This window comes from Lemur catta, chromosome 11 (assembly GCF_020740605.2).
Source record: "Lemur catta isolate mLemCat1 chromosome 11, mLemCat1.pri, whole genome shotgun sequence".
Classification (NCBI taxonomy): domain Eukaryota; kingdom Metazoa; phylum Chordata; class Mammalia; order Primates; family Lemuridae; genus Lemur; species Lemur catta.
The window spans coordinates 28,122-163,567 of record NC_059138.1 but is presented as its reverse complement, the minus strand read 5'-3'; the positions used below and the strand labels follow the sequence as shown (position 1 = coordinate 163,567).

Here is a 135,446-nt window from a genome sequence, read left to right as displayed (position 1 = left end):
AAAAATCGATATTACCAGTTTAGTCACACGTGCCTGAGGAATGTGCAACCAGAAAGGTCCCGCAGGCCTGGCAGCCTCTGCGCACCTGGCACGGCAGGTGCACCTGGCGTTTTCTCCAGGACACGAAGCCGTGGTCCAGAGTTCAGGGACGTCTTGGCATTTCCTTTGCCAGCCGGCCACGCAGTGGCCTCAGAAACGGGGTCTCGCTAGTTACTTAACAAATATTCATTGAGTTTGTGGCGTCATTTCACAAGAAGAAACATGATTATACTCTAGCGAAGGTCTCTGTTTAGTGGTTTAACTCGGCTTAAGCTAAGTTGGTGACAGTTGGAAATTATTCGGCTGCTAGTGGTGCTCAGAGAGACCACGTGGGTTGTGGTTGGGGAGAGAGATTTTGCCTTTGGTATAAAAGGCAGCTCAGCATGTACACGGCTGACCTGCACAGAGGGTGGAGCGGGGCTGTCTGCGCCCACGTCCAGCCACTGCCGGCGTTTATGGAGCAGCGGATCCTGCTCTCGGCGCAGCTCTGAGCAGAGGTTTTCTCCGGCGACTCCCCCAGGCAGGGGCCAGGCCGTCCACCACCCGGCGCTTGGCTCTGGGTGTTTGTGACAGGTGAGATTTGCCCCCGCAGCCTCCTTCCCTTGTCACCTTCCGTAACTGTCTCCGTGGAGACAGATGCCTGCGCAAGGGGACGTCTCCCCAGGAGGCAGGTGGAGCCGACTGCCCTCTGGGGTCGGACATGGGAGGAGGGTCACGCGGTTAACTGAGCTTCCTGTGTTCTGAGGACGCTGCTTTTCGCACTGAAAATGCCGAACATCCTGTGAGACTGACAAAAGAATTAGCCACAACAGCAAGTTTGCAAAGCTGACTCTTATCCTGAACTCCTGCATCCCCTCCTTCAGCCCCTGCTGCAGCTGACGTGTCTCGGGGAGGGTGTCCTGGTCTCACGTGGAATGATTTTGCCGTTGTGAGCTGCTGGCCCAGAGTTTCTGATGCTCACTTCTGCTGAGTGCAGAGGCTCCTTTCCGACTTAATTGCAGGGGCCCGGCTTTGGGAATCAGGGCCATTCATCCCGCGTCCGGGCCCAGGAGCTGGTGGCGGGCGGCTCTGCACCTGCAGTGGGGCCGAGGCCAGAGCCGGGCAGAAGGAGGAGACGCAGAACCCAGAGACGAGGGTGGGGGCCGCGACGGCAGCCGGGCGGGTCTGGGAAGCCCACCCGCGGGGAGCGAACCTCACCACCGCCTCAGGGCAAGTAGGCGCCCTCTGGAAGCACAGATCCCTGCAAGAAAGTCCTCCCTGCAGTCCTCTCCGTGGAGGGCACAGCCACGTGCAGAGGACGTGACCTTTCCCGAGAGTCACTCTGAGGGATTTGAAGGCGGAACACGGATGTGGGACCCGCGCCGCGTGCAGAGCTCAACGGGGGGGGGGGGGGGGGGGGGGGTGGGCGTCTGCAGACCTTCCCCTTGTGACAGTTGAAGCCGCGATGGGAAACCGGTGGGGCTGCGGGTGCTGCCGTGTCTGAGCCACACAGGCAGGGGCTGTTGTCTCACGGCAAGCTGGGGTGCGTCCGCGCCTCCTGGGGACAGGAGGTTGGATTCTATCGCATACGTCACGCTCTTCTGGAGCAGCAGTCGCTGTTTGCCGGCCTCTTCTCCCGGTTCTTGTCTCTCTGTCTCTGTCTCTCTCTGTCTGTCTGTCTCTGTCTCTCTCTATCTCTCTATCTCTGTCTCTGTTTCTGTGTCTCTCTATCTCTCTGTCTCTATCTCTGTCTCTCTGTCTCTATCTCTGTCTCTCTGTCTCTATCTCTGTCTCTGTCTCTCTCTGTCTCTGTCTTTATCTCTCTGTCTCTGTCTCTCTGTCTCTGTCTATCTCTGTCTCTGTCTCTCTATCTCTGTCTCTCTATTTCTCTGTTTCTGTCTATCTCTGTGTCTGTCTTTGTCTCTCTGTCTCTCTCTATCTCTATCTCTCTCTGTCTCTGTCTTTGTCTGTCTCTGTCTCTGTCTGTCTCTGTCTCTCTATCTCTGTCTCTGTCTCTCTCTGTCTCTGTCTCTCTGTCTCTGTCTCTCTCTCCCCTCCCGGTTCTGTTAATCTGCAGCCTGATGGAGACGTGAGGAGGAAACACAGACGCTCTCTGTCTGGAGCAGGTGGACAGGAAGGACTGATTTGTTTGCGGATTTGTATTTTGGGGTCAGGCTGAGGCTTGACGCCTGTTCCTCGCGCTGCGTCTGCCCAGGCCCCGCGCCGGGCAGTGACCGCCTACCTGGGAGCCGGGAGCCGGGAGCCGGGAGCCCTGAGCGTCTGGCAGAGCCAGTCATCCGACCTTCCAGGGTCGGCCCCTGGCATGATAATTGGCGACTGACCGGCTGGTGACTGAGCGCGAGCACACGGGAGCGGTGAGAATGGCAGCTGCGGAGGTGGGGCCACCTCAGGCTCTGTTGAACGTGCCCTGGGGCCGGAGCAGCCAGGCCCGTGGGAGGGAGCTGCCTCTCTTCCGAGATGGGCCGAGTCTGTTGCACGAAGCAGATTGTTCCAGGGGGCCCCGCCGCATCTGCGTTGAGTGACTGCACGGCCAAGACAGGACAAATCCTACTTCAGCAAATTGTTTTAGAACTAATTACTTCTGTATGATCAAAATGATTTATAATCTTCAGAATAGATACGTTAATCCTAAAGCCAACACCACGAAATTATCAGAAAGTGTTTAAATCATAGTTGAACAGTATAAATTTCTTACTTCTGGGGCCAAGTTTCCTAAGATAAGGAGAAAATTGGTTTGAATGAAGCCACAGGACATCAGGGTGGGCTGGGCGCGTCCCCTCCTGCGTTAGGACGGTGGAGTGACTCCACTCCCCTGTGACTTGGGCTTCGTGTGGTTCCCAGGACGTCCCTCCGTGTGGCATCGAGACGCCCTTGGACAAACGTGTATGTTGGGGAGATACAGACCCGCGGGTGGGAGGAAGCCCACAGGTGGCGTGGACGGCCGGCGTGTAGCACACATGGGTCACCTGCAGGGCTTTGAACACCCTTCTGCTGCGCTGAGCCCGGCCCACCTCCCCAGAGCACGCGGTGGGGAGTGGGGTCGTGACACCTGCCCCAGCACGCGGTCTCCAGGGCCCCCGGCCTTTGTTCCCTCCTCCTTACAAGCCAGCCAGGGCGGTGCAGGTGGAGGGAGGGCCGTGTGGGGCCGGGGAGCCCAGCCTCCTTCTTCACCTGACGTGTGCGGACGCAGCCACTTTCTCACCGACTGGGAGAGGCTGGGGAAGCATTTCTCACTGGAGACTTAATTAATTGGTTCTTTGTTTTTCCATTTAAGCATCTAATGATAATTCATCGTTATCGAAAAATATAAATTCCAGCTTCTCATACGTCTGCCTTCGGAGCACAAGGGCTGACAACTTTATGGAAAAGGCGGGTCGCTCGGCCAGAGGGCGGTTTTCTAGCACTCTCTGAGGTGCCGCAGGGAGACGACAGGTTCATCTCCCGGTGTATGAAGAGCAGGGGGAGGGGGAGGAGAGAAACGCTCAGTCCCAGCCCCAGTGTGCGGTGGCCCCACTGATGTCCCTCGTGTCCTCTGTGGGTCAGACGGCCCTGGTCAGGTCCCGGGCTGCTCTGCTGTGTGGTAAATCAGTCACCGTGACACGGGGTTTGCCAGAGACGAAATTTATTCATGGGGCGCCAGGGGGAGGAGGCGGAGACAGGAGGTTCAGGGCACGGTGGCACCTGAGGTGTGGGAAGGTGAAGTGCGGGACTCTTGCTGCACCAGCGTGGCCAGGCTCGTGGCACCACAGGACACCTGTTTGGAGCACGGCAGCACTAGTGTGGCCCGCGGGGCAGGTTTAGCTGTGCAGGCCCAGGTGAGGGTCGGTGGTCTCAGCTGGTTTGGACAGACAGGACTGGCTCTGATAAAGTAATCGTCACCATAGCCACTACGAATGCTCTCTGCCACGTAGCCAGGGGAGGTCACGTTTGAGCTACCACAGCCTTCAGCTTCATGAAAAAGGGGGAAATAACAAGAAACAGCAACCAGAAGCCAGCAGAGCAGGCAGACCCCTCAAATCAACCCCTCGGTTCCAGGATCCTGCAGATGCTTGGAACACACATCGCTCGCCCCGCCGGCCTGTCTCCAGGGTCACTGGACCCCTGCACACTCCGGTCGCTGCCGGGGCCTCTCCCAGGGCTCTGCTTGTGCTCTTCTCCCCTGGATGTCCTTTCTGGGTAGTTCTGGAGCGTGAACTACGGCCCCAGCCCCGCCGCGTTCTCACACATCCAGTTAGAGGCTGACGTCCATGGCCAGTTTCCCCGGACCTGCCCCCTTCCTGCCTCCACCGATGACAATGTCAACCCCATGGCCGTTGCGTGGCGCTGGAAGGCGTCCTGCTGTCATTCTCAACCCCCCAGTCCACCCAGCCCTGCGTCAGACGGTGGCCCCTTTGCTGGGGGCCCAGGCTCAAGTTGTTGAAACTGCGCCTGCGATGCTGGCCCCAAGTGCAAGTCTTGGAAGACAGCAGGCCTCGTCTCTCCAAAAGTCCTCCCCCTGCTGAGGCTAAAAGAGATCTAAAGTGCATAACCATCAGATATGGGTTATCCAGGACTGAATATTGATTGGTTTGAAAGAATGAGGACATTTTGGGATCAGTTAGTGAAATCTGAATATAGTCTAGGTATGGCATAGGAAATTAATTGAAATGAAAGATGGAGAATTTTAACTGAGAAAGCAGGTTGACAACCAGAATGTATTTCATTGTAGTTGTGTGTGTGTAATGTGTGCATGTGCTGTGGTATGTGCGTATGCGGTATATGCTATGTGTGTATGTGTGGTATGTGGTGTGATATGTGTGTGTGGTATGAAATGTGTGTGGTGTAATATGTGTGTGTGGTGTGTAGTATATGTGGTGTGCAGTGTGATACGTGTATATGTGTGTGTAGTGTGTATGTGTGTGTGGTGTGTGGTATATGTGGTGTGTGATGTGTGGTTATGTTGTATGGTTTCATGTGTGTGTATGTGGTATGAAATGTGTGTGGTGTGATATATGTGTGTGTGGTGTGTGATGTGTATGGTATGATGTGTATGTGGTGTGTATGTGTGTGTGGTGTGTGATGTGTGGCTATGTGTGTATGGTTTGATGTGTGTGTATGTGGTATAAAATGTGTATGTGTGTGTTTACATAGATCAAGATCCAAGAACATATGTAAGTTGTTAATCTTAAATAGTGAAATTTAGGAGGTGGCAACATGATGCTTTAAAAAAAATTGCTTATCTTTATTTTCTTATATTCCGAAATGCACACCTGCTGCTTCTATGGTTGTACTGTTTGTTATTTTCATCTGGCATTTGTAAAGTATTTCTCCTTTCAAAAAATATCTTCATTAGGAATTGTGACCTTTATTCAATATAAAAAATTATTGTGAAATGAAATGTTCTAAGATTTCAGTTCCTCTACTCTATCAAGAAAATCCTTGGCCGGGCGTGGTGGCTCACGCCTGTAATCCTAGCTCTGGGAGGCCGAGGCGGGTGGATCGCTCGAGGTCAGGAGTTCGAGACCAGCCTGAGCAAGAGTGAGACCCCGTCTCTACTAAAAATAGAAAGAAATTATCTGGCCAACTAAAAAAAATATATATACAAAAAAATTAGCCGGGCATGGTGGCTCATGCCTGTAGTCCCAGCTACTAGGGAGGCTGAGGCAGTAGGATCGCTTAAGCCCAGGAGTCTGAGGTTGCTGTGAGCTAGGCTGATGCCACGGCACTCACTCTAGCCCGGGCAACAAAGTGACACTCTGTCTCAAAAAAAAAAAAAAAAAAAAAAAAAAAAAAGAAAATCCTTGAATTACTTTTCTCTGCACTTGCCTGTATGCTTTGCCAATATATCAGTGCTTTCATGTCATTTATTTTAGGTGTGACTTTTACAAATGGCACATAGTTGGATTTTGTTTTTAGACCCCATTTGAGATTTGTTCTTTAACAGAGAAATTAGCCTATTGACCATTTAAAAAGTTATCTAAGAGAATATCAACAATTACTTTAAGTATAAATGGATTAAACTCTCCACTCAAAAGATAGAGGTTGGAAGAATGGATAAGAAAAACCATGATCCAATTATATGCTGTCTACAAGAGCATTAACTCCAAAGACACATTAGGTTAAAAGTGAGAGGATGGAAAAAGATATTTCGTGCGAACAGTAACTAAAAGGAGGAAGGATGGCTATACTAATACCAGACAAAATGGACTTTAAATCAAAAAAGTTTACAAGAGACAAAGGAGGACATTCTATATTAATAAAAGTTTCAATACAGCAAAAAGATACACAGTTATAAACACTTACACACCTGAGAACCGACCATCAAAATAGTTGAAGTGAAAATTGACTGAATTGAAGGAAGACAGAGGAGACTTCGATATACTGCTCCAAATTCATCCTAAAATCCATATGCAATTTCAAGGCCCCCGAATAGCCAAAACAATGTTGAAAAACAAGAACAAACCCAGAGCACTCATTTCCTGATTTCAAATTCACTATGAAGCTAAAACAGTGTGGTACTGACTTAAAGACAGGCATGTAGACCAATGGAACAGAATGCAGAGCCCAGAAATAAACCTTTGAATATATGCTCAGGTGAGTTCAACAAGGGCGCCAAGACCATTCAGGGGGAAAGGACAGTCTCTTCCACAAATGGTGCTGGAAAAACTGGACATCTACGTGCAAAAGAATGAAGTTGGATCCTAAAAAATACTTCGTTTTAACTAAATTACCTCTTTTAAGACACTGTCTCCAAATACAGCCGCATTCTGTGGTCCTGGGGCGAGGACGCCAGCACATGAATTTTGGGAAACACAACTCAGCGTGACAACTTGAAGTAAATAAAACGTTTTCCCTTTCAGCCCACGGACCCTTTTCTACATGCCAGAGGGAAACCGTCACACTCTAAAGACGGGCGCTGGGGGGCAGGAAGGCCCAGAACGCAGGGACACCTACGACCACAGCCTCACGGAGGTGCCTGTTCCGGGGAGGAGACGACAGATCAGTCGCTCTTAGAGTGGAGCCTAAAATGGTCTTAACAAAGCCAAAGCCCGAAACTGAGCTCGTGGTGGGGAGTAACTTAAGATTCAAGTTATTTTGATCCCATTAGAACGAACAGATTTTTATCTCCACCCGAGAGCGTGCGGACAGCTATCACGTACCAAGCACACACTGACTGGGAATCGTGCTGGACGCTTCACGGCCGCCCTCTCTGTCAGATCAACACCTCAGGGCAGGTGGGATGTCTCTTTCCAGAAGAGAGATTCCTTACGGACGTTACTGTGCCTCGAGGGGCAAGAACATCACTTCTCAGCAGTGTGCTTTACATGATAAGGAACTGCCTGTGAGCCAGGCTTCACATCATTTTTTTTCCCATTTTGTTGGTTGTATTTTTTCCTTCTGGTCATAATGTCAGTGTTGGGGACACCATTTTCCTGCCGAAATGTCCTGTTTCTGGTTCCTGGCCCCGTCTGCAGCACATCCTGTCCTGCATGGCCGTGGGAGTCCACGGACACTCGACTGCCCGGAGCGTGAGCCCCTCCCCGCAAGGGTTTGTTCCGTCCACATTGTTCCCAGCTCCCCGGAGTCCTGCCTGGGAGCAGAAGCCACACAGCACATACTGGTTAAAGGAAGGGAGAACGAATTTATGAAAACGAGTGAGTCATTCTTGCCCCCGGGAATGATCACTTCAATATTTTGTGTATTTGTTTTTAGCATTTTAATGCATTTTGTAAGAATAAAAGATTACAGTTTGTTGCTGATTTTTCACTTCACCCTGTATGTGGGATCTTTTTATCAACAACTTATAAACATCTCTTTAACGGTCAAGTGATGTCCAGGAGACAGGCACACTGCGCATCAGCCACCCTCCTCCCGCTGCGCACGTTTCGCTGTGTGTGCATCACTGAACATAAATATTTGCTTAAAACTGGGATGACTTTGCTCATGATAGATTCTTACAAGGCGAAATTATCTAGTCCAAGTACATGAACATTTTAAAAGTTATTGCTGTATTTTATCCAGTTGCTGTCCTGGAATCTCGGGCCAATCTAACTCCTATCAGTCACATTCTACACACAGCCAGAATTCAGTATTCTTTAGTTTTAGTAATTATTTTAAGCATTGGAGAATAAAGATAAAATGCATTACTTTACCTCTTGTGAGGTTAAACCAGTTTTTGCATATTTATTAAGCATTCTTATTTGTATTTTTTGGACTGACTTTTTATGTAATTTGCCCACAAATCTGTTGGGGTCTTGGCATTTTTCTTACCGTTTGAAACTTAGGAACATTAACTCTTTCTTGTATTTCTTACAAATATTTTTCCATATTATGGTTTGCCTTTTGATAAAATTCATTTTTTTGATAGAGGAAACTTAGAATATTTGTGTGGTAATGTGTAGTATTTTCTTTGAGCTTAGGAAAACCTTTCTCAACTAATGATATCTATTCTGGTAATATTCTAATTGTGTATCAGTCTATTTTATTATTTTTGATTTTTAACATATTATTAACTCTTTAATCAATTTGAGATTCATATTTATCTGCCATGTGAAGTATAGTATATGTTTATTTTCTCTCTTCTGTTTTTAAAATGAAATTTTGTATTTTTCTGAAAAACAATCAGAGGAACTTGTTGGTTATCTCAAGCGACTGGATCCTGGGAAAGCTTCTGTGACCTTCTGCCGGCTGGTCAGGGCCTTCGACCTTCCAGGGCTGCAGAGAAGCAACCCCCCCCCACAGTGTGACCGCGCCTCAGCCCCCCACCTTAACCCCCCACGGTGTGACCCCACCTCAGCCCCCCACGGTGTGACCCCACCTCAGCCCCCCACGGTGTGACCCCACCTCAGCCCCCCACGGTGTGACCCCGCCTCAGCCCCCCACGGTGTGACCCCACCTCAGGCCCCCACGGTGTGACCCCCACTTCAGCCCCCCACGGTGTGACCCTGCCTCAGCCCCCCACGGTGTGACCCCCCCTCAGCCCCCCACCTTAACCCCCCACGGTGTGACCCCGCCTCAGCCCCCCATTGTGTGACCCCCGCTTCAGCCCCCCACCTTAACCCCCCACAGTGTGACCCCACCTCAGCCCCCCACGGTGTGACCCTGGCTCAGAACCCCACCTCAGCCCCCCACAGTGTGATCCCACCTCAGCCCCCCACGGTGTGACCCCACCTCAGCCCCCCACGGTGTGATCCCTGCCTCAGCCCCCCACGGTGTGACCCTAGCTCAGAACCCCACCTCAGCCCCCCACGGTGTGACCCCACCTCAGCCCCCCACGGTGTGACGGGTCCCACCCACACTGGCGGTGACCCTGCAGCTGTGCTTCAGGGCCGTGAGCACCTGCAGGGCTCAGTGGCCAGGAAGGGCGGACGGGGTGGGTGGCCAGCACAGAGCTCCAGCGGCGCGGGGCAGCTCCCCGCTGATCTTGGGGTCCCGGCAGCGTTCCTGGCTCAGGGAGACGGTGCCTGTGTGCTCAGCACCCAGTGAGGGCCCGTGGGCAGGTGGCTGGGAAAGGTTTGCTTCCCTCGCACGGGCAGCGAGACAGGTCTGTCTGCCTCTGAGGACAGAGCGCTCCGGGTCCCTCGCTCTCACGGGGACACACCAGGAAGCCCCTCTCTCCCTCCTGGTCCCTGCTGGTGGCTGCAGCGTAAATACCCCGTGAAGGCAGACGGGAGGCGCCGCTGACCTGCTTGAGGAATCGACAGTCACTTTAAATTAGGTTTTTTGTTTTTCTCTCATGGAATTAAATATTTTCAAATGTATTTCCAGGGAAATAAACCCCAGGCCTATACATTCTTGGCCTGATCGAACACGAGAAGCCGCCACCGGCCAGACTGTGAAGCCGATCCCTGGTCCCCCTCCCTGCTCCTGGCGCCTGGAGGCCCAGTCCCCCACCCCCACCCCGGGGACTTTCTGCAATGTACCCTGTCACGGTGGAAAACGTTAATGAAAGTCCTGAACTCGGAAGCCCCGTTTTCCTTTCTTTAGGGCAGTGTCCCCAACCTTTTCAGCACCAGGGGCCAGCTTCGCGGAAGACAATTTTTCCATGGACGGGGTTGGGGGATGGCAGAGCTCTGTGGCCTGGTCCCGAACAGGCCAGGGAACCGGTCTGTGGACTGTGTGGACTGGGGTTGGGGACCGCAGGTTACGGCAGGACCGAGTGACCACTGCTCCTAGGCACTGCCCGGTGGGCACCAGGCTTTCCTGCAGCTGCCTGTCTTCCTGAGGAAGGACACTTTGTGCCAGGCCTCAGGTGATTCGTGGAGGGCCCTGCTGGCCTCCCTGGGGGCAGGTTAGTCCCGCTTCAGGCGCAGCTGCCCGGCCGTGCAGCGCTCATGTGTTCCATCCTGGGCCTGGGCCAGGTGCCTTCAGGTACGGGCCACTCGCCCAGTCACCGCGTGCCAGGACAGCAGTGTCTCTGCGCTCCAGCACGTGGAAGTTTCTACAGAGCAGACTTCAGGCCACCTGGATCTTTATTCCCTGGGAGCTCTAACGGGAAGGCCGTCCCTAAGTTACAGTTTTCTCCCTCTGAGCAGAGATAAAAATGCCATGAAGGCAGTTTCTATGCTACCTCTGCTTGTTGTACTTCACTGACAATAAAAGGGGCATGAGGGTCGGGCACGGTGGCTCACGCCTGTAATCCTAGCACTCTGGGAGGCCGAGGCGGGCGGATCACTCGAGGTCAGGAGTTTGAGACCAGCCTGAGCAAGAGCGAGACCCCATCTCTACTAAAAATAGAAAGAAATGATCTGGACGACTAAAATATATATATAGAAAAAATTAGCCGGGCGTGGTGGCGCATGCCTGTAGTCCCAGCTACTCAGGAGGCTGACGCAGGAGGATTGCTTGAGCCCAGGAGTTTGAGGTTGCTGTGAGCTAGGCTGACGCCACAGCACTCTAGCCCGGGCAACAGAGTGAGACTCTGTCTCAAAAAGTAAATAAATAAAAGGGGCATGAGACCTTCGTCCAGGTCGTGTCTCTGTATCCTGAGATGCCCACGTCATGGCTTCAGGGAGGGGCTACCTTCTAACCTGGCCAGATCCCTACACGTTTCCCCAGGCAGCACGTGCTCACATGCCACCAGCGATGAACACGGAGCAGGCTAGTGTGCAGGTGACTCTGTGGTGACCAGGACATCATTCTTAAGAAACTTAGAGTCTCGTGGAATCTGGGACTCGAAGTTCCATAATTCAAGCTCATTGTCACCCATGAATGAGCCGTGCCGAGCTGGCAGGAGCAGGGAAGGCCCAGCGCGGGGCACCCTCAAACCGGGAGCTAAAGGCTGGCCTCCCGGAGAGCGTTAGGATGAAAGAGGAAACCCAGGTTGCTGGTGTGGATGAGGCCCAGCAGGGCAGGACCAGGCGTGGAGACAGGTGGGATGGCGGTTGGGTTGGAGCAGAGAACTTGCCAGAGTGGCAGGCGCCTGCTCAGCCCGTTCACAGTGGGGAGTTCGCACCAAGCCCGTGCGAGGAGGACCCCAGCTGCTCCCAGGCACAGCAATAGCGGAATCAAACTGTGCCTCGGACAGGCTGGACAGGCTGGACAGGCCCTCGTGACTGGTGTGGGGAAGAACTGGAACAGGACAAGCTAAGAGACCAGCCAAGAGCCCTTGGCCTGGAAGGCAGGATTCACAAATGTACTAACTGGCCCCAAGGGACTGGGTGAGGAAGAAGTTTGAGGCTGTTCCAGGGCTTCTGGCTTAAAAATATAAGAGGAAAAACAGATTGGGGAAGGTGTTGATTTGTTCTTTTTATGATGTGGTACTTACCTCATTGATTTTCTCTAATTTTCTTTTCTAATAGATGTACTTTAAGCTATGAATTTTCCTCCAAGGATTGCTTTAGTTACATCCTACAAATTTGGATGCATTGTGTTTTTATCATTCAGTTCAAAATATTTTGAAATTTCCCTTGTGATTTCTTCTTTGATCTATTTAGACGTGCATTGCTTCATTTTTAAACATTTGGTATTTTATGGCTTTTTGTATTCATTTCTAGTTTAATTCCATTATGGTTGGAGAACCGGCTCTGTATGATTTTATTCCTTTGAAGTTTATCAAGACTTGCTTTATGATCTGGCATATGGTCCGTTTTGGTGAATGTTGCATGTGTACTTGAAAAAAATATACCTTCTGCATTTGTTGGGTGATGTATGCTGATTAGGCCAAGTTGGTTAATATTGCTCAAATGTTCTATGTCCTTATTGATTTTTTTTGTTCACCTTGGTCTATCAACGACACAGAGAGAAGTGTGTTAAAAATCTCCAAATACGTGGATTTATCTATTTCTTTTCAGTTCTGATAATTTTGCCTCATGTATCTTGAACCTCTGTTATTAGGTGCCTGCACATTTAGGGCTGTTATGTTTCCTTGTTGAGCTGAACTTTCATCACTGTAAGAGGGAAGATGTTGCGTGTGGGACGGGACATCCAGGTGGAGGTGTCTGATCTAGGAAGAGATCTCAAGCTGCAAGTCCAGACACGATAGCCATTTGCACTGCAATTAAAGCCCCTTGTGTTAGATGAGCTGGGCTTTTTCCTCTCTCAGTTCATTTGATCAAAAATTGGCTGCCCTAAATTTTGTCACTCAATATCCTTGCTAGGTGAGTAACTGGATCACATAATTTGTGCTCATTATTAATGGTTTGTTTGGCAGAGTTAATTACAACAAGGAATGCACAGTGGTGGGAATTTCAGGTTGCATCTCCAAGAGAGCTACTTTGAGGCTGGGAAATGCCTCCCAGATTACACAGGGTGGTTAACTGTTTCTGCATGTGGTGACCTCTTTCCCAGAGATCTGACATCACCCAGTAACACTCAGCCCACATGTGGCTGACTCTGAAGGGCACAGGGCCCCGGGCACACACACTCCTTGAAGTGGCCTCGGCTTCAGTCTTCTTTCCCCATGGTAAGCTACAGTAAATTTAATCATTTTAAAGATTGAACATTTTGGCTTTCAATTCTTTGATATTGATATTACAAATAACATCACAATAACCATTCTTACACACAAATCACTGTGCATAACTCTAAATATTTAATAGGGAAAATTCCTAGAATTGAAATTACTGGGTTAAATGGAATGAACATTTTAAAGTTTATAATACGTTTAGAGTTTATGGAGTAAATAAATATGGTATGTGATAAGCTATACCATAAGTAAATGTCATATTAGGGTGAAGCTATGATATAAAACTACTGAGGTTTGTGACGTGCTATGTAGCACAGCCCTGACTGCACCCCCCCTGGGTGTGTGGCATTTTCACCAGCGATTATGGTGCCCAGTTTTAATTTTCTTTTACTTACTGGAGGGGAGTAATCTATTCCTTACTCTTTTTCCATGTTTGTGCCTACTTGCCAGTTTTGTAAATGTTGATATAAATATCAACATTTACAAAACTGGCAAGTAGGCAGTTATAGGCACCCTATAGGCACCCTATCGGGGGACCGGAAGTTCTTCCCCGAAGACGGAATCGGCAGCTGGCACGGCAGGTCAGCTGAGTGCCAGGCCCGGCTCTGGTGCCCCGGAGTCCACATGACACCTCCCGCACGGCAGGGACCGAGGACTCCAGAGTGAGCCCTGGCGGGGCCGGGAGGGCCACAGCCGTCACGCCTGCAAACCGCCTGTGTGTGGCGCCTGCTTAAAATCTTAGAGATTTTAAGAATTTGGACCAAAAAAAGCATTTTGGCTGATTCTTCCACCAGGTTAGAGCCTTAAACTCTGTATTTTCTCCCCTTTTGTTGAATCAATTTTTTTAAACCTTCAAGCAAGCAAGATGTGTTTCTCCAGAGAGTCGGTGTGGCCACTGCCCAGGTCTGCACCAGCGGGGGCAGGGGGCTCGTTGGTGGAAACAGACTCGGCCGACATCAGCCGGAGGTGGCTTGGAGGGTCCGGGAGCGCAGGTGCAGCCCTCGCGAGGCGGCTTGGCCAGGCCCCCCCAGGACGCTGCTCAGGCCCAGCTTGGGGCCGGGGATCGCAGTCCACTGCAGGGCGCCAGCGTCCAGCTGGCCCAGCTGAGGCCACAGCCCGAGCGGGAGCAGGGCGAGGTGTCGACAGGGCTGGTCATCGCTGCACCCCTATCCCGCTGAAGGTGAGGAGGGTGGGGGAGCCCCAGTGAAATTTGGGCCCAGGGAGAGCTTTGTTCAGAGGAATTACTGGTCAGGGTCCCACGGTGTCCGCTCCAGGGCCACAGTGGTCAGTGGCGGCTGGACCCATGGACCCATGTTCAGCTCCCTCTCTCTCTCTCTCTCTGTGGTTCACAGGTCAGTGGGAGAAGGTATTTGGAATCAGATCAGTTTGGTGCCTACAAGTCCCTCTGCCTGGTGAGGGGCCTCCCTGGCCCCTCAGCTCTCGGACTCCGGTGCAGGCTGCAACACGGTTACGTTGGGCAGGAAACAGAAAGCATGAGACGCCCTGGGGCCGTCCCCTTTGGCGCAGGAAAACCACGGGACAGGAGAAGGCTGTCAGCTCCTAGTTCTTGAAAAAATTCAGCAAGACAGATTTAGGGATGGAACATTCCTGCAGACTAATATTTTAAAAAGTAAGTATTCTTTTTATGCCGCAAGTGTCAGAACAAAGCCATTTTAAGCATGTTTGGCACTGATCAGTGTCTGGATAACCGACGGGAACGCGCAGTCCTGCCTCAGCCATGGACACCACTGTTCTGAGGCGTCAGCAACCCGAGTCCCAGGGCCCCTTCGCTGTCGGTCTCCCAGGACTGGCCTCTGCGCCCGGCCCTGCAGCTGCCTTCCAGCTCAGGGACACCGGACACCCGCCCGTCTCCTCTTTCCATCGGCCAGCGGGTGTCAGGTTAATCCTCAGAAAGTGCTGCCCGCCCCCCTCCCCAGCTCCAAAGGCTGGAAAGCGTCCATTCCTCCGAAGAAACCGCATCTCCCTCCCCAGCACGCAGGGCCGCCGGCACCCCCTGCCCACACCTCCGTCCTCCCTGCAGGTCTGAGCGTGGCCCTCAGGACGCGGCACCCCCTGTGCGCTGCCTGCATTCAGGTTCGGTTTTAAGCCCCCTTTGCATTAACTCCACCCACCCTCTCGAACCCAGCTGACGGTTTCTCTTCCCTTGCCAGCACAGCTTTGCCACGCTCCTGCCGGTCCCGTGGCTGGACGGCTGGACAGGGAGCCGCAGTGCAGACCAGACGTGGGCAGCCGCAATGTGTGCTCACCGGCCCACGGACCACCGGCTCCGTCCCCAGGTCAGTGTCAGAAGAGCAGGGTCCCTGTGTTGAGAGTAATTTTAGGTGACAAGTCCTTTCCTTGTGTTTTCTGCACAACACCGAGGCGGCCAGTCTGGCAACTCCGGGCACCTTTTCCTCTCGTGCCTGGAGCTGCTTCCTGCTGCCCCGCCCGGCTTAGCAGGACAAGGCCCGTCCTCCCTGTGCCTGGTCCCCTCCCGTGCCTTCCTTCTGATTCTTTATGGTAATTACATAACAGTGAGTCCAAACTGGAATCAGAGTCAGAAGACTATGCCTGACATCTCGGCCTCTAGAGCTCGGAATAAATGCTCGGGTTCTCACCACAAGCCGATGGGGTTGGGGAGCCTGATCGCCGAGCCCGGTCAGGTCTGCGCCAGGTGGAGTCACATCGCAGGGGGCGTGGCTGCGCGGTGGCCCTTCACAGCTGGAAGGCCTGTGTTTATTACCTGAAAGTCACCGCGTTTACGTATTCTGGACACGTAGTGTGCGGTTTACATCACGATGGCTGGTTTCTGAGGTGCGCTGAGTTCATGCTCGACTTTCTTAGACTTGGTCACATGCAGCCTCCGCACGTGAGGCACACAGAGCCCTGAGTCTCAGCCGGAGCTTGGTCCTGCTCGGTCTCATTATTTTGTCATTATTTTCAAATGGTTTGTTTTTCCCTATGCTTCTTCAGTTCCAGGTGTGGAACAGAAGTAGCTTTTTAAAAGATCCCAGCAGTAGCCCTGGGAGTTGCATCTGCGGGCTGGCGGGAGGGGAGGGGCCGACTGTGTCTGAGCGGGACCTCCTGCCAGCACCTCGCTGCTTCCCCCAGAGCTTCAGAGCACAGAGGAGAGGCCCTTTCTCTCTGAGCCCCAGGGAACTCGTTCTGCACAAATGGTGCCCCACATCCTTTGTGGCACCCACGTCCCCGCGGCCCTCTCGGACAAAGCGACACTGACAAGGGCTCGCAGACATCGCCAGCCTCTGCCGAGCAGCCGATTCCGCCCTCGCTCCCGCGGTTCCCAAGAATAGAAGTGTTAATTTGCAGAACGGCCCAGCAAGCCAGCCATGCACCCAGTGACACGGTGGGTCAGGCCGAGGCTTGGCTTTAAGTCTGAATTAAAGGAAAGAACTTTGTGTAAAGAAAAGGCACCTACCACCCCTCGCAGTTGGGGACCTGCAAGTCGACGTGAGTGGCTCTCTGTGCAGCGCGGGCCACACAAGCGTCCGAGCGACCGGGAGCTGCTGACCCGGACAGCGAGCACCTGTCAGAGTCACACCTGCAGAACTCCCCCCTTCCCTCTCCAGAACCCACCGCGTGGGAACACCTGGGCAAACACAGGTCCGTAGGGGACTCGTCAAACAAACCAGGTTACTTCCCCGCTTTGGAGGGCGATGCCGCTGTGAAAATAGCAACACCACGGGAGGGACGGCCACCGTCTGTCTGAATGGCAAGAAGCAGGTTGCAGAACCTTTGAACAATGTGACCCAACTTCCAGGGACAAGCAGAACAAAGGGAGGGACGGACAGGGCTGTGCAGACAACATCAGTCCTGCAGCAATTACCCCGGGACGGCAGGAGGGAGCGGGAGGATTTGAGTTCTGGGTAGTATCTGCCCAGAACACGGGAAGGTTGTAACACTCCCGTGTAATTTCTGTAATCTTAACAAAGCTGCTGTCTTGGGAGAAAGGCGGGTGCCCCGTCGTCATCGGGGAAGGCGGCTCCCGCCCACCTGCAGCCCCGGCCCCTGCCCTCCTGCCACTGGCGCTAAGCCCAGGCCACGAGCGCGTCCCAGCCAACCTGCTTTGCCTCAGGAAACACACCAGACCGTCTGTCTGGCTCATTTCCAAGTTTGGCCTGGTGAGAATGTTATTTTTAGCAGTGTTCTCCTTCCTTTGGACAATGCAGGCTTGAGCCCTCCCGTTGATTAGAAATAGATTTTATCTGTCTGTAGCACACGTTTAAGACTCAGCACACACACAGACACACACACACACATGCACATGTGCACATGCCCCCTCATGCACACACATGCAGACACACGTGCACACGCCCACACGCACGTGTGGTGCACACGCACACACCTGCACTCAGCCCTAACTGTCCTGGGCTCTGGGCAGCTGAGGGAGGCTGTGCTGGGCATGGGGGGCAGAGGCGGCCGGAGTGCAGCGGTCTCACCGCCAGGGCAGTGAGGCTCCTGTGGCCCTGTGCTGCCGGGCGTCTGCGGGGGTCTCGGGAGGGGTGGCCGAGGATGGGGCACCTGTTTCCTCATCCAACGTCCTCCAAGGTGCCCGAGGCCGGCAGGCCCCCGCCCCACCCGCTGCTCTCTGCCCCATCCAGGCTGTTTTCCAGGGGGGAGCTTTCACGCAGCTCACAGGTGTGGGTGCACCCCCTGCACCCCGTCTCAGGACAGTCACAGCGGATCCTCACTCAGGGCACAGACACGAAGTCAGGTTTTATTGAAGTATTTACACAGCTCGTTCCCACTCCACCGTGGGGTCTGTGACGTCCCATACCCACTTGCCACGGTTAAAGACGCCCCCTGACGGCCGGCACCCTGCTCACCAGCCCGTTCTACAAGTGAATATTCAGCCCCGGCTCAGCCGCAGAGAACGGTCCTGTACACATCAGAAGCCACAGCACTGGCTGCCTGGTGACCAATGCGCCCACACGTCCTCAGTGTCTCTGGGGTCCCAGCTCAGGGTCCACAGCTGCCCTTGACACTTTCCGTCAGAGCAAAGTCTTGTTTCCTCCGAGCCTGAGAGTGGGGGACGCCCACCCTACCCTTCCGTTCCGGGCCCGGCCTGGACCACCGGCCCAACCCCAGGGCTGACACGACCTCCGTCCTGCTTGGAGCCTCCGCAGCCCCCGAGAACTCTGGCCGGACGTTTGCTGGATCCTCTGGCCGTACCCACCTCGCCGCCGCTGCAGACAGACCTGGGACTCGCTGGGGCCTAAGTCCAGGGACAACCCCGTTACAGCAGGGCAGCAAGGGGCTGCCGCCAGGGCTTGCGAGGGTCTCTGGGCACTCTGCGGCCCACCAGCCCAACTGCCTGTCTGGTCCCGTCTCATCTCGCTGGGGACTGGGTCTCGCACACCATGTGACACCTACAGGACGGAGCCTTCACCTTCGCTGGGCCCGGCTGTAGCCCAGCCCCGGCGCCCAGGTCTCTGTCCAGCACCACCCAGGTGTGCACCCTTCCTGTGCACAGGAAGACACGGTCCCTTTAAGGGGGACAAGTGCCATCAAATGTGCTCAGAACTCCGTGTGGCCGTGGAGGTGCTGGGCCTGGGTTTGGGCCGAGTCTCCGAGGCGTGTGGGTGAGGCGGGGCGGGCATCTGGCCTGGGGGATGGAGGCTGCGCCCAGACGCCCCCTCTGCCCGCTCCCTGGGCTGCGCCCAGCAGCCCCCAGACCTGCCTCCCCCCGGGCTGTGATAGTCGAGGAGGAACAGCTGCACCCGGCTCTGGGTGGGGCGGTGATGTGGTCAAACAATTCTGTTTAAACGGGAACAACTCTAAGATCATCTTCATTTACAACAGGTTTCCTGTCCCCACCAGAACGTGTCCCTGTGCCCCGTGTGGCCATCACGGGTCAGGCTGCAGCTCCCAGGCCATCTGGGAGGGGACTGCTCCTGGGTGGGGGCCATAAATGCCAACACCCTCCCCTCCAGTTCATGACCTGAGGTCTCAGCCCCCTTCCCTGGAGAGGCAGAAGGGCCCTGTGGGCACAGCAGGCTGGGCTGTGGGGAGTAGAGGAGTTGGGGTGGGCAGGAGGGGGGGTTGCAGGGCGGGGTGGGTGGGCAGGACGGGGTGGGGGCTGCAGGGCAGGGTGGGGTGGGGGTGCCCTCTTGCTGATTTGCCATCCGTGTCCTGCAAAGGAGACTGCGGCCCCTCAGGGGACCCAGGAAGCAGGGGGCGGCCCATGGAACTTGGGGGGGTCCATGGTCACTTGGGGGGGCTGCACCCAGCCTCCCCCTAGGCCTCTGCCCCCCTTCCCTCTGCAGAGGTTGGGCCACGGCTCCTGGGCCACGGCCGGGTTGTGATGTCTCAGGGACCCCCCCCCAACTCCCGTCTCTTTGGAAATGGATGCGTCTGTGTGGCTGAACATTATAAACTAGGGCATCTAAATGCTGGAGTTTAATCATAATTGGCATTTAAACCCAGTCGGTTTCCACACAACCCCAGGTCCACACGTGGGATTCATGAATGGCCGCCCGATTAAACCAAGAAACACACGTCCGGCCACAGGGCACCCTGCGTCTCCGGCTGCGTCCGCGCGGGGCCTAGATGACCGAGGTCTCCGTCTGCAGGAAGGACTGGGCCCGGGAGCCCCGGGGGAGCCGCAGGGCGCCCTCCGAGCCGTGGCGGGAGGCGGACGTGCTGTAGATCCGGTAATCCCGGCCCGCGGGCGGCGCCCGGCAGCGGCCGCGCCACTTCCGCCTCAGCTCGCACCGCACCTGCGCGGGGCGGGCCGTGAGCGCGGCGGGGCCGGGGCGGGGCCTCCGCACACGCAACCCCCGCATGCGCCTCTGCGTCCAGCCCGGACGGGGCGAGCGTCTCAGAGACGCCTGGGTCCCCGCCGCTGACCCTGACGGGGGGGCCGGGGTCACCTCGCAGGGGCGCCCGAGAAGGGGACGAGCAGAGCGCGTCCCCAGCCCGTCCCCACCAGGGACCCGCGCCTCGCGGGACGGAGCCCCTGCGAAGACCCGGTCGGGCACTTTCCGGAGGGGGCTGGGAGAGGGGCCCGGGGAGTGGATGCCGCTTGGGGCGCATGGGGACGGGGGGGGGTTCGGGGGGGTTCGGCGGGGTCACCAGGACGCCGCGGCGCCCGGGCGTGACCCGGACGGGCTGTCGGCGCGGGCGGGCTCACCTCGCCGTTCAGGAAGCAGTAGAGCACGGCCACCACCAGGCCCTGCGGGCGAGAAGGCGCCGTCAGAGGCGGCGCGGCCCGCGCGGGGCCGCCGCTGCGCGCACGTACCTGGAAGGAGCCGAGGCACAGCTCGAACAGGATCTGGAACCGGGTGCCGCTGACCGGGGACACGGCGAACACCACGTAGTGGATGCCGAACAGCGGGATGAGCAGGAGCGTCGACTTGGCCAGCCTCCTGCGCCAAGGGGGACGGACAGCTGAGCGCCGCCGCGGGAAGCGGGAGGCCCCGGCGCGCAGGGCTGCCGCGCGTGGGTCGCAGCGTGGGGCCCGCCAGCCGCGGAGAACGGCCGGTTGGAGGGGCGGCCGCGCGCAGGTCCTAAGGGAAGCGCAGCCTCCCCGTCTGCGCTCCGTGTGTCCTCCGGGCAGCCGCAGCCCCCGGGGCAAGGCTCGCAGCCCCGCCCTCCCGCAACACGCGCTTCCACACCCGCCTCCCGGGGGCCTCTGCTGCCGAGCTTCACGCCGCTCCGGGGTCCCCGAGCCCCCGCTGAGGTGCGGAGATTCCGTCCCGCGTGTTGGGGCCGCGGCCTGGGAACCTGCGTTTCCACCCGGCACCCGGTGCCGCGGCTGCTGCCTGGGAACCCACTTGGAGAACCACTGCTGTACACCGCTGACGGCATCGCTGCCCCTCAGTCACCCGGGGGGCTGCGGAAACCGTCCCGCCGTCCTCCCATCCCAGCGACTCGGTCTCCAGGGGGACGTCGCCCCAGGCCACTCCAAGGCGCACGGGCGCCGCGTAGACCCCCGCAGGCCCCGACGACCCGCCACGTGGAAGGGCCCTCCCCACACTCAGCAAGAGACACCTGCTCAAATCCAGCACTCGCCGCCTGGGAGCGTAAATTCCACACGTGCTCGTTTCTCCCAAATTCCCTCACAACATAACTGCCGTGTCCCGCGGCGTTTACCACCAGCCGGTTCCCCGTGACCCACAACCCGCTCGAGCCCTGAGCCCCGAGGCAGGTGGTGGAGACGCAGGACGGGCCCTGCCCACCGGCACCGGCACCTGCAGCCCGGGGCGGCCCAGGGACCCTGCCGCGCGGGCACCTGACGGCCGGGCTGGGGCCGCACCCTTTTGTGGGTGGTGGAGAGAAACTGCCACGTCCCCGTTATTAACACGTCCCAGGTTTCTAGGAAGGAGGTTTCCAGAGGCTGAGCCTCCAGGCCCCGCGCAGGGGTTTGGTGCTTCTGTGAGCAGATTATACAGAACAGGCCCCGCAGGAGCCGGGCCCAGCACACACGTGCCCTGCCTGTCCATCCTCCTGGAGAAAGAGCAGATTTTATTACATTATTCCCCACTTGATTTTGTTTCCAAAATAAAATCATCACCAAGATCTACATAACTAACACTCTTGATGAACCCGAAGAAAAGGTCAGCACAGAAGCTAAACAAGATTTACAGAAAATCAAAATCCAATTTGAAGGGCAGACGAGTCTCGTGCCCTCCTCCCCCCAGCAGCGGCACCAGGTCCCGGGAACCGCCAGCTTCGCGCCCGAGCGGGGTGCGACCACCATCACCTGCGGCTGACGTGGAGCCCACCCCCAACGGGGGCCAGGCAGAGAGGCTTACCCTTTGGATTTAGAATTACCTGTTTACCAAACTCTGTCACAATACTCTGGTGCCCAGCCCTGAATGTCTTCCACATGTTAATGCCATTAAATCCTCATGACCTTAGTGACAAGGGTTATTATTTGCACTTTACAGATGAGGAAACTGAGGCACAGAGTGGGACACTGCCCTCCCTCAGGCCCCTGGCCGGTCTGAAACCCAGCACTGGGCTCCCAAACACGCTCTCAGGCCCCGTTGCCAAACACGTCCCTGCGTGTGCCAGGGAGGGGCAGGGAAGCTCGAGCCCAGTGTCAGGGGCCGGGCAGCCGGTGGCCACGGTGACGCAATCCTGGCACAGCTGCCACCGCAGCCCTGGCAGGTCTGGGCCGAGGCTCCTTCTGGGCTGGAGCAGCCACTCCAGCCTAAACCCCATTTATTTTAACTTCATTGCAGATTTTGCTTTTTCTTCATAAACTCTTCATAGAAACTTACGGAATCTGCACATTTCCTTACAGATTGCTCAGAGCACTAATTAGCTGGACGCTGTGGTGACTCGCTTGGCCCCTGCTCTTCCTCACCCAGGGAAGGGGATGGCACCACCCTCCTTTAGTCGCTCAGTCAACATGCACACGGACGGCCACCGGGCCGACACGCACACGGGACGGCCACTGGGCACGAGGCCTGGTATTAGTGCCGGCAGCAGACACGGCCCATGGACCGAGTGCTGTGATGGGGACGACAGAATCAACATGAAATGCAAACACCGTGTGGCCAGGGAGAAAGACCATGTGACAGGCACATGGGCAAACCCTTCACCAAGCCGAGAGGCTGCAGAAGTCGCCACTGAGATCATAGAGGCCTGACTCCAACTGTCGTCGCAGACAGTGCTGCCAGACACAAGCAGACGCCTGGCGCTCGGCCGTGACCGCGTGCCCGACACCACGTGGGCCCCCGCCCCCGTGCCCAGCTTTCTGGGCCACCCGAGGGCCTTCCTGGCAAGCAAGCGCCAGGCGCCTCTCTGGTCTGCACACGCCCCGCACACGCTGCCGCACACGCTCCCCTCCCCGCTGGCCGGGTGGACTCGTACTCACTTGTACTGCGACTGGTCGTTGCCACCGACGTCCGGGGACGTTAGCTTCTGCAGTAAAATTCTTATAATACTGATGAAAAGGACAAAGTTCACCTGCAGGAGAAGAGACAACGTTTGTGTGTGACTCCCACGGCAAGGACGGGGCTGGTGTCTGTGGGCTGCTCGGAGCGGACAGCACCCGCCCCCGGGGACTGACCTTGGGCCGCGCAGCACCCTTGAATTAACTTTAGAAGGCAACACAAACGGAGACCCAGTGTGCCCTGAAGTGCAGCCGACGCTGACCCCTCCCCCCCCCGCCCCCTCGCTGGGAGCTGCCTCCAGGCCCCACACGCCGAGAGGCCCCGTCCCTGGGAGACTTAATAAAGGAAAACAGGCCGCTGCCTGCCCGCGGGAGCTGCCCGACAGACGGTGTGTGGTTCAGCACAGAAGCCACTTACGATAATGGAAATTAGAATCGGTATCCGTATAACCCACCAGGGAACCCTGTGCTCGTTCGTATCCCAGCAACTGTCGGAGAGAGAAGTAAACCAGTCAGCGCGACGCACGTCCACCCAAGTCACCTGCGCACTCGCCACGTCCACGCCCCCCCCTGCACACAGGGGCGCCTCCCCAGGGCACACCTGTCCCGCTGTGTCTGCTGCAGATCCACCCGTCCCCCCCGAAGCACAACTACTCTGCACTGAGAGACCATGAAGCCACCTGTCCCCGGGGAGTGACTTTGTCTGGCTCTGTTCTCAATGTGATGGTCTGCGTGGAGGGGAACCGGTCGTCAGAGTAACTGGGGTGCCGGGTGCACGGCCAGGAAGGCTCCCTCCAGCAGTGTTTGCGTCCCTGGCCTTCAGCTACGGGCTGTCGCCAGCAGGCACCGTGATCGGCTGCCGGTAACACGCCTCAGTGACCACTCGGGGACCAGCCCCTGTGCTGGCCTTGCGGCCCCCCACACAGCAGCGTCTCCACCCATGGTCCCGGCTGGAGAGAGGTCGCTCACGTCCACCCGCTGCCCCGGCCCCGAGGGGCAGGGGTTGCAGCTGCTGCTGTCTCAGGCCAGTCAGACCACGTGGGTGAGCCCGGCTGGGCCTCTGTGGGGTCCACCGAGCAGTCAGTGTGCAGAATCACACGCTAAACTGTGATTATTTTAAGCCAGCAAACTCGGGAGCAATTTGTCACTTAGCAGAAGAGAACCGATAGGCCCTGAGATCCTCAGCGAAGCGCAACAGCCATGCTGGCAACGCCGCATGCTTGGCTCTGGGCCACATCTGGCTCCCGGTGACACACCTGTCCCCATAGGGCGTTCCAGCTGGCCGTGGCGGCCGGCCCGCGACACTGCGCGGCAGGGGAGCAGCACCTGCGAGGTTTGTCCCAGTCTCATCCCAAGGCCCACCCAGGGCGCTGGCCCCTCTCTGCCTGGCCAACCCCGATCTTAGCTACACGGCAAGACCGGGCTCCCTTCCCGTCTCTCACACGGACCTTCCTCCAAGTACTCCAACTCCAGCTGACGCCCCCAGGAAGCCCCACATCTACCCATCCCCAACTCGGACGGGCGCAAGCGCCTCCTGTCCTTCCAAGGCAACTTGCTCTCTCGTTTCCGAGGATTTCATGTTGCCTGAGGCTCTTACAGGGGTGGGCACAGCACTCACCCCGTGTCTTCCAGATGGAGCCGGGCCACGGCCCACGCCGCCACGCAGACGGTGGGGATGCCTGCGGAGAGACGCCTGGTCACGCACAGCCCCGCGCAGCTTCACTGGGCAGAATCGCCAAGGACAAGCTTTCCGAGTAAGACACCAAGAGCAAACTCTCGTGAAAGTCTCCACAAACAGGAGTCACACCCGTGCCCTACTGAACAGCGAAGATCATTAACCTGTTTGAAAGCCGAGCATCTGATCAGGAGCCAAAACTGGCCCTTCCGTGTAGACAGTGTCACCGCGGAGACCGCGTGTGGCGGGGGCAGGGCGAGGCGGGCACCTGCTCTCCGACCCGCCATCCTGCGAGCTGAGCCGGGGTGGACGGCGGAGGAACAGACGGTTTTGCTACCTTAGCAGCAGCCCAGTTTGGATTTGGGGTAAAAGGGGCCAGGAAAGGGAACGTAAAGCATTTTAAATGAGGTTCCTGGTTGCCAGAAATACTGAGGTGTTGTCTGTGGGAACCTCCAGTCACCCCAGAGCTCTTCCCACGGTGACTCTGAGACGCAGCGGTTTCCCGTGTGTGTGTCGGCCGCCAGGCCGGGCGGGGGGCCCTGCAGGGCTGTGGGGGGGCGGCACGGAGCACGCGCGGGCGGGCTGCGCTTACCCCATCCGAGGAGGAGGTAGGCCAGGAAGCATCTGCCGGGGGAGAACATGGCCACCAGCAGCGTGTGCAGGTACAGCCCCTCCGCCAGCAGCCAGTAGAAGTTGGCCATGGTGCAGTACTGGAAGAAGACGAGGCTCAGTTTGCAGCCGACCTGGGCACCAGGAGGGAGAAGCCGCCGCATTAGGGCAGAAACAGCCTGGGCCGGTGTTTGCGCAGGGAAGGAAGGACAGGCCAGGTGCCCCTCGGCAGGGACCTGGTTAGCGTGGGGAGGGGGCACTGGCCGGGGAGGGGGTGTTGGAGCGCGGCCCTGTGTGTCCGGGCACCAGGGGACTGAACTCCCAGAGGACACGCACGGCAGAGAGGCCACTGCACAGCCTCCCCAGAAGGGAGGCCGCGAGGCGGTGGGAGCAGGACAGGCCCAGACCTTGGCCCGGAGCCCCCGCCCGCCTGTCCTCCCTCGCTCTTCCCTCAGGCACCCCTGGGACCCTCCCCCGCCAGGCCACAGCAGCAGGGCAGGAGGCGGGTTCTGCCGCCCCGCACACGGCTGGGCTGCCAGCACCTCTCCACACCTGCGGCTGACGCCAGGGCTGCGCCGGGAAGGACGGGCCATGTCCCCGTGGACACCAGCCAGGCTCCCGATGAGCGGCTGGGCGAAATATGCTTCGGGAGAGAAAACAATGGACCAAAACGAGGCTCCTGGACTCTGACATTTTTGACAAAAAGTTCCCGGATTGTAAAAAAGTGGTTTTTAATTTTGGGAAGCTTAATTAAAGATGAAAAAAATAAGAGTTTGGAAAAACAAGAGAAATCTGGCAAATATATCTATTTTCCCTGGGAGTTTGATTTTAAAAGGCTTTTCATGGGGAAAAATTACATATTATATGAATCTATTTTAATCTCTCAGAACTTCTGTCATATAACTAAACGTACCAGACACTTCGAATTCATGAGCAAACATGAAATGGCTACTTTTAATCCTAATCTAAAAAGTATGCTGAAAAAGAACTGACCTTTCATTTCCATTCTTATTTCTGTATCTATGTACAGGCATATCTATAGATGTAGATGTACAGATGGATGTACATGTATGAGTGGATATACTTATATATATGGATGGATGCACTTACACATATGGTGGACATACTTATACATATATGGGTGGATATACTCATACATGGGTGGACATACTTATACATGTACATGGTGGATATACTTGTACATGGTGGATATACTTGTACATGAGTGGACATACTAATGCATACATGGGTGGATATACTTGTATGTGGTGGATATACTTATACATACATGGGTGGACATACTTATACATGTACATGGTGGATATACTTGTACATGGTGGATATACTTGTACATGAGTGGACATACTAATGCATACATGGGTGGATATACTTGTATGTGGTGGATATACTTATACATACATGGGTGGACATACTTATACATGTACATGGTGGATATACTTGTACATGGTGAATATACTGGTACATGAGTGGACATACTAATGCATACATGGGTGGATATACTTATACGTACATGGGTGGACATACTTATACATGTACATGGTGGATACACTTATACATACATGAGTGAACACACTTATACATGTACATGGTGGATATACTTGGACATGGTGGATATACTTGTACATGGGTGGACATACTGATACACACATGGGTGGACATACCTATGGGAAACTCATGGTGGCCTTTCCCGTGGGCCTGTGGTGCAAGGACTTCGCCCGCAGTGCTGACCCTGCAGCCTGCCACTGCCCCCAGGGCTGCCCCTCGGCCAGCTTGCCCTAACTCCCCTTTTCTCCACAGCAGAGCAGAGCACAGTGCGATGCATGAATGTGTGTGCAACTGTGTGCACATGCACCTGCAAGTGTGTTTTTGTATGTTTACATGCATGTGTTTGCATGTGCACATGTGTTCTGCATGTTTTCACATGTGTGTGTTGACAGGCCCTTCCACTCTCCCTTCCTCCCGATCCCTCTGCCGTTCTGACCTGGGCTGTGGGCCGAGCGTCCTAACCATGCGGTCACCACGATGCTGTCCACGTGGACTCCAGCCGGAACCTCTGGCTCTGACCCTCCCCAGCCTGCGGGCAGCAGGCAGTGGCTGGGCCGGAGCTCAGCGCGGGCTGGGGCCTCCCTGCTCAGATGTTTGGGCCTCGCTATGGAGCTCAGGGCCAGCGCCCCACCTTTCCTGCCCCGGGCAGGGGGGACTCAGGCTGAGGAAGCCTCGGGTGGGCATCGGGAGTCCCCGTGGACCCTGCCTGGAGGCTGCGGTGGCCTCTGGGAAGAACCGTCCGCCAGCTGGCCCAGGCCCCGCAATGGAGGGGTGGCTCCACCACCTTCCAGGCGGCCGGGAAGAGACCTTCACGTTCTTGGCTGACCCTGCCATCTAGAGAAGAGGCCCTGCCCTGTGTGGGGGAGCTGCACAGGGGTTCTGCTCAGGAGAATAACGGTGGTTTGGTGACGCCCAGCTGGGAACAAAAACGTCCAAACAATCAGCCAGAAGGAAAGATGTTTCTTGTTCCTCATGCCGGGGTCTGACTATATTTGTGGCTGAGGGATCAACTCAAAACTCTGGGGTTCTTCAGGGGACACCAGGAGGAAGACCCAGCTCCCCTCTGTGGCCGTGTCCCCCTCCCCAACTTCCACCCCTACTTCCCCATCCCCCTGCTCGTCCCTCTTGCCGGGGCAGGAGCCACAGGGACGTCAGGGGCTGGCACAGGGGACGCCCCTGTCTTGGGCATCCTGGCACCTGACACTGGCCGTGCAGACCTGGAATCTGGACCCAGAGACTCGGGCACGTTGCCGGGTGTTCCTCTGCCCCTGTGACCTCATTTGTAAAACAGGGTGATCACTTGCATTTGCCAACAGCATGCCCAGAAACAGCCTGGCACTCGGAAGAGCCCCCCAGCGGTGTGGGGCTGCGGCCTGGCAGGCGGGGGCGCCAGGGCCGGCGTGGACCCCGCGGTGCCCGCCAGGTCCCCGAGCCCGGGCAGGTCAGGCCCCCCGGCTGAAGTGTCCACATAGAGCTGCAGCTGCCGCTCCAGACAGACGTCTGACTCTGGTGAGTCTGTGGGGACGCCCATTTCCTTAAATAAGAGCTAAAGAACGAGGAAGGATGAGGCCGTCCCAGCAAGAGGGAGCCCGACGTTCTCCCGCTTGTCCCGCGGCCCCCAGCGCGACACTGCGGGGGGAGACCCCGTCTCCGGACAAGAGCGCCAGGCCCCGACTCCCACGTGGGGACGTCCAGGGGAAGGATCTTGTCTTGATTCTGTTATCACAACATGCACAGGGTTCCCTGAGCCAGGCGATGCCTGGAGACCTGAGGGGCAGCCGCCGGACGTTCCGTGGAGCTGCACAGGCTTCACTCCCTAAAACCACATTAATTCGGATCTGTTCGGACCCAGCAGGTGGAGCTACCTGCCCGGAGCATGAGAGGGGAGTGCCACATCCCCGGCTCCTGTGGGAGGGAGGACCCCGGATGGGGCCACACACCAGAGTCCCCAGTGCTCGCAAGGGGGCTGCAGCCTTGAGCAGCAGCAGAGAAATGCCCGGTGGGACCACCTGCACGCAGGGGAGCTCATGCTGTTCGCTGTGCTAAACTGGCCTGATGAGGCAGAATTAACCACCAACCAGCACCGTGAATTCAGCCATGGGGGGAGGGGGCACGGAGGTGGGAAACCGCCTACACCGCATTTGCAGAAGCTGGTAATTAAGGTCAGGCGTCCTGGCAGCGAAGGGCTGGGCCCAAGCGCAGGCACGGACGTGTGAGCGGGCGCACCGTCGGCTGCGTGTGGCGCTTATTCACTGCACAGCTCGAGTTCCTCCAGCAGCCCGGCTGGATGCATTTATTGCTCAGAATCCAGCAGACTTAGGCAGAAAGTGACGGAATTGTGTGTGCATCTACGTCAGAGGGTTCCATCCCAGCGGTGACGGGTTCCCTCACCTCGGTCTGTCTGCCCGGCCCGGCCCCCTCGCCCTGCCTGCCTCGGTACCCCCGTCTTGCCGCCTGCTCTGCCCGCTCTGGCTGGGCCACGTCTCTCGGGCCTGGCCCTGTGCCCCGAGATGCCGCCACCTCGAGAGGCAGGAGCAGACGCAGGGGACAGAGAGGGGCGGAGCCCGGTGGCGGGTGCGTCCCAGGGCCCGAGTGGGGAAGGCCTTACCCAGGAGGACGGCTGGTCCCGGCAGTGCAGGGTGCCGGAGCTGGAGAAGAGCACGTCGTCCTTGACCAGCACGGAGACAGCTCTCAGCATGAAGGACAGGAACAGGTTCAGGTGGATGTAGTTCCTGGTGCAGCGCAGCTTCCTGCGGGGAGGCAGACGCTGACCTGTGCACGCCCCAGTGACCGCCTGGTGGCTCTGACCTCCGGCTTCTCACTTACTTAACCCTTCCTTTACCTTTGTGTATTTAGGTTGCTTCCGGTTTTGCGTTATGATAAATATTGTTGTACATAAATCTGTCCTCTTGTTTCGGACCATTTCCCTGGTGGAGACCAGACTCTCAGGACGAAAGCACGAAGCCCCAGCAGGAGCCCGAGTCACGGGAGCCTGGCCCCGAGTGGGGGCTGCTCCTTCTCTGGGTCTCCTTCTCGCTTGGGCAGGGAGAGCGCCAGCCCCTCCTCAGCGGAGGAGTCAACACCCGGCCCGGCCCGCGAAGGCCTGGCCTTTCCTAAAAGTTGATTTCGCCCAGTTACAGGAGCTCGGGAAGGCGGGACCACCCTCTGTCGAGCCTTCCGGACCGTTCCTTGGGAGCCCACTCGCGGCAGGTCGGCGCTGGCCCAGGTCAGACGCACAGGACGGCACCTCCCCTGAGCCGCACCCCTTCTCCCTCTCACACCCGTCCCTGGCCCTGTCGTGACCCGTGACCTGTGCCGTCCAAGCCCAGCCTCAAGCTACACGGAGCGAAGGAGGTTGAAGTGAGGCTGCGGCAGCAGGACCGGAAGCCAGAGCCCATCTAGCAGATTGCGGTTCTAGCCGGTATCAGTGGCTCTTTCTAAGCATGAGCTGAACACCGTAATACACGGATATTTCACGGAGACAGCAGGAGTTACAGTAATTGTGTAAATTATAACTAGTTATTAAGTGGAAATAGTTTTAATTATAATCTTTTTCTAGTTTAAAAAATAGGTGTGAGCAAATTTAAAATGAAGGCAAACTGCTGAGGCAGAATCAAGCGGAGACCAGGAAGTCACTCCATGACCAGGAAAGGGCAGGAGAAGGAGAAGCCGCAGGGCAGGTAGGGCAGGCGGCAAGTTTCACAGCGAACGAGATGAAAAAGCTCTTTGTAGTGTTAAATTTTTTGAGATAATAATGTGGAGGAGATGAAGAGATGTTTTCAGCAAATACATGTTGAATTTGGTAAGTTTCCTATCCACAGTGAAAAAAAAAACTGACATCATCATTGGAAATCAGAACTAAAATCATCCAAAGCAGGGCCCCACCCCTCAGCCCCCAGCAACACCGGGACCAACCTCGCCACACTCTGACGGTCGAGGTTTCCAGCGTCCAGTCAACGCTCCGCCGGGAGGGAGCGGAACACGCCGGGCACACGTCTCACTCCCGCGCCCGCCACCCACACGCTCCTCTCGTGGGCACCTGGGCACGTGTCTGCTGCGGCCTGTGTGGCTTCCCTGAAAGACGCGTGCACCCGGCACGCCACTGCCATGCCTCACTCAGACCCTGCAGGTGACAAGTGGCTTTGCAGACACACCGACAGCCTCACGCACGCGCTGCGGCTGCCCCCAGGCAGCAGCCCCCAGCGGAGCAGCCACAGATCTCGGGAGGCCCGAGAGAAACAGCTGGGGAGCGAGGGGACACCCCGGGGGACCCAGAACGCGGCGCAGGCTCAGGGCAAAGAAGACCGAGACTGTCACGAGTCCCTCCCTCGCCCCCCTCCCCGCAGGGCAGGCAGGAGTACTGTCTTCTTGTGTAAGAAGCACAGAGTGTTTAAATTAAAAGGTGAGTGTCGGCCGGGCGCGGTGGCTCACGCCTGTAATCCTAGCTCTGGGAGGCCGAGGCGAGTGGATCGCTCGAGGTCAGGAGTTCGAGACCAGCCTGAGCAAGAGTGAGACCTCGTCTCTACTAAAAATAGAAAGAAATTATCTGGCCAACTAAAAATATATATACAAAAAAATTAGCCGGGCATGGTGGCTCATGCCTGTAGTCCCAGCTACTTGGGAGGCTGAGGCAGGAGGATCGCTTAAGCCCAGGAGTTTGAGGTTGCTGTGAGCTAGGCTGATGCCACGGCACTCACTCTAGCCCGCGTAACAAAGTGAGACTCTGTCTCAAAAAAAAAAAAAATAAATAAAAGGTGAGTGTCAGCATCGTGCGTCCCTGCTCCCACCTGGGTGGCCCCGACCTGCCCCGAAGGTGCTGAGAGCCCTGAATGGAAGCTCTGCTTGTCCCGCAGGCTTTGCAGAACGGCCCCTCTCGGCTCCTTACCTGAAGACGCAAAGAATTATGCTTCCGGTTGCGAGGGACATCAGAGAGACACTGTAGCCCAGGGTGTAAATGGCCTTCACCAGGACGTAGAACGTGACCTGCAGAGAGAGAACAGACCTGCGAGCTGACGGTGGCAGCGCCAGAGGCGGGAGGACGCTCCCTGCGGACGCCCCGTGGCCCCCACCCCCACCTGGGCTGAGCGGTGGTGTCGACACGGCCACCACCCGCCTTTCCCCAGGACAAGGCGAGCAGACGTGCATCTGAGGACATTAGAAGCCCCGAGGCGCCACAGTGCAAGGCTGAGGCACTCAGGGGTCCCCTGAGCCAGCCCGCGGCCGGCTGCAGCGTCTCCTCATTTTTATTTTTGTGACATTTCCTGGTGCAGCGGGACTCATGGTTTGATGGTCGTGATCTCCACGAGACCACCAGGCCCAGGAGGCATCAGTGACAATCAAGGCAGAGACGGGGAGCCCCACGTCACGGGGAATCCGCCCCCCAGGAGGAGCACGGCACCGGCCGCGACACTCTAGGAGCATGTGCGGAGCCTCCGCTGACGGCTGCCTCTGCTCTGCGAGTTTCCCCGAAACCGGCTCCTACGTACGGGGGAAACCAGTCCGTGATGAATTTTATTTTTGTCAAAAAGCCCTAAAATCTGTGCAAGTACTACCAAACCTCACTGCTATTTTACAATAAAAAATCTGAAGCCAAACACAAAAGGCCATGCTCAGGTTTGTTAGTTTTGACTTAACTACAACGTTACTGTTTAATCATGATTTGGAACATCTCAGCCCATTTCCTTGAAACTGTAGCAAATTCTCTTGGGAACTCGGGCCCTGCTCACTTAGGGCAGCTCACAAAGGGGCAAAGGGCAGAGCTGACGGGTCCCTCCTGCCCCATCCTGCTGTCCCCCTGTCACTCTGCAGATGCCATTAACTACCACGCTCACCTCACCTGACCTCCACCCTCCCTCGGCTCACGTGACCTCCACCCTCGCTCAGCTCACCTCCCTCCCACCCTAAGGTCACCTGGCCACCAGCTGTGCCCCTGCAGGGCGAAGCCCGCAGGAGGGCAGAGGGATCTTTCCTCTTCTTCCCTCTCCACCCCGAGGCTCCGGTACTTGGGGGCTGCTCAAAATGCTACTCCTGCGGGACCTTGGTACCACAGGTCCCTTTCCTGCCCCTCCAGCCAGAGAGAACTGGCGTCCCGTGTGGTGGGGGACCACAGGGGACACAGTTCTCATTCCTGGGGTCTCAGCTGCCCAGACCTCTGCAAAGAGTCCCTGCACTCCGTGCTTTTCGGTTTTACCCTTTGCACCTATTTCCTGTTGAACCCTAAACTGACACACTGTTCTTGCACACACAATAAAATTTCTGGGGAACTAAATCCCCATAAAAAGAACATCAGGTTGACCAGGAACCTTCACTACACTGAGCTTTTGGAACTAGAGACGCCATAAGGGAGAGAGGACCTCAGGGACGGTGGCAGTTCCCTCTGAGTCTTGCCTGCAACGTCTCAGACGCCGTCTCTCCTGCCCGAAGCCCCCTCCAGAAAAGCCCTGGTTTGTCTGCGGGTCCCCCGGCCCCCTGGCCACACTGTCCAGTGCAGGGTGCTGCAGACCCGGCACCCACGCCTCACGTTCACTGAATGAATGAAAAAGGCTCACACAGAGCCGAGCTGAGGTTTGAACTCCTCTGAAACAACCGCACACTTTTGAGAAACACGTCATTCAATCCAACGTGTGTTACAGGTCAACAGACCTTCTGGGAGCAGGTCTTCCGTTAAGGGGCTTGTTTCTGCGCCGTCTCCTGGGTTCCCAGGACCTGCTCCTGCCTCCTACCTGGGACTGCAGGACGCCACGTGGCGCAGTGGCAGCCTCCGCCCCGGACAGCGCAGCCGACCCAGCAGGCGTCTCCGAGTGGCCTCCACCTCGCACCCCACACTTTCCTTCATGATCCAGATGACCAGGACAGGGCTCCAGAGGTGGCACGCCCGGGGAGGTCTGCCCTGTACTCCCCGTGCCCGGGGAAGGCTCAACCGTGGACTAGCACATTTGAGAAACATAATACTGGCAAATAGTTAATGAGAAAATTAAGTATATATCCCCTCAAACAGTTCAGGTAATCAAGGTTAGCATAATTCTGACCTGGCAAATCAGTATGTTAATACAATTTCAGAAGGGATTTTTCCCTACCTTATTAAACCTCAGGAGAGAAACCAAGACCCCCTGGTGAGTTGGATACTGGTGCTCCCCAATACTTCCCTTGCCACATGTGGCTATTTAGACTGAAATTAATTAAACGTGTCTAAAATGTAACTTCCAGTTACTGAGTTGCACCAGCCCCATGTCACGTGCTCAAGGCCGCCTGTGGCCAGTGTCACCGCACTGGACAGAGCAGACGGCTCTCCTAGCACTGAGACCGGCTGATAACCGTCCATCGGCACGATGACCCTCAGTCGTTAGTGAACACTCAGACGCAGCATCCTCACACTTCACTGCCACCTGCAGGGACACACATGCTTCCATCCGTCTGAGAAACGTCACCTCTGCTCTGTATCACAGCTCTGGGGTTTGCTCCCAACACAGAGCCCGAGACCCAGCGTGGGTGGAGTGGCAGCGACTGGAGGCTCACGGCCGTGGCTGGGGCTTTGCGGTTGCCCCCTCGTACACGAAGCCCAAGAGGCTCCAAGCAACACTGACTTCCTGCTGGTGGCCCAGCCCTGGCAGGTGACGAGTGACGCTGTCCGGGCACCTGGGAGCAGCGGTCACCTCGTGATCTCAATGCTTGCGGATTTCCTTCTGTGAAAGCGCTCAGCTCCACGTGGGCACTTCACATCTCAAGAGTGGGCAACAGCTCTGATCACTACAGGGCTCTAAAACACCATGATTTCACACTAGAGAGAGAAAGACAATCCAGCAGGAAATGCACATATTTGGCACAAAAGGGCTTGGTCTGCAGCTGTGACCCAGGAAGTCAATTCCACCACTGACTTCGGAAAGAAACTTTTGCAAGACCTTGAAGTTCTTTCCGTAGGTCCGAGATCCTGGCGGGGCCAAGGAGAAGGTCAAAATTTAACGCTATTACTTGTACCTGCCAAAGAGAAGCAAAGGCTTCGCTGAGGTCACTGAGCCACGGCCGGTGGCTGAGCAGAGCAGCCCGGGTGGGCCCGCCCCTGGCGTGCTGTCTGGACGGCCAGGCTGAGGCTCCACACAGGACCCTCTGTTTATGAACCGGCATGAATCTGACAGCAGAAGCAGACCAAAAACTACAGACCAATTTCACTTACAAATATAAAAGGAAAAATCCCTAATAAAATATCTAGGATACAGTAAAATCAATTTAGAAGTATGTTAAAAACACACACACCCACCTCAAGCAGATTTTTCCCGGCATACAAAGGTGACATATTAATATAATTATGATAATTACAATATCCTGCACCCGCTTGTCAATGACAAAAGGCTTATCTCAATAGACATTGTTTATCCTTGTTTATTCTCTTAATGAAACAGAATTATCATTTCCTAGGACTCGTTAGAGCAACTGGCTCACTGCGGTACCAGAGGACCCGCGAGGAGGAAGCCCAGGACCGAGCTGTAAGCCCTTTGGGTTGCGGAGCTGTTTGACCAGCGACGGAAAAGCAGGGACTTTTCATCAGGAAAAATGCACACGGGCACGCGCCCACACTGGACCCTGCGCACACGGGCACGCGCCCACCCAGGCCTGCGCACACGGGCACCCGCCCACCCAGGCCTGCGCACACGGGCACCCGCCCACGCCAGCGCCTGCGCACACGGGCACGCGCCCACCCAGGCCTGCGCACACGGGCACCCGCCCACGCAGGCGCTTTTGCACACGGGCACGCGCCCACGCAGGCCTGCGCACACGGGCACCCGCCCACCCAGGCCTGCGCACACGGGCACCCGCCCACCCAGGCCTGCGCACACGGGCACCCGCCCACGCAGGCGCCTTTGCACACGGGCACGCGCCCACGCAGGCCTGCGCACACGGGCACCCGCCCACCCAGGCCTGCGCACACGGGCAACCGCCCACGCCGGCGCCTGCGCACACGGGCACGCGTCCACGCCTGCGCACACGGGCACACGACTCGCGGCCAAGCGACCCAGAGGCGAGGGGGAGCGTCTCCGTTAATGAAGTCAGAAAGTCCACTGCTGCTTCTACCGCAAAAGGCCTCCCACAATGTAGACGATAAAGTAAAACACGGAGAGGAAGAAACAAAAGCGCTACCTGAGGATGGGTAAGTGTATAAAAAAATGAAGAAAAGGCAACAGAAATAATCAATAAAACGACCAGGCAAACCTAACCAGGCTCACGCGGGCGCCACACAAACGCTAAACACCCAGTTACACCGCGTTCACCGGGGCGGGCTCGGCCCGACGCTCGGAAGCGGAGCGACAGCGGCGAACCCGAACAGGGGACAGGGACAGGGGACAGGGGACGCCCGGCCCGGCCGGCACACGGGCGGCCCAGCGGGGGCGGCGGAAACTGCAGGCCGCCGTGGAGCGAGCAGCGCGGACGGGGCTGGGCCTGGGGCGGGTGGGACGTGGCGGGGGCAGCGCGAGGGGACCCCGGATCCACGACACCGTGAGGGGCTCCGTGCAGGGGGGCGGCCAGGTCCGCGTGAGTCTGGGAGAACCGGTGAAAAAACTAGTCCTCATTTAGTACAGTCGCTGCAAATAAATTCCAAGTGGATTCGAGAGTTAAAGTACAAACATTCATAAAATAAGGAAGCAAATACAGGCGACTGGGTAGACGTCTGTTGCTGAAGTGCAGAGAGACCAACTAGGTCTTTAAGGAAGCCTTGAAATAAGTGGGAAATAGATTTTTGAAGACTTTATTTGTACTACCAAATATATCTTAAACAAAATTTGAAGACCAGTGGGGGGAAATATTTGTAACAAGATAAAGCCAATGTTGTTGGTAGATAAAGAGCTCTCACCGTGAATAAGGAAGGCATTCCAACAGAAAACTGGCAGAGAAAACAAAATTAAACAAAAATTTATTAATAATAAACCTAGAAAACCTTTTAGCCCATCAGTAATCAACAAAACGTAACTAAAGTACTGTTATCTTTTTATTTATTTTTATTTTTGAACAGAGTCTTGTTCTGTCTCCCGGGCTTCAGTGCAGTGGCATCGTCATAGCTCACAGCAACCTCAGACTCCTGGGCTCAAGCGATCCTCCTGCCTCAGCCTCCCGAGTAGCTGGGACTACAGGCGCACACGCCACCACACCAGGCCTGTATAACTTTTTTATGTCCATAAAATTGGTGATAGTTGAAAATACAGACAACTTTGTGTTGGTGAGTGCTGTGATCTGAATATGCATTATGGTTTGTGTTTGGCCAGATTCCTGTGAGGGAACTTGACCTTGCTGTGGGTGGTGTCAAGAGGTGGGGCCCTTGGGAGGGCTCTGTCCTCATGGTGGGACCAGCGCCCTCCTCACAGAGGCTTGGGGGAGACTGTCTGCCCCCTTCGCCATGTGAGGACCAACAAGGCACCCTCTTTACGGCACAGGCCTTGAGTCTGCGGGCACCCTGGTCTGCGGCAGTTTATCCTGCAGAACTGTGAGCAATAAATTTATGTTATATAAACTACCCAGACAAAGGTATTTTGCTGTAGCAGCACCAGCTAAGACAGTGAGAGTAGTGGCTAAAGCTGTATATATTTCTGGTGGGATACACACTGGCATATCTTTTTTGGAAAAGCATTTGTATATAATCAAGAACATTAAAAATATTCATATCCTTTGACCTTGGAACCTGAGATTTATACAAAAGTTTATTAATTAAAATATTAAGATATTTTTAGAAAACCCTAACTCGTGAGTGATTGAATGATACTAATGTTTAGTTTTGACCCAAGCAGATTAATAGGATAAGATATCTGCTATGGTCGAAAAGTCTGTGTCCCCCGCCAGTTCATATGTTGAAACCTTACCCCCCAGGCGATGGTATTTGGGAGGTGATCAGGTCACGAGGGCGGAGCCTCAGGATGGGTTAGTGCCCCGATAAAAGAGACCCCAGAGAGATACCCCACCCTTTCCCCCATGTGAGGACAGCGAGAAGGTGGCCTTCTAGGAGAAAACAGGCCCCCACCAGATGCAAAGTCTGCCAGCACTTCCAGCCTCCAGAACTGTGGGAAAGAAATTTGTTTACAAGCTGCCCAGTCTGTGGTATTTTGCTATAGCAACCAGAATGGACTCAGATAATATGCTACTAAAAATCATTCTTATGACTAGATATCTATAAGAACTTGTTTTCCTTAAGCTAACAGAAAGAGCAAAGAGCATGTAGGAAAAACTGCAGTTCATAACTCTTATTTATCCTGTTGCACAATCTTTGTTAAAATTCCTTGGGAGGTCACTCTGTTTTGTTCAGAAGTGGGAAAAAGATCTGAATCTCTGTTTTAGGACAGCTGTTGGAAAACAGGAACCCTCATAGTTAGGATGTTTTAGGGAATTTAAGGCAAATGTGGGTTCCACCTGCTCCAAAATCTGCAGACCAGGATCTTGTGGTTTTTTGGAAAAATGGGTGAGTTTCAAAAAGCATAATTTGGAACTGCTGCGACCACTTTGGGGAACATTTAACTTAACGAAGATAGGGCATCTTAGGGGTTACCCTTGAAAAGAGACAACAGAATGCATGCTTTGTTGGCATGCACGAGCTTCTAAAACACAACAGGATTCACTACAAGAGTCCTTACAGTGTGCAAATGAAGACTCTTGGCCATCTGAGCAGGTTACCTGGACTTATTTTATCTGCCAGAAACACAATTTGGATCCAGCTATTCTTTTACAAACCGGCAAGTTCTGTATTATAGTACCTGACACATGAATAAAATTTTACCACTAAAGCTACCGATCTGTTTGCGTATGTCTGTATGTTCGTGATGTTGTGTACATGTGACATTTTTTACCTCCGGATGGCATTGCTGAAATTAATATGTAAAAGATTCTATTCAACTGGCTTAAAGAAAAATAGCACTTATATAAATTAAGTATTCCTAAAACTCTCAGAAAAATAGGACTTAACCCAAATGCTTTTTAAATGTGGGTAATCTTTGGTAAATAAGAATATTCTTGGTTTAGTGAAAAAAAAAAAAGATACACCTTCAGAATTGTCAGTATTAGATAAAATGCAGACATACAGCTTTTATTACTAGTCAAATTATCTCTATGTTACAGAGTTTTTAGATGAAAAACAAATGAATTAAATCAATATAAATTCAAACAAAATAATGAAACATTAATTGCTGAACATCAGTTTATCTGCCTTTGCACAGTAGATATGAAATGAAGATATTTGAGTCTGTCTTGTGCCACACTGAAGAACCATGTTCAGAGATTTGCCAATGGACAGAACACTGGTGTGACAGGCAGGTGACATATAGAGAAATTACAGAGAGAGAGAATGAATCTGTGTATCTTGTGTGGTCCACCTGGCTAAAATTGAATTATAAGAGTTTAAAAGTGAGCATTAATATCAAAATACACTGATGCAAAACTATAATTTGGTCTTCTCTTTGTAAAAAGGACAAACTTTTCTTGAACTGTTGATCTGCTCTGATGAGAGATTGTGAAAGGTTTTTCTCTGCCTTTTGAGTCATTGCCTAGGAAACAAAGTTTCTGTGTTTTATCAAAACAATTTCCGGTGCTTCATGTTGTGTTTATCAAGTCTTTGATTACTTAAGCTTCTCTACTAAAAGAGCTAAGTTTTTTTTAATAACAATGTAACTTTCTCTATTTGCTTTTGAAACATTTGTCACTTCTGTTAAATGAATAATGTCTCCATCTGTTTTCTTTTGCTATACCTAAATCCCTGACACTGGGTAATTCATAAAGAAAAAAATTTATGGCCGGGCATGGTGGCTCACGCCTGTAATCCTAGCACTCTGAGAGGCCGAGGTGGGTGGATTGCTCGAGGTCAGGAGTTCGAGACCAGCCTGAGCAACAGCGAGACCCCGTCTCTACTAAAAATGGAAAGAAATTATATGGCCAACTAAAAATCTATATAAAAAAAATTAGCCGGGCATAGTGGTGCATGCCTGTAGTCCCAGCTACTCGGGAGGCTGAGGCAGGAGGATTGCTTGAGCCCAGGAGTTTGAGGTTGCTGTGAGCTAGGCTGACGCCACGGCACTCATTCTAGCCTGGGCAACAAAGCGAGACTCTGTCTCAAAAAAAAAAAAAAAGAAAAGAAAAAAATTTATTTCTTACCATTCTGGAGGCAGGGAAATCCAAGGTCAAGGGGTCGCATTTGGTGAGAGCCCTCATGCTGTGGCGTGACGTGGCAGAGGGCATCACAGGGCAGAGGGCAGGCTGGCTCAGGTCTCTTTCTCTTACAAAGCCACCAGTCCCAGCAGGAGAGCCTCATCCTAATGGCCTTTATGACCCTAATTACCTCTAAAAGGCCCATCTTCAAATGCCATAAACATATGAATTTGGGGATTACGTTTCCAACATGTGAAATTTGGGGGACACATTCAAACCACAGCAAATAACTACTGTGAGCCTTTTTAAACAATGTTTTGTTAATAAATCCTTTCAAATTATTGACAAAATTGCCAAAATCAAATTCTAATGACGTCTTTTTGACCTCAAACTAATTTGGGGATTTTCTGGAGGGCCCATGTAAAATAGCAAAAGAATTTCTTCTCATTCCTTATAAATAGAGAGAGGTGAAACTACTGAGGCTCGACTCATGGGAGGAACTATCAAATAACAGCGAAACTCCTTAGGCTTATTCGGTACGTTAGATTGCAGGGGGAGCATTGTCACATACAGGTGATGATTAACCTTATGTTATATCTGTCTGGATGGATGTTACTAATATAAATGTTCTAAAAATTGTATGAAATTTCTGGAAATCTGACAATGTCCTGGTATCATGTTGTCAATCTTAATTTTAGTTATTATCTTAAATTGTCATTAATGATGATCTCTCATCAAATCCTTATGGCCCCACGTCTTGTCATCTACAGATAGTTACTATTTTCACTCCTGTGCTTTTCCAAAAGCTTCTGCAAGCAGCTGTGATTCAACATTTGAAAAAGATTAATGAAAAAGGCTCTGACAAGTACAGCTTCCTGATAACGTAAGATTATACCACTGACCTGGGTGAAAAGTTCCAAAATTCTGATGAGACACCGATGGCTTCAAAAAACTGCTAAACCAAGACCGAGCCGAACAAGAATTAATTACATGAGACTGAAAGAAGTGAGGTTGGTTAAGCCAAAGTCTGAGGACATGCCAGGAAAACACAAACCACAGCCGCACCTGGGACTCCTTTCCCAGGGCGGGTTCGGGACCTTCAGTGTCTGGGGGGAGGGGACACACAGAAAGAGAAAGGGAGGGGTGGCCTAGTGAGGTGGGAGGTTACGTTCTCGTGAGGCCCAGGAAATAGACATCATACATAAGACAAAGTGAGCATTTGAAGAGAAAAGGGAGTGAAGTGTCAGTCACGCAGACGTCCCTGGGTGGGTGGAAGAACGATGGACCTTGTCTCACCTCCGTCCTGCACCCGGGAAGACGAACTTGTCATCAGCATCATTAGTGTGGAGTGGAGCAGACTCTGGTTTTAGGAGCTGGACTTCGTCTGCAGACCCCAGGTCACAATTTGCATGTCCTTGTTTACGGGAGGCCAGCTCAGTTTTCCAGGGACGATCTGTGGGACAGTCCCTGCAGGTGCCCAGGGCCTTCGCCTTCCTGTGGGGACAGGGCTGGGGCGCGTTGGCAAGCAGCTGCTCCTGCGGAGGCATCTGCACGACGCTGCACCTTCCCTCCTGGGTGGGGAGTGGGGTCCTGGCCTGTTCCTGCTCCTTTGCAGCAGGGTCGCGACCTCCCGTGTGTTTACCTCACAAGCGTCCAACTCGGCAAATGGTCTCCGTGAGAAACAAACAACAAAACCAGCGTGAAAACCATCATCCAGGGAACCCACTGAGGTTCTGGTCACTGAGGAATGTGACGGCTGCACTGTCAGCTCCGCCGTGAGGACATCCCACAGGGACAGGTGGCGGCCAGGACCGACCTCTGCCGCTGAGCCCGCGACCCTCCTCCGCTCAGCAAACTCACGGGGACCCACTCGCCTGGCCGCGAAGGGCCGAGCCCGACTCCTCCGTCCGCGCGACGCAGCGATGACCCCGGTGGCCTGCTCACCTCCACCAGCGAGAACTCGGCTCCTCGAACTTCCTTTCACCATATATAAACCCTCACGAGATGAGCTTCTCGCCACTTTGGGTTTTAAAGTTTCCCTGTTCACAAACAGTTTGGTTTTTGTTCAGTAAAACAATCACATCAAGTGACTCTCTCTGAATTTCCTTTTGATATCCCTAGAAACTGAAATAAAATCCTAAGCCCTCCGCTGACTGAACTGACCCCCTCTTGGCCAAGGGGGCCCCAGAAAAGCCTTAAAACTGAGTTCCTGCCATGAAGGTGGGAGGTCGGACTCACCACGTTATACGCCCCACCCTGTTTGGAGTTTAGACGCAGAAACTGCCCAGCATTAACGTTAACAGATCATGACAGAGACGCTTTGTGACAATAAGATACTGAGTCACAGGACCTAAGGCCACCCAGGGCAAAGGCTACACCCCCTGCCGGCCAATTTGCATAACAGGTCACCTGAGTCTGTGTTTTGGCTGGTCTCGGACTCAGACTTCCTCATCCTAATTTAACACATTCTGAGCCTTTAGACAAAGCTTCATTTCTTTAACCAATTGCAAATCAAAGAATCTTCGAGCCCACCGGTAACCTAGAAGCCCCCACTGTGAGATGTCCTGCCACCTGCCATGTACGGATTTGCGACTTTGCCTGCAGGTCCTGTCCCGTGAATGGATGAAACCGAACCGTGGCCCGGCCGCCACAGGCATGTTTCTCAGGACTTCCTGCGACTAAGATCCGGGCCATGTTGCACAGATTCCGCTCAGAATGAGCCATTTTAACCTACTTTGCAGAGTCTGCGTTTCCCGTGGCGCCCTGTGCACTGCTTACTGCACACACGAGGGGTCTGGGGTCGGGTGGGGTCTGCTCCTGGACGCACACGGTGCTTTTCTGCCGCGGTAGAAATAAGTTTTCACTGTCATCTAGCAGCAAACCTTCAGCGAGACCCCCTGATTCTGCTGAGCTCAGGTGTAGGTGACGGGGCTCTCGGTGCGACCCACCTCTGTGGGGAGCAGGGAACCTCCCCCCGTGGAGATTTTCTACACAACCATCACATCCAGTGTAAGCGGGAACCGCTGCGTGCTGTTTTCGGGTGCATGTGCCACTTCACGCATGTTTCTGTGACAACGGGCAACCTGAAGCCATCCTCGTTACCTGGCTTGCTCACCCACTTCCTTCGCATTTCTGAGGCAGCACAACAGGTTGTGCTAACAACAGACACATGGACAAACAGGCAGGCAGACCGATGGGCAGAGAGACAGACAGGCAGGCAGACAGACGGGCAGATGGGCAGACGGACAGGCAGACGGGCAGGTAGACAGACAGATGGGCAGAGAGATGGGCAGACAGACATACAAACAGACAGACAGATATACAGATGGGCAGGCAGACGAGCAGGCAGACAGCTATCATGGAGTGTGGCCACAGGCCATTCCCAACGCAGGGACCAGCGGGGTCCTGGAATTCATGCCAGAAGGTGACGAGGTCCTTACTTACATGTAAGTGCGGCCACCATCGTTCTCGTGCAAGTACACATGGTGCTGTTTCATATTTATGTTAACTGTGGTGGCCTCACGTACAGCACAGAAAAGCAACACCTTCAGTGTTGTGACGCTGGCGGGGCCTGGAGGGTGCGTCCCCTGGGCCTGCTGTGACTGAGGCTGGTGTCCCAGGGAGAAGTCTGACCCTGTCACGCCATGTGACAGTGCTCGAGCGCTGAGCCGCGCGGCGTGGCACCCAGCAGGCAGATAATCACTGACTCTGTGACTCGCCACCGTGCACCTTATTTTAAGGAGCTACGCTGAGTGTTCCTTTTTTTGGTGTGTGAGGGTCAGAGGAAGAATTGATCTTCTTTTAAAATCCATATATGACATTTCTGAGACAGAGAAACAGCCACAGATATTCTGGAGCTTTTTATCCTACTAAGACCTATCTTCTGCATGGAGCTCCTGACAGAAAAAGGCAACCAACCTGGGATTGGGCACCTTTGTTTTTACCAGATATCCTTATCTTTGCTTTAAAAATATGTGCCTCGCAGATCACCTGAATCTAAATGTGGGAAGACATCACAGACCCCAACAAAGAGCCTCACGATGAAATAACAGGCACAGAAAGCCTTCAAAGACAGGAATGTTCTGGACTAAAGGAGCCTGAACATCACAAGTAAACACAACACAGGATCCTGCCCTAGAAAAAATGCCTTAAAAACACTGACGCAACTGGACTAGACAATAGCATTGAAAAAATGTTAAATATCCTGGTCAGGCGTGGCGGCTCACACCTGTAATCCCAGCACTCTGGGAGGCCGAGACGGGAGGATAGCTTGAGGTCAGGAGTGTGAGGTTGCCGTGAGCTAGGCTGACGCCACAGCACTCCAGCCTGGGCAACAGAGTGACACTGTCTCAAAAAAAGGTTAAGGATCCTAAATTTGATGACAGTACTGAGGTTATTTAAGAGAACAGCCCTGCTGTGAGGAGACAGTGCGAAGGCGTGTCTTGCCTGCACACGCCCACGCGGCGGGGGACAGAGACAGCGTCACCCACTGCAGCTCAGGACCACAGGGGTCCCTTGTGCTATTCTTGCAACTCATTTACTTCAAAATAGGTTTTAAAAAGATGCCACAGAGAGGGAATGTGACAACTGAGTTTCCACGTTGTCCTGATAAAGTCCAGGGTCAAAAGATAAACCTGGTATAAATTTAAGGATGTAAAATATGATTTTATTTAAATACAAAAGTAATATAGTCTTATTTTTGAAAAAGTAGGAAGTGGAGCAAACAGCTTCAGCAGGGAGGCGGTGAGGCTCACGAGGGCCCCGGCCCAGCCCTCAGCCACCCACTCGCAGACCCGCTGCCCACCCGGCTCCAAACCGACAGGCCCAGCCAGCAGGTGAACCTCTGCAAACTCTTCCTTCTCCTCTTTCTAGTCTTCGACAGACCTCCCCAGTACCCAGTGAAACAAATATCGCATGCCTGCTTTCTTCCAGGATTTCTTAGGACCCTAAACATTAGTCCTGAACGTTTGTGTGTCTGAGGCAGAGGGTTACGCAGCGAAGGCCCTTGCGGCCCCGAGAGGCTCCCGGCAACAGCTGGTGGGGACGGCCTTGCCCAGCACTGTCCCAGCACTGTCCCAGCCCCCCGCTGCCTGCTGGAGCCCCACGTGTCTGTCTGTGTCTGCGTCCCCCACCGAGGAGCAGCGGGGAGACTGGGCCTCCCTGGGCACATCCTGGGCTGCACAGGGACAGATGTCTTGGAGAACCGAGTACAATCCCGGCCCCACGAGGCCTGTGAGGGTCCATGGTGCGTGTGGCCGCAGCCCACCGTGTGTCTGGCAGACCAGCACTGAGAAGGGCCTGCTACCTCCGTCCCCTCCGTGGCATTGGCTTTTCTTCCGTCCCCACGACTCCCGGGCCCGTCTCCCTCGCTGGATCCATCCTGGTGCGTGCACCTTTGCGCCTGCATCTTCCGGAAGGCACCGACCTCTAACTTCTGCACTTTGCCTCCTTCTTTACGAGAATCTTCCCAAGAGGTGGGCACCAGTGTCTCTGCGCTTCCTCCTTAACCCCCTCCCTGGTCCCATCCCTCCTTTGGCCTTGAAAAGACGCATCGTTTACTCGCAAAGTATCATCACGTGCACAGGTTCACTTAAAGCTATTGTCAGACGATAGCCCTCGTGTCTGGTCTGTCGAGGGGACGTCTGAATCATGCTTCTCCGTGTGGCCACGTTTCTGCCTGAACCCGGGGCAGCCGCGGTGGCCCCCTGGGTGGAGCAGCTGCAGCCCCTCTGCCCCGTCTCTGACTGGCCGCCTGGTGGTCCCCAAGCCAAGTCCCGTCATCACTGGGGCCGCCCACCCCCGCGGGCTGGCACCAACCAGCACTCACTGTGCCCTGAAGACCATGATGGGGCTCCCTGTGCCATCGATTCGAAATGACATGAGGGCACTGTCCTCAGGAGGTTAAATAACACCAGACTGAGCAAACGAGGAGCAAACTCCCAGGTCAGCTGCCCACTCAGTCCCATGCCCGTTGCCATCTGCAGGGTCCAACCCCCACTAATGTCCCCGTGGGCAGCGACATAGGGCAGGCTGCTCGGGGGTCTCTGCCTGACTCCTCCTGGCAGCCAGGGGTGTCGATGTGTCCCCGGGGCTGTGGGGGGTCAGTGAGGGGAGCAGTGTCCAGGACAGAAGCACCGGTGACAGGTGGCTATCAAGGACGGGCGCCTCAGGGCAGTGAGGCTGGCACTCAGTGGCGGAGTTACCGCTGTGGTCTGAGCGCTGAGAGGAGAGCGCGGAAATATTTTTAGGAATATGGCATAATATGGAAGAAATGTGTCCTCTTGATGCATGGGAAGGCGGAGATGCCAAGGCGGCTAAATTTAGCAGACATGCTCTTTCTCTGAGAACTATGTTAGCAAACACGGGAGCCACGACGGGGCGGACCACCTCTCCTGCCGGCCGCCGGTGCACCAACGCAACCCCTCGCACCATGCTCGGCCACCTCTGACCGCAGGGCAAGGGCTCGGGCGGGACCCCGAGGTGTTGGGGTCTTAGAGGACGACTTCACCCCTGCCCAACCCTGACTGGACGAGGGCACCCAAGGTGAAGTCCTCAAACCACCACAGAATTCCTGCTCCCTGTGGGCTGTGGGCAGCCCAGGCTTTGACGGGACGCCTTCTTCTCAATGCCCAAGTTTCAAGAAACACGAGCTTGGAGAGGAGCCTCTCGGAAGCTGAGCAGTAATTTAAGCCAGTCTGGATGCACGTGCTGGGCTTCTGGTCTGACCGGCAGGGCACAGGGGCAGGGTGTCTCCAGAGCCCGCGGTGAGTGACAGGGGGACGGCTGGTTCTCACGCCTGGGTCCCCAGGACCACGGCCTCTGGCCTCTCACCTCAGGACTCCAGGCTGCACTGGAATCCGCTGGGCAACTTACTGGAAGTCAGGGTCACACCTCGGACCCCTGAGCCAGAATCTGAGTCTCAAGACCCTGGGGGTCGGTGAGACCCACAGGTCGTGACCCCACAGTCCACGGCTCCAGGCCAGCCGGGACGCTGCAGTCTCCACCCCCTCCCCAAGCCACAGTTGCCTCTGGGGGCTTTTGCTCCGTTTCTAGGCAACACAGAGCCCAGCCCCACTCATCACACGGCCCGGCAGGGCAGGGAGCCCCGGGATCCTCCAGTGTCTGGGGACCCCAAGCACTTGGATGTGACGTTGGTCCAACTCCAGAACTGCCAGTTTGGGGGAAGCGGCGCAAGGAGGGGAGAGAAGAGCAGCAGGTGGGGCCACAAACTGTGCCCTGGGATCAAGCCCTCTGCTCAGCGGTTTAAGGGCACAAAGTCTCAAGTGAAAATGTCCCTACGCCGAGGCAGGATGCCTGACGCCGGTCCTGGCAGGACACAGGCTGGAAAGAGCTTGGATGTGGACGCCAGTGACAGAAGGGGCCCCTAGCTGGGACGTGACCAAGGCTGGCATACCCCAGACAGAGGCCACGGCCCCGGCCTGCAGAGCTCCTGGGGCTGCCCCTGCCCAAACGGCTGCAGCAGTGGCCCCTGCGTGAGGCCCTCGGGGGTCTCTGCACCCGTTCTCCTTCCTGGGGACCCCCCCCCACTGGATTCCCTCACACACGCGGCCAAGCCTGTGGCTCTGGCAGAGGCTGATTTTTTACCTTGAATTTAATTAATTTTGAACCCAGTGAGGACTGCACACACCACCAGGAAACCCAATGAGAAACATAAATCTGGCGGGAAAGTAAGATGCTGGTGAGACGAGGTGTGAGCCCCAGCAGGGGTGCCAGGTGCCCTTTGCTCGCGGCCTGAGGACCTGGGCTTGGGCAGCACACGCCTGCCCAGCGGCCGCCCAGGACCTGTCCCGGCACTTGGGGCGTCCGGAGCGCCACGCGGTACCTGCCAGCGTTTCGTCTTTGACGATCCCTGAAACAGCCAAGTGTTCAGAGCATTCGAAGGGCAGACGCTGCAATCAGGAAGGAAAATTACTCCTTTTGGTTTGGTGCCATCATTTTGTTTGCTTTCTCAAGTAAAAATATTTTGACTTTCTAATGCGTTAGCAGGGAGTACGCGTTTATGATCCTTGTAGAATCTCTGAAATGTTTAATTAAGAAGAAAAACAGTTCTTCAGACAAGAGAGAAAAGCCTCAGGGCATCTGGGAGTCTGCGCTTCGAGCAGGCGGGATTCAGTTCCCAGCCTTCCCCGGGGACCAAACAGCGTCCGTGGGAAAGGGGCTGTGAGGGTGGTGCCGGGCTGCTGCGCTGGCACTGGGCTCTCGCCACCTGCTGACCCAGGTCACTCGCGATGGCCGAGGACAGGCTCACTGGTGGAATGAACGGCTGAGAGAACACTGGCCGTGGGGCTGCACACGTGGCCCTGCACTTGCAGGGGCCCAGGACGCCACGTGCCACGCTGCCTCCTGAGTACGGCCCACTGCAGACACAGGCAGGACTCACAGGAGGGTCCCTTGCGTGGCACCTGTGGTTCTGCTGGGACTTCGGACTCCCCCAGGCCACAGGAGGCCCCGAGACTCCACAGCCCCCCAAACGGTCTGACTGTGGCCAAGCAGCCCAGCTTGGGGGCCCCCAGAGTGACAGGAGGGATGTGACAAGGTCACTTGAACACACTGAAGACACCACGGTCCCCTCCCCACCCCTGTGCAGAGGGAGGCACCGTCCCGCCCTGGTCAGAGTTGAGGCTGCTCAGGGCAGGGCCCGGCTCCTCCTCCCGTGGGCACCCCCTGGCTGGCGACTGGGGTCTTGCTCTGAACGCCGGCAGGATGGTCCCGCCTGCCCAGCAGCCCCGCTCCGCCCCAACCCCAACCCTAAGCCCCCCTAGAACTCGGGTGCTAATCAGACCCGGCTCCCTGAGGGACCTGGGTGGGGTCACCAGGGACTAGGGGCAGTGGGTGGCACCACCCCGTCTTCCCGACGCACTGGAGGGAAGGGGTGGCGCTGCCAAAGCCACCTGTGCTGCCGCCACAGGGGACGCAGGTGACACTCGCGCTGGGACCAGCTGGGCCCCATTTGTGGGACCAATAAAAATACACAAAGGAAAGAGGACAGAACACCCAGGACGGAGCGCCATTCCCACAGACAGGACACCCTCGGAGACCCTCTGGGTAACCGGACAGGGGGACGGACGGAATCCCCAAACGAGCAGGTCAGTGCTGGGGAGGAGGCAGGAAGTCTGTGGACACGCGAGCCTCCGCGGCGCCCACGGCCCTGCCGCGGCTGTCACCACCACGACGTTTCCCCGCAGTCTCACGGCTGCTGTCCCCGTCCTTCCCTGGTCTGGCCGACAGCGTGGCCGACGGTGTGGCCCAGTCTGAAGAAGCGCAGACACACCCCGGGCTGCGCCAGGTGCCGTGAGACCCCCCCCCCCCCCCCCCCCGTGCGCTCCGTCCCCGACGGCACCGCCCCCGTCCCAGCCTGCGCGGCCGCCGTCGCCTCTTCTCCCCGCAGCCGAGCCGGGTCCAGCCCGCGAAGGCCCAGTCGCCGCCACGCTCCTCCCCGGCTCCGGCTGCGGGTGCGGACGTGCCTTGTCACCCGCTGGGTCCCCTGAGCACGGCCGCGGGCGGGTGTCCGGAAGGACCCGCATGCGTCTCTGCGCGGGAAGGGCCGACGCCGTCCCTGCCCCGTGGGTTGCGCCCCGTCCTTGTGCCCTCGGCCCGCGCAGGGAGCGCCGTGTCCGACCCGGGTCTGGGAGGCGCGCGGCGCACAGCGCGGCCCGGGCTGCGGGACGGGCTCCGGCGATGACCCGAACCGCGGGGACGACGTGGGGGGAGTGTTCGGGGAAACCCGCCTGCTGGGCTGCGACAGCCGCACAGACAGACCGGAGCAGGTGACGCCCAGGGCAGCACCCCGCTTGCTCAAAGACCACGGTCCTGCGGGAAGGCTCACCCCAAGCGGGACACCGCCAGATCCGAGAAAACTGCCACCAAGTCAGGAGGGCCCGGGCTCCGCCACCATCTCTGACTGGATAGGTCCCCTAATGTGGGTCGCACAGGGCCGAGGAAACGGCGGGGGCTCCCCGGGGGCCCAGACCGTGGCAAGATCTGAAACGCGACGAGGAGACGCAGCGGCAGAGCCTGTCGCTCAGGACGCACTGGGGACGCTCACTTCACCCTCGGGTGTCTCCGCACCACCCCCAGGACACGCTGACGGCAGGTGAGAAACCTGCCCTTCCCTGCCCGGAACCATGGAACAAACCGTAGCTGGAAAGGTAATTCCAAACGCCGGGCGGAGCCAGAGGCAGCGCCTGCTTAGGGGCGGGGCCTGACGGCCGTGCGGGGCGGGGCCTGATGGCCGGGAGGGGCGGGACGGGGCGGGCGCAGCACACCTGCGCTCAGGAAGACGCACCTTGCTCTCGTCCTCCGGGTCGCTGTAGCCACAGGCGTCCACGAAGTCTGGAAACATGGCTGACCATCCATCACTGGTGCAGTTTTTGCTTATGTTTCCTGCAAAGCGAAGTTCAGACACGTTATCTGCTCGTCTGTGGCCTCAGCAGCCGAGATCTAGCCGCGCTCGGCCTGTGCCACCAAAACGCTCCCTCACGCAGGGCCAGCTACGGCAATCCCTGCTCGCCACCTGCTCCGGGCAACCTGGCCTGTGACCCGCCTCTCGGGCTGGTGGGGCCCAAGAAACGGAGTGAACGTGCTGTCCCCAGGCAACACGAATAGCGTCGTAACCGTAGCTACTGCAGCTGTGCACGTGTTATTTGGAAGCAGGATAAACTTTCAACAGATTCTTCTGTTCTGTCACTAAGAAATGTTTATGGCCAAGCCAGGTCACCTGCAGTGCTGGCCCCACCCTGCCCGGCCCCACCAGCTCTCGCCACCCAGCCAGCACAGGCAGGCGACACCGGGGTCACCGGGGTTGGAAGACTAAGATTTAAGTATCATAAACTCAAGGCAACTGTGATCTTACAAGTCCATCGTTTGCGCCTAAATAACCTAAAATTGTGTGGTCACCTCAGAAATGCACTGTCCTCTCATTTACAAAGGGTGTGGCCTCAGCAGATGACCACAGAAGACAGCAAGTGACAAGTCTCTACAGGCTGGTGTCAGAGCAGTGAGGATGACTCAAGGGCACAAACCACGGGGCCAGGTAGCCAAGCAACGAGATGTACCCAGTGCAGGACCCTCCAGCACAGCCCGCCAGGCCCTCCCCCGCCACCACCTGCACATGGCGCTGCCCAGTGGGCGCCTGGACTCTGCAGCCAGAGCAGGTCCGAGAGAGACGGGGGGAGGGCAGAGAGAGATGGGGGCAAAGAGATGGGGCAGAGAGAGACTTGGGGGGCAGAGAGAGATGGGGGCAGAGAGAGACTGGGGGGCACAGAGAGAGACTGGAGGGACAGAGAGAGATGGGGGAACAGAGATCGGGGACACAGAGAGAGACCAGGGTGCCACAGTGAGAGACCGGGGGGACAGAGAGAGATGGGGGGACAGAGATCGAGGGGACAGAGAGAGACCAGGGTGCCACAGTGAGAGACCGGGGGGACAGAGAGAGATGGGGGGACAGAGATCGAGGGGACAGAGACCAGGGTGCCACAGTGAGAGACTGGGGGGACAGAGAGAGATGGGGGGACAGAGATCAGGGGGACAGAGAGAGACCAGGGTGCCACAGCTCAAGGAGCTGGACGCCTGGACGCCTGCACTGAGCAGCCCCCCATTGGGAACCTCTGGACCTGGCTCTGTGGGTGCCCCGTCCCTGTAGGTGACAATGTGTGTACCCAGCTTGGGTCTGGGCCAGCCCAACCTACTGCAAGCAGTTCACGCTCCCTGTGCTCCGTGTTCCATGCGGGGCCCTCCGCACACTGTGTGTGGTGCTCCTACGATCCCTACGTCACGTGTCTCTAGGGGACTTGCACAGGGTGCTGGGAGGCAGGCCGGTGGGGCAGGGCTGGGCCCACGCTGCTCTCTCCCCGACACTTGGCAATCTCCGGGGTTTCCGTTCCTCAGAGCAGACACTCCAAGGGCCGTTCAGCCTGCACATCCCCCAGCTGGGGCCCCTCAAGTCCCTTCTCAAGACTTTCGCTCTCAGAGCTGCCCCAGGTACATGTGCTCCAAGGTGCTGGGTGACTTCCTCCAGCCTGAACGTGACACTCTGTGCCAAGCCGGCAGGCGGGCACGCAGCAGCAATGACAAGCAGAAGGCATGTCAGTGCTGCCACCCAGGAGTCAAGCAGGAGCACAAACAGGTGCTGCTCGTGGGGTGCCCAGCAGAGGCAGCCGATGTCGCTGCCTGTCCCCTGGGCTCCCGCCCCTCTGCGCTTCACCCCACTCTGAGAAGACAGAGGGGCTGGGGGGTGGGGGGGTGGCAAATGGCAGAGAACCTGATCCCACAGCTTTCCTGCACCCTAGAGGGAGCGCCCAGCCTAGGTGACGAGAGGAGATGTACCTGGGTCCCAGCGCTGCGTGGCAGGCGGCAGGGCCTGGAGAGGAGCTGCCCGCCACGTCTGGACACCCGGGCCCCAGGGTCTGCCCTGGCACGGGGACAGCGGGCCACCAGCATGCTGGCTGCCGTGACGATATGCCACGAGCAGGGGGCAAGCAGAGGCCGCCTTCCTAGCCTGACGGTGGAGAGCCCCCAAACCTCCCACCTACTGGGGAAATGGGAAATCAAAAGAGAAAAGAACTTTTCATTAAAACTCAGACCTCTTTCATGAGCATCTGGGTTCCTGGGCTGAAATCATTCCGAGTGCGTCCATGGCGCGGCTTTCCTGAGAGCACACGGTGAGAAACAGCTACCGCGCACCTGCCTGTGACACACCTAGAGGTTCAAGCCCACCGGCATTTCCCTGCAACCCCTGTTCATCCCGCTGGGTTCCACCTGAGCCCTCGGCACGTGTCAGGCACCATCACACGCCCCACCGCCCGACTGGGCCCCGGCTCCCTGCTTGGCCCACGTTCCTCTAAGTATCTGCAAGAGGCGCTTGTTTAATACCCTAGAAGCCACTCCCTGTGGACGTTCCATGCCAGCCGTCTGTCAACAGTGTGTGTCCGTCCCGTAGCTCAGTGTTTTGTGATCAGTTAACAAAGGAGAAGCATGTTTTGGATGATCTAGCTGTGACCAGCCAGACTCGGGGGAATTCAGCCAATCTCCTCACAATAGCAAGGCAGCGTCATTACCCTGCTTTGGAAAAAAATGTCAAGCATTTAGCCCCAAACAGCATCTCCCAGTGAGGGTGGGTGATGACTCAGAGCATGGCCAGAGGCTGGCTGACCGGGGCACCCAGGTGCCCACCCGGCCTCTGGCTGGCAGGACGGGCGGCCAGGCCTTGGAGCCCTGGCATCACCGGCTGCTGTGAGTACGCTGGAACCTTCAGCTCCCAACCACTGACTAGGAAAAGCCGGGGTCTGCACAGCTCATCTGGGGTCTCCAGGACGTGTTTACAGCCCAAGCCATTCAGCAGAAACACTACTGACTGGACCAGCCAGTCCTTAAAGTCCAGATTCTCTAGAGTAATTTGGTTTCTATGCCAGCTGAGCTCAGCCTTCAGACTGGACAACACAGTGAGAAAGTCACCTGGCAAGTCCTACAGATGCAATGACACCTCTTTTCTGAGTCTCCTTTTCCTCTGTCCCAATCTGTGCTCCAACACTCTGTTTTAAAGCATTTAAACACTGTTAGTTCTCCAAGTTTTTACCCTTTAACATATGTCCAAGAAAAAAGCAAGTTCTCCCTAGTACTCCAAAATATTATGCTTTTGTCTTCTATCCTCCAGTTTTCCAGATAGATTTTTTCACACTATGAAAACTTGAAACAGTCACCGGAACAAAGAAAACCCTCCTCTCGGATGGAGCCGGGAGACGCCGGTCGGCAGCACCTGAGCGGCGAGCGAGGCCGGGACGCAGGGGTCCTGCGCAGGGAGAAACACGCCTGCGTGCTGCGGCCTGTGGAAAACCCGACCCACAGACGCGAGCGCCCAGGAGGGGCCAGAAACCGGCGCACACGGTACCTGCTTTGCTGTAGAAATTGCTGAACACCTTCGGGCAGGGCACGGTCACCGTCTCCCCCACGTCAGCCGGCCGCCAGCACGTGAGGTTGTCCCAGACGCCGCCGCAGGCTGGAAGGACAGAGGCGCGGTGAGTCCGGCGTGGGCCACGCGCCAGTGCGCGAGGCAGCGAGGCCACTGAAGCCTCACAAACCGAAAACCCATTAATTAGATAATTATCTTGTAAAATATTTTTCTGTGAAACAAACTCGCACCAGCAATATAACTGAGAATAGAGTCAGCTGGTGGGTTCATTTCAATTAGCTTTGGAGAAATAACCATATTGTAGTAGAAAGTATTTGAGTAACATAAGGTGCACGGTGTGGCTTTTTGAATTTTAAGGGAATCAATGCTTGTTTCTTGCCAGTCCACACCCTGGTGAGATAAAACAGGTGCATGGATATCAGTGCAAGTCTTGGAGACTCAGGGCCCAGGGGAGGGCCCCGGCTGGGGTGGGGGTGGGGGGGACGCTTGTGGTTCTAGGCAATCTGACTTCAACCACAATTGTAAACTGAAATATTTGACAAGATACAGTTGGTTTTTAGCTGTCAAGGTGCCTTATTAGTAATGAAATCTTAGGTTACCTTCATGGAGGCATTAAACAGCTTAATTTGCGCCATGTATACCTTAAAACATTTCCAGACCTCTTTGGTCTTAATAACCACCTGGTGGGGGAAGTCATACAAACCTTGCATCAGTCGTCTCCCAGATGAAAAGCACTCGGGCTCAGATTGTTTAAAGGCTTCGCAACCTCGCGTGGTGCTAGAATCCATGTTTAAGCCCAGGAGTTTTGCTGGTATAAGCAAAATGGACTTACAGTGTAAGTCCAAGCTACTTATACTATATTCTGTGATGTCTAAAATTTTATCTTTTATTTAAACTTCAATATTGTAGAAACAACGTGCTTGCTAGGTAAAAACTACCAACAATGGCTTGGCTCTCAGACCTGCACAATGACTCACAAATACATTAGTGGAGAATAGACGTTTCTGGTTTGAACACAGGAGTGTTTTACTCTCAAAAATACAGATGCGGGCCGGGCGCGGTGGCTCACGCCTGTAATCCTAGCACTCTGGGAGGCCGAGGCGGGCGGATTGTTTGAACTCAGGAGTTTGAGACCAGCCTGAGCAAGAGCGAGACCCTGTCTCTACTAAAAATAGAAAAGAAATTATACGGACAGCTAAAAATATATATATATATATATATATATACACACACACACACACACACACATATATATATATATATATATATACACACATATATATATATAGAAAAAATTAACCGGGCATGGTGGCACATGCCTGTAGTCCCAGCTCCTTGGGAGGCTGAGGCAGGAGGATTGCTCGAGCCCAGGAGTTTGAGGTTGCTGTGAGCTAAGCTGATGCCACGGCACTCTAGCCCGTGCAACAGAGTGAGACTGTATCTCAAAAAAAAAAAAAAAAATACAGATGCCTCTCTGAAAAGTTTTGCAGATGAAAATACTTTCTAAACATTTTTAATAAAAACGAAAATACATTCATTATAAAGTGGAATTACATACTGATGTTCAAACGAGGACATAAATTCATGCTATATTAATGCTCCTTCATATTGAAAGAAAATGTTGAATTTCTTTAAAAATGTTCAAAACAAGTGGTCAAATATAAATGGATCACTAGAAATTGCAGACCTGTGCTTGGGGCTCACCAGGTGCTCACCACGTGGGCAGCATCGCGTGGATCTCAGACTGCCGAGCGCCAAGCCCCTAACTGGACATCTCTGGCCCCGGCGTGGGACAGAGACGCCAGCCGGGGCTCCCGGGAGAGCGGGCTCGGGGCGGGGACGGAGGGTGTCCGGGCCGGCACCTCCCACACAGCAGGTGCTGACAGCTCCTCCGCTTATGGTGAAGGTTCGACTCTTCACCACGAGATGACAGACTTGCTTTACTGATCATTACTATAGAGTGATATTATCATATTATTTTAAAAGGATATGTTAATGTGTAGTATAAATTATAGTAACCACATATCATACAATAATACTAATAACTGCTCTTCAAGCCTTAACAGAGATACTAAAGTCACACGGCACCGAGCCGCGCTCACATCACAGTAGGGGTGACTGGAGGATCTGGGGCGCAACCCGTCGCCCTGTGCGTCCGCGGGGGTCGCGGGAGCCGTCCCTGCGTCCGTTCCTGTCGCGCGCGCGGGCACAGGCCCCGAGGCCGCGACCATGTGGTGCGCAGACTCGAGGGGTTTCGCGACACGGCTCGGGGGACCCCGGCGCGCACGCGTGCGGCGCGGGAAGGCCGCGAGGAACGAAGAAGTTCCTCCCTCCTGCTCCTCTACCGCCCGAAAACGACAACCAGGGACCTGAAAGGGCAGCCCCGAGAGATGCCCGCAGGGCGCTGCAGACAGGGCAGCCTCGCGCAGGGAGGGCGGGCGCCGCCTCCGCATCGGACCGTCCAGGCCGAGGCCCGCACTGACCCGCAGCCTCCGCCCCTGCGGGGCCTCCGGACTCGGCCGACTGCGGGCGGAGGGGACGGGCAGTGCGGCCCTGGCCGTGGGGACCGTCCTGCGCGGCTCTGCCTGTGGCTCGGTGCCTGGTTACCGGTAGTTGGATAGAAAACTAAGCCACAGAAAGATGAGGAAATTCTTATCCCAGGAAGAGCCTAAAGTTACAAAGAAAGAAAACGTTGATTTTCACAGGCTCAACTGTGACCCAGCAGTGGTGACCTGCCGCTGTCGGCGGGAGGGGACGTGTGCGCAGGTGCTGACAATGGCACGAGAGGGACGTCTTTACCCACAGCAGGATTTAATGGAGGTGAATTGGAAAAAGAAAAGAAATAGCGGATAAGCATGTCGCCTGCAAACAAGCACAGAGAAGCGCCCAGAAGGTGGCTGGGCGGCTGGCGGCAGAGGCCACGGGGTGGGGTGGGCCAGGGGCGGCTGGGGCTGCCACTGTCCCTGAGGCCGGCAGTGCCACCGGCTGGAGTCTGAGAGGTAAGTGTGTCGCAGTGTTGACGATAGATCCCTTTAAAATGTTGAGTTCACATTTTCAGAAAACACTGTGCAGGTCAAAGCAAAATACTGGTCACAATATCCCGCGGGTGCCACGGACGCGGCGCCGTGACTGGCGGGAGTGCGACGTCGGGGACAGGCCCGTCGGGAGGGCGGTGGGCAGCGCGGAGCTGGTGACGGGGAGGGTCCGCGCACGGGCGGCGAGTGGGGGGGACGAGGCGGCCGGGCCCGGCTGGGAGCCCCGGAGAGTCGAGGTCCGAAAGGGGCAAAATGCTCCTGTCAGCACACTCTGAGAGGTTACCTGGTGAAATTCAGTGGCCACTCCTAATTACTATAATAAAAACCTTAGATCAAACAGTAAAATAGTGACACTCCCTTAACAGAGAATAGTTAAAAATAGCACGTGTTATCAGAAGCATTTAAACACTGTGTACAACGGAAACCAGGAGCCGGGCTGGGTTGTTGTTGTTCAATAATGTATCTGAAGTTCTAGCTAAAACAGTAAAATGGGGTAAGAGGGATACGATGGTATAAAGGAGAGAAAAAAACCCAAAACTGCACTTTCCAGCGTGGCAACCACCGGCCTCTGTGGCTGTTTAAATTAAAACTAAAATTGCTCAAATAAACTCTTAAAAAAAAAAAAAAAAAAAAGATGTGCCTCAGTTTACCTTTTTACCAGTTTGGTGTCAGAAGTGGCATCTGTGAGTAAACAGGTGTGGGAACCTGCGGGGCCCACTGTGCTCACTGCTTTCTCGGGGCATCTGATGGCCGCAGGGAAGTCCCGATTCGATTTTGAGCTCCACAGTCTCCACCCCAAGCTCCCCAACTTTGAGAAATTTTTACTCTGGAGGTCAGACGGGGTCTGGACCAGTCCAACATGGGGCTGGGTGCTCAACAGGAACTGGACTGGGCCCAGCTGGAGGCCACAGGTCACTAATATTTTAGGATAGAGTGTCAGGGACTCCTCCGTCGGGGGCTCTGGCTACTTAGCTGTTCAGAAATAACAGACCCAGGACCTGTGGAGAAATGGGTGCACCTCAGGAAGGTAACCTGGAGTTACGGCGGCAGCAATGGGATATTTTATTCTGGATGAACTTATTCCTCTGTGGGCACATTTGGAAAAAGGGACCGAGCACCTAAGAAACAATGACACCCATTTTCGGCTGGTGTGCAGACTGACCATAGACAGAATGACTCAAAGAAAACAGCCTCTCTGAAGGAATCTTCTCTACAGTGTGCTATTAAACACGGTTCTGAATCTGCCACTCTCTTTGGTCCCTGCCTTTTCCACACGAACATTCTCAAGACCAACTTCCTTTAAACACTAATCCTGGAATGAGCCCGGACTGTCCCCAGCAACTAAATTCACATCTTGGCCTTGAACACGCCTTGGAGCTATTATAAAGGCAACTGCCTGAGGCTGAAGAGGAAAAAGAACAAATGGAAATTGACCGTTTGTCCCCTCAGTCACCCAGACAGTGCATCATCTCAGCAGGACTGAGTCCCGGCAACAGGCGGACACGCCCCAACACCCTCCCAGAGCAGACACTGCACCCTTTCCCTCGCCTCAGAGATCTCCAAAGCTTTAAAATGCAGGTTTCAGGGAAATGACTCATCAGAGGGGGAAAAAAGAGGAATGTTTTAGAAATGAACTGGCAAATGAAAAATCTTAACAGTCCTTTCTACAAATACGGATAAAAGGCTTTGGCAATCTGAACAGGCCCCTCTGACTGCCAAGCACACAGCTGGATCCAGCCAGGAGTCTGCGTTACTGTCTTTGGCACACGCTGCAGTCTCAGAACAGAACCACGGCCCTCCGGGTCGCTCCGTGTGGTTCCACACGCCTACACAGGAATGGTGTCTGCATGTCATGTTACTCCACCTCTGGGTGCTGGCATTAGAAATAACACCTAAAGCGCTCCATTCTGTTGGCCTAAATGAAATTAAGTGCTGATATAAATTATTTTCTCAGAAAAGAACTTACTCAAATGGTTTTCAGGTTCACATGAACTGAGTAATCTTTAATAAATATGGATAATGATTTAGTAAAAATGTATATTTTACCTAGCTGTGATTTGTCAAATAAGCTCATGTCATCTGTTACAAAATTTGTCAATAAGAAAAATAACCTGATATGACATATAGTTTTTTTTAATGTTATGTCTACCTGAAAACAGTTTACAAAATCTTTTTGAAAACTTGAAACTTTGAAATTACACCAAGTTACATTAAATGGTAGATATTCTTTAAATATCAAGACCACGCATAAATAAGACAAACTACTAAAGCATTAATTCCTGAACAGAAGTTTAAGCTTGAGTATTTTGGGCTTCTTCTTACAGAGGAACCAGAAATACTTAGATCTGCAGGTGAGCACACCTGTGCTGCAGGGAAGCACATGCTGCTAAAAACTGTGATGCCAGATACCTCCTACTTTTCACTAGATCCTAAGGTTTCCAAGAATTAAGAATGTTCATTAATGCATGTAATTAAAACTACTAGAAATAATAAGGATGAAAGGAAACAACTACATAAAAATGTAGAGAAAATGGGATGTGTTTTAATAAGGAAAAGTATACAAGGTGTCTTTTCATTAAGGAAAAAAAGAGCATAATTTTACCTTAAACCAAGATGACTGATTGTTCCAGGAGAAAAAAGAAAACATGTATGACAAACTCAACAGATATAGAAAGTTGTAAAAGACCTGGGTAAAAGGAATTTCATGTGTGCTCAAACTGCTGAGATTAAAATGATTTTATTTATAAGGTAGTTTAAAAAATAAGCTTAATAATGATGTAAAGTCAGAATTTGGTTTTCTCTCTATTAAGGGGACAAAGTTTTCTTGCAGTATTGGTCTACTCTTAGTTACCAAAGGCTTTTTTAAAAACTTTTAAAGTAGCTGGCCTAGAAAACAATGATTTTTTTCTTTTATCAGGATAATTTTTTATTCTTAATGTTGCCTTTTATTAGGTTTTTGATTATTTAAGTAAAGTGCATCTTTTCAATATAAAAAAACTGAGTTTTTTTACAATTATGTAACTTTCTGTATTTCCCTCTAAAACTTTTGTCACGTTAGTATTGTTTCACAGTGACCTGTGATCTTATTTAATCAAACCTTTTACATTTTGATGGCTTCCCAAAATCAAACTGTAAATTAAGTCTTTTTGACTTCTAGTTAATTCGGAGTTTCCAGAAGTGTCTCTGGGATATCCCAAAAGATTTTATTTTCATTCCCTGTAAAAAGAGAGATGTTCAACTAATTCAGCTTATTGGACATGTTGAACTGCGTAAGCAGCATTGTCAGATACAGATCCTTAGGTTACATTTACACGAACATACATTATTAAATGTTTCAAAAATAATACGAAATTTCAAAAAATCTGACATGAACTAATATAGTATTATCAGTCATAATTCTAATTATTATATTAAAATGTTGGATGTTACCAAAACAACCAAATTTCCTTATCAGCCGCTTGATACAAAATTGCAAGAGATTCATGAGGAAGACAAGTGCAGGGGTCTGATGACTTCAGGGTCCTGCTGTTGGACGGGGTAAGAATTTCTAGAACTCTACTAGAAAACTGACGGTTTCGTAAAACTGCCAACGCAGTATCAAACAAAACAAAAATTAATTACACAGGACTGAGTTAACTGATAAGAATAATTATAATTTTTATGACTTTTTGTTTGAAACATTGCTGGTTCTTCAATGTCTTCTTTTTTCAGATTTAAGGAACTCTTTTCCTCTAAGCCGTCTGCTACACACGGCGATTTGATAGAATGCACTTTTGTGAATAAAAATGGAACATTTGTACTTTTCTTGCCACCCGATCGCTCTGGGATTTGGAAACTTATTATTTCTATTTCCATGGCGATATGGGTATTTGCGTAGGCTCAGTAAGAATCTATTCTCCTTGCGACAGGACACCAGTGGGCCAGGCTTGGACTTGGCTTCTCAGCCTGAGATGTTTTTAAAGGTCTAATCTAAGATTCCTCATTACTAGATAGTTTTTTCTTTTTTTTAAGAAAAACTAAGGTTGACTGATACAAAGTCAATAAATCCCCCTGGCTGTTAACAAATCACCTACTAAAATATCATATATTAAAATATACATAAAATTACTATCCTTGTTAAACTTATATAAATAATCAGGTCAAGTTTAATGAAACTAGACTTATTTTACAAAAAAGAAACTAATCTTACTGTAATTGTTTTGCTAAAAATGGCAGTGACTGGCCGGGCGCGGTGGCTCATGCCTGTAATCCTAGCACTCTGGGAGGCCGAGGCGAGAGGATTGTTTGAGGTCAGGAATTCAAGACCAGCCTGAGCAAGAGCGAGACCCCGTCTCTACTAAAAAAAAAATAGAAAGAAATTAGCTGGACAACTAAAAATATATACAAAAAATTAACTGGGCGTGGTGGCGCATGCCTGTAGTCCCAGCTACTCGGGAGGCTGAGGCAGGAGGATTGCTTCAGCCCAGGAGTCTGAGGTTGCTGTGAGCGAGGCTGATGCCACAGCACTCTAGCCTAGGCAACAGAGTGAGACTGTCTCAAAAAAAAAAAAAAATGGCAGTGATTATTAAAAAGGTTGTATTTTAATAGAAAATTACAGTGTACTCATTGTCAAAGCCAGTCCTGCTCATTCCCCTGGAGGTTTTGCTCTCTGCCTGGTAGCAGGACCTTGAAATGTCCTAGTTTCTCTAAAACTAAAGCTGCCCCTTCCCTGAGCCCTGCAAACGCAACGTGGATGACATGAAACTTGAGAATAATCGCTACGGAGCCCACATATTGACAAACTCCATGCCTGCTGCTCCACAGGGCCCTGGAGTCACCAGAACACGCCGTGACAAACCCAGGACATTCAAACGCCACACCAGGAAACCCATCAGGTGGCCCCTGCGTCCTCCTCCCACCATCCAAGGCCGCTTCCAACACAAATCCAGACATCTTCACACTAGCTGCCCTCTGGACTGGGCGCTGAGATCATAATTTCCTCCAAGTGTTAACCTCTGTTTTTCTTCTGTTTTCATAAAACAATACCTTGAATTCCCTTCCAGCAATATAGTCTGAAATGAACAACTCAGCCTGGATAGTACTTCCAAATGTAAGGTCTTGATATAAGGAGGTGCTTGTGCTCTTAGTCATAAAAAATGTGGTTTCTATGTTAATAAATTAGAAATTGTTTTTTTCCATGTTTTACTTTAAATCAAAATCTAGAAATAAATTAGGGATTGGTGCCCCAAATTTAAAGGCTCTTAAACAAACACAAGTCTCTCATCAGACAGGCGCTGCCTCCTTCGTTTGGTGGACTCTGGGCTCTGGGATTTCTGCTCCAGGGCCTGGTTCGATCCCTGCCCGTGACTCTGCTCTGGTCACTGCACTTACCTCCCCAGCGCGCTGTGTCCTCTCAAGGCCCCAGATGGTTTCTGGCAGCCAGTCCCATGTTGCATGACTGCCATCGGGACTGCACAACTTGGGAACTCAGTAACTCGACTGCCCGAGCCCAGGATGGCGATGGGAGTTGGAATAGTGATGACCTCGTGACCTGATGTCCCAATGCCAGTGCCCACGAGTTGGCGTCTGCATGCCACTTCCCTCCAGTGATGACGCCAGCGTGGTGACAGACAGTGACGCTGTGCTGTTTAGCCACATTCCCAGCCTGCTGCAAGTGTGACCAGACGGGGACTCGTTGAACCCAATCGAAATGGAGCCCAGGCCCGAGATCCCTGGGCAGACACTGCCAGTGGGGCCTCACGCGTGACCTCAGCCCTGCTTGATTTGCAGACATCAACGAACCTGAGTTACTTCTTGAAAATGCCTGTATTAGTGTAAAACAGAACTTAAACTCAGCCGACCGTAAGCCAACACACTTATAATTATATAGCTAGGGACTGTGCAACGGGATAGACCCAATGAGGCAACTGTCTGACTGTCACCGAACTTTGTTTGCTTTACTTCTGTTTCTGTCCTACAAAAGCCTCCCAGTGCGTTCCCTGCGGAGCCCCGGAAACATCCTGGTTTGGAACTGCAGATCCACGAATCATTGTGTGGTCAAATAAACTCCTTAAAAATTTTTTCCTGTGCCTCAGTTTACCTTTTTAAACAGGCTGAACATGCAAAACATTAAAACAAACATGCAAAATGGTTAGACAAAATCTCAGCTAACGGATGTTGTGATGTTCAAAGGAATTTCCCCCAACTCTGAAGCAGACGTTACGGAGCAGGACAGCCCTCTCCTAAAACACACCTCCATCTCTTAATGCACTAAAAGTGGTTTTGGAAAAGGAACAGTCGACCAGGCGTCCAGAGACCTGGGTTCTGCCACCAACTTGGATGAGAATCTTGGAAAATTCTCTCACATTTCGGGCTTCAGCTTCCTCACCTCGATAGAGTGATGGAGGACTAACTCCCAGCATTAGGGCTGGAGACACCCCCAAAAGCTGACTAATCCCAAAAGAGTCTAGAGCTACCACCCCTGTAGCGAGTGCTCCCTCTCACGCATGGCCCTGTCGGCCTGTGCCAGCTCACTCGCTAACACGGCCCGAGGTGCCTCGGCCCAAGGCCTTCCCTCCCCTGATGGCCGGTGGGGCTCGAGAGGTCTGGGCTCCTCCGGTCACCCCACCAGACAGGAAGGGCCCCTCTGTGCGAGCCGTGCCGCTGAGAGGCCAGGGCACCAAACCTGACCTCTGACCTCAGGGACGGACGACCTATGTGGAGAGGGGACAACGTGCATGCTTACAGTACAAGGGTGTGCTCGCCGTACGACAGACACAACACAGTCGAGACATGAAGGGGCACAAAGGCAGCTGGACAGGGAGCTCTTCCCAGCCGCGGAGCTGGCGGCTGGGCCGGGCGGTGGCTGGGAGGACGGGCGGCGGGGGCGGCCTTCTGGGCACGAGACTGAGGACAGGACGGGCAGAGGGAGCCTGCGCGGGGAGAGGCCGCATCCGGGCCGCCAGCACAGATTGAGCCTGGCCTCAGGGAGGAGGAGGAGAAGCAGCTAACGTGACCCGACCAGCAGCGGCTCCGTCGCATGAGCTGACAGAGTCACCGCGAGTGACAGTGCCGTCCTTCCAAACGGGAGCAGCAGTCAGCACCTCCGCCAGGTGTGCCTGCTTCCCCTGCTGGGAACTAACTTCCTAATTCCTTTCACGATTCTAAGTATCAAAATTTTATTCAGGGTGGAATTTATTTCAGTGAGATTTACTTCCTGTAAAAAGTAAATTTAAAGGCATTGACTTTCAGAATATACAAACCAATAAACAGTTATTGATTATTTAAATATGCAAGACTAGGAACTGATTATGGGAGTTTAACACATTAACTGCCATGGAGTTGTATTTAACTCACCCCTGTTTGAGCCCCCAGCCCCAAGAAGCGTGTGTAAATCACACGTCTCTTTACCTCGGGAGCCGCAAGGCGTGCAGGCGACTCACGCTGTAGCACGCGTGTCCCGTGGCGGGCGGCCAAACCCTGCAGCTGGTTCTTGAAAAGCTTACTTGTTGATGATCTTACTGTTATGAATACAATTAATATTGACAATTTAGTTGTATATAACTCACAGAAAACAATAAAAAATAACAAATTTTTCATTAAATTAGAAAGGATCGTTTTGTTTTCAAAGTTTTTATTCTATTTTAGTAATAAAACTGTGTGGCCCCAAGGAAAAATTTTTTTCTAGTGTAGCAGTCAATGTGTTAAATTTTAGAAGAAATCTAGTTGAAAAAAATCTGAAAGGAAAAAAAAAAGACCCAGCTGTTTACCTCATCTGCCCAAATCGTGTTTGGACCAGAGCGCAGGCCTGCTGACGTCAGAGAAAGGAAAGGCCGGCCCGGCCCCACATGAGGCTCGGCCAGTGTACCCCGTCCACACTGGCAGCAGAGGGCCCGACCTGCGCCGTGCGCCCCACCGGGGGCTCCACATGGCCAGGGCAGACCACGGTGGCAAGGCAGGGGGTCTGTTCACGCCAGTCCCACTGGGACCCCTGCAGAGATCGGCACCAGCACTGCCACAGGCCTCGCTCTGTGACACACACGCAGGGAGACAACGGCACAGCACAAGCCTGGGACCAGCACACTGTGGACACATGACACACGCACCAGGGCTTGGGAACACTCCCCGAGGGACGTTTCCCCTCACGACACTGTCACCTTTCCTCCGTGACAAAGAGGTGCAAGAAGGAAAAGGCTCGATGACGATGAGCTGTGATTAACTATATTCCACGTGACACAACCATCACAGAAATGAGAAAGTGGCTTAAAAGGATGTTCCTTGGTCATATGAGAAGGCCATTCCAACCTCGCGATCAGCAGCTTGAAGTCAACCCTCAAACACTACTGAAATATTTCATTTCCCACGAACAAAAGTCACAAGAGCATTGTTCTAGCAGCAAAATAAAAGTGAGATGCAGGCTAGAGCAGACGTGTACGGTAGCTTCCACGTGCACGAAGAAAAGCGGGGAGGATGCACCTGTGTGTGTCCTCGAGTACACGCGTCCACACGGACCCCCAGGGACGGCCCAGGGAGGGCTGGAGCAGAAACATTTCTTACTGTGTGTCTCACTAAACAGAGGTTTTCTGGGTGCACATATCTTAATTTCTAATGCGAGAATTTTCATGACTTTGTTCATCAAAAGTGTTTAAAATATCTTTTTAGATGTCAAGTACCGTGTAAGACTTGAGAGATACAATGGGAAACAAGATGCCATCTGTCTCCTCAAGGACAACACAGCAGGACCAAGAAAATGCACGGCAAGCTGTGACCACGAAGCTGCAGCGAGCCCTGGGACGTCGGGGGAGGGCGTTCCCCTCCCAGCTGTGCAGGGTGACGCTGTCTCCTCTCGGGAAGAGGCAGCTTACGCTCCTGCCTGCCTCTCCCAGGACGGCTGTGTGCAGACAGCCTTGAAGGCAGAGATGTGGCTCCCCTGGGCTGACCCTGGTAACTGAGATACCATCTCTCTCTGAACAAAGGCTGGCAGGTTTTGACATTGGGGGTTTCCTAAGCTTGGACTCCTCAGCTGTGACACAAATGCACCATGTCAGTGTCCCGGGGGACTGGGGAGCAGGGGGCCTGCTGGGCTGTGACCGGCAAGTCTTTCATCTCTGGCCCAACACCTGGTGTCTCCCGAAGTCTGTGGAACTGTGGCGGGCTGCCCTGTCAGCCTGCAAGTGGGAACCACCTTAAACCACTCAGCTCCTGACACACAGATGGAATCAGCCCAGCATCCTTTGTTTAAAACACATCAAAGAAAAGGAAGTGTTTTAGTCTAGCACCCTGCCTGGCCTGACCCTAAGCTGACAGCCCCACTACCCCCATGCCAGCTGAGTGTCCCACGGCAGCCACCTCTGCTCCTCTGCCTACGGTGACAGCCCCTCCAGACCTGGGCTGAAACAACGTAAAGCCTCGAAGGTCCCCATCAACCTGTGCACAGGCAGGGGCCCGGCCACCTGCGGCTGCACAGGACGGGCTGGACTTCAGGCTCGGTGGCCTCAGAGTGCTCAGGTGCATACTGGCAAGATTAGGTTTAGCTTAGCTGTGAATCAGTGTTAAGTCACAACGCTCTCAATACCTCCTGAGCTTACAAAGTGAAGCCTCTGTAAGAGTTTTGAATTGAAATTGGTTTCTGTCTGGATCTGTTATGTGTTTTACTTTATTTTTTTTTAGATTCATCACGTAATAAAGAAGTTGTCCATGTCAGACTTATACAAATTACCTCAACTGAATTAAAAACCAGTTTTTTTTTTTCTCATTTCTGGCGCTCTTTCACACCCATTTCTTGATCCTGTGGAACTTGACAGTGGCCACGACAGACCCTCAGAGTCTCATCTCCCCTCTGGTTTTCTGGCAAACGGGCCGCAATGCCCTTCGGACCCGCTGGTCCCATCCAGTTAGATGCCTCCGCTTGGCCCTGGCAGCGGGCAGACCCTGGCTTACGTCACCTGTGGTATCCTCATTCTGGTAACTCACTACTATTTATATCCCTGGCATTTGAGCCGTGCATATTTCAAAGGGAAGAAAAAACACAGGTTGTCTCTGCACAGAGAGAGTGGCCAGGGCTTGGCCCTCCCAAAGGGCAGCGGGCTCCGTGCCCAGCACTTCCTGCAGGTCAAAACGGTGAAATGGGTCAGATACAGACATTTTTCCTGTACAGGAATTGTTGAAAGTAAGAGCCTTCGATACAAGAAGGTGTCCAAGAAGAGATCAGTGACGTGTTTCCTCGTGGCACCCACCGAGGGGAGGTCTCAAGCCCCTGTCTGAACGCGCCCTGCTCTCTCTGCTCAAGGTGGTGCGAGGCCCGCCTCGCTGATGCAGCTCCCATTCTGTCTGTCGGGCTGGTCTGGAACAGAGCCCACAACCTGAGGCCCTCTGCAGGACCAGACTGTCCTACCACAGCCTTACTTTAACGCTGGTTTCCTTCTTGAAGAGGATAAAATCGAGACAAAGAGCACGGAAAGCTGCAGGACGAGGCTTTTGTGCTGGGCACAGACTGGGAGCCATCCGGCCCCGCGTCTGTGAACGGGCTGTGAACTCGCCTGGGTGGAGCTCCAGCCGCCCCAGCCGGCCTCCTGCCCACCCGCAGAGAACCCCCGGCGTGTCCAGAGCACCCATGACAGGTCTGTCTCCAGCCACACACAAGTCCCACTTTCCCGTTTGCTTCCTGTTAAGTTTCAACTGGCCTTCACTGGACAAAATCATCTGTGATGTAACTAAGAATTTAAAATGCACAAATTCAGATAGCTGCTTATTCCCTGGAAAACGGGAGCTGCTTCTGCAAAGCAAAACAAAGCCATGGAATTATTTGAGTAACTGTTGCTGTTATGCCAAACCGTGGACACTGGTTTGAAGGATTTGTTAAGGATTAAGGTTTTCTTTTAAAAGGTTTATGTGAAGATCCCACCGAGACAACACTACATGAGTTTTGCCAGCAGTTCATTAACAAACAGAGGAAAGTGACCCTTTTAAGGGAGACATGCTGGTGACCCAGAGCACCAGGTACTGGAGTGAGGTGTGAGGCTCCGCCCCAGCCTGTAGTCCCCAAGTGTGGCCATGCGCACCACACCCGCCTTACCTCTGTGCTTTTCCGCTTGAGACCTCAGGAGTTCTGCACATTTTGCTTCCTCCTCTTGTATTTCCAGATGAAATCGGCATTCTGGGTGAATGCTATTCACCTGTTCAAGGTTAAAAGAAATGGAAACAACTAAAAATTCCACAATAAGAGGAAAATAAGGCAAAAGTTCTGAAAAACAACCATCCAAACTGGAATTCATTTAAAAGCAATTACCTTCATTTTTTCTGGCATAGTTATTTAAAAAAAACTGCAGTATTTAGTTTGTAAAGGTATTGTAAAACAAATATGAAACTTGATGGAATATTCTTTCTAAGCAGGAAATAAACTAATAATACACTGTATGTTGTTAGTACAGGCAATAGAGCTCTCTAACCCAATAATCTCTCAATACTCAAGAGTCTTCCCTTTCATAGCCCCTGATTTGACTAAAGTAAATACATGTTTCCCTCAAGACCATTCTCAGCAAGTGCACACTCCACGCAGGCTCCGCCGGAGGTGCCGCTGCAGAGACAACAGAACAACCTTATTTTTACACCTTCAGCACACGTTCGAGGTTTAACTCTATGAACACAGACAAAATCGTACTCATTCTGACTTTATAATTTGCTGTGAAAGAGCTTTCCAGAAAAGCTGAGAGGGTAAGTAGGAGGCAGAGGTGACAGTGACATCCCCGCGGCTCCAGACGGGACCGTCAGAGGAACCCCAGATGCTGCCTGAGTAGTATCAACAATTAATATGGTCTGTCAACGCAGCAAGTGACAGAACGACGTGTTTCAGCCTAGCAGACGAAGGTCCAGCATCCCCTTCCTCGTCTCCGCCCCCCACTACCCACTTTGTGCAGGAGCTGCCGGGGAGGTCTCGGGCTCCCCCGTCCCTTAATCTCTTTCCTTCCGTCTGCCCGGACTCCGACCAGGCGGTGACCGAAGCCTCCCACTCAGGCATCCACGGCCGCCTGCGCGGAGTCATCCTACCGCTGAAATAAGTCAATCAGAATTTCAACCAGGAATAAACGCCCTCGCAGCGTTACGGGAAGCAGCTTCATCCCGGACACTTCTGCCGCAGTCGCCTCCGCTTCGGAAGGACCCGCGTCCGCCCCTTTCCCGCTCCCCACTGGACAGCGCCAAGGCAGACACCTGCTCTGGCACTCTGTGTCACATGTGAACAGTCGGTGGCTGCAACTTCAGAACTAGGGACATTACCTGTTAAGGTACCAAAGGCACTACAGTAGCTAAGACTCCAGCAGTGCAGCGCAATGACTTGCTTCAGGGCATTTCAGAGAGTAAAGGCGCATTAACCCAAACAGCCTCCCGCGGACCCGGAGCTCGGCAACCGCGAGGGGCTCGTGCCCTCCCGAACGCGAAGCCCCGCAGCTGTCCCGGAACCGCCGCTTCGGCTTCGAGCCGGGCCCGGGGTCGGCGAGCCCCGCCGCGGCCACGCGCCGCCAGATGTGCGCGCTCGCCGCGCTCCTCGCGGTCCACGGGAGAGAGAGGGCAGCAGGGGACGAGGCTCGAGTTTATTTTTTTTAAGTTTTCACATAAAGGGAATAATTGTCGAGAACTACATACTGTATCAATGCACTAATTTAACAAACTTCAGCTTATCGTTTCCTCGGTGCTCTTTAAAAACAGAGTATTTCAAAGGGAAACTTCCTTTAGCCACGCCACGGCCCTCCGACAAGCACTAAAACGGATACAAAGCGGGCGAGTCCGCGGCGGCGGGGAAGCGTCTAGTGACAAGGCGAACTCCGACGTCCCCCTCAAGTGGAAGCCCGCGCGGGTCCCCGGTTCGCGCGCCGGGGCCGCTCAGCGCTTGGGCTCGGGCAGCAACTGTGCCCCGGCGGCGCGGCCGGGACGGCAGGAAGGGGGCAGCGAGCGCATCCGCCCGCCCCCGAGTCCGGGGCCCCGCGGGGTCGGGAGATCGCGGCTCCGCGCTCCGAGGTCCGGCGCGCCGAGCCCCCCGCGCGCGGGCTGGGAGGCGGGCGAGGCTCGCCCGGAGCTGCGCGCCCTTCTGGGAAGGGGATGCGGAGCGGGCGGCGGGCGGAGCGGGCGCAGCGGCGGGGGTCGCGCGCACTCACCGGGGCGAGCAGCCAGCAGGTCAGCAGCGCGGGCGGCAGCAGCGCGCGCGCCCTCATGTCGGGCTCGGCGCGCCGGGGGCCCAGCGCCCGCCGCCTCCGTCCCCGGCGCCCGCGGCGACTCCCGGCTCCGCACCCGGGCTCCGGCGGTCCGAGCGCCGCGCGGGGAGCAGCGGCCGCCTCTGCGCCCCGGCGCCCGCGAGCGCGCCCGCCTTCCGGTCCGGCCGCCCCGCCCCGCGCCCCTGTCCCCGCCCCGCGCCGCTGTCCCCTCCTTCCCCGCGCCCCCTCCGCTCCCTGTATCCCCGTCCCCGCCCTGCGCGCCTCTCCTCGGTCCCCGTGACCCCGCCCCTACCTCCCCGAGGTCCCCCGCCTCCCCTGTGTCCCCCGCGCCCCCCACTCCCGCCTCCCCTCGGTCCCCGCAACCCCGCGCCACCTCCCCCTTCTGTGCCCGAGGGGCGGGTGAGGGGTGCGCACGCGGGGCCGAGGGCGCTCGGTCCGCGCCCACTCCGGGGGGGTGGGACCCCGGGCAGGGCGCCCCGCGCCGGCTGCGGTTCCCACGCGCTGCGCCGCGTCTGCGGCGACCTGAGTCGGCCCCGCGAGGCCGCAACTTAAAGGCGCCCGAGAAAGCGGCGAGAAACCCGTGCGGGTGGGCGGGCGTCCTCCGCGGCCGGTGGGGTTGGGTTGGGCAACTGAAGATCAGGAAGAACATTAGAGCGCGTTCTGGTGGGACCCGCACAGCCTCACGAGAGGCAATCGGGGGGACTGGAAACACCGGGCCGGTGCACGCGGGTCGCAGCCCAGCGCGGGTCTTGGGCCGCGTCCGCACGACGGGGAACTTCGTTCTCTCCCCAAACTCGCAGCCCCGGGCGGGCGGGCGCGAGGCGGCGGCGGGGCCCGCCGCACGCACGCGGGAGCAGCGCCGCCTCCGGAGGCTTCGGCTGCGTGGTCACGTCCTGCAGCCCGCGCCCCCGACGTCCCGAGGGGCCGGCCTGGCGCAAGAGCCGGTTGTTACCCAGCAAATGGAAAAGCACTAGGAACGAGAAATAAAACGGGTAATTTTTGGTCGCTGTAAGTTTTCTTTTGGAAGTAATTTCGGACGCACACAAGTTGGAAGAATGAGGACCGTACAAAAAGCCTCCTTACCCTCTCTGTAGATTTGGCCGTCAACGTTTACCTCGTTGGGTTTATCATTTGCGTCCTCACCATCATCTCACCCTGTACCTGTCAATATCTGTCTGTCATCATCTACCCATCTGTCACCTGTCATCTACGCATCGGCCATCTATCCTCTATTATCTGCCATCTACCTATCAGCCATTGCCTGTCATCTACCTACCTGTTACTTATTATCTGTCATCTACCCATCTATCATCTACCTGTCACCTGTTATCTATCCTCTATCTATTGTCATCTACCCGTCATCTGCCCATCTGTCACCATCTGTCCGTGTCAGTGGGAAACAGTGTTAGAGAACAAGATCTGCACTTAGCTATGCAGCCTCAGGTCTGGAAGCTTATTGTTTCTGTTTATGAATTTCATAAACATACCTTTTATGTACTGTCCCACCCTGGGCACACTTGTAAATGGGAATGATGATAGCTGCCTCCCCACCTTAGAGGGTCTCTGAGAATCAAGGTAATTAACACACACATAAATATGTGTTTAAAAATCACTGCACTGGGTGCAGTGGGGGTCAAGTGGCAGGTGAAACACAGGCCCCTTCCCTGGCGGAGTTCAGGGTCCTGGGTGGGTGCTGGACGTGGGGTAACTGCAGTGGGCACGAGGTAAGGCACAGGAGAGGCAGGAGGGTGCGCTCTTCCTGGAGGGCCTTGGAGGTGTGGAGGTCTGAATACGACTGGATACCAGACTTCTGTAAAAATTTACCTTCCCCACCCCCCAGCAGAAAGCCTGTTTGGAGAACTTTGTCAGTTTTAGTTTGTCTTCCCATGCGCCCCTGTCATGGTCCCACAGGCGTGGGGCATGCATGTGTCGCGTGTGCACAGTGTGCACAGTGAAACCCTGAGGGTGTGGGAGACCTGGGGGCCTGGAGAGGGGAGAGGAGGCCCTGGGCCACGGGGGCTGCAGGGCTTGGGGTCGGGGGGCAGGCACAGAAGGTTCTGGACCTTCAGAGAGAAGATGTGCTGCCTTTCCAAATGGCTTGTTTTTTAGGGAGAAGAGAAGAAAATAAACAACTTTAGGAACTATTTTTAACTGCATATTAAGCAGAAATAAGAATCTAATTGAGGAGTAAATTGGTGACTGGGACTAAATTTAACCATTTGCTTGGAAATGAATAGGAGAGAATAATTAATTGCTCAAGTGGCCCTTTAAACACTTAATAATGTTCTCCTGGGAGTAATTAAAGCATCACGTGGACTGAGGGACTTCCCAAGCCTAATTGTCCTCCGGCACCAACTCCCTTTTCACACAGACCAGAGCTTTTAAAATATCAAGAACTTTTGTCCTTGCTTTTCATTAGAATATTGCTGCATTTTCTTTGCTCTTTAGTCTTTTTTCCTATTCTCTAACCTGTTTCATTAGGTCTCTCCCTGACTCCAAGGGCACTTTGGGAAGGGGTAACTGGGCAGAGCAGGGTAAGGGAGGACGGGGTCTCACAGTCACTGCCGCAGCACAGTGAAAGTGTTCCTGCCACCAGCCACCAGGTAACACTTTACCAGGATGTGACGCTAACAGGGGCCAATTCCAGCCCCTTCTCTGGCCAGCACCCTCCTCTCCAGGAGCCTGGACTTCTCCCTCCTTTAACCGTGTGCAGCCGAGGCCCTGGCCTTGTCATCTCACTCTCAGGACACGATCTCGTTTGTAAAATGAACTAGCTGATGGGCTGGCAGATTATTCTGATGACCTTAAACACCCTGAAAGGAAAAATAAACATATTTTAAAATTAGCCTTAGCTGCATTTTCATATTCATTTGGAGTCGTTAAATGAACAAAATAAACGTACATAGTAAGAGGCTTTTTACCTAACGTGCTGTCAACATTGGGACGAAGCCCTTATAGTTTCTCGTCTGTGCATGTTTAGAAGACAAACGTGAGGCACGTTTTTACACCCAGAATCAAAGCAAGCGCCTCTCTCACCCTGTGCGCTCTGACCCACCACACCCCGGAGGTCAGTTCTAATCTGGAAGCAGAAGTATCACAGTGACAACTCACTCATCAAGACGACCTTTCCAGGAAAGTCACTATCTAGAAAATGTCAAGACCAGGAAAACCTGTAAGTGCCTTTGGGCTGCACAGCCAGGTAAGTCTCCTGATTGACTTTAAACACAGCGATATGGAGCTGATTAGATTATCTGGTGGCCCAGGGCAAAGCAGTTTAGAAACTTGGAGTCAAGTTCACTGACAACCACAATGAAAGGGGTAGACATTAAACTTAAAAAAAAAGAGACACAGAAACTAAAAAATAATGCCCTGGGGGTCTCATGGCACAGCAACCTCTGTGTGCAGTTAGAAAGCCACGTGATTATACCCCAGTGCCTCAGGGAGGGACCCCACAGGCTGCAGAAGCTGGGGCTGAATCAGCCACGAAAAGGGGGCAGAAAACGGAGTTCTCAGGGTAAATCTGTCAACATCAGAATTTTGCTGTGACTTTACTTTCAATTCAGCTTGATTTTGTCATAAGCTGATTTTGTACACTAAAATGTGAAGAGTTCTAATCTGGGTCTTTAAATCTTTTTTAGATTATATTTCTCTATATTTGCTAAAGTTTCCAAACTACTACTTCATAAATAAAAGTTACTTTTGAAGTTGTTAATGGAACAATGCATACCTGTGAAATACATTTTCTTTCAGTTTAACTTTTTCCTATAATTTCTGCTTATGTAAAGTGTAATAAATATCCAACATTCGTTCAGCACATACGGTGCCGAGTGCTGAGCCAGGTGCCAGGAGACAGGAATTACTAGAGGCTCCGCTGCCTGCCAGGAGCTGACACCTCGGGGATTAGCAGAGGCTTTTAGGGAAAGACATGCAGGCTCTGTTAGGGCTCCCCAGAGAGATGGAACCAACAGGACACAGATGTAGATACAGATGTGAATATGGATATAGATGTAAATATAGATGTAGATACGGATGTAGATGTAGGTATGGATATAGATGCAGATGTAGATGTGATATGGATATAGATGTAGACACAGATATAGATGTAGACGTAGATGTGGATGTAGATGTAGATGTGGATGTAGAAGTAGATGTGGATGTAGATGTCGATATAGTATACATATAGGTAGACATACGTATACATAGATTAGATATAGATATATGACAGGGGACTTATTAGGGGCTCACACAGTTGTGAAGGCTGAGAGGTCCCACGATATGCTGTCTGCACAATGGGGACCCAGGGGACCTGGCGGTGTAGTTCAGCCGAGTCCGAGGCCTGGGGCCTGGGGGGAGCTGGTGGTGTGACTCTTCTTGCCAGGCTGAAGGCCTGAGAGCCTGGAGGCTGCTGGTGCAAGTCCCCAAGTTCTGGAGCCCAAAAGCTGGAGGACCAGGTATTCTGACATCCAAGGGCAGAGCAGAAGGGTGTCCTGGTCCCGAGGAGACAGAGTATTCTCTCCTCCCCTGCTGTTCTTTCCCCTGCAGGCCCAGCTGGGTGGACAGTGCCTGCCCCTCCTGAGGGGAGATCCAGAACATTTCGGAACACAGGGGCACCGCCGCTCCACCTCCTGATGCAACACTGTCTCATGCTCCAAACCACAGCTGTGTTAGCACACGGGCTGCTAGGGACCCGCACAGGGTGAGGGCACTCACGTGCGGACCCCATGCTTCGTGCCCGTGGGCCCCGGTGTGACTCGCAACGTCCCCCTGCTCCCCAGTCCATCTTCACATGATGACAAGATAGAAAACCTGAATGTCCCACGGGTCACGCAGTTGACTAGCAGGAGTTTACCTGGCACCCGGTGCCTGCAAGGTGCCTCGCTTGGCACTTGAGGAAAAGCGGCCGTGAGGATGAGGATGGAGCTGCTCCTGGCCCTCTCGGGCCTCCCTCTGCTGGGGAAGACAGACGTCCGCACCTGACTGCAGGAGTGACACGTCATCTCAGCACTTTGGTCCAACGCACTCAATTAGCCAAATGCACGGAGTTTAGATGTGTATGTAATGACCGAAATAATACCGAGCTTCAACTCAACTGCTGTTATGAATCAGTGCAGCAGCTAAACACATCAGCCCGGTCACGTCGGAAGGCAGAAAGCGAAGGTGTGTTACACCCACAAGTCAATCCACGATTCTCGGCAAGGTGCTGTTATTGCTCCTGAGAGCTCTCTGGCTGATTGCTCTAAAATGCTCCATTCCTCACAGGGCCGCACCCTGCTTCAATTTTCCTTGTGCAGCTGCTTCCTCCGAGTTGCAAAGATGTTGCAGTAAGGATGTGACAAACAGAACACAGGAAAACAGGATGCTGAACGGCAGAATGCCGACCTGAGGGCTGCACTTACCGTGTTGCCGCCTCCCACTTCGGGCGTGAGGCAGAAGCTCTCAGGAGACGTGACTTGCTCGGTCGCCGGGTGGCCTCGTGTGGGGGTGGCTGCGATTGGGCTGAAGGGTCCACGTCTCCTGTGGCTTTTCCACACATGCGCTGGCTTCTCTCAGTCTTTCCACGTGGGCTCTCCGTGTCGCCGGCTGCCCACGTGTGGCGCAAGCGTGGCCGTGCCTCTCACGTGGGCGGCTTCCCAAAGGCAGGCCAGGTCAGGGCTGTGCCCAGGCGGGCAGCGCCGTGCCTCGTGTGCGCAAAGCGGCCCCAGTCCTGCCAGGTGTGCGGGGTGGAGCGGCAGGTGCTGCCCGTGGTACAGTGGCAGCAGCGCAGTGCGGAGGGGAACGGGACGCCCTTTGGAAAACGCCATCGGTCACGGGGAGCGGGGAGTGGGCGAGAGAGTGTGGCGTCGCCGTTCCCCAAGTCCGGAATTAAAGGCTCCCAGGGTCTTGCCACGGATCCACCACCCATCAGCCCCAGCTGGCCACGAGCGCCATCTCTCCCTACGGTGGGACGATACGTGTTGCCCCGTCTCACAGGTCACTGGGAGCGTGAAATCAAGCGTGACCCAGGCTGGGTGTGGGAAGCAGAGTGCTGTGAACATGGCGTGGGTGCTGTTTTCTGAGCAGGTGCCTGGTAGGATGGGACAGCGGAGGACAGCACTGCTCCGTGGCCCAGCACGCGGTGCCCAGCTGCCCGGGCAAGTCAGCCTGTGGCCGTGATCTGTGAACCGTCAGAACTGGAGAGGCTCATGGGGAAAACTCCAGGCCCAGACACGTCACAGAGCAGGCTGGTGACAAAGCGGGACGAGGGCCCACGCTCGACTCCCAGACCAGCTGAGCCCTTCCCGCGTCGCTCTCGCTCACACCCTTCCCGACTGGAGCCGGCGACCCAGCTGTGATCATTTGGCCGCAGGGCAGCTATGATGTCAGCTTATCACCCCCAAATGTTCAGAGTGACATTATCGAGCAAGGAAATTCATTTTAAAATCTTTTATCCGTTGAAAATGTAGACTGAGACACAATCATATTTTAAGGAGTTTATTTGACCACACAATGATTTGTGAATCTGCAGCTCCAAACCAAGATGTTTCCAGAGCTCCGCAGGGAACGCACTGGGAGGCTTTTGTAGGACGGAAACAGAAGTAAAGCAAAGAAAGTTCGGTGACAGTCAGACAGTTGCCTCGTTGGGTCTATCCCGTTGCACAGTCCCTAGCTATATAATTATAAGTGTGTTGGCTTACGGTTGGCTGAGTTTAAGTTCTGTTTTACACTACTACAGGCATTTTCAAGAAGTAACTCAGGTTCGTTGATGTCTGCAAATCAAGCAGGGCTGAGGTCACGCGTGAGGCCCCACTGGCAGTGTCTGCCCAGGGATCTCGGGCCTGGGCTCCATTTCGATTGGGTTCAACGAGTCCCCGTCTGGTCACACTTGCAGCAGGCTGGGAATGTGGCTAAACAGCACAGCGTCACTGTCTGTCACCACGCTGGCGTCATCACTGGAGGGAAGTGGCATGCAGACGCCGACTCGTGGGCACTGGCATTGGGACATCAGGTCACGAGGTCATCGCTATTCCAACTCCCATCGCCATCCTGGGCTCGGGCAGTCGAGTTACTGAGTTCCCAAGTTGTGCAGTCCCGATGGCAGTCATGCAACATGGGACTGGCTGCCAGAAACCATCTGGGGCCTTGAGAGGACACAGCGCGCTGGGGAGGTAAGTGCAGTGACCAGAGCAGAGTCACGGGCAGGGATCGAACCAGGCCCTGGAGCAGAAATCCCGGAGCCCAGAGTCCACCAAACGAAGGAGGCAGCGCCTGTCTGATGAGAGACTTGTGTTTGTTTAAGAGCCTTTAAATTTGGGGCACTGATTCTTAATTTATTAACATGGAAACATTTTTTATCAATAAGAGCACAAACACCTCTTTATTAAACTGTCAAGGTATCAAGAACTCCTATTTTGGAGTACTATTGAGGCTGAGTCATTCATTTGAGATTGTATTCCTTGAAGGCAATTCAAGGTATTGTGTATGAAAACAAAACAAAAACAAAAAAATAAAAACAAAAGTTAATATTTGGAGGAAATTATGATCTTAGTGTTTGTGTCCAGAGAGCAGCTAAGTCAAGAAAATTTCTAGAAATGAGTTTGGTAGACAAACATCACTAATCATCAGGGAAATGCAAATTAAACCACAATGAGATACCAGCTTATCCCTATCAGAATGGCCATTATTAAAAAATAAAAAAAATAGATGTTGCCTTATACATTGTGAATGGGACTATAAATGAGTACAACCTCTATGGAAAACAGCATGGAGACTCCTCAAAGAGCTAAAAGTAGACCTACCATTCAATCCACCAATCCCACTACTGAGTATCTACCCAAAGGAAAAAAAGTCACTGTGTTAAAAAGACAATAAACCTCAATGTTTATTGTAGCACAGTTTGTAATTGCAAAGATATGGAACCAACCACAAACGTGTATATACATCGTGGAGTACTACTCAGTCATAAAAGTGAACGAAATAATGTCTTTTACAGTAATTTGGATAGACCTGGAGAACATCATTCTAAGTGAAGGATCTCAGGAATGGAAAAACAAACACCACGTGTTCTCACTAGTAAGTGGGAGCTAAATGGTGGGCACACACGGGCAGGAAGTGGTGAAAAGGACATTGGAAACCAAGGAGGGGGAGGGATGAGACTTACCCATCAGGCACCTCGTACACCCCTCTGTGACGGGCACAGCAAAAGCCCTGACTCCAGTGTGGTACAATTCATCCATGTAAGAAAAACCCTTCTACCCCTTCATATTTTGAAACAAAAAGTATATATATTTGAGTTTGAAGTATCTGTATGTAGATGGTGGCATGAGGATGGCAGTGGTGATCCAATGGATTTTCCTGGTGTGTGGTTGGAACGTCTCCAGGTGTGCCATGGAGTGTTCCGGTGAAATCCCCAGGAGACTGGTGTAGCATGAAGGTTGTCATTATATGTCTGTTGTAATTTTTCTAAAGTTTAAAGTCACCCACTTACAGCCTGCAGGGCTTGGGAAAAAAATAAAAATGTTCCATTTTGTTTACAAAAGTATATTTTGTCAAATTGCTGAAAGTTACAGACAGCTTAACAGAAAAAAAAAAAAAGAAACAGTGTACCTTAGATCTGAAAAAATAAGACATTAAAGAGCCAGCAATGTTTCAAACAAAAGTCATAAAATTTGTAATTATTATAATCCCTTAATTCAGTCCAGTATAATTAATTTTTGTTTTATTTGAATTTTAGTTGGTAGTTTTATGAATCCATTTAGTTTTTTATTACATTTCTAGAAATTCTTGTCCAGTTCAATAGAGTGATCTTAGAGTTACCAGAATCCTGTATGTGTTCTTTTTCATGAATCTCTTCTGAGTTTTGTATCAAGCAACTGAGAAGAAAATGTGGTTGTTTTGGTAACATACAACGTTTTAAAATAATTAGAATTATGACTGATAACATTATACTAACATATTAAATTTTTAGTAATTTCATATAACTTCAGGAACATTTATATTAATATATATCCACATAAATGTAACCTAAAAAGGTTAAATAAACATCACGTGTATTTGACAATACTTCCCACGCAGTTTAACATATCAAATAAGCTTAATTAGTTAAACATTTCTTTTTATAGGGAGAGACAATAAATACTTTTTTTTTTTTTTTTGAGACAGAGTCTCACTGTGTCACCCGGGCTAGAGTGCAGCGGCGTCAGCCCAGCTCACAGCAACCTCAAACTCCTGGGCTCAAGGGATCCTCCCGCCTCAGCCTCCCAGAGTGTTAGGATTACAGCTGTGAGCCACCATGCCTGGCCAAGAGAAAATAAATTCTTTTGAGATATCCCAGGACCCTTCTAGAAACTCACAAAGTGAATTCAAGATCAAAGAGATTTAATTTAGAATTTTATTTTGAGACTCTTTCAAAGATGTCAAAAGCTTTAACATACTTGATTAAATAGGATCATAGGTCTTATTTAATACCAAAGTGACAAAATGGCAAAGTGACAAAAGATTAAAAAGGCAAATATAAAAGCTGTTTAAAAAAATCTTAGCTTTCTTAAAATTGAAAAGATTGACTTTTATTAAACAAAGACCTAATAAGAGACAATATGAAGCATAAGAAATTATCCTGATAAAACAAAAAAATCATTGTTTTCTAGGCCAACTACCTTAAAAGTTTTTTTTAAAAAAGCCTTTCATAATTAAGAATACTCCAAGAAAAGTTTGTCCCTTTAATAGAAAACCAAATTCTAACTTTACATCATTATTAAGCTTATTTTTTAAAAAAACCTTATACATAAAATCATTTTAATCTTAGCAGTTTGAGCACACATGAAATTCCTTTTACCCAGGTCTTTTACAACTTTCTATATCTGTTCAGTTTGTCATACATGTTTTCTTTTTTCTTCTGGAACAATCAGTCATCTTGGTTTAAGGTAAAATTATGCTCTTTTTTTCCTTAATGAAAAGACACCTTGTATACTTTTCCTTATTAAAACACATCCCATTTTCTCTACATTTTTATGTAGTTGTTTCCTTTCATCCTTATTATTTCTAGTAGTTTTAATTACATGCATTAATGAACATTCTTAATTCTTGGAAACCTTAGGACCTAGTGAAAAGTAGGAGGTATCTGGCATCCCAGTTTTTAACAGCATGTGCTTCCCTGTAGCACAGGTGTGCTCACCTGCAGATCTAAGTATTTCTGGTTCCTCTGTAAGAAGAAGCCCAAAATACTCAAGCTTAAACTTCTCTTCAGGAATTAATGCTTTAGTAGTTTCTTATTTATGCGTGGTCTTGATATTTAATATCTACCATTTAAGGTATTAAGGTTGATACAAAAGTAGCTGCAGTTTCAGACTATGAATTTTAAATCATTATGATGATTTAACTCGAACACATCTTTATTAATCAAAATAGGCACCAGTACAATCAACACAGTTTTGCCAACGAAAAATAAGTCTGTTTATTCCTGCAGCGTAAAAATCTGTGCTTTGGGATTCCACGAACTTTTGGGAAGCATTTTCTGCATCCTGCTGGCTGTGGAAGCGTTTTCCCTGCAAATGGTTGTCGAGATGCTTGAAGAAGGGGTAGTCGGTTGGCGATATGTCAGGTGAATATAGTGGATGAGGCAAAACTTCGTAGCCCAATTCATTCAACTTCTGAAGCGTTGGTTGTGTGACGTGTGGTCAGATGTTGTCATGAAGAAGAATTGGGCTGTTTCTGTTGACCGATGCCGGCTGCAGGTGTTGCGGTTTTTGATGCATCTCATCGATTTGCTGAGCAGACTTCTCAGATGTGACATTTCTCCGGGATTCAGAAAGCTGTAGTGGATCAGACCGGCAGCAGCCAACCAAACAGTGACCATGACCTTTCTTTGGTGCAAGTTTGGCTTTGGGAAGTGCTTTGGAGCTGCTTCTCGGTCCAACCACTGAGCTAGTTGTCACTGGTTGTCGTATAATATCCACTTTTCATGGCACGTCACAATCTGATCGAGAAATGGTTCATTGTTGTTTCATACAGTAAGAGAAGATGACACTTCAAAATGATGATTTTTTTGATTTTTCAGTCAGCTCCTGAGGCACCCACTTATCACCTTTCTGATTTGCTTCAAATGCAGAATGACTGGTGAGGCTGTGGAGAGAAGGGAACACTAGCACCCTGCTGGTGGGAATGTAAATTAGTGCAGCCATTATGGAAACAGTGTGCAGCTTCCTCAAAAAACTAAAAACAGAACTACCATATGATCCAGCAATCCCTCTTTTGGGTATACATCCAAAGGAATTGAAATCAGTATGTCAAAGAGATGTCTACACTCCCATGTTCGTTACAGCATTATTCACGGTACCCAAGATACGGAACCGACCTAAGTTCCACCAACAGATAAGCAAATAAAGAAAATGGAATAGTATTTAGCCTTAAAAAGGAAGGAAATTCTGTCATTTGTGGCAACACGATGAACCTGTTCTCACTCACATGTGGAATCTAAACACGCCAAAGTCATAGAAGTAAAGAGTAGGATGGTGGTTCCCAGGGGCCGGGGGAGAAGAGAAGGACTGGGACATGTCAGTTGAAGGGCGCCGAGCTTCAGTCAGACAGGAGGAATAGGTTCTAGTGATGTACTTCGCAGAAAGATGGCTGTAACCAATAATAATACAGTTGACCCTTGAATAATGCAGGTTTGACTGCATGGGTCCGCTTCTGTGGGAATTCTCCTCAATAAACACAGTCAGCCCTCTGTCTGGCCTGTTCCCCGACTACAAACAAACGCAGACAGAAAATTCAGTATTTGAGGGATGTGTTCTGTGTATACGGAGGCCCACTTTGGGACTTGGGTTTATGTGGACTGCGGGATCCACCAAGCATCCTGGAACCAGTCCCCTTCGGATACCACGGTATATTTCATATTTTAAAACTGCTAAGAGAGCAATCCTCTTAATTTCAAATGTTCTCATCATACTAAGTATTTGAGGTGACGGATATGTCGATTCCCTTGATTCAGTCATTCCACATTGTATACAGATATCATAGCATCAAATTGTACCTCATAAATGTATACAATTCTGAATTGTAAGTTAAAAATAATAGCAACAGAAAAGAGCCTTTTCTGAAAGTATCATTTACCGGAGGGTAGTTGGCCTTTTCTCTCCCTTGGGGTCTTCCTCCCACTTGGAGCTCCTACGCCCCCCAGCTCAGGGTCATGCATTTCCAGTATAGGGAGACATTTTGAACGTTTGTCCATTTTTTCTGTGAGCTCTTACAGCCCAAACTCAGTTCAGACTCCAAATGCTGCGGGTGGGCCGTGGCCCTCCTCACATGGGTCTGCCGAGGGAGCACAAGAAATCGCTGTGACATTTGTGCCTTTCAGGCTGATGTCCAGAGATATCTGGGTGGCTGGGGAGGTGGGTGCTGGCCCTCGGAAGTTTCTCACTGCCTGTTCCCAAACTGGCCTTGTCACATCCTGGGGATGAACTTTGAGCTCCGTCCCAGCTGCTCAGGGCGCGAAGCCATTCCCATTAGCAGAGACGGGTTCGCGTGACACCGAATGGGCGCCTTCACCTCGCACCTCCCTGTGGCTTTGGCTACAACGTGGGACGTCACTGAGTCATTTTTAAAGGTTTTCCTCGGGGAGACAATAGTTGACAGAGCTGGTGACAGGGACAACGACTGAGTTTGTGTTGGCATTAGCTCTTTTCCGGGCTTCTCTCTCCGCCCGCCCTTGCCCTGCCAGCCCAGCGTAGCGACGGAGAGTCCCTGGGTCCCAGTCCCAACGCCCCTCACCCCTTGGAGCCGCCGCGCACAAGCTGCACGACCGTCGGAGGCGGAGGTCCTCAGGGACAGCCCGAGGCGGAGCGGACCGCAGCAGCTGGCGGCGCCACCCGGGCAGGCGCTCCCGGCCTCCGCCCGCACCCACGATCCTCCGCCCCGGTCCTCGGAGAGACTCCGCCTTCCCCGTCTTCTCGCGAACGGCCTCCGCTGCGCAGCCTCGACCCAACACGGCATCCAGCACTGCCAAGCTGTCAGCTGGCGACCGCGGTGTGACATGGCTGATTGGCGCTTTAGGTCAGCTTCCCAGAGAATGAGACAAAACAAGCTAAGGGAGGGAAGAACTTAGAGGCGGGAGAGGCTCAGCAATCCAGGGTGTTAAGCTTTAAAAATTTACCTTGATCTTATATGTATGAGTATAAACATACATATATTTCTTTCTTTCTTTTTTTTTTTTTTTTTTTGAGACAGAGTCTGGCTCTGTTGCCCAGGCTTGAGTGAGTGCCGTGGCGTCAGCCTAGCTCACAGCAACCTCAAACTCCTGGGCTTAAGGGATCCTCCTGCCTCAGCCTCCCGAGTAGCTGGGACTACAGGCATGCGCCACCATGCCCGGCTAATTTTTTCTATATATATTTTTAGTTGGCCAGATAATTTTTATTTCTATTTTTAGTAGAGATGGGGTCTCGCTCAGGCTGGTCTCGAACTCCTGACCTCGAGCGATCCTCCCGCCTCGGCCTCCCAGAGGGCTAGGATTACAGGCATGAGCCACCGCACCCGGCCAACATACATACATTTCTTCACAATATTTTATTTCTTCTTTTGAATTTTTTTTCAAATTTGTAATTATTGTGGGTACAGAATAGTTGTAGATACTTATAGGGTACAATGTGAGGTTTTGGTACAGACATACAATGTATAATAATCAAATCGGGGTAATCGGGTTATCCCACACCTCAAGCATTTATCATTTCTTTATGTTAGGAACATCCCAATTCCACTCTTTTAGCTATTTTAAAGTATACCTTATTGTTGATTATAATCACTTTGTTGTGCTATCAAAACTTCACCATATTTTAAACTGTGAAGAACTTTGTCATGCAATAAAAAAGGTGTCAAAAGACTCAAAAAAATTTTTACCTTGATCTTGATAATCCCAAGTCTTGGAAAACCTCCTTCACTAATCAGCCTACCTACGTCTGACACAGCATCTGCCGAAAAGCAAGGCCTGGTCGCTGTGGAGCAGCTGTCTGGATGCTGCTCTGTCTCCTCCACCCTCACTGACAGATGAGAGGAGATTGGAGCAGAGTCCAAAACTGGCCCTTCGTTCCTGAGGGGATCGTTACCAAGTCACTGTACCTCCCTGGGCCTTGGTTTTTCCCTCTTCACAAATAACTGGGAGTCCCTGAAAAGCAATGTTTTCCTGGCACCCTCGGCTAAGCCAGAAGCTCCTACACACCAAGCCAAAAGAACATGCTTCTGAATTTCCTGTGGGTGGACTGACCTGTAGGACCAGGATTTATGATTTTATTTTCCAGACCGAAGAAACTCTAGTTTCCTAATGTTTGCAAATTTTTAGTCCAAGAATGCAGAGGAATGTTAATTTATGCCAGAGTCAATCATGGGTACAAGTTTGAAGTAGGTCATTGTGACTTACAGCTCTTCATCCTTTCTGAGCTGTCCAGGGCCCTGGTGTGAACCCTCCCTGTCCCCAGGCCCTCCTCGTGAGCAATGCTGTCTTTGGGAGGAGCCCAGCCTGCACTTTCACTGCCCTTTCTCTGGGTGTCCTGTCAAAACTTACCTGCCCTGTGTCTTATTTCCTTAGAAACTGTGCCTAGTTTGTGAAATCTCTGCAAGAACAATCATTGCTGGGGTACAAACAGCTGATAGTGACTGATACCATGAATCCTGATTAAGCCTCAGTTGGCAAAGGTCATAGTGATTTTTTTTTTTTTTGAGACAGAGTCACACTCTGTTGCCCGGACTAGAGTGAGTGCCATGGCGTCAGCCTAGCTCACAGGAATCTCAAACTCCTGGGCTCAAGTGATCCTCCTGCCTCAGCCTCCCAAGTAGCTGGGACTACAGGCATGCGCCACCATGACCAGCTAATTTTTTCTATATATATTTTTTTAGCTGTCCATATAATTTCTTTCTATTTTTAGTAGAGACGGAGTCTCGTTCTTGCTCAGGCTGGTCTCAAACTCCTGAGCTCAAACAATCCGCCTGCCTCGGCCTCCCAGAGTGCTAGGATTACAGGCGTGAGCCACTGCACTCGGCCTCAGGAGGATTATTTTTTATCAAACTCAGTAAGTTGATTCTAAATTTTTATGGAAAGTAAGAAGAACTGGAATAGCCAAAAACATTTTGAAAACTAAGGATAAAGGTGGAAGACTCACAGTATACAATTTCAAAACTTGCAGTAATCATGAGAGTGATATTAGCAAAACAATAGACACAGAGAGCAATGAATGAGAATAAACAGTTGAGAAATGTATCCACATCTGTATGGGAAAATATTTTTTGAAAGGCGCATAAGTAATTCAATGAGGTAAAGGTAGTTTTTTCAACAAATGGTGCTGGAAAAACTGAACAGTCATATGTTAAAAAAAAAAAAAAAAACAAGAAAAGAAAAAACGAACCTCTAGTCATGCCTTGAATCACACGTAGACATTAACTCAAAATTATTCATAATCCTAAATGTGAAACCTAAAACTATAAAACCACTAGAAGGGGATGTAATAAAACCAAGTCTGACCTGGGTGGGGCCAAGACTGCTAGGAGAGGACACTAGAAACAGGAGCCAAAAAAGAACAAAATGATAAATTGTACTTTACCAAAATTTAAAACTTCTACTCTTCAAGAGACACAGTTAAGTAAATGAAAAGGTATACCACATGCTGGGAGAAATTATCTGTAAAATACCCATCTGGTAGAAATCTTGTATTGATAATATATACATAACTCTTGAAATACAATAATAAAAAACAACCTAATTTTTAAAATGGACAAAAAATTTGAATGTGGCTGGGCACAGTGGCTCATGCCTATAATCCTAGCGCTCTGGGAGGCCGAGGTGGGAGGATCGCTCGAGGTCAGGAGTTTGAGACCAGCCTGAGCAAGAGCGAACCCCGTCTCTACTAAAAATAGAAATAAATTATCTGGACAACTAAAAATATATATAGAAAAAATTAGCCAGGCATGGTGGCGCATGCCTGTAGTCCCAGCTACTTGGGAGGCTGAGGCAGGAGGATCGTTTGAGCCCAGGAGTTTGAGGTTGCTGTGTGCTAGACTGATGCCATGGCACTCACTCTAGCCTGGGCAACAAAGCGAGACTCTGTCTGAAAAAAAAAAAAAATTTGAATGTGCATTTCACCAAAAAAGACATACATTAATCATTAGGGAAACGTAAATTAAAATTATAGTAACCCACTAAAATGTCTAAAATTAAAAACAAAAGCAAAACCTGCCCCTACTGAGTACTGCAGGGATGAATTGCAGCTGGAACTCTCACATGTTGCAAGTCAGAATGCAAAGGGACACGGCCACTTTGGAAAACAGTCTGGTAGTTTCTTACACAGCTAAACACACACCGTATGATACAGCAAGCCCTCTACTGCGTACTTAACCAACCAAAGTTAAACCTGCACACAAATGTTCATACGGTTCTATTAACCATCATCCCAAATGGGAAGCAAGCCACATACCCTTCAGCTGACGGGTGGTAAACTGTGGTCCGTGAGTCCAGTGGAATTCTACCCACAGTAACATTAAAGAAATACTGATATAAACAACGCATGGTTGAGTCTCAGATGCCTAAGTGAAGCCCTAAGTGGAAGAGGCCAGGTTCCAAAGCCTACAAACGCTGTGATTCCGCTGGTGGGGTGTCTACAGGACGCAGACTGCTAGGTACGGAAGACGGACCAGTGTCTGCCGAGGAGCAGCGATGGCCCGGGAGATGAAGGACTTCGCGGGCTGATGAGAATGTCCATGCCTTGGTGTTGATAGTGGTGACATGACAGTGAGCATTTGTCAAAACTCACAGAACTGTACAGAAAAATGATGAGTTTTGCTTATTATAACTCAATTTTTAAAATTTTCTGCAAAAAGTCTTATGCCTATTTTTAAAATTAAAAAGGAAGAAATGTACTGTATAAACACTGATTTAAAAGAAACCTGAATAGATTATATTAATATCAAACAAAGTAGACTTCAGAAAAGAGAATACTATCAAAGGAAGATATTTCATAATGACAAATGGATCAATATATAAAGAAGACATATCCCTCCTGAATGCACCTAATATTGAAGCTTCAGAAGATGTGGGCCAAAATCTAACAGAACTTAAATAACACATACATAGACGAGTAGGCAAGAAAATTCTCAAATCAATGATCTAAATTCCCACCATAAGAAACTAGAAAAATAAGACAAATTAGACACAAACAGAAGGAAGAAAAAATAAAAATGAGAGCAGAAATCAATGAAATACGAAACAAACAATAGAGAAAATTAAAAGCAAAAAGCTGATTCTTTGAAATAATCACTGGAATTGATAAACCTCTAGCCACACTGATAAGACAAAACGCAGAACACACATCAGCAGGGTCCAGAGCAGGACGACACCCCTGCAGGTGCTGCGGATGTAAAAGGTTGATGAGGGATACCAGAACTTTCCTGACACTAATGTATTTGACAAGTTAAATGGATAAATTCCGTGAAAGACATGAATTAAAGCTCACTTAAGAAGAAATGTAAAACTTTGGTATTCCATTATCTATAAGAAAAAATTTAAAAACATTCAAAAACAGAAACCCCCACTCCCTGTCTATCAAACATTCTTTAAAACCCACTTTTCTACAACCAGAAGAGAGAAGAGTAAGGAACATTTCACTATCTGTTTTATCAGATTAGCATTATCTTGATACCAAAACCAGATAGAAACATTACAAGAAGAGAAAACTACGAAAGCTAATATCCCTCACGAACCTAGACAGAAAAGTCCCTAACAGAACGTTAGCAAGGCTGGATACGGCAGCACAGAAAAAGAACCAGGCACCATGCCTGAGGGGGCTTTTCCCAGGAGTGCAGGCTTGTTTTAACATTAAAAAATCAATTCATGTAAATCATCATATTAAAAGATAAATATAAAAGGACAAAATGTACACTTAATCCAAGAGACGCAAAAAACATTTTTGGCAAAATTCAACATCAATGCCCTGTAGCTGACTAGAAACATAAGGAAATTTCCAGAACACCTACAGCTACCATTCTTTGAGGAGTGAAAGGCTGACTGCTGTCCGCTGAGACAGGAACAAGGCAAGGCTGTCTGCTTTAACCACTTCTATTCAACACTGTGCCGGAGTAATATGGAAAGAAAAAGAATTGAAACCCATTGTCCACAAATAGATCAACAAGGCCTGGTACATTCACACAATGGTAGACGGCGCAGCAGTAAGAAGGAGTGAACTGCTACCGACGCACGACAGCGTCAGTCGGTCTCAGAAGCATTATGTGACATGAAGAAGAAAAAGCAGTCACAATGACTGCTTAAGGTATGATTTCATTTTATATTAAATTCTAGAAAAAGTTACAGTGAGAGAGCAGTGGTTGTGGGGGCTGGTTGGTAAGTCAATGGAAGTTCTAGGGGATGATGGAAATGTTCTGTCTCGATTATGCTGGTGTTTACATGACTGTGTATAGTTTTCAGAACTCATTGAATTATGTACTCAAAACAAGTAAATTTTATTGCATGTAAATTATACAACAATATAGATGATTACAAAAGAAAGAATATATAATCAAATAAAAATAAACTGATAGAACAGTTCTAACAATTTGGTGCACAGTGTTTCAGGCTGTTTTCTATGAAAAGATATGAAATACGTCGCTTTATAAACTTTTTCATGTAATGACACACAGTGAACATCTTTCTTCCTATATCATTTTTAAAGGACTCCATAACAGTCCAGCCTGTTTGTAACATTATTTACCAAACCATCTATTGTTGTATATTCAAGTAATTTTCTATTTTTTCATGTTACAATCATGTTATAGTTTCAGATATTCTAACTTTAACACAATAATTTTGGGCAGAATTGGCTTACAGTTCCACAGGCTGATAAAGGCTACAGAAAGGTTTTCAGGGCATGGCAAAAGTCCTTTGTTTCCGAGTGATTCAGATGAGATTACAAAGCAGTATAACTGTCAACGAAGAGATACTTTTGAGGTGGCCAAAATTTTACCTACTTCTGTAGTCAACAAAGTAGAAGTGACCTCGTCAAACGTATGCGTACAAAGGCACACACGACACTTTCATATGCACACATTGTACCGATGATCACTTTTCTGGTTTTGACACTGTAATACAGCACTCAGGGCCTCTCTGCACTGTCTTTGCAACTTCCTGTGAATCTACAGTTATTTCAAAATAGAGAGTTAAAAACATTTTTTAAATGGGCAAAGGACCTGAGAGGAGATTTCTTAAAAGAAGAGATGCAAATGGCCACAGCTCTACAAAAAAGTGGTCAGCATCACTAATCATTAGATTAAAACCACAATGAGATATCGTTTCACACCTCCTAGGACGGCTATCCTAAAAAAGATGAAAGATAACAAGTGTTGGTAAGGATGTGGGAAAAGGGAACACTGTTGGTGGGAATATAAATTAGTATGGCCATTGTGAAAAACTATATGGCATTTCCTCAAAAAACCAGAAATAGAATTACCATATGGTCCAGCAGTCCCACGCGTGGGTGTACATCCAGAGGAAGTGAAATCATCACGTCAAAGACACGTCTGCCGCTGGCATTCACTGCGGCATTGTTCCCAGCAGCCAAAAGGTGGAATCAGCCCAAGTGTCCATCAGTGGACGAGTGGAGGGAAAACTGTGGTCTGTATGCACAGTGGAATGCTATTCAGCCGTTAAAAAGGAGGACATTGTCCTCATGAACATGCAGATGGAACTGGAGAACATTGCGCTAAGTACACCAGTCCCGGTGCTGAAAGGCAAACTCCCCAGGAGCACACTCGGCTGTGCAGCCTGGCACGGTCGGCCCCCAGGGGCAGATGACAGAATGGGGGTTACAGGTCTGGGGCAGGAGCTGGGGAGACGCTGGTCCAAGGGCTCGAGTGTCAGTTAGGAGGAATAAGGGTTTGAGGTCTATTGTGCAGCATAGTGACTATAATTAATACGAATGTATCATGTATTTCCAAATTAGAGAGTAAATTTCAAATGTTTTCACTTCAAGAATGATATGAGGTGATGGCTATATTAATTAGCATGATCTAATCACTTCACATTGTATACAAATATCATAACATCATGTGGCATCCCATAAATATACATAATTATAATTTGTCAATTAAAAATAAAAAATAAATTTTAAAAGTAATCAATAACCATTCAAAAAAATTCAGAAAAGAAGAATAGATAAGAAACAATTCTTTTTTAAAAAAAGTCTAGTCATTCTCTACCCAGTTCACTCAGTTTCACTGAAATTTGTAAATATTAAAGGAGTCCTGTTCAAATGAAAGGACCTATTGATCACCATCTTGTTTCAGGATGGCCAACTTATTCAAAAGGTAATTTCGGGTATATGCATCTGCCCTTTTTTTCAGATTTAGATGCAGTTATCTTGTTGGCATGGTGAAGCATGTATCATCTCATCTAATCCTCCTAAAAACACCCAGAGACAGATCTCATTCTCACCGCCAGATTGCAGATGGGGAAATTATTCATTTAAGAAAAAACTACACCATTCTATTTTCTACACAAATCTGGAATGGTATTCTAGCCATTTTCAATCCAACATTACTCACAGCACATATTCTTTCAGGGAACAACTTTAGACAATTTCGGTTCTGGTGGCTCAGACACACAGGGTTATTTGGCATGTCCTGAATCTCTACAGTGGTGTTTGTTACCTGCTGCGTTTCGCATGCTCAAAACAACACTGCAGTCAGTGGGCTGCTGCTCCTTCTTCCCAAGGGAACTGTCATTTTTGAATGCGCCTCAAAGGAGTGACCATACACAAGCAGGGGCTTAGGCAGCCTTGGATCCTTCTGTTCAGCAAATTCCAGGAAGCAAGAACTTTCTGGCTGCCAGACAGAGATAAATTGGAAAGTTGCACATAATCCTACAATTCAGTTGACTTCTCAGAGAATAGAAATGGAAAACTTTTGGGCAGCCAACCCAAGGATCCTGAGACGCCAGCTGCTGGATCCCAAATCCTTGGCTGTTCTTTGCTGCTGTCACATGAGAAAAAGTAGCTGGCCCCGCAGACGGGCTTCCCATAGAGCACCGGCTTTGTCTGTGGGAACCCGGACAAGACCCCGTGTGCCCCGAGAGATTCACTGTCTGCTCACGCCATGTGTTTTCGCTACACGATAAGTCACAGCTCGTGATCCTACCACGGGACATTTGCATCTCGCATGCTCTTGGGTTAGCAGGTGGCAAGTCTGGAGGAAGCTTGAGTGGGTGTCTCTGTGCACACCTGGCATTTACCTGGACGGAGAAGCAAAGCCGGTAGCTGTTCTCAACACAGAAGAATCATGAAAAAACGGTTAATTCTTCAGTTCACTAATGCCCTTATTGTGGTCTTTTCCTTTGATGAGGAGAATTAGCATGTAAGTGTTAGCTGAGCCTCACTTCTGGTATAAAAACCAGGATTTTGGCAATTAAAACTATATTTCTATTTACCAAAGACAGAATTGTACTTAGATTATTGGGCTTGGCAAAAAATGTAACGTCAAAAATGATAAATTTTCTGGCTTTAGCTCGCCATTGGAGACATTAATTTCAAATGCAAGTTATGATTGGCAAATGTGAGGGAAAAGTATTCCAGGGAAGCTGTAAAATAATTAAGCCTCCATGTGGCCTCTCTCATGAACTTGGCTGCAATTACAGCTTCACACACAGTGAGTCAACGCAACGGTCCCTTCCGTGGGCCTGACGTTCACGGTTCAGAGACACCAAATTCAGCTCAGACTGAAAACGAAACAGGATCTGCTCTGGAATAATAATGGTTCTTCTGGGACAATCATTAACTCTGCAGCAAAAGCCACGTCAGACCAAAGATTCCCCTGCTGGTGATTAGGGGGTTGGGGTGGGGGGTAAACTCACAACTAATGGACACAGACACGGTGAGCATTGTAGAGGGGAAGGGAAAGCCTCTAAACCTCACTTGGGTGAGGCAAAGACATAAAATGTAACCAGAAGATATGTGCACTTCAATGTTTATTGCAGCATTATTCACAATGGCTAAAATGTGGAATCAGCTTAAGTGTTTATCAAGGGATGAATGGATAAAAGAGACGTGGGGCATGTACACAATGGAATATTATTTAGCCATGAAAAAGAAGGAAATTTTGTCATGTGCAGAAACATGGATGCATCTGGAGGACATTACTTTAAGTGAAATGAACCAGGCACAGAAAGACAAAAAAAAAAAAAAAAGAAAGAAAGAAAAAAAAAAAAGAGATTCCGCTGCTGGGAAGCCCATGGCAGGTTAGATGGAACCCGGACAGCCCCACCTGAGGCTGAGAATGCTGTTTTCTCTCTGGAGGGAGGCTTGGAGCATCATTGCCTAATGGCCGTGCAACGTTTAGTCTTCTGAAGCAGACTCCATTAATGCTCAAATAACACGAGCAAAATTCCCTGCGTGCCTCGCGGTGCTCCTGACTGGCTACAAGAAAGTTGGGTGATGCCCGTTTCCTGCCCTTAAAAACCTCACAAGGCTTGGTAGTGGCAGGGCTGCGAACGAAACTTTTCCGGATGAATGTACTAGAACTTCACGGACCACATTTAATTTATTTTCTCTCCGTGTGCTCATGGTTAGAAAATTGCATTTGCTGCTTCATCTGTCCGTGACATCAGCCACGGTGACTGTAATTCTGTGGCAGCCGCACCGCGAGTAACCGCGTGGGGTCGAGGCGTGATGCGTCCCCTGCGCTTGGCCTGCAGTCACGCGGGATGGGCGCGCAAGAGATGATCTGCACACGTGTGTTTAGTCTACACAAACATAAATCTTCATTTCTAACGTATTTTTGTAACTTCTTTATTTTCACAGCTAAGTAGTAAAGATAAAAGTGAACTGAGACGTTCCGAAGTTCAGAGGGAGGATCTGCGTATCATTCTCGCCATCAAGCCTCCCTCGCTCTCACGCGGCCTCGGGACAGGCTCTTGGCGTCGCTCTCGTCCCTCCTGGACGCTCGTGTGATTTGCCTCCATCGCTTTCCTCCTCCAGATCTGCACCTGGGCTTTTGTTGGATCTTCAGCACCTTTCAGAGCCTCCCCCTCGAACAGAATCCACGATGCTCAGCCGCTTGCTCGTGACCCTGGTGGAGCTTCTCTTCCCCAGAAAGCGCGTCCTCCGTTTTACCACCTGGTCTCCTTAGGAAATCAGGTCATTTCTCCCTAAATATTTTAGGCCCCCAGAGGCAACATGAGAGTTGTAAGCAGGGTCAGAGGCCTGTGTGTGATGAGTGTGAGACGACTGCAGGTCTGAGACCCGACATCTCGCTGGTCCCCACCGTCACCGAGCACTGTGAGTCCGGACGGCCTTCAGGACACCCCCAAGGCTTCTGCGTGCGGCTCCGTGGCCCGGCCCCCATCAGCACCGCCACCGGCCTCCCCTTGGCCAGACCCACCCCACGTCCCCGTGTCCTGGCGGCTGCTCAGACTCCCTGCGGGGTCAGCACGGCCGGCTCTCACTTCCCCAGCGTCTCCGCAGTCCTGGTCGGCCCCCGGCTGCTCCTGCTCCCTGTCCTCTGCTGGGTCCTGCTCCTCCGCCAGGACTCGGACGCTGGCAGGCACCGGGGCTGTGCACCGTCACTGCCTCTGCCTTCTCTGTCCACACCGCGTCTCCAGACGCTCCAGCACAGCGTGGGGTAAGTGCCGGTGTTAACCGGATCCACGTCCCACCAGCTGTAGGCCCCCGTGTCCTACAGAGAACACTCACGTCCTCCAGCCTGCGGCTGTCCCCGTCTGCCTGGCAGCTCTGGGCTCCCCCCACCACGCTGCTTAGGCAGAACACGGGCAACACCCTCTCTCCACCCTGCTCCACATCCAATCTGTCGGCACATTCTAGAACCTCCAAACAGACCCTGTCCACCCACTCTTCTCACTCCCAACCCTGCTCACACTTCCTTCCTCGCTCACCTGCTCACTCGAAGTCTCTGAACCCTTCTCCCTTCTCCTGCATTTGCACTCAAAGCCTCCTTTCCAAAGTGGCCTTTGACAGCACACACAGGCATCTCCGCAACTTGCTTTTCTGTTTGTTATGCAATTCAGGCACCACCCCCAGCCAGGTGTCCCTGTCTCTCCATCGGAAACACTATGCGGGAGGCACCACGCCCTCAGGCCTGCCCTCTTGCTCTGCACGGTGATCTTGCCACCTTGCTCCTCGCAGTTTGGGCACCACCCGGCCCTGCCCTTCTGGAACCCTGTAATCCCAACTGACGGGGGAAATCCGGTTCCCTGGGTACATCTCCCTCTGCCAACCCCAGCTCTCAGGGGCGGCCCCCAAGTACGTGGTGATGCCAGAGCCTCCTCAGGAGACCTTGACAGCCGTACGGCAGCTTCTCCTGACAGAGCACATGGGCACCACACGGCAAACCACTCTTGTGTTGCCCCCTGTCCGAGCCTCTGCCCCCCAACACCGGTGGCGGCCGTTCCCGGCCTCACTTCCTGCAGGACGATGCAGAACAGTCCCCGGAGAGGCCGGGCAGGAGGTGCGGCCAGGCGTGAGGTCAGGCTCTGCCACCACCAGGCACATCCCAGGGCCCAGGACACAACCTGCCGCCTCTGTGCGGTGACCCCAGTCATGGGAAAGCCAGCTCACTAAGGGTAGGAAGAACACTGACACTTCCCCTTACAGGGTCACTTGAATTCCCTGGTCCTCCTTCAGTTAATTCTTCTGTATTTTGGGAAAATTTGGCTGTATACATGGCTCCAACCTATTTGCAGAGCAGAATTACTTTGAGAATTTCTGAAGTCACATACACCTGTGCCCCAGAAATTCTGATTCAGCCCCAGAAACCATATTTTATAAACCTCCCCTGGTGTAATTGGTCAGTTCAGAGTCCCGTCTGATCCTGCAGCTTGGTGAGTTATTTAGCCCACTGGAGAAATCATGTGTGAGTTTCAGGAGAAACACAGCATGCCTTGCCTTTACTTACAGACCCTGCCGTGAGCTTGTTTACGTGAGATTTGCAAATAAGACACAATACGTCTATAAGACACAATCCGTCTATAACATAAGACAATATCCAGCCAGATAGTGGGGCTCACACAGCTTTCACGTGGCGTCTTTTCTGCAGTGATCAAACTTCGTATGGTTTTTACTCCGTGTAATAAATACTTATTAAACACATTTTATCTGTTAGCTATGTATCATCTGTCAGCTACTGACCTGGTGCTGTGAGGGGTCAAAAGATGAACAGGCGTCTTCCTCGTCCTGAGGCAGCACAGGACAGATACGTCAAGGAGAAGGGAAACGGCCGTCAGAGGAGGTGCGAAGCCTGCAGGTGTTCAGCGTGGAAGCAACCACCCTTTGCCAAATCATGCCAGACCACTGGTGTACTGAGTAGTTTGCCAATGTCGCCAGCCGTGCTGCCCACCAAGGGCAGGCTGAAAGCAGCATTTGGGAAGAGGATGTGGAGGGAGGGAGGCAGGCAGCACAGGGTCCTGCACTGGGAGCCAGTCAGGATGGGGGTTGGGACGCGGGGGATGAGTGGCGGCGGGTATGTGCAAAACGGGGTGGGTGTGACAGCTCAGCGTGTGTATGCGTGCACGGGCGGCCGTTCCAAATCATGAGAGGGCCTAAAGAATGCCACAGGCTGCAGAAGATGCAGCTCCCGGATGCAGGCGCTGTCCCGTTCCTGGGGACCCCGCAGGTGTGGCTGCAGCAGGGTAGGTGATTGTCCAACCAGCGCCTGAGCTTTAGGGAGAAGAGCCTTCCCTTCCTCAGCCCACCTGTGACACCACTGACATGCGCTGCTGGTTGAGACTGGAGAGGCAAGGACAGTCTCTGATCTTTACAAGGACTGAGGTTTTCCAGTTTTCAGCAGCCCGAGCACCAAGTCCAGCTCACCCATTCGCTTGACTGGACTGAAGTTCGCAGCAAACCCGACTTTGGTGGCTGAGGCTTGGAGCCCTACCGATCCTGGAGCCTGACGCATCCTGAACTCCAGGCCGAACGTGCCTGTTTTGTTTTACACCACAACCGGCACAAATGCATTGTTCTAAAGGTTGGTGCTGTACACAAAAGGTATAAACGGGAATTATGAAAATGCATGTCTTCACTTGATTCAAACAGAAAAAAGCTCCAAATATGAAAATGCACAGAATGAAAAATGAGGTTGGACTGCTTGCTGAAGAAAAGGTGAATATGTTTGTAAATTTAAAAAAAATTAATCCTCTAAAATAATTATTAGGGACGTTCATATTTATCATATCTTCTGCATAATGAAGAGAATTAGACTTAGTCCCTCTAGCACGCAAACCTACATAAGAAGAGGCTCCGTGAGAGAATGAATCACACGGACTTCTCGGGTGCAGGTCACAGCTCACACCCAGGCTATCTTGTCTTCGTAGAAACCTGTCACACTTTCATCACTGGAACCACTCTGTGAGGTGGGCAAAAGCTCAAAATGTGGTGTTTTAAGTTGTAATTCCACCGAAACGCCACTCGGGAGACTTAACAAGGAAGTCTCCAAAGGGCATGGGCATTTACAAATGTGACATCTGAGGACAGACAGAATTGTCACAAATGACAGGACCGATTGCTGTGCGTGCCGATGTGGGGGAGGGGCGAGAGGTCAAGAGAGAAGAGGGGGAAAGGCCGGGTGGGAACGAGAGCCCGACTCACTGGCGCTGCTGTCTGGATGCTGAGAGTCGAAACCGCCTCCGCGTGGTGAGTTTATGGCAGAACCGCCCAGGTAGTTCCGATTCTGACTCGCACCAATTAATTATGGTACATATGTTTTTTATTTTGTCCACAGTTTCAAGTAATAATAATTTTTAAAAATATTTACAAGATGATTAGCTGAGTGTTTCTACTGACCTTTATATAAATTTCTTTGTTCTCCCAACAGTCACACCAGCTCGTGGTGTGGACGAGGAGACGCCAGGTGTGAGAGGCAGGCATTCCCAGCACGCAGAGCTGGGAGGGAGCTGGGGCTTGAACTCTGTTCTCTCTGGAGACCACATGAGCACACGCAACGCCACGCTGGAGTGACATTTCAGCTCAGTTTACAAAATCGTGCTATTTACACCTGTCTGGGTTCTGAGTCTGGTCTGATTCAAGTGTCTGCCGGTTTGAGTTGCAACATTCAGGTATAAATGTTGAACTCACAAACAACAAAAACATAATCTGCCTGAACCCTTGTATTCATGCAAATTATCAATAATCCAATTTTTTGAAATAAAGAAAATCCCACAGAAGGGGAAAAATGATCAATTTTCCAGAGAAATTTTAGTAATATCAGGTTCATTCCATGAGTATAATAAAAATGGAAACACGCCTCCCGGCCCCCCAGAGCTCTCTTCACCCCACCCTGCACACACCCCCCTTCTCCAAAACCTGTGGTTTGGAACAGGTGGGTACAGAATTTGGTGCTGGGCACATCCACTTGGTTTCCACTTCACAGCACCCCCATTGACTTGGCCAGCCTGAGGGACTCAGGAGAGTTTCTGTTCGGTTGGCAGTCAGTGCCTGGACCCTGAGGGTGGCAGGGGTGGCCGGACCCCCGGGAAGCAGCCCCGCCTTGGGACAGTGGAAACCACGAGGCTCACCCGCCGCAAACACAGGCCTCATGTCTGTCTGACGGCCTCATGCTGTCCTGTCACTCCTCCGCTTGAACCATGAATCTTCCTGGAAAAAATAATAGAAGGAGGAGAGAAAAAACATTATGAAAGAAAAAATAAGACCAAAATGAGCAAAATTCTTCCAGTCAAAGGGAGGGGAAGTAAGACCTGTCAGAAATCCCTCAAAAATAATGTAATTATCTTTTACTCCCTTTCTTAGCATTGCTGGTGTAAATACTGTGCACAGGAAAGCAGTTTGTGAAGCTACGGGCACTTACTGGGGCCAGTGAGGATGATCTTGCTGCAGGAGAGAGAGAGAGAGAGAGAGAGAGAGAGAGAGAGGAGAGAGAGAGAGAGAGAGAGAGAGAGAGAGAGAGAGAGAGAGAGAGAGAGAGAGAGAGAGAAGAGAGAGAAGAGAGAGACGATTACACAAACCCTCCAGCTTTTTGCAACTCCAAAAATAGATGCCGAGGAAAGTTCCTGAACGCTACTGACACGCTACCAGGAAGAGAATAAGTGTGAGAATCATATGTGATCACTCAAAATACAGTTTGCTGTGTGGGCAAGAGTGAGGGTTAGTCATGAGAGAATTGCAAATTAAACCCTTAATGAGATACCACTGCACACGCTCCAAACAACTGCGGTTAAAAGGATACCAGGTGCGTATGTGGAGTCATTGGACCGCTCACTCAACCACGTCGGAACACACTTCGGCAGTTTCTTGGAAAGTTAACACACTCCTATTATCCAACCCAGCCTTACTAATCCAAATTTGATTCTCTTTCAAGCTCCAATCTAGCCTAAAATTATTTTCTAATCCTTTCCTTGAGATCTGGCTTTAGATATGTCAACCATAACTTGTTGCTCAAGTACGACTCATTCGGTCTTGCCCTGCCCCCAGGACAGAGTGCTCAGTGCAGGGACAGCGCGGTCCGCCTGGGCCATGGAGCCCTTCCTAGGGTCAGAGCTGAACGCCTGAGGCGCTGACAAGTCTCTGCAGTCTGCCTGGGCCCAGTTCCCAGCCTCCCAGCGTCCCGTGACCTCTGAACCCTCTGCTCAGCGTGAGCTGCTGTCAGCTTTCTCCGAGGGTCACCAGCTCCTTGTGTACCTGCTGCTCGGAGTGAGCCGAGGGTAGGGGGGGGGGAGGTTTATACAAACGCCTGGACCTGCTTCCCTGCAGCTCCGTAGTCTAAAATCACAGCTGCAGTAGCATTCCTGAATTCTGGGCTCTGCTCCCTCGGCAGACAGACCGCTGGTCTCTGCTTGAGCCCCACTTCCCGGTGCCTAGGTTTGGAAGACGCTGTCAGGGACAAAGCTAGGATGAATGTGAGGCTCACGTGTGCACCGGCCTTCTCCCAAACATCGCAGCCCTGCCTTTGTTGTCAGAAGCCTGCAAAGAGTGGCTTTGCACATCTCGCTCAGCTTTTACATTTATTTGTGGCAGGAGGATAAGCCCAATATCATCCAACCTATCACGACCAGAACATGAGGCTTTTTTTTTCTTTATTGTGTTGAGGTTAATACATTTGAAAATTGGTGGTAGAAATAATTCAAGTCTTAGGAGGATATTGTCCTCTCCAGCATGTGTTTTTGTTTGCTCCGCCTGGTGCCGGAAGCTCCAGCAGTCCAGGTGCAGGGACTGAGTTGACCCACAGCTGGGCGGCAGCTGCGATGGTCGGCCTACCGCTCCCCCAGCAGGACACCGGTGCTCCAGCGCCAGGCGCGGGACTTCCCAGGCCACCCCCTGCTGGGTCCTGGACGCTGACACTCTCCCTCTGGCCCAGGAGGCCATCAAATGTTTGCCGAGGAAAGGAGAAGCCGCAAATGCTGGGTCACGTCCCTCAGTTTCCCTTCTCTGAGGGACCTTGACCTGTGGTTCTTCTGTGTCATCAGCACGTGGTGCCTTCAGGCAAGTGTGACATTTGTCCAGCTTCTCTGCTCATCTCCGGTCGTCCACACCAGGCAGGGGTCCCCAAGCATTCTGGGGATGTGGGGTCCACGATCTCCGTCACACGGCTCCCTTCTGCTGCCCCGGCACGAAAGCAGCCGCCAGCACCATGTGAACGAGTGAGCACAGCTGTGCCCCCCTAATTCTGCACCTGCACGCCGGGCACGAGGCCAGCTGGGGGCCGTGGCCTGCCGAGCCCTGGGGTCGATCTGTTTCTGAGGCCACTTTTCCCCTCGTCGTGTTTGTGATAAGGTCTCCTTGCCTGTGGATTCCGGGAGGAATGAGTCAAGCTTCGTATTTCTTGGTGTCTTCCTCCAGCCCAACATTGATCTGGGCACAATTTACTTTTTTTTTTTTTTTTTGAGACAGAGTCTCACTCTGTAGCCCAGGCTAGAGTGCCGTGGCATCAGCCTAGCTCACAGCAACCTCAAACTCCTGGGCTCAAGCGATCCTCCTGCCTCAGCCTCCCGAGTAGCTGGGACTACAGGCATGCGCCACCATGCCCGGCTAATTTTTTCTATATATATTTTTAGTTGGCCAGATAATTTTTATTTCTATTTTTAGTAGGGACGGGGGTCTCGCTCAGGCTGGTCTCGAACTCCTGACCTCGAGCGATCCACCCGCCTCGGCCTCCCAGAGGGCTAGGATTACAGGCGTGAGCCACCGCGCCCGGCCAGGTTTCTTGATAACTCAGAAATTAGAACTTCTTAAGGAATAATCTTATGTTTTTAGGTTTTACCCAATTACCTACGAGAGTTAAGAGTAGGCATTAAAATATACTACAGAGGTTGTCATATTTAAAGTTTTGAAGACATATGTTCAGCTATTTTCCTTTAGTTGTTTGAGTTTATTGTTTCTAGGAGCTATCTTAATTTCTCCCTAAGCATCCAATAATTTTGCCTTAAATCACAGACATCAACTACATTTCTAAAGACTGAAATGCACTGAGACTACTTTATATGTGTGAAGAATAGGTGGGATGTGCCTCTTTCCTTAGATAAATTCAGTAATTAAAAAACCCCAAATGCTGAAAAAGCCATCAGAATAAAAATTGAAAACAAAAATACAGTTAGTGCTTCTTATGAAGTAAAGGAGCACTGATATGCGACATTTCAAAATGGGCCACATACAGTGGGTAAAACTGGTATCTCCTTGAATCAAAAAAGAAAACAACCAAAAAAGTGCATAAGACTTAAAAGTATTGAGCTTAGTTTTGTATTTGAAGTGCCCATTTAAGTAAAATAGCTATAATGCATTAGAATTTCTTGGTATAATATGAATCATTTTATCTTGTCATTGTAATGATGAGAGAACATGAGCTTAAAAACCTAACACCTTTTCAAATGCCTGGGTCTTTGTGCTTTACTTAATTTGTTTTTTCTTGGTTATGCTATTTCTCCTTTGTCATTCAAAACAAGGCTGTTGAAAATGTTAAAAGTAATGTCACTGTTTTTTAAATTGGTTCTTTCTTTTTTCGTGAACATGGCAAGTATTTGGGAATAAAGTAATACCTAGCATCGGTTAGGGTTTGAGTGAACACTAACAGATTGGTATAATCTTTCTGCAGGACAATTTGTTGGGACATAGCAGAAGCCTTGGAAAAATTAAAGACTCTTTGACCAAGAAACACTATTGCTAGGCCCTTATCAAAAGGAGACATTTAAGGCAATATAGTTGAAACAATATATCACGTAATCATATAAATGATGTCCTAGAACTACGTTTATTAGCATGGAAGATAGGATGCCAAATACTGTGGATTGATTCATGCAACATCCACCCAACTCCAGTCTACTTACATTATTAACTATAGAAGTTGGAAAGATACAGGTGTATTTTCCAGATGTCTTTGCAGTTAGGAGTCAACATATGACCTAAGTTCTGCCAGAAGCCACACCCACGCCACACTTGGATGCGGAACGGAGTGATGGGAAATTGTGCAATAAATGTTAACAGTGACCTTCTCTTGGTGTTAGAATTCTGCCAACCTTAAATGATGAGATTCAGAAAATATGATGAAGAATTGCGGCCGGGTGCTGTGGCTCACTCCTGTAATCCTGGCACTCTGGGAGACTGAGGCAGGGATTGGAGGATCGCTTGAGGCCGGGAATTTGAGACTAGCCTGAGCAAGAGTGAGAACCCACCTCTACCAAAAATAGAAAAAATCAGCAGGGCGTGGTGGAGTCCCAGCTATTTGGGAGGCTGAGGCACAAGGATCACATGAGACCAGGAGTTTGAGGTTGCAGTGAACTATGATGACGCCCCCGCACTCTAGCTGGACTGACAGAGCAAAACTCTGTCTCACACACACAAAAAAGAATAGAGTATATTCGAGCACAAAGCTTGAGGACCACCAGGAAACACCAGCTGCAAATGAGTGGAGTCAGTGTTCCAAAGTGAAGAAGTTAAGGTTTCACTAACATAGGAATTTTAGCAGGATTACGGCATCTTCCATGCAAGACCAGTGCATATGGCACAGCCGTTTGGCTACAGATTGCTGCAGTCTAAGGAAGATTATGTTACTACTCTGTGAGGAAGGGCAGTGATTTGAAAGGATCTTATCTCTGGTACTGTTTGGTTTTCATTATTTACAGTAAAAAGGAGAAAACAGGCAGAAGTAGCAGCTACAGCTGCATAACTCAGGCTGCACAACCACACTCCTCTCTAGGCTCAGAATAATTTAAAGTTCCAACAGTTTTAAGTTTGAATTATTTAATTTCATAATTCTCATCGTGTATTATTTTTTATTTTTTACTCATCTGAATTTTCTCATTCTTTTCCAACAAACATGTATGAGGTGTTAATAAAATAAATGTCCACCAGGCACAGAGCACTAGAAGGAGAACTCTAAGTCTTGCGTTAGTCTCAGCTCTGCACCAACGTGGGGCTAAGTCTTGGAAGAGTCTGTCCACGTCGCAGTTCTCTTCATAGCACTTGTTCCTGTTTGCAATTCCGTGTTTATTCACTTCTCTCTGTGTTTGTCTCCTTCACTGGAATAGAACCTCCGTAGGCAGGGACCCCACCTATCTTGTTCTCCACTGGACCTGCTTCGGGCACAGAGCAGGTACTCGGTGAGTGTTTGCACTGCCCTGGCTCCACAGCCTGTCCGTCACTCTGCGCTGCGCTCTTTGCCACGAGGAGCTTGGAGACAAGCTGCAACTCCGAGGGCAGAGGAGAAGCCAGTGGCACAGTGAGACGTGTGCCGGGGCTTCCCTGTTCACGTCTGGCTGTCCTTTCTATCCAGACACAAGGTCAAATAGTTCATAAAAGATAGTTACAAGTTGTTCACCCCTAAAGTTACAAAGCGTAGAATAATTTTCTTTCTCTTTGGCTGGTTTGGCAGCTGACCTAGGCTGTGGGTGTGGTTTGGACAGTAAGTTATACTGGCATTAGTACTTTAACTTAGCTTAATAAAAATATTTGTATTTTATATTTTTCCAACAAATTTTGGATTGGAAACCCAACAAAAAGACATCAACAAATTAGATTTCACATATAGCCTGGGTTCTCTGAACCCGCCACTGTTGGAACACCCTTGAGCTCCAGGGCTCCCCGGGGCTGTGTTTTCAGCAGACAGCATTGTGATCGGACCTGTTTGAAATAAGTCTTCATAATTTAATGTTCATTTTCCACGATCATTAAAACATTGGTATGACTTGTTTTGAGGGGGATGGCAGGCATATCATTTTTATGCAGTAAGAATTTATTCGTTTAACATTGACAGACTGTGACTCTTCTATATAAGGGAATTTCTCAAAAAGCTAAAGCGTATTTCCACTCATTATATAAATGCAAGTCTTCGTGTCAGAGAATGCTGACCACACTTTAGATTGCAGTCAAATGCAATGTCATACTGAGCTAAAGAAAATGACGTCAGCCATCTTGGACTATTGAGAGGGTCAAAGGAGAGAAGGGCATTGCCTGAGGCCGGGACTTCCCTCCCTTTATGTGACTTGTAGTCTGCTTGTTTCTTCTTCCCCGCTGCTTGTCCTTAGATCATAGATCGAAGAATCTAGAATTGAATTCCAAATCTGACACCATCCTCACCTTCAATATGACTTAATACCTCTGGGCCTCAGTTTCCTCATCTGTATGATGGGTGCACAGGTTTGCAGCTTTCCTTTGTCAAATGTAATACAGTCGGTGCTTCCATACACCACACATTGACACACCTCCTGTTTCGTGCACCACCCGGCAACGATTACCTTAGCCTACAACGTGGAGTCTCCCCCTCACAGCCTTGGGCACACGGTGAGGAGAGACTGCCCAGTGCCCTTGCAGTGTGCACAGAAATGGAGCCCTGCAGGCCTCCCTCCCCAGTGCTGGCAGCAGCGTCCTCGCCTGGCCAACCTCCTGTCTTTTGGACTCCCATTCTTGATACCAGCTGCAGGCACCTCGTAGTGGGTCACAGTGTCCTGGGGCGAGGGGGGCAGTGGCACAACCCTGCTCAGCCCAGCAGCTGCCGCAGCATAACCAAAAGGCAAGCTGCATCCATCCATGCTTGAGGAATCTAGGGGAGGAGCCGGGCCTGCTCCTAATTTGACTCTTAATTATCACCAAAATTAGTCAAAAAGTCTCAGTTTATAAAGTCCTCGTATATTTCTGGTGACAGTTATTATTTGAGGTAACAAAAGCTTTGCCCTTGGAAAAGAGTACACATTTAGTGATTCTGAAATTGGATTTACTCTGCAATTATTTTTGCTCCAAGTGTAGTCAAACTGGAATGCTTTGCTTCGTTCCCCATCTTTGTTTGTCAATGGAAATTGGATACAAACTTGTCATCTTTATTTTTTTTTTACCATGTGTTAGGAATTCTGTGGTGTTTTTAAATATGCGATCAAAACAAATTCAAGTAAGTTCTACACTAAAAGCAAGTGCTGGAACCCAGCTGGCCATCCTTTGTTTGGCCTCATTAAGGAAAGTGATGCACACGAAAGACCAAATTGAACGGCAGAGTGAGCGTCTCCAAAGTACACAATGTGATTTGGTTCACAGCCACTGCATGCTTCATACCCCTCCACTGCTGCCCCGGAGATGTATAACCATTTCTACTCTAAGATTTTAAGTTTGGTTTATAGTTCTGATGGGAAACATGGAATGTTTTAATTACAAATTTAAACCGTCCATCTCAAGGGAACTCAATAAATCCTAGACAAACAAAATCAATTTAGACTTGCCTTTTGCATGCACTTCTCAATCTGAGAAAGTAATTTAAGACATTTGCTGCTCAGATTTTAAAGAAAGAAAAACCACATTCCTAACCACAGACACTTGCATGAGGAAAGGTATCAAGCCACATACTTTATATTTTCACTTCTCCAACTTGCCAGGAAGTGTCGACGAATATTTGAATGCACTTTATTACTGACAGAGACTTGGACATTCTCCAGGTAAGTGGCAATGAAACATTTTAAGAAATACAAGGTTTTGCTTGCTAATATTGCCTGCCTCTGTCTCATAGAAAATATACTGTATTATTATATTTTCCAATTTCTCAATATCTTTCCTCTATGTATTTTCTAAATGTGAGGGAACTGAATGATATTCAGTGCGGATGAAAAATGTGTCTGTGATCTTCTAAGTTTTCACTGACCATGTGGGATTGGAGCTACTCTTGGGGTAGTTTTAGGGGATACTTGTATATCAAAACTGATCAGTTAGGCTTAGAAAATCTAACTAAAGAGTAGTTAGGATATTAGAATAGCAAAAAAAAAAAAAAAAAAGAAAGAAAGAAAAAGAAAAAGAAAAAAAGAAAAAGAAACAAACAAAATTCCCCCAAGAAACAAAACAATAGTAATAATCCTAAGAAATAGAAGAAATAGAAGAACCTACATTAGGAAATCTATGTAATCTGAGAGATAGAAGATATGTAAAACTATAGAAAGATATGACTATCATAAAGATGTGACTTTCTCCTAAATTTACAGATTTAATACATTTCTTATGAAATGCACTTTGAGTTTTTTTGGAGGGTAATCTCACAAAATTATTTTAATAGTCACCTGGTGTAGGGCTGGGCCTAGAAGAAAGGATGGATGGGTGGAAAGAACGTGAGCAGGTGAATGGAGGGTCAGGGGAAGACACCTGCCTGAAGCTGCTTGTTTGCTGTGTGCAGAGGCCTGTATGGAACTTGTTAAAGAAATTAGCAAACAGCCCTGACTCTTTGCACGTGTCCTTGGAAATAAACACAGGGAGGAACTTAGCTGAGGAGACCATTTTGTCCTTTAGATTTTGGTCTCTCCTCCTCTCTAAACACTGTTTCGAGTAATTTATTCCTTCCCTACGAGCTCAGGAGCGAAAAAGCAGCTGCAACAATCTGGACGTTGAAAAACCACAGCAACGTTGCCACTAGACTAGGTAATTTTGATAAAAGACAGTGAGTGAGCTTCCACGAGGTATTACCAATGTTACAAAAGTGGGAAGATGGGTCCCTGTGGTGGGACCACCCAGCCTTGCTCAAAAGGGGACCTGGTTGCTTAGTTCTACCTTATTTTCCCATCGCATTCCCTGAGGATTCCCAGGCTGCAGCTTCCATGCTGTCGAGACTTTGTCAATACTCCCTCAAACAGTTGTCTGTAAATGTTGTCACCCTTTTGTGCATCCTCTCTGTTCCACACATTTTAGCTACTAATATGTTTTCTGCTCTCAGACTGTATGTTCTTTGAGAAGAAGCTTTGCACTCTATGGCCTGCCTGATACGCAGCAAGACCTCAGCATATGTTTGTGGAATAAAATAATTGTAACAGCTCCTGAATAGAGAGGTTAAATATGTATAGGGACATCACAGTCCATGTGGGAGATCTGGGTGGTTTCTCTCTCTGTATAGGTCCCTCAAACATCCAGAATAAGACTCTGTGAGAAGTAGGATTATAGATTTCCACTTCTTTATAATCTTCTGCATTTTCTACATTAAACACATAACTTTAATAATAGGATATTTAAAAATTATAAGCAAAAGAATTAAATGTAAAACAAAAGGTAAGTAAAAACTATTATGTGAATGATTATTTTGAACTCAGAATGGGGTAAAAAATCTCTAAGATTGCTGAAATCACAGACTGATCAATTTCTAAAAAATGTAAAACTTTCCATCAAAACAATATAAACCCCAAATCAATTCCATGGACACGGTAACACTGCCTGGCAGAACAGGCTGAGCCACTGGCCGCGCACACGGATACAGGGAACTCAGATGAAGAGGAGCAAGGGTCCACGCCCCCAGGGCCAGTGGGCAGTATCCAGAGTCATTGTCAAAAAAAGGGGGGAGGGGCCAGAGGAAGACACAACTGGGCACTGGAGCTCACGGCTACGCTAAAACGACTGAGGTCATTAAGTGGGTATGTTTCTTTCACCTGCCACCGTAACAGGAGATTTAGTGTCTTCCCTGCAATCGGTCTGCCTGGCCACTTTAAAACCACCTCCCTACCTGCGCTCTCCCCACCCAACCCCGCAGCCCCTCCTGCCACCTGCTCCACGGCTTGCCTGCAAGCAACAGCATCACCATCCTGCACAGATTACCTATCTGGCAACCATGTGACATGTGTGATGTCGGTGCTCAGTACGTCTGGGCCCCCGTCCCCTCGTGGCACAACATCCGATCTCTATTTCCAAATCCCAGTCATCCTCCGTAAGGTTGGCCGTGATCACTGCTTTCAATAGCTTGAAAGGTTGATATATGAAAGAAAGATTTGACTATTTCTGTGTTGTACCGATACCACAGAGAGGGGGCCAACAGTGGAATGAGCATTTGAGCATTTATGTTCAGCACAGGAAAGAAATTCCTAACAATTCTCACTGTTGGACCAGACAAAGGAGAAGAGTCACAGGCCTGGAGTAGGACATGGTTTCCAGCTGTCTTGGTATCAGGGTTGCCTTCCCATGGACACACGTCCAGAGCCACCCCTTCCAGGGTCAGTCGCCATGGCCCAGAACTACAAGTCCTGTTCTTGATGCCATCTGCCCAGATAACGGGAGAGTTTCCAGCCTAATGTGATCCTCAGCCTGAAGCCGTTTGTATGACACAGGCCAGACTTCATTCCCCTGTGAAGCTCTGGCCTGTGAGGGCACGGCCACTGGGCTTGAGCACGTCACAACACCATGCTGCTGCCCTGGCCACCCCCTTCATCCACTAATATTGAATTTAAATGATACAGTGATTTCAAAAATTAGATCCGCTGCAAAAGGACAAGACTTACACTTTAAGAGGCACTCCAAAGCAACTTAGATAGTAGCAAGACTTGCCATAAAGTATATTAAGTCACCCCAAGGTGACTTCGGGTAGACCCATGCTGACTGATCACTAGTCACCATGCCCAGCACTCGGCCCCTGGCAGGCCAACACAAATCTGGGAATGAACACAGGAATGAAGTGCATTTCAGAGGCAGCCTCCTTTGAGGGGACAATTTTGGGGCAGACATAGCCTTACAGCTACCTCGTCCAACTGCCACTTATCCAAGGAGCCCTCGCTCACTCTTCAACAAAGCACATGTTGAGACAAATAACCAAATCAAGCCATCTGCATCCCTTCAGGATTGTTCATTTTGTGCAAGTTTAAATTTGCTATCAGGGATGACGAGGCACAAAATATAATGGAGGGATGCAAAAAATTCAGTAATCAGGTGATATTTTAATGCAATTCCTTAAAAAATCAAAATGCAAAAAATCCATGGTGAACAACATAGCCAAGTTTTAGATAAACACTGTGTGCCCTGTGGAGCCATTTAGAGCCTGAGGCAAAAAAAAAAAAAAAAAAAAAATGGAGTATTTATTTGGATGTTTTGTTCATCTTGGATCTTTCTTCATCACTTTTGACTTTTTAAAACAGCTGTACTACGATATTATTTATCTTGATGGCTGAGGTTTTTGGCAACCCCTTAAATTTTGCCTCCGTGGCAAATAAATGCCTGACTGACGTCACCTAGCCCCTCGGTCCTGCTAACGGCATTTCTGCCGGACGGTCACAGGACAAGCTACGTCCAACGCTACGGTCCACAGGGCGCTGGACACAGCCCCGCAAGGAAGGCGCCGGGCCACTGAGGGTGGCGGGCTGTGCCCCGCACTGGTCCCAAATGGGGGCAGTTTGTCCTCTGCCAGCAGGGGCAGCGCCCCCCAGTATTTTCGCACGCTGGCTTCGCAGAGCCGCGGTCCGGACCAGAGCAGGAAAATCTTCGCAGGTGGCTCTGCCCGCCCAGCCCGCCGGGCAAACTCTCTTCTTCCGCCAAACATGCAAAATCCAAATAGGGGACCTCCTTCCTCGCTTTGGCGCCCGCAGGCCGGGCCAATCACAGTGTCGCCCTGTTCGTGATGACCAATGGGAGCGTGCTTCGTCAGGCGGTGGGCGGGCCACCGGCAGCCGTTACCCGCTGGGCGCCGGGGCTGCATTCCCAGCGCTGTTAGCCCTGAGGCGGCTGTGGAGAGGAGACGCCTCGCGTGTGGCAGCGGCGACGGCAGCAGCAGCAGCGCTGTTTCCAGGGGCGACGGGCGTGGACGCGGGACGGTAAACTGGGCAGCGAGGCGGGGCAGGGCGCGGCCGCTGGGCTTGAGCGGGTCGGGCACGGTGAACCCGTCTGTGGCCGGGGAACGCCCCGAGGCCCGTCCGCTGAGGCACGCGGGACGCCAGAGGGCGGTGGGGACGAGGACGGCGAGGTGCGAGACGGGGCCTCGAGCGCGCCCAGGCGGCCCCGGGGTTCTCAGACCTTCACGCCCCTTCCGAGACGGCTCTTCCGGCTCCGCCTCGCGGGCGCCGCGCGACCTGCACCCCAGAAGCCTGTCTAGCTGCGCCCGAGCCCGCCTTTCCGAGGCAGCTGCTTCCCCAGGGAGGGGTGGAGACCCGCTCCTGTGCGCGCCACGCTGGCTCGGCGCGGCGGCCCAGACCGGCCAGCGGGAGGACGGAGGTCGCTCCGTGACCCCAGTGGGGGCCGCAGGGCCGGACGGGGAAGTTCCCGAGCCCCCGTGTAGGGCCAGGAAGGTTTCCCTGGAAAGTGGGCGTTTGCGATGAGGTCTGAAGGCCGGGCAGGGGGCGCGGCCGGCGGGAGAGCGCACGTGGCCGACCTGTTTAAGGCAAGGGAAAGGCCAGCTTGACGCAGGGTCCAGACCGCTGTGGGGTTTAAGGGATGTATCTGGGGTTTTAATCTACCTGAAAACAATGACAGTCCTTCGCTGAGTTTCAAGCAGTGGAGTGAAGCGGTCAGATAAGCACTTTGGAAAGAGTATTTTGGCCGAATGGGAGATTATTGCCATGATACCGTGAGAGTCAGGGGTTAAAACTGACAAGACCCGGTGAGGAGGAGGGGCGCCAAGGGCGCGTTCTGCAGTGTCTGGCTCGGCTCGGCTCGGGTGGTACCATTCACTGAGACTGAGAACACTGGAGGAACCGGTTTGGTAAATGAGAACTCCAAGAACAGAATAAAAATGGGTAAATGCCTAGAAGTGGAGTTGCTGGGTACATTGGGGGTTGACTACTTCCCGTTTAGCTAATTACTAAGCTTCACATCTGTGTATCTTTTCCGTTCGTATATATTATTAGGCACCTGGAACTTATGTATAAAAATGAACTCATCATCTCCATTACTCTTCACCCAAAAGGAAAATAACATTAAAAACAGAAAACTATTTCTCTACGTAGGTTCAGTTCAGTGAACATAAATCGATGATAATTTCATTTTTATATAAAAGACTTATCTTAGTTGTTCTATATCGTTCTTCTCCTTGCCTCGTCTGTCAAAATCAATACTAAAGGAGTCCTTCCTCCTGCGGCTAACTCCCACTTGCCCATCTTTCAGATCTCAGTTTAAATGACATTCTCAGAGGCCTTCACTAACCCTTAGACTGTGGAATCTGTGTTTTTATTGAGCTCCCCAAGTGATTCTTATATTGGGCAAGTTTTGAGAAAGGTACTCTATAAGATTTATGTGCTCCTTTTGCCTCCTCCCATCTTGCTTTTGGAAATTGTGTGCCTATTATGTTTCATAGAGGCAGAGACGGATCACCTCTATGTCCTCAACATTTAGCAAATGACTTAGCAAATAGAGGTTCAGTCATTATTGGATAATATATCAAAGAATGATGCTCCAGAGAAATGCATTCATTCCTGAAAATGGAAATGTACTTGCTTGGTAATAGGGTAGGTGTATGTTTAACATCATTAGAAACTTGGAGACAGTTTTCCAAAGTGGTTTTAACAATTTGTATTCCCTCTAGCAATGTGTAAGAGTCCCAGTTTGTCCACATCCTCACCAGTATCTGATGTTATCAGCCGTTTTTTAAAAGCCATTCTAATGTGAAGTGGCACCATGAGTGGCTTAAATTTGCATTTTCATTTTGAAATTTTGCATTTCACTTTTGAATGGATTGTGTGTACTCACTGTCTCCAGTTCTTGTGAATCTACTCCAAACAGGCACTCATTCCCATCATTTGACCAAATCAGTTTCTGTAGGTTATAAATGACCCCTGTGCTGCCAGATTCCGTGATGAGTTCCAATCTTCATCTTACGCACAATCATCATCCCCTCCTCCTTTACACACCCTCTTCTGTTGTCTTCCACTGTTCCATATCTACATCTACTGGTTTTTCCCCTGCTACACATATTCTTCCTTCTCAGTCTCCTTTGTTGGTTCCTTTTCATGTGTTCAACCTTTTTCTATTTTGGAGTGCCTCAGTCCTTAATCCTTGAGTCTCTTCTCTCTTTCTGCAGTCAGTAGGTGATTATATTCAATTCATAGATTTAAATCTCCATTCTAATGAATCCCAAATTTACATCACTAAGTCAGTGTTATGTAGTCGCAATATAATGTAAGCAATATATATGACTTTATATTTTCTAGTAGCCACATTAAAAAAGGTTAAAAGATATGGGTAGAATTAATTTTAAGATGTTCTGTTTAATCCAGTATATCAAATATTATTTCAACATGTAATGAAATAAAAATGAGATTCTATATATTTTTTGTATTAAGTCTTTGAAATCTGGTGTGTGTTTTACATTTACAGTACATCTCAATTCATATTAGCCACATTTCAAGTGCTTCATAGCCACATGTGGCTACCGGACAGTGCAGCTCGTGTTAACTTCACCGATTTCCAGACCTCTGTCTCTCCATTTGAATGTCTAATATGTATCTTAGAATTAATGTGTTTCTCGCAATTCATATCCATTCCAACAAAAACAAAGCCTTTAAGTTCTAACCTCAGTAGATCCAGGATCTAATCAGTTTTTACCTCCTCTGCTGCAGTCACTGTGTTCCTGGCCATGACTATCTCTTGCCTAGATTATTACACCAGCCTCCTGACTGGTTAGATATCCACATGACTCTCTTCCTCTCCTCCTTCAGTTTGTTCAAGTCTCACCTTATCAGAGAAGTGTTCCTTGACTACCTTGTTTAAAGTGCAAACCTGGCTGGGCACAGTGGCTCATGCCTGTACTCCCAGCACTTTGGAAGCCCAAGGTGGGAGGATCACTTGAGACCGAGAGATTCGAGACCAACCTGGGCAACAAAGCTAGACCCATCTCTCCAAAAAATTTAAAAAATTAGGTGTGGTGGCATGCACCTGTAGTCCTAGCTACTTGGGAGGCTGAGCCAGGAGGATTTCTTGAGCCCAGGGGTTTGAGGTTACAATAAGCTATGATGACGCCACTGCTTTCTAGCTGAGGCAACAGAGTGAGACCCTGTCTCAAATACATAAATAATAAAAAGTGAAAACCTCTTCTCCTTACACACATAAATACATACCCATGTAAATTGGTATTCTTTTCTCCCTTCAATGCTTTATTTATTGTTTTAGGGTTTTTGTTTTTGTGGCAGTTTTGAACTCCTGGGCTCAAATGATCTTCCCACTTTGGCCTCCCGAGTAGCTGGGACCACAGGCACATGCTGCCCAGCTTAGTTTTTAAGGTTGCCTGTTACCATTTCTCTTTGTTCAAAGAAGGTTTGATAGGAATTGTTACAGGATATATCTTTAGCCTTTTCAGTTCTTTCTATGGTTGATTCTCTGTTCACCTGTTTCTGAGTCTTTTTAAAAATTTGTTTTCCTAGACAATTGCCTATTTTTTGTTAAGTTTTCAAGTTGTCCATCGGGGGTGTACATGATAATCTTAGTTTTTAAAAGTAGTTCTTTATCTCTTGTTAACATACTCCTTTTCTCACTACTAATTTCTGTTTTAGACTTCTCTTAGATTTGTCTGGTGTTTATCTACTTCTATTAGTCTTTTAAAAGAATAGTTCTTGATTTTAGGTACTATTTTTACTGTTTTTAAATTGGTCACTTCTGTTTTTGTCTTAACTAATTGTATTCCCAACCTTTTTGGTTTATTTTTAGTTCTTTTCTATTTTCTTGAGTTGATAGCTTAATTCCAGTTTGATTTAATAACAATCCTCTAAATCTATGGCTTCTTTTGGTGATAACTTTGACCATGTCCCATAGGTTTTGGTAGTCTTTGCTCTTATTGTCATTAATTTTTTTCAATTATCAAAATCCACACTGCTTATGCAGTACCAAAGTCAGGATTCAAAGCTAGATAGGCTGTCTGCATGGAATGAGATCTTCTGCTTTATAATGTCTTCTCATAGTATTATAGGACAGAGTGAACTTAGATGATTTTTTGAGGATGGCTTATTGAAATAGTTCATTGAGAATTAAAGTCTGATACCAACCATGGGCTTAAAGAGACATCCAGGCAATTGAGGATGGCAGACAGACTTTTCTACCCCTGCTCACAGCAGCATAGACAAGACATTAGAGGAGATGCTTGGGAGCAAATCTTGTCCAACCCTGTCACTGAAGGGACAGCCTCCTTCTGAAGATTGTTTCAAAAAGTGATTTGCGTTTGGCAGTGGCCTTCCAAACCCAGAACAAACCCCAAGGGGGTAGAAAATTCTCTGGAAAAGGCATTCCTCATTCATGCTCTACCGGGTGGCTGTGCCCCATCCAAGATGCACCTGCAGGAGTCAACTTTGCTAGGTGCCTCCGGCCGCCCCACCACTGCTGAAAACACTGTGTCCCTACAATTAAGAAAATGCTTCCCATGAATTTTGTGAGAGGTACCCAATTTCATTCCTCCAAAGTAATATTGATTCTGCTCTTTGAGAATCAGTAGATTCCTCTCAATAAATGTCCTGATGAGAGCTGGTGTCTTTTCTTTGTGCTGTGTTGGGGGCATAGGTTTTGGGTAACCTAGAGCTTGTGCTTAGTAAAGAAAGGGGGGAGCTAGTTCATCTCTTCCTAATTGCTTATTTTGGCTTCTAAAAGGTGACCAGTCCCCTGGAGCGCTTGTTGAAGAATGGATATCATGGGCCGGCAAAGCCCCTTCCCTGCCTGAAGATTGAGAAGGTGGGCTGTTTGCTACCTGGTAACTTTGCCTTAATGACATTATATTGCAGCTCACACCTCCCCCCTTATCAGCTGTTTCATGTCCTTTAGCAATAAAGAAGATATGTATATATTTCAAAAAACAGGGCTTAGTCATTTCTAAGAAAAGCTGTCAGTGACCAGAGGATCACACAGGAGGGTGGGAGTGTTTGGGGTTATTGCTGCAGTGGATACTGGGCTGGTTGGAGGAGATATGAGAAACAGGGCACCCTGCCTAAGAACCTGTCATGTGGGGCTTGCTACGGGTTGAGGAAGAGCAATTGGACTTGATGGTGTGGTTTCCTTACCAGAAAGTCACCTTGGGGAAGTGTTTCCCCTCCCGGAGTATTTCTTTAGTTGCCCAATGGGTGGGCAACTGTGACAGCCACTTAGGTTACCTTATGCATGTCTTTTTTCCTTTTTTGCAAGAGACCAGGAACTCGCAGGGCAGGGCATCTAAGAAGGCTTTTTGTCCCTGGCTCCTGCACATCCCAGGGTGGGGACAGGACTCAGTGATGAGCAGAGGGCCACTGGAATTCCTGCACTGACCTGGAAGGGAGGAGCAGCCATTACCCATCTCTTCCTCATTATCAGGTCTAGAGCGTGTGTGTGTGTGTGTGTGTGTGTGTGTGTGTGTGTGTGTGTGTGTGTGTGTGTGTGTGTGTGTGTGTGTGTGTGTGTGTGTGGGTGGGTGTGGGTGTGTGTGTGTGTGTGTGTGTGTGTGTGTGTGTGTGTGTGGGTGTGGGTGTGTGTGGGTGTGGGTGTGGGTGTGGGTGTGGGTGTTGGCCGGAGCCCCTGCTGCTGTGGGCCAGGAGGTGGTTGCAGCAGGAGCTGTGGGAGGAAGAAGGCGGTAGGACACCAGGGTTGGCTCTCTCTGGCCACACAGTGTGCCTCAGTCATTTCTGGACACGTCCAGGCTCCTGTCTCCCACCCTGAAGTCTCACTCCTCCGAGCTCCCCTGAGCTCGCCTGTCAGTAATGTGGGTACATCTACCCCATGTGCTGTACTGACAGGGGTGAGTTGCGTTAAAAACCTCAAAAACTAGGTAAAAGAGCTCCTCTCCTGTTTCATATCAAAGTGTCTTTCTCAAACTTCACTTGAATTCAGAAGAGCAACCTGCAGGCAGCCCCAGGCCCCTCCCCACCTCACACAGTCTTGTGTCACTGCAGGGGCCCTGGGCAAGGGAGCCACCTGGGGTGTGCGAGGGGTGTGCACCCCACAGGCTGAGAGTGGGGCTCTCTGCCTCCTGGTCACTCCCTCCAGGCCACCCCGCCTCCCTACCGCACCCTCACCTCCTGTAACCCCCACCTCCGGCCCTCCCTAGACCTCCTCCCTACCCGACACACCTGGTCCCCCCCTACCCCCTGCCCAGTCACTCCCTCTCTACTGCTCCCCCACCTCCCGTAACCCCCACCTCCAGCTCTCCCTACAGCTCCCCGCTTCCTTTCTTACCTGGTCCCCCAGGCCCCCACCCAGTCACTCCCTGCGTGCCACCCCCCACCACCCGCACAGCTGGTCACTCCTGCGCCGCCCAGCCACCCCCTCTCGGACCCCTTGCCGCCCCCTCCCTACCGCTCTCCCGAAATCCGGGTCACCTTCGCCCCGCCCAGTCACTCCCTCCCCGCCACCCCCGCCAGCCCTCCTTACCGTCCCTGCCCTCGTCCTGCCTGCCGCCCCACTAGTCTCCTTTCGGCCCTCCGTTTGTTCTGTGGATCCTGGGACCCTCTGCTGCAACGCCCCACCGCACATCCGCCGTTCGGTTCTCTCCCTCTACCCTCGCTGGTTTCCGTCCATCCTCGGCCCTCTCCGTCGTAACTCGGTCCTCCCTGAGGCCTTCCGGCTCTCTTCGCCAAACCTCTTCGGCCCTTCCCGGGGTCCCCCGGCCTTTGTCGCCAACTGTCGGCTCTTTCTGTCACCCATGGGGTGCACAGTCCCGACCCTGAGGTCTGCTTATGCAGGCCCTGCGGTTTCTTGGCGGTCTTGGGGGCAGTGGCACCTTCTGGAAGAGTCTTCCTGTTGTCCACACTGCAGGGGGTTTGCGTCTAGATCCAGTTGCTCCTCGCACAACGATCCAGTGATTGAGAGGAGGGTTGCCAAGGAAGGAAGGAATTTTTAACTGGACAGACCTGGAGAAAAGCAGCTGCTCAAATCCGTCTCCGGCTAGCGGAGCTCTCGGGCTTTCAGGGAGGGGCTGCGAGTGCGCGGCGGGTGGTGGTGGGGGGTTGGTGAGTCCCCGGGGCGGGTGGGAGGGGGGGTGGCGAGTCCCGGGGTGAGTGTCAGGGGGGTGGCGAGTCCCGGGGCAGGTGGGAGGGGGTCGGTGAGTCCCGGGGTGGGTGGGGGTGGCGAGTCCCGGGGCAGGTGGGAGGGGGTCGGTGAGTCCCGGGGTGGGTGGGGGGTGGCGAGTCCCGGGGCAGGTGGGAGGGGGTCGGTGAGTCCCGGGGCAGGTGGGAGGGGGTCGGTGAGTCCCGGGGTGGGAGGGGGGGTGGCGAGTCCCGGGGCAGGTGGGAGGGGGTCGGTGAGTCCCGGGGCAGGTGGGAGGGGGTCGGTGAGTCCCGGGGTGGGAGGGGGGGTGGCGAGTCCCGGGGCAGGTGGGAGGGGGTCGGTGAGTCCCCGGGGCAGGTGGTAGGGGGGGGTGGCGAGTCCCGGGGCAGGTGGGAGGGGGTCGGTGAGTCCCGGGGCGGGTGGTAGGGGGGGGTGGCGAGTCCCGGGGCAGGTGGGAGGGGGTCGGTGAGTCCCGGGGCAGGTGGGAGGGGGTCGGTGAGTCCCGGGGCGGGTGGGAGGGGGTCGGTGAGTCCCGGGGCGGGTGGGAGGGGGTCGGTGAGTCCCGGGGCGGGTGGGGGGTGGCGAGTCCCGGGGTGAGTGTCAAGGGGGTGGTGAGTCCTGGGGCAGGTTGGGGGGGGGTGTCGCGAGTCCCGGGGCAGGTGGGAAGGGGGGGTGGCGAGTCCCGGGGCAGGTGGGGGTGGGGGTGGGGGACGGTGAGCCCCGGGGGTGACGGAGGTGGGGGGATGGCGAGTCCCGGGGCGGGAACTCTGCCGCCTGCAGTCCCAGTTACCCGGGAGGCCGAGGCGGGAGGATCGCTGGAGCCCAGGACTTCTGGGCTGTGGTGCACTGTGCCCGCCAGGTGTGCGCACTAAGTTCAGCATCAACATGGTGACCTCTCCGGAGCGGGGGACCACCAGGTTGGCTAAGGAGGAGTGAATTGGCTCAAGTCGGAAACGGAGCAGGTCAAAACTCCCTGGCTGATCAGAATCTCAAATCCTTTGTCTTGCAAAAAATCCATCTTTTCTGGGAAACTCCAAAGGCCCAGGAGTTGGTTAAGGGAGAGGATTACATTAGGGTCGCCAAAATTTGCTCGGTGAGGGGCAGGTACAGTCTCTGGCCACACAGGTGTGATTTTGCTGTTGGTGTCTCTGTCAACTAAACTAAAATCTTAAGTCCCCCTCCCCCACCTGCTGACCGACTGGACCCCTCCTTTCCAAGTGGATGCCCTAAAACATTTTGTGTAGAACCACTGTTGTTTCCCTGGGCCATATTTAGTCCAGAATCCTCTTTTCTAGACCCACACAGCCTAGCTGGCTTCTCTGGAATCTTCTAGGCATTGGAAGTGATGAAAACTACATGGAAGAGAGAAAGGAGATACGTCTTGTTTTCCCCTGGAGCAATAGGTGCCAGGGGGCCCTGGGGTCTGACATCACCCTCAGAGGCCTGGCGGGCAGTTCAGAGCCCACCTGTGAGCAGGCGTACATGCCAGCTGAGATTCTGCCCTGTGTTGGGAGCCCCCCACTCCTGTTGGGAGCTGGGTTCTTGTGCAGATGGGGGGTTAGATGGGGGGGAAGGTGGAGGGAAATGCTGGCAGGCCCCCGGGGCCTTTTCCCCTTTGTTTCCTGCACTGCAGTGTGTGTGTGTAGGGCCCTGACACCCTCCCTGGAAACCACACCCCCTCCTCATTGTCATGTGGGGGCTGAACCTAGAGACTGGCTGCCCCCCAGATGGATGGGGCGTGGGGACATCTGCATGGGACATACACACCGGGGGTGTGACCGTGGGGACCCACCTGGGCACTCGCCCTCTCCTGGGAGGATCTCTGCCCCCCCCCACTCCATGGTCAGCCTGTCGCCCTTGGCAGTTTTTAGGGGCCAGAGACCTCTCCTGGGGGAATACGGCTCCCACCCGCAGGGAGCCACTCCTGTGGTGGGTGGGGGTGGAGCTGCCCAGTGCTAAGGCCCTGGGGGCTCTTGGGGGCACCTATGGCAGCATGAGCCCACCTCTAGCCCCTGGCCCAGAAGGGCCCTCAGCACCCAAGAGCCTCTGCTGCTTCAGGGGCTCATCCTAACAGGCCTGGCTGACCTGAGGAGCTGGGCCCAGCATACGCTGTTGGGCTGATGGGCGCGTGTGCACCCCGGATGCAGGCATGGGGTCAGCGGGGCCATCACGGGTGTGTGCAGATGCCCAGTTGGGGCAGTGATGACCAGCAGGGGGATGCCCAGAGCCGAGGGTTGGGTGGATGTGCTGCAGTCAGGGAGGGCTTCCCAGAGGTGGTGTCCAAAGTGCCCTGTGAAGGCTGTGCTGAGGAAGGGCCTTACTAAGCCCCAGGAGCACAGGCACAGGAGGTAGCCCAAGATGTGGTTCTCTGGCCAGAACAATGAGAAATGAGGCTACGGGCACCTCCCTGGGATGAGGTGGGGCCGACATGGGGAGAAAGCAGTGAGAAAGTGAGGAGAAAGTGAGAGAGGCGGGGCAGGCACCCTGGGCAGGGCCTGGGGGTTCCAGATGCCCCTGGAGAAACAGCTTCCCTTTGCCCTGGGCCAGGGCTGCCCTACGAGCCCAGGGCCACAGGGAAGCTGCAGCCCCCAGTCCTGGGCTAGTGGGCCCCCCAGCTTGGCTCAGCACTAGAAGGGCCCATTTGCCAGTCTGTCTCCCCCCAGGGCTCTGATGGCAGCACTGGGTCCCAACTTGCTCCATGCCACCTGGCCCGGGCCTCAGTGGCTGGGGGCCAGTCAGTGGGTGACAGGACAGAGCCCGTCCTGGGACGGCACTGACTGTCAGATGTTCTGGGGGCTGGACTTGCTTGGTGGTTGGGGGCACTGTCTGGCCACCTGTCCTGGCCAGACATCATGCTGTGGGGACACTGGAATGTGCTTATGTCTCCACCTTGGCCTGGCCCACTGCCTGGGACCTCCCCCAGTGAGCCCCGTCTGCAGCCACAGAGCCTGAAGGATCAGTGTGACCCCGAGCTTCCGGCCAACGCACCCCAGGCTCAGGAGGAGGTTTCCGAGAGGGCTGGTAACTATCTTCATCACTGTCCCCGGTGCAGGCCTGTCCCCTGGGTCCTTCTGCCCCTGGAAGGCAAACCCACAGATGCCCCTGTGGGGCACCTGTGTCTTGCATCACCTGCTGTGGCCCTCCCGATGGGCAGGAGCACCCTGACACCCTCGGTCCCCACAGGTTTTCCACATGGCCTATGTGCTCATCAAGTTTGCCAACTCCCCCCTGGCCAGACCTCTGGGTGCTGGAGCAGTCCAGGGACTTCGGCCACACCTACCAGCCATGGCAGTTCTTTGCCTGTGAGAATCAGGAGCTGTGGGGCCTGGGGGATGTCCCCAGCAGGGCTGCTGTGACCATGGCTTCTTGAGGTCTCGGTTACCAGCCTGGCCCTCACGCCCAACCCCTGTGTGGGTCAGGACCATCTGTCTGAGGACCGGAAGGCAAACGGGAATTTATCAGGTCACGTTCCGGACTTCCAGCACAGCTGGGCCCAGGGGCTGGTGGTGGCAGGAATCTCAGTGCCATCTCCTGTCTCCCTCTGCACTGGCTTCATGTTTGACAGCTCCCTGTGGTGGTGACACAGGACCCTGGAGGCTCCCAGCTGGCTTCCTCCCAGCTCAGCTGCCTGTGTCAGGAGAGCCGGGTCCTGGCACTCACTCACCGGCTGCCTTTGGCCACCTGCCACCATGACGGGTCAGGTTGGCAGGATGGGGATTCTCCAGTTTGGCGGCCTGGTCACGTGTCCCCCAAAACTCCCTGGCCCGAGAGTGGAGGAGGGGCAGTTCTCTCACAGGCAGTCGGGGACTGCCCCAAGGAAGGACATGAAGACAGTCCTCCAAGGGGAGCGGGCGACACCCGCTCTCTAGACGTGTGCCAGGGAGAGGGGTGCAGGGGTGTGGGTGGTGAGCCGGTGCAGCTGTGCACGCCCAGCGTGGCCGGAGGGGCAGGAGCTCCTCCCTCAGCAGGGTTCAGTGACCTCTTCCCCAAGTCCTGCTGGCTGGTGGAGCCTTGGCTGGGTGACCCGTGGAGGGCTCAGCGTTTCCACCTCAAGATGAGGTGGCCGGGCTCAGGCTCAGGTGACCCATCCAGGAGGCAGCCTTCCAGGTGGTCAGGCTCAGGGAAGTCAGGGAGCCCAGGGGCCCCGCCTCTGGGCCTGCGGGCTTTTCTGGTGGCCTCAGCACTCCCTTTCCAGCCCTTTCCTGCAGCCTCCAAGAGGGGCTTCCTGGAGCGGTTTGGGCCGCGGACGCTGGAGCCCATCACGCGGGATGCCGACGCCATCTGCACCACTGAGTACTCGCGCATAGTGTCCCTGGCAAACGGTGAGGTGGGTCCGAGGACAGCGTGGTGGTGGGTTCTGCCGGTCTGCTCCTGGCGGCCACACCTGGCCTCACCGTCTACGCCTTCTGCAGATCGTGGTGTCCCTGGTGAACGGGCACCCAGGGACCATGAACTTCTACTCACCACTGCTGCGCAGCTTCACCAAAGCCACCAACACAGCGGATCCCGGATTGGTCAGTGACGCTGAGTTCTGATTGGTCAGTGCAGCTGAATCCTGATTGGTCAATACAGCTGAGTCTGATTGGTCAGTGCTGCTGCGTCTTGATTGGTCAGTGATGCAGAATTCTCATTGGTCAGTGCAGGTGAGTCCTGATTGGTCAGTAAGGCTGAGTTCTGATAGGTCAGTGCAGCTGAATCCTGATTGGTCAATACAGCTGAGTCTAATTGGTCAGTGCAGCTGTTTCCTGATTGGTCAGTACAGATGTGTCCTGATTAGTTAGTGCAGCGGAGTTCTGATTGGTAAGTGCAGCTGAATCCTGCTTGGTCAATATGGCTGAGTCTGCTTGGTCAGTGCAGCTGCATCCTGATTGGTAGGTGCAGCTGAGTCCTCATTGGTCAATACAGCTGAGTCCTGATTGGTCAGTGCAATTGTGTCCTGATTGGTCAGTGTGGCCGAATCCTGATTGGTCAGTGCAGCTGAGTCCTGATTGGTCGGTGCAGTTGTGTCCTGATTGGTCAGTGAGGCTAAGTACTGATTGGTCAGTGCAGGTGAGTCCTGATTGGTCAGTAAGGCTGAGTTCTGATTGGTCAGTGCTCCTGCATCCTGATTAGTCGATAGGGTTGAGTCTGATTGGTCAGTACAGCTGAGTTCTGATTGGTCAGTGCAGCTGAGTTCTGATTTGTCAGTGCAGATGAGTCCTGATTGGTCAGTGGAGCTGAGTCCTGATTGGTCAGTGGAGTTGTGTCCTGATTGGTCAGTGCGGCTGAGTTCTGATTGGTCAGTGTAGCTGAGGCCTGATTGGTCATTACAGCTGAGCCTTATTTTTCAGTGCAGCTGAGTCCTGATTGGTCGGTGCAGCTGAGTCTGATTGGACAGTGCAGATGTGTCCCGATTGGTCAGTGCAGCTGGGGAAACATGCTGTCCCAGCCAGGCAGGGACCTGACCAGAGCCACAGCCGTGTCCTGCGACCCTGTCCCTTCTCTCCCGGGGCAGGGCCTTCCCCAAGGCTAAAACCCGGGTCCGAGATGTGGGTGACCTTGAGGTCTGCTGAGGGACTTGGGAAGCCTCGCTCTGCAGAGGGAAACCTTCATCCTTTGTCGAGAGAAGAGAAGATTCTACCTGTTGGGCTGGCCTGAACCGCACAGGTGTGTGTGCTGAGTCATAGCGGGGAGGAGGCTGCTCCTGCCCTTGCGGAGTTGGCTCAGATGGAGACGCCCTGCCAGCCCGACGGGGCCCACCCTGCTTACGGGGCACTGGGGGAGACACCGGGTTGCATCCCTCACCGGGCGTGCACTGGGCAGACAGGCTGGAGACGGTCCCCAGGAAAGAGCCTACGTCCCCGCCCTCCCACCAGCCAGTGCAGTGTGGCAGCAGCTGCCCTCATCCTGGGGTAGGTTTGGGAATCTGCCCTGAGCCACGGACCTAGTGGGGTGGGGGCTGGGCAGACGGCAGCACACCCGTCTGCACCCGGCCAGGCGCTGGGGTGGGGCCTGGCGCGCGCTGGGCCTGGGAGGAGCACCTGGTGCCCGGCAGGGGCCACCACACCCGCCTCCTCCGCCTTCCACGGCCCGCCAGGCCACAGGGCCACCTGAAGCCTTAAGCACGGAGGAGGGAAAGGCCCCGCCTCCCACTTTCCGGCGCTGCCTGGGCTTTCCCAGGTGGGCCCGGCGCCCCCAGCTGCACGTCCGGCTCTGGGACCCTCTGCCCGCGGCCCGGGGCGGGGCGCCTTGGCAGGAGCTCCCGAGACCCCGCACCCCTTCCAGGGGGCCGTGGGGCCCAGCGCACCCCCAGCACTGGCAGGGAAAGGCCGCGGGGCTGAAGGCTCCGCTCCCGGGGACCCCTCAGGCCTTCTCCCCATGTTTCGCCGGAGGCCCGACCTCCTGGGCCCGCCTCGCGCCCCATCCCCCACCTGCCCGTCCACCCCCTCCCCTCCCATCCCCCACCTGCCCCTCCACACGCCAGACCCCCGCCTCCCCGGCGCCCCCCCTTCCCTGCCCCTCTCCGTCCTCTCCCCATCCCGGTCCTCCCGCCCCGCCCCGCCCTCGCCCGCTGTCCGGCTGCGCCCCCGTGTGGCCGCCGGGGGACGAGCGGAGCCGCGGCGCCGGGCTGGGGGGTGGGGGCGGACGGGAGAGGCGGGGCCGGGCTGCGGGGTGGGGGCGGACGGGAGGGGCGGGGCCGGGGCGGACAGGGGAGGGGAGAGGGGTCGGGGCCGGCGCACCCCGCGGTCCCGAGCGGGCCAAGCCTGACACTCCCCACGAGCAGCATCGTGACGGTCGTTGTCATGAGTCGCTGAACGTGGCTGGCGGAAACAGATCGTGCAGCGCGTGCTCGTGGTCCGCGGGGACAGCGCTAACACGCACTAGCTATTCTGGGCGTCCTCGTGGGGAAACTGAGACACACAAACCAGTGAAAAGGCCAAAGCGGGCCTGGGACTCAAACCCTGGACAGCACAAACCAGAGCTGGGCCCGAGCCCTCACCCAGCCCTCGCCAGACCCTCGCCTGGCCTGAATGTCAGCTTAGACCCACCTAAATGTGACACAGCAGTAACTACTCTTGACGACTGAACTGACGGACGCTTTGAATGTCAAAGTCTCAGGTAAGAGTAAAGGCAGACACGTTTTTCAATGCAATTACTATTAGTTTAGCCAACGTCGAGGGGACTCAAAGTGGTGGTGAGCAAGTTCCTGATTTTAGGTAAATTTCCTAGTGACGGGGGCTCAGCCTGCTCAGGGTCAGCCAAGTCCACCCAGAGCTTGAGACTGAGCCCGGGCTTTGGGTGCCTTGGACGGGTCTGGCGAGAGCTTCGATCACAGCTTCTGTCGCTGCTGGGGACAAGAGCCAGTGCAGCCCTAAATGCCCACGTGTGTGCCCGTTGCAGGGCTGGAGTCAGGGCCAGGTTGGTGCCCCTGTACCCTGGGGATGGGATCCGTGCTGGCCCTGCGGTCCTTCAGGTGGGGAGGCAGGCCCTGGCCTGGGACAGTGCCCTCTCTTCCCGGGAACATGCAGCCCTCCCTGGTTGGCAGAGGCTGCTCCATCTGCAGCGTTCGGTGAGGTGACAGAGGCCAAATAAGTCCTTGCGGGCAGCGGGGTGGGCAGAGCTTTGGCCTGATCCCTGCCACAGGCTGGCTGGAGGTCCCTTGCCTAAGAGAACTGAGGGTCACACCCCCTGGGCCAGAGGCCTGGCTGCAGAGGAGGTGCAGGGATTTCCTTCCCCGGGCTGCTTGGGGCCCGGAGACTTTGCACCTCTGTGCAGGAGACCACCAGGGGCTGGGACTCGGGCGCCCGCGGCCTGCTTCCCTGGTCTTGGAGCAGCGTCTCCATCTGGTATGGCAACTGTCCCAGTTTGCCCGGGACCTTTGCTGCTAAACTGGGGGCTTTCCCCTCTTCCCCCAAGTTCTGCAACACGCTTAGAAGCAGCTACTTACTCGCCTCCGACACTTGACTACAGATGTAACTGTAGGTGACAATTTTAGTATTTTGCCACTATTTGCCAGTCCTGTGGGCAATGAGCACCCAGGACCTCGGGAAGCAGGGTGTGAATGCCCTGCAGGTCGGAGCAGAGAACCTATTCCGGACACCCAGAGATGATTCAGAGAGCCTGTGCCTGGGGTCCTGCCCCAGGAGCAGCCCTGGGTCTGTCCAGGTGCAGTCAGGGAGCGCAGCGAGGGCTGCGGATGTGGGGTTGGCACAGGACTTCCGCCCACAGGGTGGGGCAACTGCAGCCTTTACAGAAGGCTGGGGTTGCTGGGGTCACCAAGTACTAACCAGGCCTGACCCTGCTTAGCGTCCGAGATCAGCCAAGACCAGGCGTGTTCAGGGTGGTACCGCCGTAGACAAGGAAGAAAAGGTGGTGCAGAGCTGGGGAGAGTGAGGGCACCCTGGGGCCCACATCTGAGAGCAAAAGGACGTCACCGCTCTTCTGCCCGAGGTGGCCTTGGTGGGGGCAGGTGGAAAATGACTTTTTCATGCCCAGTTCTAACCCAAGCTCGTTTCCAGACCCAGAGCCCACCCAGGGAAGGGGGACCAGGGTCCCACAGCAGTTTCTGCAAGGAGAGCGCGGGGTGACTGGCAGACCCCGCCCCTGGGTGACCTGCGGACCCCCGTGGGCCCTGGGCGAGTCTCTCTGCAGGAGAGCGGTGGGAGGGGTGCAGCTCTGCTGTGGGGGCTCCTCTCACGGGTAGTTTTTAAAATAGCAAATGGGCCATGAGCACGGGCACCCACGCCGCCTCCCCACGCCTGAAGGACCTGCCACCCCTTCTCAAGGCCCTGGCAGCCTCCTGGTGGGGGTGACACATTCTTAATAATGTATCGGGGTGTTGGGGGGGGAGGGGATGGAGGTATGACTGCATGATGAGTACCAGGCGCACTGTCTGGAGAATGAGAACGGACGCGCTTGGGACTCTGACTCGGGGGGATGGGCGGGACATGGACAATGTATATGACCTAAACTTATGTACCCCCATGATGAGCTGAAATAAAAAAAAAAAAAAAGAGAGAAAAAAAAATAATAATGTATCGGGGTGTTGACAGCCTGCTGTCTGGTCCCCCAAGTAAAAGGAGTTTGGAAATAAGATGCCTTCCCCCGATTGTCTGACCCTGTCATCCTGGACACTTATGGCAGACCGTGTCCTGCAGTCCCAGGAGTCCCCATCATGTGCTCGGTGACGTTGGAAGGATGACTCGCCTGTTCACCTCTGGCGTCATGTGTCTGCTCCTTTCCTGCGCAGCCTCGGTGACATAGGGACGAAGGTCAGGGTATGGCAGGACCCTCCCGAGGCCTCCCCAGAGCCCGGCTGGCTGCTGATGCCTCAGCCAGGTGCGCAGAGGCCACCCTGGCCGGCGGCACTGCGGGTCCCTTCCCCTCCCGGGGAGCAGGGGGGCGCCCTCCACACCATGATGGGGGTCCGGGCAGACGGGAGCGAGGGCTGGACAGAGCCCCTGGACGGTGCAGTTGTGTCCTGATTAGTCAGTGCAGCTGAGATCTGATTGTTCAGTGCAGCTGAGTCCTGATAGGTCAGTGCAGTTGTGCCCTGATTGCTCAGTGAGGCTGATTTCTGATTGGTCAGGGCAGCCGCGTCATGATTGGTCAGTGAAGCCGTGTCCTGATTGGTCAGTGTGGCTTAGTTCTGATTGGTCAGTGCAGCTGAGTCCTGATTGGTCAATACAGGAGAGTTCTGATTGGTCAGTGCTGCTGAGTCCTGAATGGTCAATACAGCTGCGTCCTGATTGGTCAGGGCAGTTGTGTCCTGATTGGTCAGTGCGGCTGAATTCTGATGGGTCAGTGAAGCTGAGTCCTGATTGGTCGGTGCAGATGTGTCCCGATTGGTCAGTGCAGCCGAGTTCTTATTGGTCAGTGCAGCTGAGTCCTGATTGGTGAATACAGCTGAGTTCTGATTGGTCAGTGCAGCTGAGTCCTGATTGGTCAGTACAGCTGAGTCCTGATTGGTCAATACAGCTGAGTCCTGATTGGTCAAGAGCGCTGTGTCCTGATTGGTCAGTGCAATTGGGTCCTGATTGGTCAGTGCGGCTGAATTCTGATTGGCCAGTGCTGCTGAGTCCTGACTGGTCAGTGAGGCTGGGTTCCGATTGGTCAGAGCAGGTGAGTCCTGATTGGTCAGTAAGGCTGAGTTCTGATTGGTCAGTGCAGCTGATTCCTGATTGGTGAGTGCAGCTGAGTCCCGATTGGTCAATACAGCTGAGTCCTGATTGGTCAGTGTGGCCGAATCCTGATTGGTCAGTGCAGCTGAGTCCTGATTGGTCAGTGAGGCTGAGTTCTGATTGGTCAGTGCTCCTGCATGCTGATTGGTCGATAGGGTTGAGTCTGATTGGTCAGTGCAGCTGAGTCCTGATTGGTCAGTGCAGCTGAGTCCTGATTGGTCAGTGGAGTTGTGTCCTGATTGGTCAGTGCGGCTGAGTTCTGATTGCCAGTGCTGCTGAGTCCTGATTGGTCAGTGAGGCTGGGTTCCGATTGGTCCGAGCAGGTGGGTCCTGATTGGTCAGTAAGGCTGAGTTCTTATTGGTCAGTGCAGCTGAGTCCTGATTGGTCAGTAAGGCTGAGTCCTGATTGGTCAATACAGCTTAGTTCTGATTGGTCAGTGCAGCTGAGTCCTGATTGGTCAATACAGCTGAGTCCTGATTGGTCAAGAGCGCTGTGTCCTGATTAGTCAGTGCAATTGGGTCCTGATTGGTCAGTGCGGCTGAATTCTGATTGGCCAGTGCTGCTGAGTCCTGATTGGTCAGTGAGGCTGGGTTCCGATTGGTCAGAGCAGGTGAGTCCTGATTGGTCAGTAAGGCTGAGTTCTGATTGGTCAGTGCAGCTGAGTCCTGATTGGTCAGTGCAGCTGAGTCCCGATTGGTCAATACAGCTGAGTCCTGATTGGTCAGTGTGGCCGAATCCTGATTGGTCAGTGCAGCTGAGTCCCGATTGGTCGGTGCAGTTGTGTCCTGATTGGTCAGTGAGACTGAGTCCTCATTGGTCAGTGCAGGTGAGTCCTGATTGGTCAGTAAGGCTGAGTTCTGATTGGTCAGTGCTCCTGCATCCTGATTGGTCGATAGGGTTGAGTCTGATTGGTCAGTGCAGCTGAGTCCTGATTGGTCAGTGGAGTTGTGTCCTGATTGGTCAGTGCTCCTGCATCCTGATTGGTCGATAGGGTTGAGTCTGATTGGTCAGTGCAGCTGAGTCCTGATTGGTCAGTGGAGTTGTGTCCTGATTGGTCAGTGCGGCTGAGTTCTGATTGGTCAGTGTAGCTGAGGCCTGATTGGTCATTACAGCTGAGTCTTATTTTTCAGTGCAGCTGATTCCTGATTGGTCGGTGCAGCTGAGTCTGATTGGACAGTGCAGATGTGTCCCGATTGGTCAGTGCAGCTGGGGAAACATGCTGTCCCAGCCAGGCAGGGACCTGACCAGAGCCACAGCCGTGTCCTGCGACCCTGTCCCTTCTCTCCCGGGGCAGGGCCTGCCCCAAGGCTAAAACCCGGGTCCGAGATGTGGGTGACCTTGAGGTCTGCTGAGGGACTTGGGAAGCCTCGCTCTGCAGAGGGAAACCTTCATCCTTTGTCGAGAGAAGAGAAGATTCTACCTGTTGGGCTGGCCTGAACCGCACAGGTGTGTGTGCTGAGTCATAGCGGGGAGGGGGCTGCTCCTGCCGTTGCGGAGTTGGCTCAGATGGAGACACCGTGCCAGCCCGACGGGGCCCACCCTGCTTACGGGGCACTGGGGGAGACACCGGGTTGCATCCCTCACCGGGCGTGCACTGGGCAGACAGGCTGGAGACGGTGCCCAGGAAGGAGCCTACGTCCCCGCCCTCTGACCAGCCAGTGCAGTGTGGCAGCAGCTGCCCTCATCCTGGGGTAGGTTTGGGAATCTGCCCTGAGCCGCGGACCTAGCGGGGTGGGGGCTGGGCAGACGGCAGCGCACCCGTCTGCACCCGGCCAGGCGCTGGGGTGGGGCCTGGCGCGCGCTGGGCCTGGGAGGAGCACCTGGTGCCCTGCAGGGGCCACCACACCCGCCTCCTCCGCCTTCCACGGCCCGGCAGGCCACAGGGCCACCTGAAGCCTTAAACGCGGAGGAGGGAAAGGCCCCGCCTCCCACTTTCCGGCGCTGCCTGGGCTTTCCCAGGTGGGCCCGGCGCCCCCAGCTGCACGGCCGGCTCTGGGACCCTCTGCCCGCGGCCCGGGGCGGGGCAGCCTTGGCAGGAGCTCCCGAGAGCCCGCACCCCTTCCAGGGGGCCGTGGGGCCCAGCGCACCCCCATCCCTGGGAGGGAAAGGAGGCGGGCTGAAGGCTCCGCTCCCTGGGACCCCTGAGGGCTTGCCCCCCAAGTTTCGCCCGAGGGCCGACCTCCTGGGCCCGCCTCCCGCCCCATCCTCCACCTGCCCGTCCACCCCCCACCCCTCCCATCCCCCATCTGCCCCGCCACACGCCAGACCCCCGCCTCCCCGGCGCCCCCTTCCCCGCCCCTCTCCGTCCTCTCCCCATCCGGGTCCTCCCGCCCCGCCCCGCCCTCGCCCGCTGTCCGGCTGCGCCCCCGTGTGGCCGCGGGGGGACGAGCGGAGCCGCGGCGCGGGGCTGGGGGGTGGGCGCGGACGGGAGGGGCGGGGCCGGGGCGGACAGGGGAGAGGAGTGGGGTCGGGGTCGGGGCCGGGGCACCCCGCGGTCCCGGGCGGGCCAAGCCTGACACTCCCCGCCAACAGCATCGTGACGGTCGTTGTCATGAGTCGCTGAACGTGGCTGGCGGAAACAGATCGTGCAGCGCGTGCTCGTGGTCCGCGGGGACAGCGCTAACACGCACTAGCTATTCTGGGCGTCCTCGTGGGGAAACTGAGACACACAAACCAGTGAAAAGGCCAAAGCGGGCCTGGGACTCAAACCCTGGACAGCACAAACCAGAGCTGGGCCCGAGCCCTCACCCAGCCCTCGCCAGACCCTCGCCTGGCCTGAATGTCAGCTTAGACCCACCTAAATGTGACACAGCAGTAACTACTCTTGACGACTGAACTGACAGACGCTTTGAATGTCAAAGTCTCAGGTAAGAGTAAAGGCAGACACGTTTTTCAATGCAATTACTATTAGTTTAGCCAACGTCGAGGGGACTCAAAGTGGTGGTGAGCAAGTTCCTGATTTTAGGTAAATTTCCTAGTGACGGGGGCTCAGCCTGCTCAGGGTCAGCCAAGTCCACCCAGAGCTTGAGACTGAGCCCGGGCTTTGGGTGCCTTGGACGGGTCTGGCGAGAGCTTCGATCACAGCTTCTGTCGCTGCTGGGGACAAGAGCCAGTGCAGCCCTAAATGCCCACGTGTGTGCCCGTTGCAGGGCTGGAGTCAGGGCCAGGTTGGTGCCCCTGTACCCTGGGGATGGGATCCGTGCTGGCCCTGCGGTCCTTCAGGTGGGGAGGCAGGCCCTGGCCTGGGACAGTGCCCTCTCCTCCCGGGAACATGCAGCCCTCCCTGGTTGGCAGAGGCTGCTCCATCTGCAGCGTTCGGTGAGGTGACAGAGGCCAAATAAGTCCTTGCGGGCAGCGGGGTGGGCAGAGCTTTGGCCTGATCCCTGCCACAGGCTGGCTGGAGGTCCCTTGCCTAAGAGAACTGAGGGTCACACCCCCTGGGCCAGAGGCCTGGCTGCAGAGGAGGTGCAGGGATTTCCTTCCCCGGGCTGCTTGGGGCCCGGAGACTTTGCACCTCTGTGCAGGAGACCACCAGGGGCTGGGACTCGGGCGCCCGCGGCCTGCTTCCCTGGTCTTGGAGCAGCGTCTCCATCTGGTATGGCAACTGTCCCAGTTTGCCCGGGACCTTTGCTGCTAAACTGGGGGCTTTCCCCTCTTCCCCCAAGTTCTGCAACACGCTTAGAAGCAGCTACTTACTCGCCTCCGACACTTGACTACAGATGTAACTGTAGGTGACAATTTTAGTATTTTGCCACTATTTGCCAGTCCTGTGGGCAATGAGCACCCAGGACCTCGGGAAGCAGGGTGTGAATGCCCTGCAGGTCGGAGCAGAGAACCTATTCCGGACACCCAGAGATGATTCAGAGAGCCTGTGCCTGGGGTCCTGCCCCAGGAGCAGCCCTGGGTCTGTCCAGGTGCAGTCAGGGAGCGCAGCGAGGGCTGCGGATGTGGGGTTGGCACAGGACTTCCGCCCACAGGGTGGGGCAACTGCAGCCTTTACAGAAGGCTGGGGTTGCTGGGGTCACCAAGTACTAACCAGGCCTGACCCTGCTTAGCGTCCGAGATCAGCCAAGACCAGGCGCGTTCAGGGTGGTACCGCCGTAGACAAGGAAGAAAAGGTGGTGCAGAGCTGGGGAGAGTGAGGGCACCCTGGGGCCCACATCTGAGAGCAAAAGGACGTCACCGCTCTTCTGCCCGAGGTGGCCTTGGTGGGGGCAGGTGGAAAATGACTTTTTCACGCCCAGTTCTAACCCAAGCTCGTTTCCAGACCCAGAGCCCACCCAGGGAAGGGGGACCAGGGTCCCGCAGCAGTTTCTGCAAGGAGAGCGCGGGGTGACTGGCAGACCCCGCCCCTGGGTGACCTGCGGACCCCCGTGGGCCCTGGGCGAGTCTCTCTGCAGGAGAGCGGTGGGAGGGGTGCAGCTCTGCTGTGGGGGCTCCTCTCACGGGTAGTTTTTAAAATAGCAAATGGGCCATGAGCACGGGCACCCACGCCGCCTCCCCACGCCTGAAGGACCTGCCACCCCTTCTCAAGGCCCTGGCAGCCTCCTGGTGGGGGTGACACATTCTTAATAATGTATCGGGGTGTTGGGGGGGGAGGGGATGGAGGTATGACTGCATGATGAGTACCAGGCGCACTGTCTGGAGAATGAGAACGGACGCGCTTGGGACTCTGACTCGGGGGGATGGGCGGGACATGGACAATGTATATGACCTAAACTTATGTACCCCCATGATGAGCTGAAATAAAAAAAAAAAAAAGAGAGAAAAAAAAAATAATAATGTATCGGGGTGTTGACAGCCTGCTGTCTGGTCCCCCAAGTAAAAGGAGTTTGGAAATAAGATGCCTTCCCCCGATTGTCTGACCCTGTCACCCTGGACACTTATGGCAGACCGTGTCCTGCAGTCCCAGGAGTCCCCATCATGTGCTCGGTGACGCTGGAAGGATGACTCGCCTGTTCACCTCTGGCGTCATGTGTCTGCTCCTTTCCTGCGCAGCCTCGGTGACATAGGGACGAAGGTCAGGGTATGGCAGGACCCTCCCGAGGCCTCCCCAGAGCCCGGCTGGCTGCTGATGCCTCAGCCAGGTGCGCAGAGGCCACCCTGGCCGGCGGCACTGCGGGTCCCTTCCCCTCCCGGGGAGCAGGGGGGCGCCCTCCACACCATGATGGGGGTCCGGGCAGACGGGAGCGAGGGCTGGACAGAGCCCCTGGATGGTGCAGTTGTGTCCTGATTAGTCAGTGCAGCTGAGATCTGATTGTTCAGTGCAGCTGAGTCCTGATAGGTCAGTGCAGTTGTGCCCTGATTGCTCAGTGAGGCTGATTTCTGATTGGTCAGGGCAGCCGCGTCATGATTGGTCAGTGAAGCCGTGTCCTGATTGGTCAGTGTGGCTTAGTTCTGATTGGTCAGTGCAGCTGAGTCCTGATTGGTCAATACAGGAGAGTTCTGATTGGTCAGTGCAGCTGAGTCCTGATTGGTCAATACAGCTGCGTCCTGATTGGTCAGGGCAGTTGTGTCCTGATTGGTCAGTGCGGCTGAATTCTGATGGGTCAGTGAAGCTGAGTCCTGATTGGTCGGTGCAGATGTGTCCCGATTGGTCAGTGCAGCCGAGTTCTTATTGGTCAGTGCAGCTGAGTCCTGATTGGTCAATACAGCTGAGTTCTGATTGGTCAGTGCAGCTGAGTCCTGATTGGTCAGTACAGCTGAGTCCTGATGGGTCAATACAGCTGAGTCCTGATTGGTCAAGAGCGCTGTGTCCTGATTGGTCAGTGCAATTGGGTCCTGATTGGTCAGTGCGGCTGAATTCTGATTGGCCAGTGCTGCTGAGTCCTGATTGGTCAGTGAGGCTGGGTTCCGATTGGTCAGAGCAGGTGAGTCCTGATTGGTCAGTAAGGCTGAGTTCCGATTGGTCAGTGCAGCTGAGTCCCGATTGGTCAGTGCAGCTGAGTCCCGATTGGTCAATACAGCTGAGTCCTGATTGGTCAGTGTGGCCGAATCCTGATTGGTCAGTGCAGCTCAGTCCTGATTGGTCGGTGCAGTTGTGTCCTGATTGGTCAGTGAGGCTGAGTTCTGATTGGTCAGTGCAGGTGAGTCCTGATTGGTCAGTAAGGCTGAGTTCTGATTGGTCAGTGCTCCTGCATCCTGATTGGTCGATAGGGTTGAGTCTGATTGGTCAGTGCAGCTGAGTCCTGATTGGTCAGTGCAGCTGAGTCCTGATTGGTCAGTGCGGCTGAGTTCTGATTGGTCAGTGTAGCTGAGGCCTGATTGGTCATTACAGCTGGGTCTTATTTTTCAGTGCAGCTGAGTCCTGATTGGTCGGTGCAGCGGAGTCTGATTGGACAGTGCAGATGTGTCCCGATTGGTCAGTGCAGCTGGGGAAACATGCTGACCCAGCCAGGCAGGGACCTGACCAGAGCCACAGCCGTGTCCTGCGACCCTGTCCCTTCTCTCCCGGGGCAGGGCCTGCCCCAAGGCTAAAACCCGGGTCCGAGATGTGGGTGACCTTGAGGTCTGCTGAGGGACTTGGGAAGCCTCGCTCTGCAGAGGGAAACCTTCATCCTTTGTCGAGAGAAGAGAAGATTCTACCTGTTGGGCTGGCCTGAACCGCACAGGTGTGTGTGCTGAGTCATAGCGGGGAGGGGGCTGCTCCTGCCGTTGCGGAGTTGGCTCAGATGGAGACACCGTGCCAGCCCGACGGGGCCCACCCTGCTTACGGGGCACTGGGGGAGACACCGGGTTGCATCCCTCACCGGGCGTGCACTGGGCAGACAGGCTGGAGACGGTGCCCAGGAAGGAGCCTACGTCCCCGCCCTCTGACCAGCCAGTGCAGTGTGGCAGCAGCTGCCCTCATCCTGGGGTAGGTTTGGGAATCTGCCCTGAGCCGCGGACCTAGCGGGGTGGGGGCTGGGCAGACGGCAGCGCACCCGTCTGCACCCGGCCAGGCGCTGGGGTGGGGCCTGGCGCGCGCTGGGCCTGGGAGGAGCACCTGGTGCCCTGCAGGGGCCACCACACCCGCCTCCTCCGCCTTCCACGGCCCGCCAGGCCACAGGGCCACCTGAAGCCTTAAACGCGGAGGAGGGAAAGGCCCCGCCTCCCACTTTCCGGCGCTGCCTGGGCTTTCCCAGGTGGGCCCGGCGCCCCCAGCTGCACGGCCGGCTCTGGGACCCTCTGCCCGCGGCCCGGGGCGGGGCAGCCTTGGCAGGAGCTCCCGAGAGCCCGCACCCCTTCCAGGGGGCCGTGGGGCCCAGCGCACCCCCATCCCTGGGAGGGAAAGGAGGCGGGCTGAAGGCTCCGCTCCCTGGGACCCCTGAGGGCTTGCCCCCCAAGTTTCGCCCGAGGGCCGACCTCCTGGGCCCGCCTCCCGCCCCATCCTCCACCTGCCCGTCCACCCCCCACCCCTCCCATCCCCCATCTGCCCCGCCACACGCCAGACCCCCGCCTCCCCGGCGCCCCCTTCCCCGCCCCTCTCCGTCCTCTCCCCATCCGGGTCCTCCCGCCCCGCCCCGCCCTCGCCCGCTGTCCGGCTGCGCCCCCGTGTGGCCGCGGGGGGACGAGCGGAGCCGCGGCGCGGGGCTGGGGGGTGGGCGCGGACGGGAGGGGCGGGGCCGGGGCGGACAGGGGAGAGGAGTGGGGTCGGGGTCGGGGCCGGGGCACCCCGCGGTCCCGGGCGGGCCAAGCCTGACACTCCCCGCCAACAGCATCGTGACGGTCGTTGTCATGAGTCGCTGAACGTGGCTGGCGGAAACAGATCGTGCAGCGCGTGCTCGTGGTCCGCGGGGACAGCGCTAACACGCACTAGCTATTCTGGGCGTCCTCGTGGGGAAACTGAGACACACAAACCAGTGAAAAGGCCAAAGCGGGCCTGGGACTCAAACCCTGGACAGCACAAACCAGAGCTGGGCCCGAGCCCTCACCCAGCCCTCGCCAGACCCTCGCCTGGCCTGAATGTCAGCTTAGACCCACCTAAATGTGACACAGCAGTAACTACTCTTGACGACTGAACTGACAGACGCTTTGAATGTCAAAGTCTCAGGTAAGAGTAAAGGCAGACACGTTTTTCAATGCAATTACTATTAGTTTAGCCAACGTCGAGGGGACTCAAAGTGGTGGTGAGCAAGTTCCTGATTTTAGGTAAATTTCCTAGTGACGGGGGCTCAGCCTGCTCAGGGTCAGCCAAGTCCACCCAGAGCTTGAGACTGAGCCCGGGCTTTGGGTGCCTTGGACGGGTCTGGCGAGAGCTTCGATCACAGCTTCTGTCGCTGCTGGGGACAAGAGCCAGTGCAGCCCTAAATGCCCACGTGTGTGCCCGTTGCAGGGCTGGAGTCAGGGCCAGGTTGGTGCCCCTGTACCCTGGGGATGGGATCCGTGCTGGCCCTGCGGTCCTTCAGGTGGGGAGGCAGGCCCTGGCCTGGGACAGTGCCCTCTCCTCCCGGGAACATGCAGCCCTCCCTGGTTGGCAGAGGCTGCTCCATCTGCAGCGTTCGGTGAGGTGACAGAGGCCAAATAAGTCCTTGCGGGCAGCGGGGTGGGCAGAGCTTTGGCCTGATCCCTGCCACAGGCTGGCTGGAGGTCCCTTGCCTAAGAGAACTGAGGGTCACACCCCCTGGGCCAGAGGCCTGGCTGCAGAGGAGGTGCAGGGATTTCCTTCCCCGGGCTGCTTGGGGCCCGGAGACTTTGCACCTCTGTGCAGGAGACCACCAGGGGCTGGGACTCGGGCGCCCGCGGCCTGCTTCCCTGGTCTTGGAGCAGCGTCTCCATCTGGTATGGCAACTGTCCCAGTTTGCCCGGGACCTTTGCTGCTAAACTGGGGGCTTTCCCCTCTTCCCCCAAGTTCTGCAACACGCTTAGAAGCAGCTACTTACTCGCCTCCGACACTTGACTACAGATGTAACTGTAGGTGACAATTTTAGTATTTTGCCACTATTTGCCAGTCCTGTGGGCAATGAGCACCCAGGACCTCGGGAAGCAGGGTGTGAATGCCCTGCAGGTCGGAGCAGAGAACCTATTCCGGACACCCAGAGATGATTCAGAGAGCCTGTGCCTGGGGTCCTGCCCCAGGAGCAGCCCTGGGTCTGTCCAGGTGCAGTCAGGGAGCGCAGCGAGGGCTGCGGATGTGGGGTTGGCACAGGACTTCCGCCCACAGGGTGGGGCAACTGCAGCCTTTACAGAAGGCTGGGGTTGCTGGGGTCACCAAGTACTAACCAGGCCTGAGCCTGCTTAGCGTCCGAGATCAGCCAAGACCAGGCGCGTTCAGGGTGGTACCGCCGTAGACAAGGAAGAAAAGGTGGTGCAGAGCTGGGGA

The 135,446-nt window shown here is 52.8% G+C and overlaps 1 protein-coding gene and 1 long non-coding RNA gene across 10 annotated transcripts; one reads left to right on the top strand and one right to left on the bottom strand.

Annotated features, from left to right (window-relative positions):
• Nucleotides 1-13,798: 13,798 nt before the first annotated feature.
• On the top strand, nucleotides 13,799-25,892 carry LOC123647193. Of its 2 annotated transcripts, none has more exons than XR_006738158.1 (4): nucleotides 13,799-14,105; nucleotides 14,278-14,555; nucleotides 15,102-15,222; nucleotides 22,194-25,892. It is a non-coding gene; the product is annotated as an uncharacterized LOC123647193 (long non-coding RNA). The 2 variants fall into 2 exon arrangements; XR_006738157.1 differs by having other exon boundaries at nucleotides 15,097-15,222.
• On the bottom strand, nucleotides 19,328-69,948 carry VIPR2 (vasoactive intestinal peptide receptor 2). 8 transcript variants are annotated; one of them, XM_045564475.1, is made up of 13 exons: nucleotides 69,840-69,917; nucleotides 67,766-67,865; nucleotides 53,657-53,764; nucleotides 50,057-50,154; nucleotides 31,523-31,620; nucleotides 29,246-29,387; nucleotides 25,055-25,205; nucleotides 24,406-24,466; nucleotides 23,206-23,275; nucleotides 22,770-22,861; nucleotides 20,184-20,310; nucleotides 20,076-20,117; nucleotides 19,328-19,662 (listed from the first exon to the last, which is right to left on the bottom strand). In XM_045564475.1, exons 1-13 carry the CDS (start codon nucleotides 69,894-69,896, stop codon nucleotides 19,489-19,491), a joined length of 1,320 nt encoding a protein of 439 aa, XP_045420431.1. In that variant the 5' UTR covers nucleotides 69,897-69,917; the 3' UTR covers nucleotides 19,328-19,488. The 8 variants fall into 8 exon arrangements, with proteins under 8 accessions (XP_045420431.1, XP_045420428.1, XP_045420434.1 ...); XM_045564472.1 differs by having other exon boundaries at nucleotides 20,076-20,310; nucleotides 69,840-69,948; XM_045564478.1 differs by lacking the exon at nucleotides 20,076-20,117.
• Nucleotides 69,949-135,446: the final 65,498 nt, after the last annotated feature.

Coding starts and splice junctions, on each gene's coding strand:
- VIPR2 (XM_045564472.1), bottom strand. CDS start 69,896: ATGAGGGCGCGCGCGCTGCTGCCGCCCGCGCTGCTGACCTGCTGGCTG. Junction 31,621..50,056: donor ACCCGGAGGACGAGAGCAAG/GTGCGTCTTCCT, acceptor CTCTCTCTGCAG/GTCACGTTCTACGTCCTGGT. Junction 25,206..29,245: donor GGGACCAGCCGTCCTCCTGG/GTAAGGCCTTCC, acceptor CCTGGTGCCCAG/GTCGGCTGCAAACTGAGCCT.